Raw genomic sequence first — 109,479 nt, 5'->3', positions numbered from 1 at the left:
ATACACCGCTTGGGCGATTTCAGTTAACCCGTCTCCCGCAAGGTGCCACAAATTCGGTGGCCGTTTATCAGGCCCAGATGGTCTGGATACTACAAGACAAAATTCCGGAACACGTCGGGATCTTCATCGATGACGGTGGCATAAAGGGGCCAAAATCGGACTACGACGGAGAGCCGCTCCCTTGACATGCTGGTATTCGCAGGTTTATATGGGAATATGCCGAAGTTCTGGAGAGAGTCTTATTCCGGATCGAGGAATCAGGGTTGACGGTGTCGGCCACAAAACTCGCGGCCTGTGTTCCAGCGCTGGAGATAGTAGGCCATGTGGTTTGCAAGGAAGGCAGGAAAATGGCTGCCAGCAAAGTAAACAAGATCACCTCTTGGCCAACGCCGGTTAACGCCACCGAAGTGCGCGGTTTTTTTGGGAGTCGTGGTCTATGTCAGGATTTTTATACCCTCTCTTTCTCGGATCTGTCTACCTCTCCGTTGGCTTACTCGCAAGGACTCAGAGTGGGTCTGGACAGAGGAGTGCGAGCGGGCCTTTCAAGAACTTAAGAAACTGGTCGGGGAGGACATAGTCCTGGTGAAGATTGATTACGGTCCGGACGCCGGCAAGCTCAAGCTGGCTGTTGATTCGAGTTTTCATGCCGCCAGCGCCGTTCTCACTCAGGAGGATTCGAATGGGCTCGACCGCCCCGCTCTTTACGAGTCTTTGTTGTTCTCGGAGGTCAAGTCGCGTTATTCTCAAGCCAAGCTCAAGCTTTGTGGGGTGGCGCGGATTCTTAAGAAGCTCCAGACCGTGCTATGGGGACAACATTTTGAGTTGCTGGTCGATGCACAGTTGCTAATCCAAATGATCAATACTCCAAGCCTACCGAACGCCCCAATGACACGGTGGGTCTCCTTCATACAGCTCTTCTCTTTTGATATTAGGCATTTCCCGGGAAAATCTTTCACCATGCCGGTGTGGTACGCAAAATGTGAAAAATCAAAAGTTTTTCTCATGTACATACAGAAGGCCTCAAGATACCATCCATTGGACACCATAAATGGACTCCACGGCTAAAGTAACCCCTAGTCCCCACTGGAAGCATCACTGGAGCCCCACTACACTGGAAGTTAGACCCCTTGGACAACCTGTAGCACCCAGTCAACCACCTGTCAGGCGCCTCAAGTCACATTCCTCGCACCATTCTATCTCCACTACATATATTGGTTTGGGTTTGTTTGTTATGTACATGACATCATGCAGCACTGCCCCTGCAGGCTGTGCCCCTTCAACTGAATGGTTCCCCGCATTCTAGTTCCTTCTAACTCCACTTTGTTTGGTCTTATTACATCCCCTGATCCTTCCCTGCACAGCTTATGCACCCCTTGCATAAATTATGACATCATCTGGCACAGCCCCTCCTCATGTATGCACCCCTTGCATAAATTGTACACAGCCACTCCCTCTTAACTCCCTCATGTTGTACAGCCCAGGCCAGCTAAAATACCTCACTCAGGGGCTGCCCTGGAGCCAAAATCCCTCACATTTGTCTATATAAGGAGCTCTCTTCCCCCCCATTTGTAGTTCCTCAGTTTATTACTCATCAAGTTTTATACTCACCCATCACCCAAAACACTTACGTACCCACTCAACCCTCTTACTTACATATAACAACCCTTACATACTGAATAACAAACTTTTTATACTGTGTCACGAAAAACTTATCTTGAGCTAACCACTCCTATCACTTATTAAAACTTGCCAAGCTTACCTTGGTGGGTCTTGTAGCTGGTAGTATAGAAGGGCAGAGCTTGCACCTCCTTCATCCCCTTCTCCATTCAGCAAAAGGGTTTCACAACTACTTTTGAGTCTTACACCGGACGGGTTGTCGCGGCGCCCATCAAGTGACGATGAGGAGGACCACTCATCCGATTTCGACGAGGAGGCTCCGTGGATTCGACCAGCGCGCGCTTTCGCTGTGATGGAGAAGGAGTACACTGGTTATCAGGAGGGTTATTGGCGACAAATGGAGCTCTTCCTCACTACTCTGCTCAAGCCCGAAGGAATGGACGGTGTCGAGTTTCGTGCGTTGAAGCGGAGGTTGGCGGATTTCTTTGTGCAAAGCGGACGGCTTATGAAGAGGGGCAGCCCACTGCCCCGGATTGTCATCACCATTCCATCGAAACAGGAGGAGGTTCTGCGGCAGCTGCATGAAGACTTGGGCCACCGCGGGGTGACAGAAACGTATAGGAGGGTAGCTGATCGGTTTTGGTGGCCATCGTTGAAGCAGGCCGTATTACGGTGGTGCCAGAGTTGCGACGCCTATCAGCGGCGCAGTCTGCGGAGGCCTTTGGAACAGCGGTACCCAACCGGTGAATCGACGGTTTTCGGACGGGTAGCTATGGACGCCGTGCATCTGAAAGCTAGCGGAGCTAAGTATCTCATTGTGGCTCGTGACGATTTCTCTGGGTGGGTAGAAGCAAAAATCCTGAACAATCTCACTTCAGAGGTGGTAGCCGCCTTTCTTCAGGAACATTGGACAATGCGGTACGGGCCGGCCCAATCTTACTTGACCGATGGGGGTTCCAGATTTGGAGGCGCATTGGCGGAGATGTTGCGTGGTCTTCCTGGCCAACATCGGGTGTCAACTCCCTATTATCCGGAAGGGCAGGGCATGGTCGAAAGGGGCCATGTCCCTTTGAAAGCGGCTTTGGTAAAACTGGCGGGGGAGAGTGGAAAGAACTGCCGTAAGTTCCTACCCTTGGTGCTCTTCGCCTACCAAATCTCCACCAAGCGCACCACGGGTTATTCTCCCTATGAACTGGTTTTTGGGCAACGGGCGGTGCTTCCAATTGATCTTGAGATGGAATCGTACCTGGGAGTCGACTGGGATTCGGTACGCACAACCACGGACCTGCTGGCGGCAAGGTCGCTGCAGTTAGAACGCAGCGAAGAGACTCGGGGGGTCGCTTACCGAAAAATGATGGAGGCAAGGGATGGTTCCGTCCGGTATTGGGAAGATAAACATGCCGATTGACTTCGCGACCCGCTTGAGGAGGGAGAGATGGTCATGGCGTATAACCGATCTTTGGAGACGCAGTGGGGCCAGTTATTCGCAAACAAATGGAACGGGCCCTACCGCGTCGTCCGCCAAGTCGAAGGAGGCTCCTATGTCCTGGCTGAGTTGGATGGCACCAAACTCAAGAGGCGGTTCGCGGCGGATCAAGTCAAGAGATACTTCTCTCGTGAGGACATGGAAGGACAAAAGTAAGTCCTCCCATGTGTATGCATCTCGAGGGTCCTTCTGCACACGTCAAAAGCATTACATGCCACTCTGTGAGCCATTCCTTGGTTTTCTCTTTTTGGCCCAGCGGCAGGTTTCAGCGAGGCGATGCGCAGTCTAGGTACAGACTGCAAATGGGATGGGGATGTGGTGTTCAGGCGCGTACTTCGGGTCAAGACACCAGAAAAAGGGCCGGAGGATCATCAAGGCGCTTTAAATCCGACGGCGCGGCGCACGCGACCCCCTCAAGACCTTTCAAGCAGCTGTTATCATTCTTCCCCCCCTCCCTCTCTTTTTCCATTTTCTTCTTCTTCTTCTTTTTTCTTTTGTCTTGTTTGGTTTTGTTTCAGTTTCCACTCTTTACATTTCTTTTACTCATGTCTTTCTTTTCTGTTCCTTTTGTTTCTTCTTCGCGCGCGTTGGAGAGGATGAGTTGGCGGAGGGTTAGTTATTTGTTTGCTCCTTTTGGTTTTTTTTGTGGAGGTTGTTTCTCTTTGGTAGATCTTTTCTGTTTTTTTTTTTTTTTTTGTTTTTCCCCTCTCATTCTAGTTGTACGGGCGCGGCGGGCACGAGGGCTCGTCGCGCGGCATGTCGCGGGTCTGAATCCAAGTTCAGCCGAACTTGGAGGAAGGATCCGCATGGTATCCACCTCCGAACCACGAGGAATATCATCAATCTTTGAGTTCTGAAGTTTATTGATCCCGGATCGTGTCGATCCTTCCCCGCATACTTCGAGAGTTTTGAGTACCTGAGTATTCTGAGTTTCCCTTCATCTGATCACTTCCCAATAATCCCGACGACCGCGCCGGCTTCCTTCTATCTTTATCCAAGCTTTTCTACCCCACCAAAACCGCCGAGGGTATTCCAACCCCCTTGTCCCCTCTCAACAAATCCCTCCCCCCCAACCGCTATCATTTTATTTGATTTTCCCAATACTTTCTCGCAGGATCACCGACAAGGGCAGCACTCAGAACCTTCCCCTCAACCGACTGCCACGGCTCAGACCCGACAGGAGTCCATAACGACTTCTCCTTAGTTGGCGGCATTCTGAGGCAGTCGAGTAAGATGGGAGTTGGGACTGAGTGTCCTATGTATAGCCGTGTTGGTGAGGTCTATCGGGTCGGATTCCTTGAGCTTTGGAGATATTTTTGTCAATCTCCTGAGATCTGTTGTGTCGGAGTTATTGACCTTTGACAATCTCTGTTTTTTTCTGTCTGTCGATCTCCTCTTGGTGCTTTTCATCTCTCCCTCTGACGTGTATTCACCAGGGGAGATATGTTCCCACTCCCCAGGGAGTGCCAGAGCTGAATTTTATGTGAGTTTTGGTCCGATGTGAGCCTGATGTGGATTAGTAACTCATCCCAAAAATAGTAAATTGGATGGAGAAGTTAGTGAAAAGTCAGTCACAATTGATTTGGAAGTCAACACAATGTTGTGTAGAATTCTTTTGTTTTCTATGTACAACTGTAGGAAGAAATATGATGAAATGATATTTCACCAAAGTCCAACTCATCAATTGCTCCTGTTTACTGATTTTTAGGGATACCAAAGCAAAATTCCCATTCTCAAAAGTAATTCCTCCAAAAAAATGGGTTTCTTGTAATTCACATTATATGCCCTGATGTACAAAATTAAAATAAAAGTCGACTTGGTATTATTGGGTTTAGATTTTTGGAATGTGGTAATGTTGCAGTCATTGAAATTGAAACCCATTTTCTTGGAAATGCGGGAATTAATTTGAATTTGGCTGATAAAAATGACAAAAAACTGTTTTAATAGGGTGAAAGTCTGAGTTAAGTCAAGGTTGGATTGCGGTGCCAATTCACTTTGGCCATATATCCTGTCCTCCTCACGAAAATGATCTAGTGAATTTTGTATTTTTTTGCTTTTCAAAATTCTCATGTGCACATGCAAGTTAACCTTTCGCCTTTGCTAATAGTCACCCTGATGTACGCGCGTACATTGAGGTGGAAATATCACAGGATGGGCCTTTCACAGCCACATTAAAAGTAACAAATTTGTTTTGAGACACCAATTGTCCCCCTGATGTACGCGAGTACATGAGGGGGAAAAAATCACAGGCCGGGCCTTTCACATCTCCATGGAAAGGACACACTGGTCATGAAGCCAAGAAAGGACTATATTCTGGATGAGTTCTGGATGAATTATAGATGAGTTCTGGATGATTTTTTGGCAAGTTATGGTTTATTTCAGGATGATTTCCAACTGATTTCCACGCTGACTTCCAGTCTTGTTCATACCTATTCAATATTGCTTTACCAAAGGCCTCCAGCACAGTTATGGAAAAAAGTTACGGTAAGGCACTCCCTGGGGAGTGGGAACATATCTCCCCTGGTGATTTCCGTCAATCTCCTCTTTTTTTTCTTCACTCTCTCTTGCATGTATAGAAAGCTTTCACATGCATCCTATTTCATTTAGAGGGGTATGGCATTATTCTCCAATCACAAAATGCCAAATTGAAATTTAATTAAGTGATTGAAAAAACCGTAAAGCTCCAAGGAGACTTTGAAATGTGACTGATTTCAAAAAAATATAGAAAAATCACAGAACAGAATGGGGAGGAAGTAACTATGTAGGATCCGAGATAACATGCCAGCGTATAGCTGGGATAAAAATTTGAAAGGCTGGGGTGTGTTTAATAATTTATAATGAAAAAGGAAAAAAAAAACAGGTCATTTTTGGGATTCTCTCATGCGAGGCTCTCAATGTTAGGTGTAAGCCCCGCTTGCACCTACGGCTTGGCGGTGCCGCGGGCTTTGTTACGCTCGCTCATGGTGGGCTTTCTGGGAATTCAAAGGCCCATGGGCTATTTAGTGGCCGGGGTTGATACTTCTAGACCACCAAAGGCCCATGTTGAGATTTTGGGCCCATCAAAAGCCCCAGAAGCTCCCAGAGCAAGGCAAAACTCCTTTAATACTGACTCAATGTGCTTTTGGGGTAGGCCCGTCTAGGGCCCGCTCCAGGCCCGCTCCAGGCCCGCCAGGCCTGTGAAAAAAAACCATCCCAAAACATTGTCCAATGATTTTTGCTCAGTTTGGGACATTTTATTTTTTTGGCTCAGCATGCTTAGTTTGTTCCCCTGAGTGAAATTCTGGTTTCATTTTTTTCATGTTGACTTTTATTTCTTTTTTGGGCAAAATAATAAATTTTTGTAGTGTGCAAGCTGGCTGCACAGGCAAAATAATCCCTATCCAAAGTTCCCAGGACTGCAAAGTGATCTGCACAGAGGGATATTAAGAGGGATATTATGGCCAAAAGCGCTGCGCAGCGGGGTAGCTTGCTTCATGTAAAGCGGTTTATTGTGGGTTTCCCGCTATAAAGCAGTGCATTTAGCGTAGAAAGAGCACAAATCCGCTGCGCTTCTGCCAACGGCGTTGAAGAAATCAGGTGGGTATGATTCTTATAGTCTTAGCTTAGCACCAGGCTGCTAGCGCTTCTGCTAATTGACCAGATGCGGTAGCGCAAGTGCCCTGCGCTGTGTTAAGGTGTGCACTTTTTTTGGCACAGCACTTCACCCTTGGTTTGTGAAGGCAGTTGAAGTCTGTTTGAAACTGCTATTGTTGCAGGAAAAATTCTCAGATTTCATAAAATTAGAACACAGATTATTCAGCGCACTTGATTTTCATGCAACAAACACTGTGGTGATCAAAATGATAGTCAAGACCTCATTTTCAAGATTCAATCCTCAAGGCCTCAAGATTCAAGATTCAATCCTCAAGCCACATCATCATCAAGACTCAAACCTCCAACTTCTCAAGATCTCCTCCCCTCATTTCCCTCTATCACCTTCAATTTCTTTCCTTTCTCTCTTTCTTCTCTCACTTCTCATTTCTTGGTCGTAACACATGTACCATGTGGGTTTATTCTGATTTTGATGCTGTCTCTGATTTTATTTCCTCGTTTTTTTCTCTCCATTTAATTACTTTTCTCATTCTCCTCTCTCAAGCTGTGCTCTTCTTTGATTCCATGTTTTCCATGTTTGTCATTTTTTTTTTTTTTTTTTTTTTTTTTAGTTCTGTTTTATTTCCCCTTTGCATTGTTGTTTCCTTTCTTTCTCCTGGTTGTTTGCAGTGAGTGTGCGCGCGCGTGCCACTTGAGGAGATGATGATATGTCTGTGACAGGCCTACAGGAATCAAAGATCCCAGCCAACTTGGAGGATAGGAGGCCATAGCATTCTGTTCTGATCCAAGGCAGGGCTATCAAAAATATTAGGCCCCATTTGGAGCCGATATAAATATAGGTGATATAATCATTGGTTAATTCAATGAAAACTACAAAATTCAACATAAAGCCTCCAAATAGTTTTTCTAGGCAACCTACAATACTGGTCTCTTCAATCATGAAGTCAGATTCAACTGATTCAGCCATATTCAGTACTGTAGTACCATTATATTGCTTTTGACCAAAACAAAGCAATATAATGGTATTATGGTGCTGAAGATGGCTGAATCAGTTAAATCTGACTTCATATTTGATGAGACCAGTACTGTAGGTTTCCTACAAAAAATTGGATTCTTTATGTTGAGTTTTGTATTTTTTATTGAATTTACAAATGATTATATCACCTATATTTATATTGACTCCTCATATTTTTCTGAACCCAAAATCTGATTCCAGAGTCCCATCCAGAGTCCCCTTTCCCAAATCAACACAACTGCCACCAAGGATCTAAACCCCAGCAAAAAAATCAACACCACTTCCACCCAGCTATCCCTTCAATTCTCAACAACTCATCTGGACCATCCAAGAGGAGCACCTTTCTCCTTGCCGCCGGCATAGCATCAGACAGAGCTCCAAAACACCCTAATCCCTTCCAGTCATAACCAAGTCATCATGGGAGCAGCTTGCATGTCAACTGTACCAAATATAAAAGGTTTTCTTTTTCATGTTGGAACATGTTGTAGATATAAAGGATGGTTACTGTGTAAAAATGACCGTTTACGCCTTCTTCAAGATGTTTATCCAGTTTTGAGTAATTATTGATGTCTCACACCAGGGGGGAATGTGTGGCACTCTCTAGAGAGTGCCAAGCCGTATGTTTCTTTGGGAAAGCTGATTGATTTCAACTGTGTGAGCATGTGTGATGCAGGCTTCAAATATGTTGAACTTATGTTCAATTAAGGCTGATCATAGATCCACTCCATGGTGTACACACTGGCAATTCAGTGGAGGGTACCTCCACTTGATGCTTGGTAAACTCTTGTATTCTACACTTACTGGTGTGTATCAGCCATCAAGGTGAGACACCCTCTGCTCAATGATTGGGGTGTACAGCCATTGAGTGGAGATACCCTCCAATTTATGACTGTTGGACAAACATTGAGTGGAGGGCGTGTCCACTCAATTAACATATGCACATTACCAGCTACATGTCAAGTGAAGACATACTGCACTTGATGACCGGTGGTGAATGCCATTGAGTGGAGGGATTCTCCACTCAATGACTGGTGTGTACCGGACATTGAGTGGAGGGGTTCTCCACTAGGTGATTGGTGTCCACCAGCCATTGAGCGGAGACACCCTCCAATTGATGATAGGTCACTGGGGTGGGAATAACCCGCCTTAATGACCAGCACTACATGGGAGTCATTGTGCCTTACCTTTCCATGTTTGACGGAGAGGTACGTGCTGTACATTGCGCTGGGAGAGTCCCAGCTCAATGAGCAGTACATACCGTCCATCCGGCTGCGCTTTTCCGAGCTAGGTGGCTAGTATATATGCCTACAATGCTTGGAAAGGTTGGCTTGATGACCAGAATGTGCTGGTCATCAGGCTAAGGCTTCCCTGGCTTGATGACCAGGTGCTGGCCATTGTCTTTGAGTTCGGAGACGCCGCAGATTGATTACTGGGGCATTATAGCCATCAAGCGCGGCCTCTCCCCACTCGATGACCAGTTTGTGCTGGCCATCAAGTTTGAGGAGGCCTAGATCAATGACCAGAACATACTGGTCATTGATCTTGGGTTTTCCGAGCTCTGTAGGCAGCACATACTGGTCATGGGGGCTGGGAAAGCCAGGCTCAATGACCAGTATGTATTTTACTGTTGAGGGTGGGGGGTTTACCCAGCTCGATGATAGCAAGCAGGGCTTGGTGAGTCTGGGTACATCGGCACCTTGCAAATGTCCTCCCTGATGTTTGGCCGAACATGACGATGGACATTGCAGAAAAAAATCAACACTCCCCGGGGGCACACGGGGATGCAGGGCTGATCTCTGTCGTCCCTCCGCAGCTGCTGTTGACTTATGCCCACCTTGAAACTCCCTAATTTTTTTTGGTGCTTTTCAACACATGTACATGGGTGCAAATGCTCCTCCTCCAATTTGAATTATGTTGATTGATCTGGTTAAAGCAGGTACTACTACAAAGTGCATCAGTGTTATCTAAGAACTTGGTAACTATGTACCATGTCATAATAGCAATCAACACCATGTTATTGCACAATGCCCATCAACATGATGGTACCTGTGATGAAAGCATGCTACCTGTAGGAACAAATTGGCGGAAAATTCCAGGGAAAAGATGTGAAGATACTCAATCTACAAGACAAAAGGTTTTACCAATGCTGGGATATGCATGGGCATTTCAGAATTCACTGTTCACCTTGGATTTCTCAGACCAGTTTCTGAAATTTTTTGCCTGCTGGTTCCAGGATCCCTGAAATATTGATGAACCTGTTGATATCCACCAATCTACCCACCTTCTCTTGAGCGACTTGATTAATTTCACAACTAGCCACATTTTGTAGTCAGGTGGCGGTAAAACTATGAAAATTTTGCAATGTGTATTCTCATATGCCAGGTGTAGTACAAAAATAACAGCTGATGAAACTTCAAACTTTACCTTTCATCGAACTTGTGGAAGTCCCTCTTCTGCGGGGGGGCGGGCAGCCCTGGTCGCGGAGCGACCCCTCCAAAGGAGGGACTTGAGTCCAAAACTGACTTACAACCGTGTCACGGTTGGCCAGTTTTGGTGTAGCCGACTTTTGGACGGCTTCACCTCTTGTACATCCATCTCCCCGGAGGTAAAAAGTTGGGTCGGAGATAGAGGAGGATCATGCGGACCTCCTCATCCACTTTTCAAGAGAAAATGTTGAAAATTGGACCAGCAGGAATTTTTTCAAAATTTTGAAAATCTGAAAATCTGACTCTTCAGGATTGAACTGAAGTTGATTCTTGGCTTCTCAACCAGGATCCCTCCTTTACAAAATTCCTCAAAACAATTTTGTTTACTATCCTGGGATGGCCATCTTGTCCTCTATTGATTACATAAGGAATGGTTTGGTTTGAAGAAAAAAAAAACAAAGTCATGTTGAACTAAAATTGGCTTGTAAAAAATCCTACACATACAATTTTTGAAAAATTCAAAATCCTTCTTGATGGGGATGAAGAACCCCATCTTGGGCACACCCTGCCCAACATTATTATTGACTGGGTATTTGGGTGTATTTTATAGGATTTTTACAAAAAAAAAGGACCTCAGAAGCCCAACCGTGACACGCGAGCATGCGCCTTTTAGACACAAGCCTCTCCTGCACTTTGTGCGTTCAACGGAGAGGCTGTACACGCTCGACCTTTCATGAGTATTCCATCCTTTGTTAAACATGGTAGGGAAAACAGCCCCTGTTATTGTTCACATTTCATGGCATTGCAATGTGGAAAGTTATAAGTTACACAGCTTTTCCCAGCTTTGGCACTGCTTGATACTCAAAGAATAGAAATTTGGTTTTAACATCACTTACCTCCCAATTTGTTACAGGAATAGGCATGACAGAAACATGCCAGAAGGATTCATCTACCACTTGGTTGAGAATTTGGAGTTGCTAAATTTTACAATTTTTTTTTTCCACAATCTCATTTTACATGTGTTTTGAATGAAAGAAATCAGCTCTCCAAAATACTCCTTGTCACTTAGTCAAGGGTATTTTTAGCATAAGTATAGTCAAATGCTTGGCACCACATCTTGTGCATTGAAGTTAACATCCAGAATGTGATCCAGATTGACCAGAAAAACAATTTCACAAGAGAGATTTTCATGTGTTGGCGTTGAGGGAGATCAGTTGGAAACAACTTCACCTAAAGTTACGCTTGGATTGAGAAGAAAGTTGAGCAAAGGGTTACAGTTGAAATTGAACTCACATCAGACCATTTGAAGGATAAAATTACGGTGTGGCTAGAGAGTGCCACACATTCCCCCCTGGTGTCAGCTCCGCACTGCTATGTTCCACTAGCCTTCAGCACTCCACAATGAGCCTGATCTATAGTGTAATGGTCCACAAGTAGTGAATCTCTGAAATCTGCAAGCACAAAGTCTGCAATAACAAGGAAGTAATTATAATGATCACATAAATACTCTCCTAATACTCTAGTAGTAGTACTTCTATAAGTTTAAGTACAATGATGAGTAGCTAGTAAGATGCTGGAAAAGAAAAAGAGAAGAGAAACAAGCCCTCCACGCTGTGGAACCACTCTGAGGGATGAATAGAGCTGGAGAGGGAATTGTGCTTTAATGGGCTGCCTCTCTGGGAACAAGAAAAGATGTAAGAGTGTGGACTCTTATGGAAAGGTGTGGCTATAGAGGATTCTTGAGGTATGTCTTGAGGTTTACTTTTCTACTAATCTAATATTTTGTACACAGATATCAAGCTTGTCCATTGGCATAAGCAAGGCTAATGATAGGTGACCAGTGATCTGAATTACTTTGACAGGATCTGATGGGGAACAAATGAAGAGGAAAACAACCCAGTTTAACAAGAAAGAGGAGCCATGAGGAAACAAGGATAACCTGAAGGGTAAGCATAGAACGTTCTACTTCTATAGGATGAAAGAGCCATGTGGTCAGAGTAGTGGGCCAAGGAGTCACATGATGGTGTAATAGTGGGTGGTGAGGATGCCATCTTGTGGGGGCTATGGTGTAATCTTTCCAGTTGGAGGAGGGGATATGTGAAACTAACAGAAGCAGAATATTCTATGATCTAAGATAGGAGGAGTTAGTTGTTTCAGGAAGTGTTTCAGGGAGAAGTAATCTAGGGATCTAATGTAGGAGTTAGGTGTTCCAGGGATAAGTAATCTAGGTGGGGTTTGGGCTATGTCTAGTATAATGTGTATTATGATGGGGTTGTAGGGTGAAGGGTGTTTGAATAAAGACTCAGGACACGGATGCTCAACTGGACACAATGAGAGGAGCCAAGAGGCTCAAGAGGAGGGGCAGTGATATGGGGACGCTCACCGGATGCGGCTTGAGAACGGAGCGGATTTTTAGAGAGAGAAGAACCAATGAGGTTGATTGCTTTGTTGGAGACTATCTTAGGACCCAGGAAACCCCTTATAAATGACCGTAACCTAAAATCCAGAATTTCGACAAAATTCATACATTTTTTGACCTCATTCATACATGTTTTGTGCGTATGCTTTGAGGATTTCCCAAATTTTCATACATTTTCCATGCCTACCATTCCTGCCGAGGGGGGGGGGGGGGGGGGGGGGGTGCAAAAAAAAAAAACCTTGCCCATTACTGGAAGCGTAGCGTGAAGTGTTTAGTTCCGTGGATGCTCTAGAACACGTCATCCCCCCCAAGCGCCAGTGGAGCAGAACGACACGTTTATGCTACCGCCGACCGTAGAGGATGGGAAACCCCCATCAGGCCTTGTGATGAAACCATACATGGCTAAAAGTAGGAACCACCTCGAAACCTTTCCGCTCCCAGAGGCCCCTTAAAGGGCCACCCGCTTAGGGAAGACCAAAGGAGTTAACCGCTCCAGCCAGTCCCCAGGTACTGGTCCCTCTATAAATACGGGAGCGCCTCTCCCAATGTTTCCCCCATCGCACCGTTACCAAAGCGAACCCCGTCTCCCTTAGCTTCTCCGCGCTTTAGTAAGCGTCGCTTGAGAAATTAGCCCCTAATTTTTTTGACACCACCCACCCACCCTTGGGTCTGAGGTCGTACCTCCCTCGCCCTTGTGGCGAGAACTTTTGTTTTTGTAAAGGTTTCCTCTCCCTCCGCCACAAAGCCAAGCGGCGCGACTCATTCCTTGTCTCGAGGTCGAGTCGACGTCCTGAACTCGTCTTCCGGAGTGAGGCACCTTACCCCCGACCCTCACTCGGCTAGTTTGGCAAGCAGTGTACTGACCCTTCCAGGATAGCCTAGGCTTCTGGAACCAACCAGAGCTGAAAAAGTAAAGCAATTGAACCACACGTATTTAGCGTGAAACCACGCAGAGCAGCTGCACACCCTTGTGCGCTAATCTAAGTTATCCTCAGCCCCGACGTTGTCGCGCTGAGCTATGTGTTCACAAAACACCGGGCCATACAGGCCCCCCGCCCCGCTGGCACCCCCTTGCACCGGATGAGTAACACGGATGGGGTGCCCTGCCAAGGTGGGGCACTGGGGTACCAAAAATAAGCCAAGCTGTGCTGCTGAGGGGGGGAGGGCTATGGGTTTTTCTGGTGCACTCTCAGGAATTTCATACATCTTAGTTACTACCCTCTTGTACCCAGGAAAAATTTCATATACTTGAAGTGCTTACCATTGAGGCCAAAAAATCCCATTCATACCATTTTTGTGCCTACCATTTTGGGTTTTTGCCAAAACATTCATACATTTTTGTTACGGTCATTTACAGGGGGTTTCCTGGGTCCTACTATCTTATATAGACTACGTACAGGAATCAACTTTTGTTCAAGAGGGACAATGAATATGCATGGAATCAAATAGAAGAGGATGGAACTCAATGGAAGGAGGGAGAGCATATCACAAGATTGGTCACTACATGTCACAGTCAAAGTGAGCGCACACTCAAGAGATAATCAGTGTCAAATGAAAGTATTGTTCAGGTCTACACAGGGATTGATGTCACAAGGAGATCAAGAAATGAGTACATGACATGAGACAAAAGACCAGCATGAGAGGGTGAAGAGCTAGGAAGTGAGAGACCGCGGAATCAAGGACATGGCAAATGAGGTAGAAGGAAATGGAAATCCAACAAAGGGTTTCAAGGGGGCTTATGCATCTTTGAGCACTTGAGTCTAAGTAAACACCAAAAGAAAGAAGTAACATTTGTGTGGAGCCCCCGCTGTGGTACTCAAAAATGTGAAAAATCAAAAGCTTTTCTCATGTAAATGAAGAACACCTCAAGATATCATCCATTGGACATCACAAATGAACTCTACGGCTAAAGTAACCCCTAGTTCCCACTGGAAGAATCACTGGATCCCCCCCTACACTGGAAGTTAGACCCTTTGGACAACCTTCAGCACCCAGTCAACCACCTGTCAGGCTCCTCAAGTCACATTCCCCGCACAATTCTATCCCCACTACATATATTGGCTAGGATTTGTTTGTTATGTACATGACATCATGCAGCACTGCCCCTGCAGGCTGTGCCCTTTCAACTGAATGGTTCCCCGCCTTCTAGTTCTTTCTAACTCCACTTTGTTTGGTCTAATTACATCACCTGATCATTCCCTGAACAGCTTATGCACCCCTTGCATAAACTATGACATCATCTGGCACAGCCCCTCCTCATGTATGCAACCCTTGCATAAATTGTACACAGCCACTCCCTCTTAACTCCCTCATGTTGTACAGCCCAGGCCAGCTGAAATACCTCACTCAGGGGCTGCCCTGGAGCCAAAATCCCTCTTATTTGTCTATATAAGGAGCTCTCTTCCCCACCCCATTTGTAGTTCCTCAGTTTATTACTCATCAAGTTTTATACTCACCCATCACCCAAAACACTTACATACCCACTCAACCCTCTTGCATACATATAACAACCCTTAAATACTGAATAAAAACCTTTTTATACTGTGTCACAAGAAACTTATCTTGAGCTAACCACTCCTATCACTTATTAAAACTTGCCAAGCTTACCTTGGTGATTCTTGTAGCTGGTAGTATAGAAGGGCAGAGCTTGCACCTCCTTCATCCCCTTCTCCATTCAGCAAAAGGGTTTCACAACCACTTTTGAGTCTTACACCACGCGCCGCAAGGTTTCACAAGAGGAATCACAGACCCCCTTCACAGCTGACTACATATTCCGGTCCTCCCTCACTTCCTAGCTGGCAAAGATCCCCGACTGATATCTTTGCCAGATAGGTAAGCCATTCCCCCCTCTTTTGATTGTTTCCCTTTTCCTTCCTCTCTCTCCTTTCCCTTCTGCTTCCCTGAGTTGTACATACTGAGATATCCCCGACTGATATCTCTCCTGGCTAGCTCCTTTTCTGTCATTGAAATACAGCCCGTGAACTAGAAGCGCTCCCGAGCTTTGAGCTTTGCCCCTCCTGTGCCCACTTGCTGTGGAGCTCCGTCAGGTGCTAGGCCGGCGGCAGCGCTGGGAGGGGAAAATCTGCTCTGGGAGCTGCCCTCTCGGATGGTCCGGATGAGTCATTGCAAGCCGAACTGATAGCTGGGGGGGGGAAGTGGTTTTGAGATTTGTTTTGCCGGGATTTGGATCCTTGGCGGCGGTTGAGTTTGTTGATAGGATTCTTGAGGGTGAATGGTTTCTTGAACGTGGACTCTTGGGACTCGGGACTTGGGAAAAGATCTTGATTCTTGATCACCCCTGACTTGGATCAGAACAGGTGCTATGGCCTCCTCTCCTCCAAGTTCGCCAGGAACTTGGATTCCTGGAGGCCTGTCACAAGCATGTCATCATCTCCTTGCACGCCGTGCGCGCGCACACAACACAGACAAAAGAGAAAAGAAAAGAAACGGACAACACAAGGAGGAAAAAGCGGAGAAATAGAGCCAAGAGGTAAAAACCTGAAACCAACAAGAGCCCTAAGAAACAAGAGAGGAACCAGGGGAAATAGAGATAAACAGGAAAAAAGACAAGGAGGAAACAAAACCAGCAAAAGAAAAAACTGAGAATAAACCCACAGTACAAAAGAAAATGAAAGAGGAGTCTTGAGAGAGGAAGGGAAGAAGAAGGAAAAATGAGGGGAGACAGAATAGGGAAGGAGCCTGGAAGTGAGGGACTGGTTTCTTGATGGCTGAGTCTTGAGGTTCTTCAAGCTGTGAATCTTGGAGACTGATGCCAGTGAGCGCGGCAACTAAAAAAAATGAGCTTGACCACCGTATTGGCCACCACATTGCTAAATACAGTGAAGGACTCCCAACTGGAGTCCTCACAATGTGACCTTGTGACCTGGGTAGATGTTTGAGACTAGGTAGAGTGTGAGGACTAGGCTATTACCCAGTTTGCTATATATGGCTATGAAACTATCTAACAAGATAGTTTGCCGGTGCTTGAGTAATAACTAAGTATATAGTTCTATGCAATTCGCAATAGGACTAGATTCACGATAACTAAGATTGATTTCTTTATTCTATTGGGTTGAGATTTCCCGGATAGATGATAATAAGGATGATGGATGAGATGAAAAATAATATATCAATAAGGAAAGAAGAGGAAAAGAAGGGGACAACAGTTCAACAAAGAAGGAAAGATAAGAACAGGAATTGGAACCGTCCAATGACAAATGACAAGTAGAACACGTCATATGTAATAAAATCTTTAATGAATTGGCTCAACACTGTGGTGCTCAATTCCAAACCATAAGTAGTATTTTATTGCTTTCCTTTACATATATCCATCATTACATTGCCCATTTCCCCATAACCCTTCACAAATACCTCATTATTATTGCATATTCAGATTCTAAGCCAACTTTCACCTATAGTCACTCATACATAGTACCCCCTTATCTTCAATGGTTCAATACCACAGGCAAAAGGTGGCATACAGCTGGAATACGTGAATGACAGAAGACACCTCCAAACCGTTCCCGCAACTGAAAGGAATCAGTCAATGAGGACTCTCATTTTCTGAAGCTTCCCATTTGAAAATACTGGTGGGGAACCTGCAAAGTCTGAAGTAACCTGCAACAATTGATTATTAATACAGTGGAAATACCTTTATGAGGAGGGCAACCCTTACCTCAATGATGGGCATTGCTCCAGCAGCCAAAAAGTTAGACAAGAAGCCATTCAGTTGAACCTTGACCCCCCGTTGCAATTCGACTTGTTCAGAAACATTGACATTTGACACATTGATCTTATACTTGACGTAGAACTTGCCACAATCGGAAGACTATGTACCCACCACATCAGCCACATTGACCAGCGCACTAAAATAATAGGTGAAAATGCTAACTGTACGATGATGGGCAACTATCAACTCAATGTACTCCGGTGACATGTTATTGTTGTTGAATATTCTAGTTTGGCAGACGGTACCTGTGCCTCGCATCTTCACCGCGATTGGCTTTGATGAAGCCCTAGTATGACACCTCCATCTAAACCCATCGGAAACGTAACAAAATTCTTGGGTTCCGTCCTCTGTAATTATGACATTGCCTTCGAGCTTGTATAATTCCCCCGCGATCAAGTGCTTGGAGACGACCTCCCCTCCGTTCAAGTTAACCGACACCCTTGGAAGCATTCCAAATTCAGCGCTTGGCAGGACGGCTGATGATCATGTCACTTGTCCGAGTGTTCTTGAACGTTGATCAAGGCTCTGTTTACAGAAGAACATGTTAGTCCGTATTCAAATAATAAATTTGATAAAGATACTCACAGAGAATATGGCTTTGAATCTTCCCTGGAAACAAAGTACCTCAGGCTCTTCCAGGCCATTCAACCAAGGGACGAGGTGGATAGACATGTTTTGATTACAGGGAAATGTCAACACTGGTGGTCAAACACTGTTCTTATATAGTACTTCCTCCGTTAGAAAACATGTTCGAAACGTAACTCACTGCACATATCCACACACCCCTTGCTACGAACTGGCTTGAGGTGGACCCTGACCTATTTAAGGCCACAATTTGCGCCACATTTTCTGCATTGAGGACTTTCACTTCAATAGGTGCAGTATGAATATGCCCCTTCTCCCACTTGAGGTCAGCTGACAACCCAAGATCGTCGCCTTGTTGCCACCCAGACAGTCTGTAAATACCAAACACGACCCTCAACCTGTTACCCATCAATATATGTGGCTACGTGACGCAGTTTCCCCTTCAAAGGGTTCATACTCGCGAAATACTTGAACTTTAATTTTTCTTCTGCAAAAGTCAAAGAAGGCGTTGTTAAATGCCAGAATCTTCCGCTCAATTCGGCCTCTATCTTTGGTGGCTCCACCACTTAACTTTGACCCATCAGACTCTCACTTCGGCGTGAATGAGCCACAGACATAGTCAACAACTTAACCAAATGTTCCGGCAAGTCTTAATCCCTACCAAAACGTGTTATGTTATTAGAATTCAAAATAAACAGTTCACATATGCGGAATAATGTCACAAAATTTATAATTATTCCCCTCCTGAGCGACTTCACACCTCGGCTCTGCTGGTCGCTAGCCTAATCTTCACACAATATTTAAGAAATAAAAATCACATGAACCTGTTTGACCCTGTGTGTCAAGGAAAACAATATATCAGGTGTCAGTTTAAAGTATGAGGCGCATGTCAAAAATACGTGAAATTTTAACCTATCCGAGGGCCCCCAAAGCGTGATCCATCATCAGACGGAGAGACCTGTAACCACGGGGTCAACAAATTAGAAAAAATGTCCGAAATTTCCATAGACAAGAAACAATGGAAATGTACCAAATATAGACTTATGCACAATGTTCACCAGACCCTTTTTTTGGTCCAACTTGCAAACCAACAAATTTTCTTGGTGAGTTACTCTTGATAGTGCAACGTACAGTTGACCATGCACAAAACACAAATGTTTCAACATTACACCAACACGATTCAAAGTTTGTCCTTGCGCCTTGTTTATTGACATTGCGTACGCTGGCCTTACGGGAAATTGGTGCCTATAGAAGCTTAGACCTGACTTCTGGCTTTTCTCGTGGTGGAGCTTGATTTTTGGGAGCATCACTCGATTGCCCTTGAAAGGGCCTGACATCAGAATTCCTTCAATCGACCCAATTCCGATCCTTGTCAATATCAATCGTGTCGTTTGCATATTCCTGAGGATATGTCAAGGTTTCACATTACCACGACAGGCATTCCCACCTTCAACTCGATGATGTGGTCCGGAAAGTTAGGTACGGTTATTTTGTTTAGGACCTCTTCAGGTAAACTGTCCAAGCCACTTGGGTCCGGTGAATCAATGGATTTTGCTTGAACAAAAGCACTTTGGAGACGGCACGCCACTTCCCTGTTCAATTTGCCAACATCCTCGTTGAGGGGAGCCAGGATGCATCGTTCTGACAGGTAGGCCATCAATTGATCTTGGTCTGAGCGTAAACAAAATCTACAAGTGTCTTGTTGCCTTCCTTCTCATTACGCGCCGTTGTAATGTTGACTTCTGGAATTTGAACGACATGATAATCTTCTCCTTGTTCGAATCCTTCGCCCAGACGTAATAACGAATCCGCAAATTTATTGTTGGCAATAGAGTTTCCAGCTTCTGTGTTGCCAAGCGAAAGCCTCATGTTCTTGGTGAGCCTGAAGACTCGGATGTTACTCCAGAGTAAAGATGACTTGATAGTCGCCTCTTGAGCTGGAGGAAATTCGTCGAATTTCACCACCGGCAAAATCTGTCTGAAGTCACCTGAGAAGATAACTACCTTCCCCCCGAATGCAATGTCTGAATGACAGCATCTCCTCAAAGATTGGTTGACCGCCTCAATTGCGTACTTATGTATCGTGACGATTTCATCCCAGATTATCAAGTCAACATCAGCAAGATCTTTACCCAGCTTGTGGTTGGGTTCGAAGTTACATTCAATCTCGGGTTTGAGCTCTATGGGAATTTTGAAGGCTGAATGTGAAGTCTGACCCCCTTTCAATATGAGAGCTGCCACACCCGACGACGCAGCAACAACCGACTTCTTTCCCATACACGGCAGTTGCGCGGATTAAGGTTTCGGCCGTCAAAACTGCCATCAGAGACAACTGGCCAGTGAGATTGACCGCTCACTAGCGGGTCTCCCGTCAACCATCAAAATGACGGGCGAATTAACCGCGTACACCACGGGCCGTCGCGGACGTTGATCGGACATGCATTGGGACATGTCCGCAGATGTCCAGCTCTGGCGCGGCAGGAAACATCCGCTGGATGCCACTTGCATTGCGCGATGGCGGACGTTTCTCTTGCATGCATCCGCTGGATGGTGAGCAAACATCAGCAGGATGTCAGCCACCATGCCCTTTTGGTCAAAATATTAGGCCAGCCTGGGCTGACCTGATTGTACCCCAGGTGGTTGACTGCGGGCGGCCCGAGGGTCGGGTGCGAACGAACAATCAGAGAGCAGGGTCGTGGGGGATAAGGCCCGGACTCGAACGCAGGAGTGGGTGGGGGTGTGGAAGCATGACAAGGCAGTCGCTACCAGCTATATTACATGTCAACTATGCTAAGGGGGCCCACACACCCACCAAAGAACACTGGAGACTCGTTTCCAAACATCCATCGGACACTATAGCCAGAGTGTCCGATGGACAACAGTTTTGGTGTCCACCAGACACTCTCAACGGAGACGGTCGACAGCTTTGTCTCATGTCCATCACTTGATGACCGGCGAGACCCTCTTGATGACCGGCACAGACCGGTCATCAAGAGGAAACCTGAGTCCCCTCAATGACCGGCACAGACCGGTCATCGAGAGGAGACCTGAGTCCTCTGAATGACCGGCGAGACCTGATTCCCTCGATGACCGGCACAGACCGGTCATCAAGAGATGACCTGATTGAGTGTGTTTAGACTGTCAAGATGTCCATTGGACACTCTCAATTTGAGAGTATCCAATGGACGGCGGCAATTTTTGATGTCCGCCCGATGGTTTGAAGGACAAAGCATCACTTGGACGCTTCCGGAAGCGTCCGAGTGATGCTCATTGCCCCTTGCGTCCGCTGGATGCTCCACGGACATCCTCTGGACATTTCTCAGTCAGAAACGTCCGCGGGATGCAGCGCATTTCCAGGAATGCGCCCCGTGGTGTACCCGCCGGCACTTGACTTCAGGCAAGTTTAACATAACTTGCCTGGGGTCGGTTTGCCGACAAACATGTTTGTCCTGACACCCGCCGGCGGGAACGCAAGATGCTGTCAGAACAGCCCTAACCCAAAAGGGGCCCAAGACAACTCCGCTCATCGGAGCTCATCGGAGAAACGTCACCCTTGGCCCTTGAGTGCTCACCCATCCGCACTCCTCGATTTTTCCAAGTCCCCCGTCACCCTCCATCTCCCCCACCCTCAGCAACCCACAACCTCAGCCAACTCTCCTTATGACACATATCTTCGGCCTTTTTTGGCCTGCACCAGCAGCTTCAACCAACCACCGCTCTATTCCTCTGACCCTATCAGTATCAACAACCCATGGGGCCCCCAACCGACGTTCTTATCAAGAAGACAAAGGTGATTTTGCAAACAAAGTAAGTCAGTTCCTCGATGAAACTTTGATCCAGTCCCTATACCACGGCCGATCCACCAGCTCTCAGAGAACTCCACCCGGCTCCATCTCAGGAAATTCCCCATTGACTGATCTTTACTCACACAACAACTAAATATCCGCTACCGAGGAGTTTGCTCGTCACTGTTGCGCTGGCCACCTTGACGAGCACGACATGATCCAAACCAACTCGGTTGAAGGAGTTCTCTAGAACCAGTCCACCATGTATCTTCAGCGGCTTCTTTCCCTCGGCAACCGCCGTCCGACTCAGCCAGTCGGCGACGGCCAGGATCGAGCCCAGGTTGTCGGACAGATGGCCCCATTCGGCCGCAAGGAAGCAGTCGTTATAGTCCAGCCATTGGATCATTGTCCCGATATTGAATGCCCCCCGGATTGGATCCAAGACAGACGCCGTCCCAGGAACTCGTGTGCCGTTCGGTACTACCGTACCCTCGACAACTGGGCCAAGCAGTTTCGAGCAAGTCAGAAAGCGGAGAGGCTCGAGCCCACATCCAAGTGTATCGATCAAGCATCGTCTGGCGGTTTCGTAGGCCAGGGCCGGATCGTCGAACTTGGGATCATAGATATGAATTTCTCTTCCTCTCTCACCTTGTCTCTTCTCTTCCTCTCTCCCCTCGCCTCTTCTCTAGCCAGCCATAAAAGCAGAAAAAACAATCAGATAAGAAAAAAAAAAAAAACACCACTGTAAACTGCAATAAAAACCAAAAAAAAAAGTGCCCAGGTGGCCGTAAAACCCATTTGAGCATGTCTTGTGAGTTGACCGGAGGGTGTGTGCCAAGAGCAATCGGAGAACGAGGGGTTTTGGTGGTTGAAAAGTGGGCAAACGGCCCTGATTGATTTTGTAGGGGGGCTCGGGTTCGACGGCAAATTGCCGCTGGGGTCGAGCCACCCTTACTTTTGCCAGCCGCTTGTCCAATTGCACATTGGCGAGGGTGCCGCCAGTTTGGCGGTCCACTTGACGGTTGACGGGAGACCGGCTTGCGAACGGTCGGCAATGAATGGGGGAGGTCCGTCAAATTGACGACCGAACTTTGGGCGCTTTGCCGGCGCCACGCAACTGCCGTGTAGACCTGCACAAGTCGATAATTGAGTTAAGCAAAAACGTTTTGCCTGTGCCTCCAGGGCCGTCAAGATAATACAACGCAGGTAGCTGTCTCTTCAATGATCGTTTCACCGTATTAAAAAAACCTTGTTGTTCAACGTTGAATTTTTGCGTGGCATCTTCCAGTCGTATTACAACGATCGCCATTGATTCGACTTCGCCGGGGACTTCATCAAAATGACGCATCTTGCGCTTGTCATCTTTCGACTCAATCATTCCAGCGCGGCTCAGATTAGTGTTCATTTTTTCTAACATCAACTCTAGCTTGAACAAGCCATAAACCCGCCTCCTTGACTTGCTAAGGAGAGGTGTGTGTTTATCCTTCCAGTTGAGTCGGATAAGGTCATCTGTCAGCGAATCCCAATGCTTATCGTAGAGTTCAGTCGGGTTGGAAGGCGGCGAGTTTACCAGCATCAAGGCAAAGAAATGGCGAAGTTGATGGCCACTCTGAAACGACGACGCCTCTTCGAGGGCCTTGTCATAAAGATAATCGTTTACGAGCAACCCGAGCAAGTTGCAAGCATCTTGATAAGTTGGCGAGAGAATCCCATCAACCGTCCTAAGGTCCTCGTGTGATGTTGGGCCCTTTCGATGTGATAATAGTGTTCGAAGGTAAAACTTCTCGCCCGCTAGGTAGGACACACTGAAAATTCTTCCAACGGAGACAGTCTTATTCTTACGCGCAGTCCAAGCCTTATTCTTCTTGTTCCAGGTGAAATATTCGGGAATATCTTCATAATAAAGCGTCCGGGCGCGACGGCCATCCGCGCCAACAGCATCCTCGAGATTGAGAACAAAAAATGCCATGAGATTGGTCATCGCCGGTTCTTGAATCTTTAATGTTTCGGCAATTTCCCCGCCATCCTTGAAATATATCAGTTGTTCGTCTTTATCGTGAATAGCTAACCTCGTCACTGGGGGCCACCTACGAGAAAGTGGAAATTTAAGAAGCCTCCAAGCAGCTAAGACTATGCATCAGTTTTTGTATGGAGTTTGAATGCACGGATGGCATACCTTCAGGAGCACTGATGTATCTGGCGTCGAGGAATGCTTTAGTCTCGTCGCCATCCTTGATCTCTATTGAAGACCTGTCGTGACCCTTGGTAATATACTTATACAAATATTTCACAGCAGTTGAATCTACTGGAATTTCTACGTTGATATGACAATCAAATTTTAACGAGAGATATTTGTTATATGGAACCACATGTGAGCTATTGAAGGTTCTTTTATTCTTCACTACCATGTTCTCCGAAATTCGTCTGCGGTAGACGGGATACGCGCCGCTTACTGTTACTGTTCGAGGTGTAAATGGTTTCGGATAGCCAGAGCTGCAACCGTTCTTCGACCAGCAAGGTCGTCCAGGGCACGGTCCGTGAATCATTAGTCGGGAGACAATGTCGTAAAGTTTAGGTTCATGCTTTGGGTCGGGTACTTCTGCCGTGACAAGGAAATCAATTTTTTCTGCTGTATCTGGACGGTCGTCTTCTTCGAGTGTTACCATCAGATGCAAGTGAGGCAGGCCCCGTTTTTGGAATTCGATCACGGAAACATGAGGAATAACCCGGCCTAATCGCCCGTAATCTACTATTTCTTCCAGGAGGGCGTCTACTTTGAGTTTGAAAACCCGGTCAACAAAAACTGGGTGATCTGCAGCCGACGCCAGATGCCCTATTTCATCCACGATGTTCTTCCACTTGGGGTTCGCTGTCATTGTTATGAACAAAGACGGTGGACCATACTTTCTGACGATAGCCATGGAGTCTTGGTATAACTGACCCATTGCTCGATGGATGGTTGTGAGAGCAAGGGTTTTGGATGGGCAATTCCTTAGAGTCGTACGGGCATTTCGGTAAACTTTTGCATATGGGTTGTGTTGATACATTATCTTCATGAGATCGGAAACTATGTCTTCTTTCATAACGAACCTCGCCCCAATTGGATTTCGCCTGCCGGAAGCTTTAGTGATCCTCAAGCGCGTTTCCTCCTCTCCTCCATTCCCAACAACGTAAATTTGTGCGTGCGTAACCGGGGTCATTCGTTACCAGTGGCTCGACGCTAGACACTAAATGGCTTAACCCGCCCGAAATTCGAAAGACATCCACACCCATTTGGCCACGGACCGTCTTATCAACATTTGCACCAAGCGATGTAAAACTGATGCAGTTGTTGTAGAGGCGAATCAATGCTTGAAATTTCAACGCTCCTACCAAATTATAATTATGGTGTTCAAAGTTGGTTTGCATAATTTGATTATGCATGCATAAATAATAAAATCATAAAATCTTTTTTGCAGGTGATATGGCTGTCTGATTATGTAATACAAAATTTCCTCACCAAAATATTTTTATGATTTTATGATTTATGCATGCATAAAATTATGCAAACCAACTTTGAACACCATAAATGTCAGAAAACGTGATACAGATATTTCATGAGATTACAACTCACTCTCATCGGACCCAGTAAACAACTTGAGTAAAATTTGAGGGACGACTGGCGCACTAACGTCCATCATCGGCAATGTCACTTGTGTTTTTTGACACCACATTGAGAAGTCCTTCTCTCCTTTCTTCTGGTTGAGTTTTGTGGCTTCTTTGTTGAAGTGTAGTGCTCCGCAACCCGTACAAACGATAATGCAACCCCCCAGCTTGTGTGGGATTGAAAAAAGTACTTGGTTCAATATATAGTTTTCATTATTGTCGCATTCCCTTGTGATTGCCTTGAACTTGAAAGTCATCCTTTCTGACAGGGTCAAGGACTCAAATTCTAGGAAATAGTATTGAATCAAATTTTGATAAATTGATTGCGAAACGCTAAGGTTGACACTTCGCCAAGTTCTGGGTCACAAAGCAGACGACTTTGAGAGATGTTTTATTGGCGGGTTAGTTCTGGTTCTATGTGGGCGCGTCTTTCTTGGAATAAAAGTATTGGTTATGGTGGAAGGCAAGTGTCCGGTGAGCCATTAGGAAAGAATTTTCTCGCGGTATGGGAAATATGGCTCGGAAGAACGATCTTAATACCCACAATTCAAAAAGCCAAAAATCCTGATACCCAATGCAAAAAGTATCAGCGCTTCTTCACAGTATGACGTTCGCGACGCGGGGAAGACCGTATGGTTGGAGTCTTTTCTCCGGTGTTGGTCCTTGAGCGTAATCCTTCAAGCAAAACTATGTAGATCGAGGTTGAACGGAGAAATAATCCTATGATTTGTCTTGATCTCACTTCAGATTGTATGCTGGAGAATGGTGCACACAGGCTAGAAAGCGCAAAGGAGTGAGACATTAGCAAACAATAGTATTGCACTATGGAAAAGATGAGTCAATATAATCAATTTAATACACACCAGTCAAAAAGCCAAGCAACTTGATACTGAATGCGGAATGTACCACTATTTCCTCACAGTATAAATTTGACGCGCGGGAAAGACTGTATGGTAGGGTGATTAATCTTCGGTGTTGGTTGTTGACTGTTATGTTCAAACAAAAGTGCGTGTGGAAGGTCAAAGGTAGAAATAATCTTACAAGTTGCCTCAATTTCAATTCAGACCGTATGCTCTAGAACAGGAGATGAATGACGCGCACAGGCCAGAAAGCGCAAAGAAGAGCACTTTGTGTTGGTTGAAATTCTCAAAGGTGATAGGTTGAAACAACACTGGGTCGCTACGCTAACCATAGCGGTTAGCGTGGCGTAGCGTAGCGTAGCGCAGCAAAAATGCGCTATTTTTAGGTTGAAACAACACTGGGTCGCTACGCTAACCATAGCGGTTAGCGTTGCGTAGCGTAGCGTAGCGCAGCAAAAATGCGCTATTTTTTAGCGTAGCGTTAGCGCAATTGCACGCATATGCGCTAACGCTACGCGCACGCGGTGCGCAGCTATTTTAGCTGATAGTGTAGCGTTAGCGCAGATGCGCGCAATTGCGCTAACGCTAAACATGTAGGGCGCAAAAGAGCGCGCGCTACGCTGCGCTACAGCGCCTTTAGCGGGAAAAAAGGGCTTTTTTTCCGCTAAAAGCGCTGTAGCGCAGCGCAGCGTAGCGTAGCGACTGTAGCGGCGCGCTAACGCTAACAAAGAATTGGCGCGCTGTTAGCGCCGCTGAAAATTAGCGCAGCGTAGCGGCGCTAACAGCGCGCTAACGCTATGCAAAATAGATGGGCGCTTTTTGCCGCTACGCTAACGCGTAGCGCTGAAATAGCGTAGTGTAGCGTAGCGACCCAGTGTTGGTTGAAATTCTCAAAGGTTATTAGTGATCGTTAGAATTCAAGCAAGGAACAACACACCTTATCAGGGCTGTGTTGCCTTGCCAAACCAGAAAAATTGGTCACTTGTGACTGGTTGACCTGCAAATTGAATCACACGACCAGTGACGTGTTCGAACAAGGCCCAGACAGCCACGAGTACTGCGGTGGGTTCAATTTGTCGATATTAATCAGGCGGCCCAAACTATCAAATTATTTAACTGGAAGCCTTGCCTTGTCAGGTGAGTGCCGGGACCGTTCGGACCCATGGACCAACTATAGTAGCCAAGGGGACTTTTGTACGGTGGCCTCCAATGTCAAAGCAACACCGCATGTTGTTTACGTGAGACCATTTTGGTCGGTCCTGCATGTTGCCGCAAGCGTTCACATATTTTTGGTGACGCATGGGGAAGCATCAAGCCCGAATCACTACTTGATGACCGCATGTTGTTAGTTGAATATGTCGCACACGTAGTTCAGCGGCGAGCAAGTCACTCCTTATCTTCTATTCGGACAAAAATTACGAGTCTGACGGTCAAGTTCCACATTTTATTTTCTTATTAAGTTTCCACGTCACATGTGGCACACACAAAGAAGAAAGACAGGAATGAAAAAAGGAAAATGATTGTCTCAACTAATTGTGAACATATTTTGGCTTGGAGAGACTCGACTAAAGTAATCACAATACATTGGGTACTGTACCGCAAGCTCAGAGACGCCTGATTCGTTTGGCCGCTTCGCTCATGACTTGTTTTCTTCGTTGACCCTTGCCTTTCTTTGGGGGTCCACGGGGGACAATGTCTTCGTCTTCGTCGTCTGGATCCTCTTGGTCCTTGTCTTTGTTGGGATGTTCTTCAGCGTCCGATTCCTTATCATTTACTCCCTTCGTCAGCGTCAAGGTCACCTGAGATCGGGAGCCCGATGGGGTGGGAGTAGGTGTGACGGATTTGTTATTGTCCTTCTTGAAAGTGAACCTAGAACGTTTGAGTGTTAGTTGAGTTCATAAGAGGAAACAATCAGGAGACGTGGCAACAGATGAAATCGTATCTCACAATTTTTGCCCGCGGCCAGGTTGAGTTGAGCTGTTGGATGAGTTTTTACCTGGCAAACGTGGGTTTTTGTGACCGCTTGTTACGCTCACGCCACCCACCTCAAGAAAAGAAAACAAGAATAAGAAAATATACCAGTTTTTCATTGCTTGTAGACTTACCAGAATGACCGGCATCTTTCTGGTCAGATCCCAGTCAACAAGATGACCAACAATAGACATTTCTCTGCCTAAAACGTACAACACGTGCGTTTTGACCATGTTCTTTGTCGCTGGGACAATGTACTTGGAGAGATAAGCTTGGTGAACGCAAGCCTGTGTAACAATATCAGTCGCCTGCAGTTTGTGTTTAAGTAAAAAAAGGAACCAACTTACAACTGGGTCCCAGTCATTGTGGGAAACGATAACCTCAAGCTGATCGTCCTCCCCTGGGTGGGGACTTGGGATCTTGTTGCGCTCAATCACAACTCCTAGGCCGACGATTCCAGTGCGGTTTGAGAAATCAAGGTTCAAGTCTGAGGCTTTGCCTATGCGGGCAATGGATTCTTGTGTATAGGTAATCGTTGGCGTACTTCCGTCGTTCAAAGCAATCATACGAGCGCCAGTTAAAGAGTAGATCACCCCTTCTTCCAACGCATTAGTGATTGCCGTGTTCGCCATCAAGTTGACTTCAAAGTCAATTTCCTTGTCATTGGCAACACCCAAACATTGAAAAAAACTTCCCATGGTCACTAAACCATACTGGTTCCCCCGTATCACATCAAGCTTGGACTTCAAATGCGAGTGTTAGTTAAATCTGTGGATAAGGAGTACAGGTTTGCAATGACTACTCACATTTCTTGAAGCTTCAAAAAGTCCAGACACAACACTTGGATGGTTAGATGGTCTGGCTGTCGTCATGGTGATGTCGGGGTTTTAGTGCGTTGGTAGTGGGGAAGAAAGTAATCCGATTGGGGGGGGGTGGTGGGATGTGGCGGCGGAGTTTTGGTTGGGTGAGAACAATGGCTTGAAAACGGCGAGTGCGAAAGAAGCTGGTGGATGGGGATGGTGACCGAAGTGGAATAATGGCCTCTATTTATCTCATTTGGTTTGGGGGCCAGGGTCAGCAGTGAAAGGGATGGGTGAGAGGTAAGGCACAAGACAATAATTAGCGTTGCAAGGGGAAACCACGGCCAGGGAAACTGCGATCTTGGTTGCGGAAGGAGTCCCAGTCGTAGTATCGGGGCCCAGGGGGCTGTTGCTAATGGTGCAAGTGGCGTACGTCGAACAATGGACCCGTTCTTCTGGCCCAAGGTGACAAGGCAGGAGTATGAGGTCCAATTTGAGGCAGAAGTGCAAAATCCGGATTAGGCAAGGGGTGAGCAATAGGGGTTTGAATTCTGATTGGGCAAGGGGTGAGCAATAGGGGTTTGGGTGTCCGCGGCGGTGAGTGAGAGGTTTGGTGGAGGGGTGGTCGCCGCATCCAAGGGTTTAGGCGTTGCCTGCCATTTGAGACGATTGATAGTTTGAGGAATGGTCGCCAGCTGCGTTGGGTCAAAGGGTCTAGGGATGCCCAGGCAAATTGGACGGAAAGGCAACGCTGGTCTTGGAGGTGGGTACTGGATAGCCCTGTTCTGATGGTCTCGCCCACAGTACCTAATGGGGGAAAGGTCCCAACGCTGGCCTGCCAATTCAGACGTTGAGTGGTCGCCAGTTGCGTCGGATTGAAGGGTCTCAGGGGGGGTGAGGCCACTTGGGCGGACAGGCAACGCTTGAATTTTAGGTGTGAACTGGAAAAAAACAATGTCCAATCAGTTAGTGTTTCAGAATGATATTTTTGTCAGGAGGGTGTCTCAAGGCATGTGACGCTCACCAGCTAGTGTTTTGGGTTTGATGTTTTATCCAGAGGGGGGGAACACGAGCCTCTCGGTCGTTGCGTTTTGTCTCGAGGCATGTGGCGGAGTTGATCACATCAGGGTGAGGCAATGGGGAGGAACGGTTTGAAGGAGGGGCCAGTGGCGATTGGTGCTATATAAGGAGGAGGTTCCCCCCCCCCCACTCGAGATTCCCCGCGGCCCTGGGCTAGGCTTCATTATGCCACCGGGGCTGCCACGAAGGGCACGGGGGCAAGAGGTTGGTCCGCGTAACCCGCGCCAACTTCGTGGTTCATCCACCAAAAGGCAAGGGGGCTTAGGCTGGTTAGCGGGACTCGCGCCAGCCTAAATAAAAAAAGGCAATGGGGGTCAGGCTGGTCAGCGGGACTCGCACCAGCCTAAAAATGGGAAAAAAACATGGTGAACCCATGTTCCAGGATTCCTTGAATCACTGGTTTCATGAAACTTAGATATTCTCACATACTAAACCCTTTACATACATTACTCATTATGTACTATGGCTATTGTACACATTACATCATTGGATCTGTGCTTACCTCTTTCAGTAGTGCTCATCATTACAAGCTGTTACTATGTTCACACCACTTTCCCCATTTGTAAAATCTTTTATTCCCATAGCCAGAACTCCTCATTGTCTGTGCTCATCTTTCCTTCATATAAGAACTGTCCTTCCCCCCCTCACTTGTACCCCAGCAGAGGAAACCCTAGCCAGCCAATGGAAGATTTATGCAGAATTTATAGAGAATTTTAGATACAGAAATTATAGTGCCCATTCTCATCAACCCATTGCCATTGAATCATTGCCAATTGCTTTCCCCCTTCAACCATTGCTCCAACACTCTCACCCTCAGTAGTCAGTAGTCAGCTCATAGTACTAGCTCCTAAGATAAAGGAGAAATCAGCCACACCTTTTCTTTCTTTTTCTTAGTGTTACTCTCATCCCCTCAGCATTAGTCAGGAAGGCAGCCTCATCAGCACCCTTGCATAGCTTACATTAGTACTAGTGTTGCTATCCATTTCCCTTCCAAGCTCTATTCTGCCCTTAGAGTAGTTCCACAACGCCCCGATCAACCGTCAAAGGGCTATGATGATCCAATTACAAATCATCACAAACCGGATCATTGAGCTAATCAGAAAGAGATTGAGACCAGTAAGTTGTTACAAAATAAGATCCCCATACTACCTTCAATTAGTTTCAGCTCCAATTACCTTCTTGTTCTTAACTTTTCTCTTGTTTTGAGATTCCGCATGCCTTTGGAAGTCTTCTAAAAAATATTAGCCGCCACAGGTATGTGGCTATGGGATACCGAAGTGTCCTCACCAGGCGTTGAGTTCTTCCACAAGATCAAATAATTGAACTTACCTTTCTTCGCGCCCCAAACATCAAGAATAGCCCTAATTTTAGACAAATCAACAATATCACCATTAGTATAATAACCGTCCTTAGTCCCTAAATTAGCATTACAACCACCTACAGAATTAGGATTCACATAACAGGTAAGCAAAGAAACGTTGAAAATAGGGTGTAACAAAGGGTAGTCCTTAGAAAAATCCAACTCCACCGTGTTTGTACCCACCATCTTTACCACCTTAAAAGGGCTGATGTAACGGTAGTCCAACTTGGAGCAGATGTGCCTTGACTGAATAAACCTACAAAGGAGAAGCACCTTGTTGCCTTCTGCATAAACTGGAGACTCCCTCCTGCCATTATTATAATATTGCGCTTTTTTAATCCGCGCCTTTTGTCAATGGTGGGCCAATGCGTTACGTTACAATATTTAGGCCTAAACGCGTAACACATCGACCGTTATATTTAAGAAAAAGGTGGATCTCAATCCCATTGTGCTCCCCCCCCCTCTATAAATAGTCAAATGCTTGCCCTGTCAACAGCTTACACTAGCTAGATTCAATGGTCTTCACTATCTACCAGCCGTTGTAACCACTTGTTGCCATCTCCATGTTTCCTAGCCTACTGTTTCACTTGCCCCATTGCCGGCTTCATTTTTATTGTGAGTTTCAAATATCATTTGCTTACTCCTGGCCTTCACCCTGCCAAGAGTATCTACAACTGTTGCATGACCGCTAGCCACCACCTTGTTGCTTGGCCATCCTGCACTGACCACTGCTGTATATTTGCTTAGATTGGCCTGTCTGAATGGTTCAGCCTTCAGATTCAACTCAGCCCGGCCTCAACGCGGCAATCTCAATCCGTTGTGATGCAGAAATTCACAGACCTTCTGCAAGCGAGGCTTACCGAGTGGGAGGGAGGATGGAGGAAGAAGGGGGAAGGAGGTGGAAGGTTGGGGGTATTGCAGGTCTGGTTGGCGATGATTTTTGGTTGGTGTTTGGTGGAATATTGGCAAAGGAAAGCACAAGCTTTCCTGCCTTTGCTGTAGGTGATATAATTGCCAATTAATTCAATAAAAAATACAAAATTGAACATAAAGCCTCCAAATTTTGTTTGTAGGCAACCTACAGTTCTGTACTCTTCAACTCATAACTTGGATTCAACTGATTCAGCAATCTTCAGCACCATAATACCATTATATCGCTTCATATTGGTCAAACGTGATATAATGGTATTATGGTGCCAAAGATGGCTGAATCAGTTAAAGAGAACAGCACTGTAGGTTGCCTAAAGAAATTGGAGGCTTTATGTTGAATTTTACATTTTTTATTGAATTACACCAGGGGAGATATGTTCTCACTCCCCAGGGAGTGCCAGAGCTGAATTTTATGTGAGTTTTGGTCGGATGTGAGCCTGATGCGGATTAGTAACTCATCCCCAAAATAGTAAATTGGATGGAGAAGTTGGTGAAAAGTCAATCACAAATGATATGGAAGTCAACACAATGTTGTGTAGAATTCTTTTGTTTTCCATGTACAACTGTAGGAAGAAATATGATGAAATGATATTTCACCAAAGTCCAACCCATCAATTGCTCCTGTTTACTGATTTTTAAGGATAGCAAAGCAAAGTTCCCATTCTCAAAAGCAATTCCTTCAAAAAAATGGATTTCTTGTAATTCACATTATATGCCCTGATGTACAAAATTAAACTAAAAGTTGACTTGGTATTATTGGGTTTAGATTTTTGGAATGTGGTAATGTTGAAGTCATTGAAATTGAAACCCATTTTCTTGGAAATGCGGGAATTAATTTGAATTTGGCTGATAAAAATGACAAAAAACTGTTTTAATAGGGTGAAAGTCTGAGTTAAGTCAAGGTTGGATTGCGGTGCCAATTCACTTTGGCCATATATCCTGTCCTCCTCACAAAAATGATCTAGTGAATTTTGTATTTTTTTGCTTTTCAAAATTCACATGTGCACATGCAAGTTAACCTTTTTGCACTTTGCCAATAGTCACCCTGATGTACGCGCGTACATTGAGGTGGAAATATCACAGGATGGGCCTTTCACAGCCACATGAAAAGTAAAAAATTTGTTTTGAGACACCAATTGTCCCCCTGATGTACGCGAGTACATGAGGGGGAAAAAATCACAGGCTGGGCCTTTCACATCTCCATGCAGGAAAGGACACACTGGTCATGGAGCCAAGAAAGGACTATATTCTGGATGAGTTCTGGATGAATTATAGATGAGTTCTGGATGACTTTTTGGCAAGTTATGGTTTATTTCAGGATGATTTCCAACTGATTTCCACGCTGACTTCCAGTCTTGTTCATACCTATTCAATATTGCTTTACCAAAGGCCTCCAGCACAGTTATGGAAAAAAGTTACGGTAAGGCACTCCCTGGGGAGTGGGAACATATCTCCCCTGGTGTTAATTGGTGATTATATCACCTATATTTATGTTGGTGCCAAACGGGGCCTAAATCACCAAAACATGGTCTTTATGGCTTTATTTCTATAAGGTGCACAGGAACGCGTAAATATACAAGCAATCCTGAATTTGATTGAACTGTTAAATTCTTTTACCTCTGTTTTGCCAATTAGCCTCTCCCCAGTAGTTTAGACCCAGTTGTAGTTAGCTCAAGAGCCTGCAGGCACCTCTGTCATGGTTTCTCTTTTCTCTTCATTCACTCAACTCTGTCTTCACCTCAAGTTACTGATCCATGGCACCTGTGTCTCAGGTTGGCTTTTTGTTCTGTCTTGCCTCTCTCTTGTGCGCTCATTGTTGATCACCTAACTTCCTTTTCTAAAAAGGGCATGATTTTTCCACTGCCAAACACTCTTAATTATAGTCTGCCCTGAAAACAGAGGGGGGAAGCCTTCATGATAGACACTTCCAACAGTTGCTGTAATGCAACAAGTTGTTTATAAAGTACCAGGTGGAGTACTTCCTGTCAATCTGGGAATTCAGATTTTTTCAGATTTGGCCTGGATGTCTCAAATCCTAGATCTATGTAGATTTCCCTGCAAAATCTGGGTTTCCAGATTGGCAGGAAGTCCTCCAGTACTCTGTGAGCGAAGTCACTGCCCGGTATTTTCCATTTGGCTGATCTTGTGGGTGTGTGTTGGATCTGCAACATCAAAAGATGATTTCAGTTTCATGACTCCACTGAACTGACTTTGGACTGCAGAAGTGGTTTGTGTTTGCTTACCAGCTTCCACAGCTAAAACAGATCCCAAAATCTTACTCAATTTATGAGTTCAAAACTGTTGTGAGAAAGAAAGCTGGTTAGCTGGTGAAGAATGTCCGCTGACCGCCTTCTTCAAGAATATTGATGTCCGGGCTGTGTGATTGTCAGTAACTCGGCTCCGCACTGCTACTTTCCGCTAGCCTTCAGCGCTCCTCTACCAAGCCTGATCTATAGCGTAATAATCTGCAAGTGAATAAAGCTCTGCACTTTGTAAGCGCAAGAATCCGCAGTAACTTTCCAATAAGAATAAGAACACAGATAATCTCCCAATAACTCTTGTACATCCGTAGTTGTAAGTACAATGATGAGTGAAATCCGTAATAATTGATAGGATAAAGATTATGGGATGAGGAAAAGAGAGGAGAAAACCCTGAGCCACCCCCATCCTTCCCTCCACGCATGTCACCGTTCCCACCCGATCCCGCACACCTGACACTTTCCCGCACTAGTCCTCCAGCTCCGCCCGCTATCCCGCTCGTCACTCTCCCAGACTCCGCTCCTCTCCAACGCTTGTCCTCCCACCGTCCTCTGTCTAGCCCCCGTCAGTCGTTCTCTTGCCACCGCCTTCACCCCGGTTCCACCCGCTCTGGCTGTCATGGCTCACCCGCTGACGCGCCGCTGCTACCAGTCCACATGTGTAGTCCCGCCGCAGTCCAGCCCTGTCTTTTCCGCTCTGATCCAAATACCCGATCCGAAATCCGTGATCCGCAATCCGCAATCTGTGCATTCCAATCCGCGCGTGACTTTCCGTAAGCTTTCCTAGCGTGCTTTCCTGACCTCATCCTCAGTGCTTATGTCACCGGAATGCACTCTGCCTGAGCGGCTTTGTGCATTCCCCGCCCGCGCTATCCCCGCGTGGACATTCTACCGCGCTCGCCTATATAAATCACAACACCGTTCACCTAAGCTGGAATTCTCACAAAACTGAGGGTCTGGGGGACACGCGCAGAGTGCTTTCAATAGGAGAGGCTTATGAGTTATCTCTCAACTTAAGCAGGAGCAGAAAGTTTCTGCTACACAAAAAGGAAAAATGATAAAAACTTGAATAGACAGAATAGTAGGCCAGATTGTAGAGGCAGTTATGCAGTGCAAGCTACTGTTGGGACACACCTTTGGAGAGGCTGGGGGATGAGCTATAAAAAGTTCAAAAACCTCCCAGCCAAACAACATTTCTGCTCATGCTTATGAAAATCTGCAATAATATGCAAGTCCCTCCCTGCAGCAGGGGCAGCTTTGCCTCCAGCCACCAGGGAGGAGTTGTGTTAAGTTAGGAGGTTATCCCAGTTAAACTGAGGTGCACTCAACCAATTTAACATTGTTTGATGATAAGATGATTGGTCTGAACCAATAGGATGGTTCATCTGGGGATGTTGAGGCCATTTTTATCACAATTATTATTCAGGCCCCATTTGGAAGCATCATATGTGGTGTTATATTGCACAACTCATTATTTGTTAGCATGATATATATAGTTAATGTTAAGAATACAGGACAATGACACTGTGAAACATCATTTTTTAGGCTAATTGTTTGTAAGTGAACTGTAGTAGGGGGGCTCACCATATGATAAAAATAAAATTTTAGAGCCAATTCTGAGGGCTTTATGAACAAATTTTTGAAAAACAAAGAAGAAGCTCTGATACTCAGGGGACATACAATCCTGTACATCTTGCCATCTTTTTAAAAAGGCATTGATAAAGGCCTTAAAATTGACTACCTTTTTGAATCTGATGAAAAAATATTGACAAGATCAGTTGTTCACCTTGCCCAAAAGACATTTAGGTACCACATTTTGATAGTTTGTTTATTACATAAACAGGTTAAAATGTGTCCTAAAGGTTTGCAAATTGTGAACCCCCCTACTTATGAGAGCTTGCAGGAAATGATCATCATCAGAAAAACTTCAGGTTCTGATGTCACTTCAACTTCACTTTTCTTGAACAAGTGGCAATTCTTTGATTATTTGAGGCTTGGATATAGATTTATCATCTTCTCACATTGGTTCAAAGCTTGTTTCTGTTAAATACTTTCGTTATAGTTTTTTTAAATCCTTTATGTGGTTATGAGAGAGAAGGAAGTCAAGTGGAAGTTTCAGGCCGGGGAAGTTGAACCAAGCTGCATGACCTCCTTCACCCCTCGAGTGTCGGCCCCAGCCCTATCTCACAGCAGCCACCCACCCACAAGCAGCGATGGACACTCACCAGGGCTCATCGACTCAGTCACGTAGGGGCACACAATCTAGTCGGTCTGGATCCCCTGTCTCTTCAATCTCATACACCCCACCGGTCCGATCGCCGACGAAGAACCAGGGGAGTAGGATCTTCGGCCCGTTTCTGAAGAAGGACCCGTTGCGGGGGCTGAGTTCACCGATCTCGCTGCGTCTGCTTGGCTCGTCAACAGCGCTGGATGCGGGCGAGGGCTCGACGCGGGAACAGTATGGGGAGGATGGCCAGTGGTGGCGGGGACAGAGAGACAGACGGCCGGCGGAGGGCCAACGGGTGGAGCGGAGCTACGCGGACCGGACGATGATCGACTGGGCGTACGAGGACCGGAAGGAGCGTAGCCGGCTTCAGAGGCTCGATCAGCTCCCCGGCCTCCGTGGAATCCTTGCCAGACTGGTCAACCTCACCTGGCCCTGGATTGGCGTCGTCCTCGTCGGCGCTATCGTCGGCCTCGTTGCCGGTTCCCTCGACACCCTTGCCCTCTGGCTCAGCGATCTCCGTGACGGGAAATGCGACTACGCCTTCTACCTCAACAAGAACGCTTGCTGCTCGGGATTGGAACGTCAGTCCTTCACCCCCAGCTCGAATGCACCACTTCTCTCAGTGACATGATGACTTACTCGTTTTCACCGGTTTTTCGTGCTTGCTCAGCTCATGAGATCTGCTACGAATGGAAAACTTGGCCTCAAGTCTTCCAGATCTCAAGCGCCCCGATAGCATCCTTCTCACATTACTTAGCATACATCATCAGCTCCGTAAGTTTAATATGAACTGCGGTGTATTTCTTCTGGCCTAAATCAATCAACCCAGAATCCTCACAATCTGATTCATTAAATCTCACTTTTCATTATCAACACAGGTCACGTTTGCCGGCGTGGTGGCTTTCCTAGTCAAAGCCTTTGCACCTTTTGCATTCCACACCGGAATGTGAGTTTATCTTTATTTTAATTTCCGAGAGAAGGCTAGACGGCTTGCTCTTTAGGGAGATCACATTCTCAAATCACCTGTCTCTCGTAGTCCTGAAATCAAGGTGATCCTATCCGGGTACACTTTCCAACATTACTTGAGTGCCTGGACCTTGCTCATCAAAGCCATCGGCTTAGTAAGCTAACCAATTCGTCATGACCGTCTTATCAACAACTTGAAAGAAGAAAAAGAAACACTTACAATTATCATCCAGGCATTTGCGGTCGGCTCGGGGTTGTCGCTTGGGAAGGAAGGCCCGTTAGTCCACGTGGCGTGTTGTGTCGCGAACCTCGTCCTTCATAATTTCAAGGTCTTCCGGACCAACGAAGGTCAGCGTCTTTCTTCGTCTTGCGCTCACTCGTCAAGCAAGTCGGGATTGATGTGATCGATCGGTCGGTTTGATGGCTAGCCAGAAAACGCGAGATGTTGTCCGCCGCCGCCGCGTCAGGCGTCAGTGTTGCCTTCGGAGCTCCGCTTGGGGGAGTGCTCTTTGTACTAGGTTTGATCAATTTCGACGTGGTCTAGCTATCCAACGTTTCTAGCCTGACTCAAGCTGACTTTCCCTTGTCGGCTTGGCTTTTTTTTTCTTTGCACAGAGGAACTCTCGCTAGCTTCGCTGCCCCAACCCACATTGTGGAGATCGTTTGTTTGTGCAATTGTGGCCACGATGACCCTGCAATCCTTCGATCCTTTCAACTCGGGCAAGCTGGTGCTTTTCCAAGTCCAAAGTGTTGGGCAGGTGTGGCGGACGTTTGAGCTGATCCCATGGGTGTTTGTGGGCGTCTGCGGCGGTCTCTTCGGGGCCACCTTTATCCGAGCGTCCGTCTTTCATCGCGAGCAGCAGGACTGGACTTGCTCAGAGCTGACTTGGATTTCTACTCTACCTCGCGGACTCTTCCTTGCTTGATATGCTTAGGAACATCGAATACGCTAAGATCCGCAGGTCGTCCGGCTTGGCCGATCACCCCATCAAAGAAGTACTGGCCGTCGCTGGGTTCACCGCTCTAGTATCTTATCTCCTATTGATCACCCGGTATGTTCTCCCGAGTATGTTAACCCACTTGATCCGTTCATTGACATCTTTTCTTCTCTTTTGGAGGGTCTATCAGACTGCCTACCTCCAAACTCGTAGAGGCTTTGTTCCAGGAATGCAGTGCTAGTAATCTGGACGTATTTTCGTTTTGCGAGTTGAGTGATATTTCATAAAAAAATGTGGTGGACAAAACAAAAAGTGGCCAAGACAAGAGGGGCTGATCGATCAACTCATCAAAAACAATGCGACACAGTCCGAGCCAAGTGTTTTCGACGGTGGTCTTACTGTTGATCGCGGCAGTAGCAAAGGCCGTGGTGACCTCGATCACCTTTGGGATCCAAGTACCGTCGGGGATCTTTCTACCGGCCATCAGCATCGGGGCATGTTTCGGACGGGCAATAGGAATGATAATTCACAGCTGGCAACAGGCCTATCCGCGGTTCTGGCTCTTTGGGAGCTGTCCTGCCGAGGGCACCTGCATCTGTATGTCCACTCTCTCCCGCAGACTCTTGACTTGCTGGACTTATCTTTCCCCCTGTTAGCTCCTCAGGTTTATGCTGTCATCGGGGCTGCCTCCGCAGTTGGCGGCTTGACCAGAATGACTGTCAGCTTGGTTGTCATCATTTTCGAATTAACCGGTGCGGTTGAGCTCGTCTTACAGATCATGATGGCCGTGATGATTTCAAAATTTACTGCGGATTACTTTTCGACCGATGGGATCTACGAAGGTGATCACTGCTTCCTCTCTCTTTTTGTCATTTATTTATTTTTAATTTTTGCTCAATTCGGTATTTCCCCCACGAGGGTTTTTTTCTTCCAAAAAACAGCTTGGATTCATTTCCGTGCATATCCTTATTTAAGTCCCAAGGAAGACTTCCAACCCGATGGTGTAACAGCCTCGCAAGTAATGGTGAAAGAGCTGGTGAGCTTATCGGGGCAAGGCTGGACCGTAGATTCTTTAGGTTAGTTCATATCCTTGTTTTCATTTATCATCCGAGTCGGGATCAACGCGCCCTATGATTGACCATATGGGACACTTTGCCACGTTAATAATGCAGAAGAGGTTGTTAGGAAGTATGAGTTCAACGGGTTTCCGATCGTCTCAGATCACAAAAACAATCTTCTCTTAGGCTACGTTCCGTCCAACGAATTACGTTTCGCACTTGGTGAGTTCAATATTTCTTTGCTTTTCCCTGCTTCACTCAGCTCCGGTACAGACTGGTATATCCCCTTCAATGCAAATTGACTTGAGTCCATGTTTTTACACGAGAACTTAATAAGCTCAAGCTAGAATGAGACCAGAATGCAATGGATCGACTCGATGTGAATTTTTCACTTCTAGACCAGCAAGTCATGAACATCAATTGGCAAAGTCGAGGCAAGGGGAGAAATCGCCGGCCTCATCTGGCCGTCAGAACTCTCATCAAGACCTATCAAAAACATGTTTGAGCACGAGAAAACTCAACTCGGCTAGTCGCTCGACATTTGATCGACTATCTGATGAGGATGACGAGTTGAACGGGCGGTCGTCTGGGTTTATCGACCTCAATAAATGGGTCGACGAGGTCGGCGGACATCATCTTCTCTGCCTCTGGCCACATTTCTTGACTCATCAGGCCCCTTGCCATCGTTTTCCCGTTAGGCACCGTTAACTTTGGAGCCCGAAACACCAATCGAAATTGTTCTCCAGTTCTTCCAAAGACTGGTTCGTATCTGCTCATCCGTATACTCCCTCTGCATTCACTGTTCACTTTAACTTGTTCTTTTAGAAAAGCATGAAATACAAACTGATGTTTTATTTTTTTTCACGACAGGGTTTAAGAAATATGTTGTTTACATCACATGGCTCCTTGGCCGGGATCTTAACTATTAAAGTGAACCTCCTCCTTTCCCTCTCTGAGCCTTTTTTGCTTTTGTTCATCCAACAAACGTGGGGAACTAATTTATTTGTGATTGAATTGCTATTTTACACTTTGCACAGGATCTTCATAAGTATATTCGAGCGCCGTACTATTCTTCTCTTGACCGAGCCCGTAAAGATGTGGATTGACTCGCAGGTCATGTTTACGTATATGTGTGTACTACCTGAATACTTGTATATCTATCAAAGAGCCTGCTTGGGCGTGGCATTCCAGATGGCAATATTTATTGATCAAATGAGGAAAGTCTTCCTTGTTCTACTGAGTTCCCTTGATTCATTGAAGACCACATTGGACCATGGTTGAGTAAGCTTTCTGTAGCCCACATTTGTTGAATAATGAACCAAGCTCGTTCGGAATGAAGACTTTGAGTAACAAGCCCTTCTGTTCGCAAGCGGAAAAGAACACCGAAAACACTTCGTCCACGCTACAAAGTCCGGCTTTGCAAGGATTTTCAACAAAGGGTTAAAGTCAGTCATTGGAAAGGCTTTTCGTCCCTTGATTCAAGTCGGTCTCGGTTTGCTGAAAGAAATAAGAAAGAAACATGTGCTTACTATTGATCATAACTGTCCATTGATTGGGGAAGTTGGATCGACATGAGTGGAATAGGTGGTTTAGCTGGAGGAAGACTTGAGTGAAAGGGCTGCCGAATAAATTCTTTGATTTGTTTTTCACAGATCACCGGCCAGTCAGCTTCAACTTGTAACTTTTAGCAACTGGACAAAGCCCCGACATGAAGGAAGAGATGGATGGTATGATACCCCTCACAATTTGACTCCCGGCACATTCGCTGCAAGTGTGGAAACTGGTTAGTACCGCTTGAATCTCGGCTCCCAACTCCCGGATCGCTTGAATTGAAGCTTCGAAGTATGCTTGCGCCGACCCGCCAATTCCGGCCGCTCCGCCCAAGGAATTCTGGCACTTTTTGATCTTGTTCACCAAGCCTGAACAGGCTTCCCTCATGCTTTGATAATTCATTGATGATGATTGACTTGATGAATAACTGTAACCAGAAGTTTGACTTTCTACATTTCAGGAGTTTTAAAGACAAAACATAATCAATATCATAAACACAAGGAGATGTAAGCAGCTTGGTGAGATTGAGGAACCTTGGATGCTACTGCTGCCGGAACTGAAACCACCGCCGGCGCTCAAGCCACTGCCGCCGTAAGCCGCCCCACTTCCAGTTCCTCCCCCGCCTCCGCTTCCTACGCTGATTGAAGCCTCTTGTAGCCCACCTCCACCGCTTGCGAATCCCACACCACCCCCACCTCCTGCAGCACTACCCTCACTCCATCCACCTCCAACTCCACCACCTCCACCACCTCCTCCACCTCCACCACCTCCTCCACCTCCTCCACCTCCACCACCTCCACCACCTCCACCACCGCCCCCTATACCACCCCCCAAATTGCCTCCCAGACCGCCCCCGAGACCCCCACCGAGACCGAGACCTCCGCCGCTGCCGATACCGAGACCGCCTCCGACACCTCCGCCCCCACCTACACCTCCGCCCCCACCTACACCTCCGCCCCCACCTACACCTCCGCCCCCACCTACACCTCCGCCCCCACCTACACCTCCGCCCCCACCTACACCTCCGCCCCCACCTACACCTCCGCCCCCACCTACACCTCCGCCCCCACCTACACCTCCGCCCCCACCTACACCTCCGCCTCCCCCGAAACCTCCGCCGCCACCTACACCGAGACCGCCGCCAAGCATTTCTTCTTTAGGGTTGTGTCTTCGGCCGAATGAAGACCGTACCAATCGGTCCCGAGAGGTTAGTGCGATTTTAGTCTTACTTGCGCTGATCCCAACGCTTTTTCTTCGGGAAAGATAGGCGCCCGGACGGGTGTAGTCATGGTTCGAACGTGCTCCAATTAAGTGACCTGCGATCACACTGATACAGTAGTTGCTTCAGGAATTGAACTCTAGCCTTTTTTTTGTTTTTGTACCTCATGAATTCTTTCAGAGAATAGATACGCACGTCTTTGGGTCTCCTCGAGCCATCAATGAGTGGGGAAAGATTCCTGGATTCGGGGAATTTCCGGATGCCTTGTCAGCCTGATTTATCGAAGATGAGAAAGACATAGATATTGGGCACATACCCGCTGCTAGCATTGCTGAAAGGATTAACAATGATCGTCCGGGAATCATGCTTGAAGATGAGCTATTGGCTACGATATATGCTTTTGTCGGATGTTCGTTATGTAGTTTATATAGATGGACGATCAGATGGAAGTAGATGAGGATTCAAGAAATATGTACAATAGAAACAGAGAAAGGGCAAAAAAATGTCAAATTTGATGGCGCAGGGAAGGTTGATTGACTTGGTGGGGAAATATGAACAAGGAGAAGACAAATTGGGACAGGGTTGATATGAAGGGGAGGAGAAGGAAGCAGAGACAGGATTGATGCCTTTTTTCTGGATGAACAATGTGACCGGCTGATCTCGAGTGACAAAAGCTCTTGGTTACTGTTTGAATCCTTCTCCAGGGTTGCGGAACCCTCCTTCGCCAGTGAGTCGTGTGTAGAAGCATTTGCCATCATTCTCGATTGTTGCCATGACCAGGCCAGTTGAGCCGGTTCAAAGCAATCTCCCCAGGCGTAGTATCGACACTGTTGTGTTCAAGGGTTCAAGATGACAAGTTTGGTTGTTCCTGCTCAGCTGGTGACGCGCCATGGCCAGCACCCTTCTCCTCTTGCCCACATCAACGAGCATGCGCTGCCCCGAGCCTCTCTCGAGTCGAATGCAGCACTTTCGGCTGTTTTTATTGCAACCACAGCTCACTCGCCCGGCCGGTCTATCCCAAATCAATCCGCGAACTCGCAACCGCCACTTCGAAGAGCACGCCATTGTCCACTCGGCTGTGGTTAGAAACCGAGCATGAGGAAAGTTCCATCTGGAGCACAGATGGCCCACCGACATCTTATTGCTGTCCCCAGCTGTGAGGCTTTCGATCTGCGCCCCTGCTTTAATCTTCACGTCACAGCGCCAAATCCATCCTACACACAGTGCCGGCCTCGGCGTATATTTACATGAGCGATGAGCTGTGTTGGACTCGAGATCGTCAGGGGAAAGCGATTATGTAGATCGGATGGTCACTAAAGTCGCCCTGATTGTGCCCGCCTGGGCGTCCACAGAGCCACCATCCCCTTGACCGGATAATATTTCTCCAGCGAGCAGAATCTGGATAAATAGTCCAGACCAGCGAGACAGTTCCTGCTAGAAACTCAACACTGAGTGACGAATCTCGAGTCGCGCAACCAGACATGGCGCAGACCAATTCTAACAGCAACCCACTTCTGATTCAAAATCTGTTCGGAGTCCAAGGCCGGATCGCCGTTGTCACTGGGGGCGGTAAAGGACTCGGCGAAAGTTTCGTACCCCGTTTCCTTCTTTCTTTCCGGGCATGCTTAAAAAATTCAAAGTAGATATAGCAATCATCTGACTGGATGGCTCGCGATACTCTTACATAAATATGCAGTGATGGCCCACGCATGGGTGGTCAACGGAGGACATGTCGTTATTACTGCTCGCAATGAAGAGGTAACTGAGAAAGCTCCAACATCTGCCACATGCTGAATGGTCTGGGCTTTTCACTAGACCCTCTCCAAGACCTGTGAGCGGCTCAACGAACTGGGCACCGGAAAAGCTGAGTTTATCGTTAGCGATCTATCATCGAAGGCGGGCTGTGCGGCCTTGTGCGACGAAGTGAAGAAACGATTCGAGAAAATTCATGTCTTGGTCAACAACTCTGGAATAGCCATCCCCGGGCAATTCCATCAGTACCCTGAGAAAGGCATGTTCATTTATGGCATCCTGTGAGCTTTATGCCGGCAAAAACGCTGATCACCTTTTCTTTGATTTTTCTGCTGCCTTCCACAAAGATTGGGATGATGTGTTCAGTTGAGTCCCACGATTAGATAAAAAGTGCTTAAGTTGAGGGAATCTGAAATACTGAACCTTCTTCATTTCCTGTGCCCATCGCTGCGACCGCGACTAGATCTGAATGTCAAGTCTATCTTTTACATGACTGCTGAGCTTACCCCATTATTAGCCAAAGATGCCACAAACTTGGGTAAGATCAGCTGCTGGGGGTCAATCAGGGTTGGCTGCAATGTTCTGATCTGGCTTTGATACATGAATCTTGAATAGATCCCGGGAGAGTCATCATCATTGCTTCGGTGCAGGCCTTCAACAACCAAAGCGACTTTGGAGATCGTGGACTCTGGTCATGTGGGTGTTTTCTTTCTTTCACTTTTGATTGCTCACATTACATGCGAGCACAGCTGTTGTTGTTTTTTTAGCCCTGAATGGCCTTTCTCAATGATGCTCGGTAACAATAGATAGCACCAGTAAAGCCGCTGCAGTCTCTTTGGCATCTAACCTCGCAGTCACGCTCGGTCCGAAACTTATCTCCGTTAATGCGATTTGTCCAGTGAGTTGTCTATCTCTTTCTGATACGCACATAGACACATACCTCCGGAATACTTATCGAATGAGAATTAATTTTGTTATATTCTTGTGGCAGGGTTTATTTCCCTCCGACATCAACCAAAGTATTCGTGATCAGGCAGATCAATTAGCCCATAGCTTACATCCGATGGGTCGCTATGGAGGAGTAGAGGTGAGTTGGAAAAGTCTTCCTGAATTGCTCTCTCAACTGAATATTTACTATTCGAAATGGTGGCCCTGACACTGCGCATGTTCCTTCTTTGTTTTCCTTCTGAAAACGGTCTGCAGGACATGGCCGGTGTCTTCCTGTTCTTGGCCAGTCGAGCGGGAGCACATATATCAGCAAATGTCAGTCTGCAGTTTCTCTTGCTGATGTGGAGTCGGATGGACGGACTCGGAGGACTGAAAAAATTGGTTTGACTGCATTTGCCCTAGGCCATCTTGTCTGATGGTGGAATCACGGCTGCTGGTACTAACTTATCACAGTCCATCGCGGCTGCATTTGGGCCGAAACCTTGAGTCCATCGGAATGTGCCCTCGGTGTAGGGTCAGGTTCAGGTGGTCAAGTCAGCTGCTGGCCAGGTTCCGCGTGTATCTCAGCTTCATAAGCATTATCATAAAATGTAAACCGAATCCAAAAATCTCATGTCACAATTGTATGTATTTATGTCCCAGCACTTATTCCAACTTAAGCACCTTAGGCTCCGTTTGGCTGTCCACAAAAATGTGGGAGCGTAATAAAAAACTTTGCAGATTATTTTCGGGGGGACAGGGGATATTACGCTATCCCCTGTCCCTGTTTGGCAGCCCACCGAGCGTCATAAAGTTGACGACAGGAGTTCACGCTCCATTATTCCCCCCGCCATTTGGGATATTTCACCCTGACCCCAAAATTTGCGGTCATAATCGCTCCCTTCGGCCTCGAATCCGTGCGACTCAATGGCACCCCGACGCAAGAGACCTCCATCCTCGAACCCTCCCCCCAATCGACCGAGGCTTCAATCCCGCCTCCGCTTCCTGACCCAAACGAATCAAGGCTACAATCACCATCAAGATGAACAGCTTGATGACTTTCTGCTGGTGTTCGTGTTGGAAACAAAGCGAGAGGCAGCTGTTGTCGAGGGTTGCGGAGCCCGGTGGGGGCATCGTGGCATCGGATTTGAGGAGGAGAGAAGCACAGGCCGGACTTGTTTTTGAGTGGCGCACCAAACAGACAGGACTGCTGTCGCTATATGACGGTGGCCGTCCCAAACGGCCGTCTATAATTGCCTAAGCCCAGTAATAATACAAATAAGGTTTAATAAAGCTTATTTGGATTATTACGTTGCGGTTTATTACCACATATGACGCTGGGCCCTGCCAAACGGGGCCAAAGAATAGAAACAAATAGTTCTGCACAATAGGGAAGTAGGACATTAAATCTAGGTCCCCGTTTGGCAGGGCCCAGCGTCATATGTGGTAATAAACCGCAACGTAATAATCCGAATAAGCTTTATTAAACCTTATTTGTATTATTACTGGGCTTAGGCAATTATAGACGGCCGTTTGGGACGGCCACCGTCATATAGCGACAGCAGTCCTGTCTGTTTGGTGCGCCACTCAAAAACAAGTCCGGCCTGCGCTTCTCTCCTCCTCAAATCCGATGCCACAATGCCCCCACCGGGCTCCGCAACCCTCGACAACAGCTGCCTCTCGCTTCGTTTCCAACACAAACACCAGCAGAAAGTCATCAAGCTGTTCATCTTGATGGTGATTGTAGCCTCGATTTGTTTGGGTCAGGAAGCGGAGGCGGGATTGAAGCCTCGGTCGATTGGGGGGAGGGTTCGAGGATGGAGGTCTCTTGCGTCGGGGTGCCATTGAGTCGCACGGATTCGAGGCCGAAGGGAGCGATTATGACCGCAAATTTTGGGGTCAGGGTGAAATATCCCAAATGGCGGGGGGAATAATGGAGCGTGAACTCCTGTCGTCAACTTTATGACGCTCGGTGGGCTGCCAAACAGGGACAGGGGATAGCGTAATATCCCCTGTCCCCCCGAAAATAATCTGCAAAGTTTTTTATTACGCTCCCACATTTTTGTGGACAGCCAAACGGAGCCTTTATTTTTGCACCGGCATGTCTTCGAAGATGTTTCGGAGGCGAAGAAAGAAAACAAAACGCGAGACATTTCATTCACGGCTGAAACCGGCTCTTGGTGTATGTTATTGTGTACTGGAATGGTTTTGCTGGCACGCGTCTGGCCAATTGAAGGTGTGTCGATATCGCCGGTTCTTGGCGATGTGGTCTCGCCGGCCATGTACGAGTTTCATGAAGTGAACTGTTCTGGTCACAGTGCTCAAACAATCCCTCCGGACAAACAGCGTTTGACTGTGCTCATCGAAGGCCTACATACCGTGGCACGTTTCGCAGACTTGGGTGAAGTCTTGCTACAGATTCTTGAACACCTATCCCGATGATGAGGTGCAAGAATACAGGTTCTGTCAAAACGTAAGAAAGTCCCGAAATAACCGGTAAGATGCTGTAACCCGTTTCACCCAGACGTCTGTACCTATCCCCACGCCGATTCCACCAATCAGCTTGGGAGGTACATAGACTGTTTTTAAAGAGGTGGGCCTCCTGTCACACCTGGACTCTCAGTCGACATCACTTTACCCTCCCTCAGGTCTCTTCACTCGTCAAGGTTTCGACTCTTCTCTATCTGATAATTTAAATAATTTAAATAACTTATTTCAATCATGTTCAGTCTCTACCGTGATCATGACTCTGAGGCCTACAGGGTCACTGGGTCGGCATTGGAGGAAGATCTTTCGCTTCTTAGACGTCGAGTAAGCTCCAGGAATTTACGCCACTGTTTACCATCCTATCGAACATACCCGTCGGTTTACCGGAGGGGTTCTGACTTGCTATATTCTTTCCCTGAACATTCATCAGATGATCCAGGCCGGCAAATGCTACTGTCTGCTCATCTTGGCCACCCTGGGCTGGCTGGCATTCACCCACACTCTCGATCATCATCCCAACATGTCAGTCCATTTTTTGTATGCTACTCTGGCAAGCTTGGTCAGGAAGGACATCTCAGGAGGCTCAACTCTTTTTTCCACAGAATGGAATCGATCAGCTTCACCAAGTTCAACCTGGACTATCCATCCCTCTCCGTCCAAGAGCTTTTCACCCACTTCAACCCGGTTGGCGAATCAATCCCTCCACTCAACGTCAGGCCTTACACCCAGAACGACTTTGACGGTACCCAAAAACCCGTCGAAAAGATCACTCTCTCAAGAATTGTCGGCCGGAAATTCCGACTTAATGACCGCAAAGCTATAAGGAGGATCTCTCACTGATCACTTCGCTCGAACCCAGCTACTAGATCCCTATTGTCAAAATTCCTGTGTTTCATTCCAGGCCTGTCCATCTTGGGTATCCTATCTAAAATAATGTAGAAAAGTTTTATTATCAGTGCTCCAATTATTCTTACCTTCATCTTTGGGTTTCTGGTTTGATACATTACTACCGATTTGGATTGAAGCAACTACCGGATTGGTTTAAACAGGAAATCATAGCATAAAATACCAACATAAAATTATGTGTTATTTGTTCAATTTGGAGCTGTACATAGTCTTTGTTGATTATAACCCTATTCCTTTATTCCAAGGCCCCTTCCTCCATCTAGATTAAGTAGACCCTCACAATCATTCAATCCGCACCTTCCTCCTGCCGCAAAGCACATGTAAGATATCAAACTCTCAGTAAGAACGCATAGGCTTGTGGTTCATTTGGCCTCAATGACACCTCAAATTGCACACCCCACATGCAATTGCATACCCCACATACATTAATCATTTTTTCAAAAATAAATAGCTCAACCAGCAGGACTCATACCCAGTTTGGTCTAAAGAACTGATTGAGGCCAAATTAAACAAACTACAAACATATGCATTCTTCCTGAGAGTCAGAGTTTTCCAATGAAGTATTGTTTTTATTTTACCTGTATACCTAGCTAGTAAAGATCTCTTCTTTTTCATTACATTGAAATAACCTAGTTGATTGTAACACGGATCTGATTTATATTTCAAAGATGAGTGATTGAAACACTTGCAATGGGACCCAACTGCTGAGAGGAACAGAAAAGAAAAAAACAGAAGCAAAGGAAAATGTCCTCTTTCAATTGGGCAAGGGCTGTAATTTGTTTATCTCTCACAACGAGTTGGCTTTCAGTGGATGACTTCCCGTCAAGTCTGTGAGCCTCCCAGATCTCAATTTAATCACACAAACTCCTAATTTTCATCAAAACAAAGAAGAAAAAATCCTCAGCCTGCAGTAACTAGAATGCTTTCAAGTTTCATGCGCAATAATCACTGAACTACAAGTCCCTCGTAATGTATGCCTGTTGAGGGACTTTTGGTCAGAATTCTGCTCCACCTGGCCACTCACAGTCTTCCATCACTCCTTTTAATTTAATTTCAGTACAGTCTTTGATTTCACTACTCTGTTTTCCATCTCAAGTGAGATGCTTTTGTCCACCTCAAGTGAGATTCCCTGCCCCCTGTCCTGTGCATCTTAAGTGACATACCCTGTCATGTCAATCTCATGTGAGATGCCATCATGTCATGCCCTGTTCTTGTCTGACCAAGTGGCCATGTCCTTTCCTGTCCCCTGTTACCAGTTACCAGTATCCTGCTGTTCTGTCCCCTGTTACCAGTTACCAGTATCCTGCTGTTCTGTCCCCTGTTTCAGTCTTGCAGGCCCCCTTTGGATCTTGTGGGGACTCTCTATGTAGCTGTGATTATTTACCTTTGATATTTGAAAAAAAAAAACATCAACAAGTCTGAATATTCCTGACAACCTTGAGCCACCTTTTAACTCCTTGGTCAGTGGTCTTCAAAATTGAAATCATAAATGCATAAAACACAAAATCATAAGTGACTTTGGCAGGGCCATGCTAAGCATGAAAACTCAAATTTTCAAAATTTATTTCTCTCAACATTTCTCAGGACTAAAACTGACCATCATCAAATGGCAGTCTTGAGCCCAAATATGAAGAATTTCAACAATTGAAGGCTCCAAATACCAGCTAAGTAAGTGCTATTTTCTATTCTTTTTTTCTATCTTCAAAGGGGAGCAACAGTGGTTACATGCTAAGAAATAGAAAATAGGAATAGTAGGCTGCTTTCTAAGTTGGTAGGAAGTCCTCCACTTTTTGTTTAGAGGACAAGAAAAGTAGCCATTTTTCAAAAGTCCATGGTACGGCCCCCTCTCCAATACCTGATCTTTTTCTCCGAGGTAAATCTCCACACTTTTGAGCTTGGGTATTCTGTAACATATATTTATGTGCACTTTTGTTGTAAGCAAAATCAGGCCCTCCCTCAAGAAGAAAACTTCAGAGAAGGACAGCTGATCACCTTTCTGAGCTTCGAAGACCTGCCATTATTGAGTCAGTACAAACTGTGAATGTAGTCCACCCCATCGTGGGCTCCCCTGCTGGAGCCAAGCACTGGGAACAACCTACACAAGTCTAAGACATGTTTTTGGCTGAAGAGAGATGGTTGCCTGGTTTGCTCAGTCAGAGTCAGACTCGGAGGATGAGCGGAGGCCGATCGATGACGAGATGTCCTGCGGGGGTATGGAGATGTGGGACGCGTCGGGTCGCGCCCATCGAGGCTGCGCGCTGAACTCGTCTCTTCAGGCTCAGAGACTCCTGCCGCCCCTGCAGAGCCCACTGCACCCTACGACCACCACACCAACAACACCCACTGACTACATCTTCAGGGATCGCATCGACACCTCTCTGACAATCCCCGGAGCCTACCACACCCACATCTATCGACAACAGATACCACAGGAACTCCATCCCAACAAGAGCTAGACACTCAGCCTTCGGAAAACCACTCCAGCAGAATCTAAGAGCGTCATGGCATTCGTGAGTAACACGCTCTCTGCTCTAGGGTATTCATGTAAATAAAGTCTCATCTCCGAAGAAACGCTTAACATTCACCAGGTCTACAAACGCGACGGTCGCCGCGAAAAAGGTACACGTTTCTCGATGTTCATCTTCGACACGCTTGCTGATGTTGCGATCGTTTCGCTTTCACAGTTGCTTTTGACAAGATCACGGCCCGGATAAACAAACTGTGCTACGGCCTTGACAATGTCCACGTTGAGCCCATCGAGATGTGAGTTATCTTCCTCCAATCAGCCTGAGCCGCTGCATCGTTAACGCTACCTTCCGTGGTTCAATGACTCAGAACCAAAAAGGTCATCAATGGGGTCTTCAATGGGGTTACTACGGTTGAACTCGACAATCTGGCAGCAGAAACTGCTGCGTACATGACCACCCGTCATCCGGATTATGCCGTCTTAGCTGCAAGGATTGCAATCAGTAATCTTCACAAAGAAACCAAGAAGCTCTTCAGTCAAGTTATCGAAGATCTTTACACTTATGGTCCGTCGGTCGACTTGAATTTGATAGTCTCTCGTTCTGTCTTGTCCATCGTTCTGAAAAAAAAAACTCGCGCTTTGCCTTACTAACACGTGATGGAGGTCTTCTGTTCTGCCATCAGTAAACCCGATCAATGGTCGACCTTCTTCTATGATATCTCAAGAAACTTACGAAGCCGTCCAGGCTAATGCCGAAGCACTTAATAGTGCGGTGATCTATGACCGCGACTTTAACTATAACTACTTTGGCTTCAAGACCCTTGAGCGGTCCTACCTCCTTCGGATCAAAGGTAAAGTTGCCGAACGACCCCAGCACATGCTCATGAGAGTAGCAGTTGGTATCCACGGCATGGATGTCGAAAAAGCAATCAAGACGTACAATTTGATGTCAGAGAAAGTAAGGGTTCCAACCACTACCTCTGATCTAGAATGACTTGTTGCTGACTGGTTTCCAATGTAGTACTTTACACACGCATCACCGACGCTTTTCAATGCCGGAACGCCCCATCCTCAACTATCCTCTTGTTTCTTGGTCGCCAGCAAATCGGACTCGATTGACGGGATTTACGATACCTTGAAGACCTGTGCCATGATCTCAAAGAGTGCGGGCGGAATCGGACTCCACATTAACAACATTCGTGCGACTGGTAGTTATATTTCTGGTACAAATGGCTACTCCAATGGTATTGTACCCATGCTCCGAGTGTTCAACAACGTCAGTCCGATCAATCACTGCAGCAATATTCCAGCACATTTATCTTTGTTTCTTTTTATACACTTTACAGACGGCGCGATATGTCGACCAAGGTGGCAACAAGAGGCCTGGTGCCTTTGCAATCTATCTTGAGCCTTGGCACGCGGATGTGTTTGACTGGTTGGACCTCAGGAAAAATCACGGGAAGGAAGAAAGTAGAGCTCGGGACCTCTTTTATGCACTTTGGATTCCTGATCTTTTTATGTCCCGAGTTGAGAAAGTAAGACCACATCTCTTTTGCGTATGTGACCCTAGCTAAATTTTTCATTGGATCACCAGAACGGAGATTGGCCATTATTTTGTCCTGCTGAAGCTCCCGGCTTGGCGGATGTTTATGGTGAAGAATTCGAAGAGCTTTTTGCAAAGTACGAGAAAGAAAACCGGGCTAAGAAGGTCGTCAAAGCCCAAAAGCTTTGGTACGCGATTTTGGAAGCTCAAACAGAGACTGGTAACCCTTTCATGTTATACAAAGATGCTGCCAATAGTGAGTTTCCCTTCACCCCACACAAGGCTCATTGAGAGTAGCACGTGGTTAACTTACTGGCGGTCATGTGTTCCTTAGAAAAATCGAACCAGAAGAACCTTGGAACGATCAAATCGTCCAACCTTTGCACCGAGATAATCGAATACTCTGCCCCCGACGAAGTGGCTGTTTGCAACTTAGCCTCCATCGCCTTGCCCACTTACATCGTTGATGGCAAATACGACTTCCACAAACTTCATGAGGTCACCAAGGAGGTCACGTACAATCTGAATAAAATCATCGATGTCAATTACTACCCGGTGCCGGAGGCGAAGAAGTCGAACATGAGACACCGTCCGATAGGTATCGGAGTACAAGGACTCGCGGATGCCTTCCAAATCCTCAAGCTACCCTTCGAATCACCAGAAGCCAAAAAGCTCAATACTCAAATCTTCGAAACTCTCTATCACGCATCGTTAGAGGCCTCCAACGAGTTGGCGATCAAAGAGGGCCCTTATGAGACCTTCCCCGGCTCTCCCGCAAGTCAAGGGATTCTCCAATTCGACATGTGGAATGTGAAGCCTTCAGATTTGTGGGAGTGGGATAGCTTGAAAGAAAAGGTTAAGTCCACCGGTATCAGGAACTCTCTTCTACTCGCGCCCATGCCGACTGCCTCGACGAGCCAAATCTTGGGCTTTAACGAGTGCTTTGAACCTTACACCTCGTAAGTACAACGCTGGTATTAAATGCTTATGTGGAACGCCCTTTTCTAACGTCGATTTACTTTGAAACAGGAATATTTACACAAGGAGAGTGTTAGCGGGAGAATTCCAGATCGTTAACCCATGGTTGCTGAAAGAGCTCGTTGAGATGGGACTGTGGGACGACGAGATGAAAAACAGGATCATCGCTCATCAAGGGTCGATCCAAAATATTCCCAACATTCCTGTCGAGATGAAGGCCGTCTACAAAACTGTTTGGGAAATCAGTCAAAAGGTATGTCTGGTCCAGCCCCCATCCGTTCAACCGGCCCCAGGGTGCTAACGACCTGTGTGCCTTGGGTAGGTTATCCTCGACATGGCTGCAGATCGAGGAGCGTTCATTGACCAATCCCAGTCGCTCAACATCCATCTGCAAGCCCCAACCTTCGGACAGCTAACATCAGTAAGTCAGCTGGTTCGCTCCGTCTACCTCCATTCGAGTCATGTACTAAGCCTATTTGGTATTCTTGGCAGATGCACTTCTACGCTTGGAAGAAAGGCTTGAAGACAGGAATGTACTATCTTCGGACCCGAGCTGCTGCCAACGCGATTCAATTCACGGTAGATAAGAAGCTGCAGGATGAAGCCAAGGCGGCTAACAAGGCTGCGACGCTGGTTAGCTCGAGTGGCAGTCTGCTCCCGCCTTCGGGATCGACTAAGAGCTTGAAACCGTTGAACGACATCTCGAACACCAAACCTATCGCCCCGGCTTCCGGCCCAACCGATGCCCCGCCAAACTCAGCGGCCGCGAGACCCGTCGGCGGTATCTCTCCCACCGGAGTAAGCTCGACTAAATCGGCTGACGAGGGCCCGGTTAGCTTCGAGGAAGCTAAGAGAAGGGCAGAGGAACGAGAATTAGAACAAGCTAAATTGATGTGCTCCTTGGAGAATCCGGGCGCTTGTACAATGTGCAGTGGATAGAGCAACCTCTAGTCTTTGCTTGAACCAAATTATCATTTGACTGGTTTCTTCTTCTTTCTAATCAAAGCTACGATGTATACTCACATGTTCCTGACGGCGACTTTTTGCCCATTTCTCATCATTATTTTTTCAATCCCCTTGATTCAAATCCTCTCTCAATTGTTACTGACAAGTAGTTTGGAGCATAGATACATTGACATGCTTTCCCTTTTCTTCTATATATTCTTATTTTACTTTTGTAATAACAACAATCTTCAGGAAGCTCCCTCCTCACCAAGCCACTTGAACCGGTCGATATTCTTTTTCCCTGTTAGCGGAATTTGTCTGCGTGTGTATATATGTGTGTCCGTGTAGAATATATGAAGTGATTACTTCAGTTCACTGCAAAGTTTTTCAGCTTAGTAAACTTGAATTGTTTGGGGATGGTAGGGCCAAAAACGCTAGCTTTAATAAACGTTGTGCGCACATCGAAAAGTCTGATCAAATGCTTCCAGCTGAGATACATACAACGGAACAACGATTAGGCCCTAAATGACGCACTACACATACGTAAAGAACTAATATTTTGAGCCCTTCTTCCACCGTTTTTATTCCAGTTTCATGGATCGACGATTTGACCCGTGGAAGGCCGAACTTGGAATGTGCATCCCTCGAAACAAGATCAATAACATTCCTGATGGCGAAGGGGGGTGGAGGCCCGATTAAAATCCATCTCTTTCGAGGCCTTTCTCAAGGACTGACTCGAGCTTCCATCTCTTCCTAGCTCATAGCACTGGGGCCATGAATTACCCAATTTGCATATCGCACTTGGCTTCGTCACATCTGAACTGGATGCTCAACATGAAGCTTCCAATTCTAGCCACTCCGGTCTCCTCAGGCTCTGGCACTGAGCTTGCACAAACTGCGGCCTTGGAAATTGGAAGCAACATGGGTAATACTCCCTGCGAGACAATATCTTGCTCTCTTCTCGAGTGCAGATGGTGGGACATTCCTGGTAAAAATGAAATGTGTCTGCAGCATTTCAATGCTAATGCAACCGTTGGGCGCAGAATTCCTGGTGGATTCTGCCAGATATATCAATGGCGCTCCTGAGTCCCATTTCTGCTGTACCGAGACAGTCTGGAGAATCATGCTCCGCACATCACCCAGAGCGAGCCCAGAGCGAGAGGAATTAAGAGCTGGTTCGTCCTCATCGTCGTTATCCGAGCCTCTTTTAGAAGTGCACAAGAAACCGGCTCAACTGGTTTTCGTGCTTGACGTTGGTTGGACATGATCCCTGAAGATGACACGAAAGTCGCCAAACAATAATCTGGACCGGCACCGGTCCAGATGCCGGTGGTGTAACAGTAACTGTCCCAGTGGTATAACAGTACTGTCCAGACACGGTGGCCGGAGCAGTGGTCGGACAGTGTTCCATGCCCGTCTCTGTGCACTGCGTCCGGAGCGCAGGACCGGCTAGACAGCGCATGCCCGGCAGCCAGTATGGCCGGCGGTGGGTAAGCTCGAAAGAAGAAGGATCAAGGTAGTTTGACCTCTCCGGAGGACTCGGAGAGACAACCCGCGGAAACGAGCCAGCCGCCCTTCGCGATGCTCCTCGGAGGCTGTTAACGGTGAACCGCTGTCGACCACCACGTCAAAAGGGGCGGACGGACCAGGACTCCCTGTGCTGCTTGGAACATCACTAGGCTGGCCTGGTGATGTATCCAGGGATTTCGACATAGCACTTGGGTTATGGACATCGTGCCTCGCACCGACCAGCCCTGGTTTGGCATGATTTAATGCCGATCATCAAGTATGGTTCATTCTCTATCTTCCTACTAGCCATTGAGGATGTCTGCAGCTTCGGTGCCTCCCTCTCATACTGGCCTTATAAACTGATCCAACCTTAAAAGAAGTTCCACCAACACTTCAAACGGTGAAAATACATCGACTTCATCAATCTCAGTTCCATTCAGCAATTCAAAATCCCGTCCAGTCTCTTATCCCTCAGGCCTGGTCTTCTGGCCATCACTCTTCCCTCGCCAATATCTTCGTGTCCCGTCCCAACGCGTCCAATTCGCCTGCGTCGAACCGCAATCCTTTTCCCTTAGCAGCGTTGCCTGCCCAATCACAACCAACAACTCGATTGCAGGACTTTCTTCAATATGTCTACCGCCGAGAGACTCTCGCCCCCACGCCAGCGCAAATCAGAACCGTCCAGGCCGTCTGCGGCGCAAGCCTTGGGGGATCTGAAAAAGGACGCGCGATCCCGGGGTCAAAAAGAAGATCCAAGACGAGTAGGACCATGGAAACTTGGAAAGACGATCGGAAAAGGATTCTCTGGCCGCGTTAAAATTGCCAAGCATACCGTCACCGGCCATCCAGCAGCAGTCAAGATCGTGCCCAGACATCTGATTCCCAACAGCCGTATGAGTATCAATCAAGCGGGTGCTCACGCCGACAAGAGACTTCTTGGGATTGAGAGAGAGATTGTGATCATGAAGCTGATAGATCACCCGAATGTCATGAGGCTATATGATGTTTATGAAAATTCGCACGAAATGTAAGGCCCGGTTTTATTATGCCTTATGACCGTTGGAATCTGTGCGGCCCAACTAATTACCTCGATGCATCTCCAGATACCTTGTCATGGAATTCGTGGAAGGTGGAGAGCTGTTCGAGTTTCTGGTCAGCCGTGGTCGACTTTCTGAAGACGAAGCACTCAACTACTTCCAACAGATAATCCGTGGCGTTGATTATTGTCACCGGTTCAACATCTGCCACCGAGACTTGAAACCAGAGAATCTGGTGCGCAAGCTTTCAAGTAATCTTATCGCCTGACGGCCCAACCCCCACTGACTGAGGCTTCTTGGAGACAGCTTCTCGACAAAGCTAATAATATCAAGATAGCCGATTTCGGCATGGCGGCTTGGGAAGCGTCTGGGAAATTGCTCGAAACCTCATGTGGATCGCCGCATTATGCTTCTCCTGAAATCGTTGCTGGAATCAATTACCACGGCTCTTCCTCGGACATTTGGTCATGTGGCGTCATCTTATTCGCCTTGCTCACGGGCCGACTTCCTTTCGATGATGAAAATGTCAGCGACCTGTTGACAAAAGTAAGAATCGGGGTTTTCAACATGCCGGCAGATATATCTCCAGCCGTTCAAGACTTGATACGGAGGATGCTGATCGTAGATCCTACCAAACGTCTTACGGTCAGTTCACTCCGGAGCCTCCGTCTGTTCACCCTCACGATAATTACCGGCACATCACTGACATGACCCGCCTCCACCACCATTGGTCTGATGTGAAACTAGATGGAAGAAATACAGTCACATCCATGGTTTACACGCATCCAGCCCAAAACCCAGCCCTCGCACATCATCGCTCCTACTCGAGATCAAATGTGTAAATCATTCGGTCGTCCAGAAGAACTAGACCCAGACATAGTCTCCAATTTGCAAACTCTGTGGGGTGGTGCAGAAAAAACATTGATAGTGGAAGCTCTCGTATCGAGCGAGTGAGTTGTGTAGCGGTCCTTCCAAAAATTTCTTCCACAGGGGGCTCAACGTTGACTGAAGCGCTTACTCTCCTCCTCAGGCAATCCTGGGAGAAGGTTTTCTACTTTCTTCTAGAAAAATACAAACAGCACCACTTGGATAACTTTGGTGATGACGCGGTTGAGTTCTCCCCTTCGGTAGCAGCGCCAGCCGGCGGTAGATCGAAATCCAAGAAGCCTCCTCGGGAGCATATTGTTAGGACGGGTGCAGGTGCAGTTCGCAGTCGCTCCAGACAATCCATTGCCAGTTTGAATCGCCGCTCTGTCACCCCACGAGTCGGATCAAATGGCACTTCTCATCTTGTTGCTACTCGCCCCGCTCCTTCGACTCCAGGGACAGCTGCAAAGGGGATCGAGACCGTTGAGAATGGCGAAAGAGCAGGATCAGTACCCCCGCACAACATCCCGGCACCCAATGAGCGAGCCGGTCCAAATCCGACGACGCCCAGAAGTCTTAGGCCACAGCCCGAAGGTCCTCTTTCCAACCAGCAGCCTTATTCCGCTATAAAAGCCAGTCAGAACCCTTCCTCAACACCAAAGAGAGGCCCTGATCAAGGCGTAGCATCTGCTGTCCCCCGAATTCTTTTACAGAAGGCCACTCCATCACCCGCTCATCGGAAGCAACGTAACTCAGTGGATGTAAAACCAGACTCTTTCAGCCCGAAAAACAGTTTTACCCCTTCACCTAGCCCCAAGCCAGTTACGTCTCCCACAGCTTCCATAAGAATACCGCAAACCGAAGACCCGGCGATGCGACGGTTCTTTCATGATATCGTGGATCAACTTCAAACTATGTCGAATCGTTCTCCCAACCTACACGAAGGAGCTCTCGGAGGTTCTGCGCCCACCTCGCCGTACCTGGACTCAGATGGATTTGACTCGTGCTCAGGAGCGAATCAATTTGAAGATGCCGAAGAAATTGACTCGGCAGGATTCGAGAGTTACGAGCAAGAGAACTCCTCTAGTGGATCTCTTTCCTATTCGCAGCGTAAACCTGATGGTAAACGGTCATCAGGTTTTGTCCTGGTGGATGACTCTTCCCGAATTCCCAGTGCCGTCAATCAGAATTCACGGATTCAGAAACTCTCGATCCTTAGACCCCATCGTAATCCGGGATCTCGCGCTCAAACACGTGCTATAGCCAAGCAACAAGATATGTCCGCGTGGAATACCGAGCAAGAATCTGAAGACATCCACAACCTTCACGAGAAGACGTCCACCCGCGGCGTGTCCTCGTCTCAAAGGTCCAAGAAAAGTGCCAATTTTCCTGGCAACAAGGAGAATTCACGTCTGTCTACTTATCGACATGCACCCCAGCCCAAAGTCAACAAGGGCAAAGGTAAAGCGGCGATGGGATTAACAATTCAACCTACCGCTCACTACTCTCCTGGCTTCGATCATTCGAGTGAGGGAAGCCGTAAATCTAGCCGATCAAGCCGCCGAAGTAAAGGTGGTGAGCATCACAACCATATGTGGAAGCATGAAACAAACACGTTTTTCTTCGACTCAATACAACCTCCATTCTTGTGTTCTAGGCTCTCCGTCACCACTTTCCCCTGCTTCGTCGGCATTCACTGATGACGCTGGACTCATGAGTCCCAAAGTCTCTTGGTTCACCAATCTATTCTCATGGAAACAGGCGGTCAGTCTGACGTTTTTTTTAACGAATTTGGGAGCTTTTAAAGATTGTAAGATGCTGAGATGAAAAACACCTGAATGAGCCTTAGAACTATCGCTTGATGTCACTCGAAAGCTGTGAAGATAGTAGGGTTGAAGCCAAGAGTCTGCTCGAGGATCTAGGTTGTCTCGTCCTACTGGAAAGATCTGAGGTCGGGGAAGTTCTAAAGTGCCAATTTGAAGATCGTATGCCACCTCATGACATTATAGCATTTGGCAGAACGTTTCTAACGGTTTTATACATGGTATCTCTAGATTCTGGAGGCTCGCTGCGACCAGTGAAATTCAAGGTGGAGTTCGTCCGGCAAAGCGGCTCAACTCCTGAAATCCAAACCATTTCAGGAACAACCCACTTCGCGCCGAAAAGTCCGTTGGTGTACCAGACATGTATGTCCTTGACCATCGAAAAAGGAAGTGCGCCTTCATTCAAGTCGATTTGCAATGCTCTGAGGAAGGTCTGGGAGTAAGCACTGGTCTCGCTTGCCCATATATATGCACCCATGGAGCTTTGGCTAACCCCTATGGCACTCTTTCTTCGTCACAGTTTGGACTTGCCTAATCATCAACCTGTGGGGTTGGGTGTTTGTATGCAGCCTCAGCATAGCGTATCGCCTACCCCGAACGCATCTGGGTCCAGGGCAAGGGGCCATTACTGAGCTCAGAATTGAGGGAGTTATGATCCCCATTCGTCGGATGGTTCGATTTGCTATCATGATCTAACACTCCCGTCCTCTCAATCGCAGTATCTACTATCGACATCCCTAATAATCCTCTGCCGTCATTTCAGCTTTAATTTCGGATCTCAATAAGCTCAAGAGAGTGTGGTTGTGTAATTTTCGTTGCTGTTTGAAGTAATTGCAAGTGCTGTATCTGTCTCCTCTTCTAAAAATCATGATTTGTTGCGTTTGTCTACTTCTTATTCCAGCAACTTAACAAGTGGGAAGTAAAGAAAAAAAAGAAAAACTATTTAGTAGCTAGCAGCAAAAACCAAGGACGAAATGATAAAAGGTTTTTGAAAATGGAATACCAATTGTCAAAAGCAAAATAAAGTGACAGGCCGGGGTCAATACTGGGTGCATTCAAGGCGAACAAGTTCAAGCCTGCTCTATAGAGCGCTTTTCTTCCTGTAAGCCTTGCATGTTCAAATTCAAAGCACATTGTCAAGTATCAATTCGGGGATGCATGAGGCACAGTTACATATTTATTTAGAAAAATCCCCCCGACAGGGTTTGGCTCGGCCAACCAACAAGGCAATATGGCAAAAGATGAACTACGAAACCAACGGGCCAGTCAATCTTTTAATGCTATACTGACCCTTCCCGGCTGCATTTTCCCTGGAGCCCTCCCCATTACTTTCAGACCACTGGACCCGAAATCCAGGCTTTCTCCATTTTCAAGGTCTTCCAACGGTTTGCGGAGAAATATGCAGCTGTGATGTGCCAGTTCAAGATGATGATGGTGTTGTCCATTTTTGATCACATGCCTCCACGCCACTGCCGGCAGGAAGCCAAGCATGGGCTGTGAAGCAATGAACAAGAGTATATATTTACTTGTAGAAACAGCCAGCAGTGGAGCCCTGAGGCCGAGCCGAGCGATGGGCTGAAGATCAAGCTGGTGTTCGTCCGGGAGAATTCACACCACAGACCACGGCGAGCCGAAAACAACAGAGCCATGAGCTCAACTTGAGCCAGCTCTGCTGTCAAGAATATATAGCGGGGCATATCCGATGTAATTGCCAACAGACGGGCAAGTGACTTTCGCAAATAGTCAAGAGCCTCGACCACCGAGGATTGGATGGAGACCCGAGCGACCCATATTAAGGTCGGCCGACAGGAAAGTTCTCCAGAATTAACGGTTTCCTTCGGCTTCCGCTTGCCCGAATCCACATCCATCTGCAAGGTGCTCTCGATCTCACCTCAAGTTCACCCGTGGATGGATGTGTATGGCTGAGAGGGAATATGCTCGTTGATGGACGGATGAGCTCAGAAGAATGTCCATATGGCTGCAGTGATCCCCTTTGATTATGCCAGAGAATACACACCCTGATCTGCTGTCGCCAAAACTCCGATGGGTCATTGGGATTCCTGTCTGGAAACTCCGCCGATCCAGTGGAACACATCAAAATCCAACACACACTCAAATTTGCAAAGATCACCAGGCTGAGGGTGCGGCTGAACATGGTGATGGGTGGAAAGAAAAGAGACAGAGTTGCGTTCTGCTGTTCTGTCTCCCGACCGTGAATTTGGGCCACGAGACCACTTGCAAGTCTTCCAACCAGCCTCAACACGAACGATGCTGGGCCTGCCATGGCACACAAGTTGTGTCTCCTGAGATGAGACTGAGTTTGCCCAGCAGATGCACGAGCCTGCGTCAATCTTGCTTGTCCCTCTCGATCACGGAAGGATGTCTGGTGGTGTTCGCTTAATTATTACAGCTTTAGTTCGGCGATGGTTCGGCTGTGTACAGCGTTGGGAGATTTAAAGGAGCTCGCTGTCACTCCGACGACTCCCTGCAAGTCACATCGACCCGAGCTGAACCTGAACCGCTCCAGAAACATCTTAAGATATTTATTTATTTCTGCCAGCTAAAACAACCGGACGAGACATCGGCATCCACCCATCATGATCGCTCTGAGCTATTGGCTCGCCCTCTCCTTCCTTCTCGGCAGCCTCGAACACTCCCTTGCAGCTCAGCCACGGAAACATCATGTCAACCCAGACGATTTCATCTATGTCGAAAACGGAGCCTTCCAGAAAGCTTGCTCGCCACACTATCTGGTCTCGATGAACTATTGGAGCGTCATGTTTGTGATCTGCTCCTCCCAACCGACCCATCCATCAGTATGCTCACATTATCTTTTCACCTCGTCATATTTTTGACCTAGGAACTTGGCTGCAGATGACTCGGCGGGTGGAAACTTAACGCGATTCAAGACCGAAGTCCAACAGTTGTCCAAAATCGGAGTCAACAATGTTCGAATCGTAAGCCGCTAGCAACTCCGTAGAGCAACCGAAAGCCCGATGGATCAGCTAACGAAAATGGGTACGGCTTTTTGGTTAAATTTGGCGTGTTTCGTGCAGATGGCTGCGTCGGAAGCCTCTGGTCGAGGAGTCCAACCTTACAGAATGTACCCAGCCCTCATGGAATCACCAGGAAAATGTATGTTGTCCATACGTCTTTCTGATATGATGAAACGATAGTAACAGATTCAGCATTCTCTCTGCTTGTCTTGACAGACAACGAACAGATCTTCGTGGGCCTCGATCGAGCTTTGGCTGAATTCTCTAAATACAACATTTCGGTCATCATGACTTTAAATAACTTTTGGCACTGGAGTGGCGGCTACTCGCAATACGTCAGTTGGGCGACCGATAATTCTGACATACCGTATCCTCCTTCGTGAGTTCCTTATTGTCTCCTTTTATTTAGCTGAGATTTACGATGATGACGCAAAGTTTTACTGATTCATCTCGCCAAAAAAAAAACATCAACAGCTGGGATCCTGCCTTGAATCCACCCTACGGTGATTACAGCAAGGAGGGCTCGTGGGGAGGCTACGATGCCAAGACAGGTAGCTGGAATGGCTTCAGCGGATATGCTGGTCGATTCTAGTGAGTCACTCCTCTTTATTGAAAGCACTCCAAAAAATCGAGGAAAGCAGTAAGCACTCTATACAGACAGCGAAGACCAGACCGCTGAAGAAAATAAGAGTTTCGTTTCTCGCTGATCCATCGCTGCAGTAATGATACTTCGATAACCCACATCACTCAAGGATGGTTCAAAGACCACATCAAGACTGTCATCAATCGAGTCAACACGGTCACCGGTGTAACCTACAAAGATGACCCGACGATCATGACTTGGGAGCTCTCCAACGAGCCCCAAGATCCACCCCTATCATGGTCAGCCTTTTTATTGTCTGTACCGTCGGCTCAACAAGATTGGACCTTCGCTGATTTCGTCGTTTGATTGGACCTTGGGGGCAATGCAGGGTGGCTGAAACGTCTGCTTACATCAAGTCGCTTGCCCCTAACCATCTTGTCACGGTCGGATTTGAAGGAAAGACTGGAGAATGGTGGTTCAAGCGTGTCCATTCTCCTGAATCTATCGACTACGCATGCGGGTGGGTCACACTCATTATTCATTTTTTATATGATCTTTTCGACGGATTTTAACTTCCCTCGATGTTTTTATTTTCCCTCTATGTCAGTCATCTATGGGTCCAAAACTGGGTGAGTAGATTCCTCCCCTGAGCGGCTCCTTACGCATCTTGCCAATCTTGTCCTTTGTTTCTTTTTCTCGCGCATTAACCTGGGTCCGGAAACAGGGCTACTATGATCCGTTAGATTCGACTGATAAGAGCTTGATGAAGGCCGAGGAATTTGCGGCGGGATTCCTGAGGAACTTGAGTGCTTGGAGCCTCGACATACACAAGGTGAGCTCACACAGGTTTCTATCCACATAACATCAACAATCATTTCTCACTTTTTCTCTTGTCTGGACGGCACGTTGCTTGTCCTATTGTGATCTGGTTCTTCGACCCGCTCAACAGCCTGTTGTCTTGGAAGAATTCGGGATGGCTAGAGACGAATGGCAGAACGTAGCCAAAGGAGCCCCGAAGTCCTTGTACCTTTACGAGTACGTTCCGCACCCGGGCCATCCTGTTTTTTTTTTTCTGGAAACATTTATGCGTTTTTCTTTTTTTCTTCGTTAGTGCAAGTGCTACGACGACACATAAGGACCGTTATTTCCAGTACTTGATCTCAACCGTGGTGGAGTCTTTCAAGAATGGGAAGGGCTGGCAAGGAGCTGGGTGAGTCTCAGCCCAACTATCCATTCTCTCTCCCGCTCCACTTCTCTATAACAACAATAGAAAAGGGAAGCATGGTGTTTCGTTACTGACTTTTGCATCGCTACTGCTGTCTTATCAGCCCTTGGGCGTATGGTGGAATTTGGAGACCAACTGATAAGAGAAACTCGTTTGGTCAATCCTGGGCTGGTCCGTCCTTTTTTCAACAATCTCATATCTTGTCTTTGTTCACGCGGGTTAATTTTCTCACACTCTTCCTTTCTTGTTTTGTGATAAATCAACAGGTGATCCACCACATGAGGCAAGCCATTTATATTGATTATCCAAGAGAGTTACAACAGATGACTAACTTCCATCGGACAATTCTGAATAAAAAAAACAACAGGCCCCAGGATGGTACGATCTCTACGACACTGATTCAACACTCAAGATCATCAGCGCCCAAGCGCACAACGTGAGCGAGATTATCAAAGCCAACCAACCGTCGCCACACTCGACCTGCCGAACACCCAGATCGAAGAAAGTCTTCACCAACTCGGCCTCCTCTTCGTATCTCTGAACTTCCCCGCTATCTATTTTGTTTATCCTGGCAACATACTTATTCTCCAGTCTTTTATCTTCCATCCTTGGTGGTTCCCCTCTCTCTCTCTCTTTCTCTATTGCTTTGATTATGATTTCTATACACCCGTTGGTCTGGACGTGACCCACACCAAATATTAAAACGCTCTAGCACATATATATATACAAGCAAGAAACCCATCATCTTGTCTTTGGCGTTGTTGTACTGGCACTATCCACTCCTATCTACCTATCAATCCATCTACATACAAGGGCTAAAATTCTCATGTGGATGTCGGAGCTCCTCGAGTTGCCTGGGGGATTTTTTTTTGAATGAATGCAAGGACGTGAATTTAGTTGACAGTCTGCGTGTGGTATCCTCTAGCCCAAATGACATAGATGGCCATGTAGGAAAACACACTGCTAATTCAGAACAAAGAATCCAGATTATAAGCTGCTTTGTTTCTGTGACCTCATGAGGTCCGACCTATTCAATGGGAGTTGCAGTAGGTGGCCAAATTCCCTAGGTTTTCAAAGGCTTAGGCCCTGTTTGGAGCCAATATAAATATAGGTGATATAATCATTTGTAAATTCAATAAAAAATACAAAACTCAACATAAAGAATCCAATTTTTTTTTGTAGGAAACCTACAGTACTGGTCTCATCAACTATGAAGTCAGATTTAACTGATTCAGCCATCTTCAGCACCATAATACCATTATATTGCTTTGTTTTGGTCAAAAGCAATATAATGGTACTACAGTACTGAATATGGCTGAATCAGTTGAATCTGACTTCATAATTGAAGAAACCAGTATTGTAGGTTGCCTAGAAAAAATATTTGGAGGCTTTATGTTGAATTTTGTAGTTTTCATTGAATTAACCAATGATTATATCACCTATATTTATATTGGCTCCAAACAAAGCCTTATTCTTGCACAAAGTGGCCAGAACGTTCTGAAGGATTAATACATATATATCATGATTCAATAACTTAGGCCCCATCTGCCATTGGATGCTACATCACTGTGAATAAAACTCAAGAAACTGCTGCCAGTTGACATGCAATATTACAAATGCGCCTTCGTAGTATTGCATGTTGACTGGCAGCAGTTTCTTAAGTTTTTTTCAGTGCTCTATACCTGATGAATGTGCATATTTATCACCTGCAACCCCTGGAGGTTCAAGGATTTTGGTGGAGACGGGGGCAAACTTTGGGTTGGGCGTGGTAAATTTGCCCATTTATCATGTATCACAGGTGTTTTCAAACAGGGCCTTATGTGGATTTTTTGGCATGCAGGAACATAGTCCCCAAACGACAGCACTTGTTTTGTTTCTTAATGGTTTTTTTCAGCATACAAGTAAGCTTCAAACATCTCCCAAAAGATTCTCACAGGACAGTAAAATCCCTGTCTATCAATTTGTCAAAAAAAACTTGAAAAATTTGCTCCCTTCACCCACAGTACGCAATGCATTTGGAACTGTGCACAAAGAGTTTTTTGCTGATGCACAAAGTAAGTCTGTAGATATATACATGAACAAAAAACTTTTGATTTTTCACATTTTTGTATATCACAGCAGCATAAAATAGCTTGCTAATTTCACCATGTTTTTCTCCTTCAAAATTGAAAAACCAAGCGCCCAGCCCGCTACTAAAAATGTAGCAAAGTGGATCCAAAATTGCAATGCTTGCTGCTTCATGTAGTGTAGCCCTTGCAGTGTTGCTGAAACATCCTGAAGCTTGGTCTGCTAGCTCTGCACTGTAAGTTGAATATCAACACATGTATGGTAGATCAAGCCTGGCTGCCTGTCTGGGCACTTGGCCCAGTCTCTCTGGGCACTTGGCCATGTGAGCTTGAGCATGTGCATAGGGTGCTTGGTTGGGTGGGTTCTGCAGGGCCAAATCTTGGCACAGAGCCAAGCCCTGGGTGTGCCTTCACAACCACTGAGCCAATCACATCCATTGGCTTTGAGCTGCTCCTGCCACCCATCAACCCTTGCAAACACAGCAGAACAACCTTCACAACTACCACTTGATTCATTCCTCAATTCACCTTTTTCATCTGTTGACCACTTTTTTCTTTCTTTATTCTGTCGTTGACACAAGTCTGATCAGGTATACCACCATGTTTCTGGGTCTCTGAAGATCCAGGCAGACAAGCGGGAGAAGTCTGCTGCACTGCAAGAAATAGTCAAGCAACTGCAAGCAGTTGACATGCAAGAAATCCAAGAAAGCCTGTGGTATTACACAAGCCTTTGTCAAGGCTTACTGTTGACCAAACTTAACTAATTCCTGACTGAGGCTTTGCCAGAGGCAACAGTTGCACCAGGAAAAAAAAATAGTCACTTGATGGCAAGTGACATGATGCAGCTTTGATTTCTGCTCCAGAGCTACTCCAGCGCTGCTCCAAGTCTGCTCCACCAGCACTTGTAGAGCTTGCAGGACTGCACCAGAGCACTCAATGTGGCACAGTCAGCTGATCCTAATTTTTTCCCAGGAACAGCTGATGCTCATCATAAGCTGAGCAGTAGGCATTGACTGAGCCTGGGCCAAAGATGAGCATTGGCTGAGCCTGGGCCACAGCTGAGCATTGGATATTCCAAGCCTGAAGCAAATCAAAGTGTCAGCTGGACCAAGAATATTCCAAATCTGAGCATCAGCTTAGCCAACAATGGTCCAAAGCTGAGCATCATCTTGGAAAAGTATTGTGCAGAGCTTAGGATCAGCTGGGACAATACTGTTCCAAAGATTAACACCAGCTGGGCAAAATTTTTTAAAGCTGAGCATTGGCTGAGCCAATGCTGGTACAAAGCTGAGCATTGACTGAGCCAAGGCTGTTCCAAAGCTGAGTATCAGATTTTTTGAGACTATTCAAAAGATTAATATCACCTGATCCAAGGCTGTTCCACAGCTGAGCATCAGCTGAGCCAAGGCTGGTCCACAGCTGAGCATCAGCTGAGCCAAGGCTGGTCCACAGCTGAGCATCAGCTGAGCCAAGGCTGGTCCACAGCTGAGCATTGTCTTAGACAAGGCTGTTCCACAGCTGAGCATTGTCTTAGCCAAGGTTGGTCCACAGCTGAGCATCAGCTGAGCCAAGGCTGGTCCACAGATGAGAATAAGCTGTTACAGGAGTGGTCAGACTCAGAATCTGAGCATTGGCTGGGCCAAGATTTATCCAAAGCTGAAAATCAGCTGAGCCAATACTGGTCCAAAGCTGAGCATTGGCTGGGCCAATGATAGTCCTAATCTGAGTCTAAGCTGAGCCATGACTGGAATAAAGCTGAAAATAAGCTGTGCCAGGACTGATTCTGATCTGGGCAACAAAGCTGAGCATGAGCTGGGCACCAAAGCTGAGCATAAGCTGGGAGCTAAAGCTGAGTATCAGCTGACCAGAAATGGGGATCAGTGGTGCCCAGCAAAAACTGAGGATCTCCTGTGGAAATTCTTAAACTGGTTAGATGGTGGGTAGATGGTGGGTAGATGATGGGTAGATGGTGGGTAGATGGTGGGTAGCCCGCTGGAGCTGGCATGATGTCACTTGTCATCAAGTGACTATTTTTTTTTCCTGGTGTTGGTAGTTATTACTACAGTAACGCGTAATGTAACAAAAACATAACAATTCTTGGCCATTATCATTATTTTTACCGGTAACGGCAGTGCAATATTGATATCACACCAATAGTTCTTTTTTTTTGGATGGCCGTTACAATATCTGAGTGCGGAGCAACAGATATTGGGAGAGATAATGAGCAATAAAAGGCCAAAATATGGCCAATTTGGACTTTTTACTTTACCAGTAACGGCCTCAAAAGAAGAGGCATGTTATGTTACACGTGATGCCACTTTTCGCGCTTTACTGCTAAAAATAACTGTGCTAAAAGTAACGGCTGGTAGTTACCTTACAACAAATTGTGCAGATATCGTAAATTAAAGTAACTACCCACAATTGCCGGAGGGACTTATGCCCTATCAGGAATTCTTGCTTAAGACTTTTGGATATTTGACCTGTGAAATTGTTATATCACTTGTCACTCCTGTAGTTCTCATCCTCTGATCTTGGAACCCATTTTCCCTGAAGCACCTCCTCATTATAAGAGCAGGATGGCTCTTCACTTATCTGACCAAGAACTTATACAAGAAGGTTGTGTAACAACCTTGAGGGAGAATTCTAGAACCGGGGTTGGTATTGCTAGCACGGTAGAATGGGATGAAAGGTGGTCTGGGAATTCTGTGTATCAGTATATACAAGCAGGGAATGGTGTTGGAAAGGGAGTCTTTTCAGAAGAAACAATGATAGAGGATAACATACCTAGCATGGTAGAATGGGATGAAAGGCGGTACGGGAATTCTACCGAGCTAGGAAGGCAGGGGAGGAGCGGAGACTATGTAGGCTAGGCTTATGTAATATTCTCTTGTGAAAGCCCAGGGTGGGAGGGGGTTTCACACTCATCCTCCAATTTTTCATATTTTTCCAATTGTTGAGATCTCTGCTCAATTTTTTTTATAAAAATATTTGTTAAATTTTGAATAAAAGGAAAATAACTGTCATATCACAGCATACCACCTGTATTTATGAGCACAGACCAAGCTATTGAATAACACCAAAAACTCAGTTGTTTTGAGTAAGTGTGCACAAATTCATATCAAGCTTCATCAAATCTGACAAATTCATGCATGGGCTTTGTTGTTTTGTGATCCGCTCTGAACCTGGGGAAATCACTTTTTGTTGAGTTTTTGAAAAATAAAATCACCAAAAAGACAAAGAGTAGATGTTTCCAAAATTTATCACAAGAAAGGCTGGATGTAGGCCAATCATGCATCAAATTTTTGAATTGCTAACATATCTTCTGGGATGATTTTTGGGCAATCAAAGTGGAGTACCACCAAAACTCAGAATAGTCTCACACAAAAATTCCTGATAGAGCTTAATTCCCTCTGGCAAAGCCTCAGGCGGGGGAGGGAATTATCTAAGTTTGAATGGTGAACAAGCTTCAATTCACAGTGACTGTGCAGAAAAATCCAAACTTAAAACCAGTCTGCTGCTGCGGGGGGCCAGCCACGCTTTGGTGTGGCTGGTTGGTTTGCAAAGCAAACTCCCCGCAGGGGAGACTTGGGCCATAGGTCGGCAAGCTTGAGTGATGAGTTTTCCACTTTGGTGGGAGAAAACTTCAAGCTGCACTCACCCAGCATCCTCAAAGCTTTGAGGATGGTTGGTTGGGGTTTTCAAATTGGAAGAGCTGCATCTTCTTGTTCATCCAACCCAAAAACAGAAGAAATTCAGAACCTTGTGATTTTATAATGAATTTTATAAAATCATACTTTGAACTTTTTTTTGCTCAAACAAGCGGTTCAAGAAACCCACACACACCAAAACAAGTCCTCAAAAATCAATATAAAAATAATGAGGAGTCATAAAAAAGGGTAAATAACACCAAAAGAAAGACAAGAAGCATGCCTTTGTGGTGTGGGAAAGGAATTCACTTCACACAAGTAAGGAAGCGGCTACGGGAGGAGGAAGTCAAAAAAGAGGGTTTTCAGGCCAAATCAAAAGACTCATCACGCTGTGGTAGACGGAAAAGTGAAAAATCAAAAGTTTTTTCTCATACATATATTTACTCACCTTAGGCCTCAAGATACCACCAGAAGGACCTCAGAAATGGATTCTACGGCCAATTTTACCCATAGTCACCACTGGAAGTGTCACTGGAACCCCGCTGGATTGGAAGTTACACCCTCTTGGACCCTCATTAGAGATGTCACTTTGCACCCGGGTACCCGTTGGGTACCCGGGTACCTGCCTCAAATTTCCAGGATTCTGGACACCCGCACCCGGCACCCGTTGACGGGTACCCGGGTGCAAAAGGCAGGTACCCGCGGGTACCTGCAGCCATCCCTCTCGATGACCAGACAGACCGGTCATGGAGAGGGATCTGTCCCCTCGATGACCGGACAGACCGGTCATGGAGAGGGCTCTGTCCCCTCCATGACCGGACAGACCGGTCATGGAGAGGGCTCTGTCCCCTTGATGACTGGACAGACCGGTCATGGAGAGGGCTCTGTCCCCTCAATGACCGGACAGACCGGTCATCGAGAGGGCTCTGTCCCCTCGATGACCGGACAGACTGGTCATTGAGAGGGCTCTGTCCCCTCGATGACCGGTGTGGTAAGCCAATCCTGATCTACCCAGAAAACCAGCAACCATCAATCACAATGCTGTAACACCTCAAGAATAAATCCCATACCTCTGGCCCCCTTGTCAGCAAAGCCCAAGCCCCTCAACATCCCCACTCAATGGGCATACCCTGGATAATAGTATTCCCTCTTCCCACACTCCCCCTCTCTTGGATAAACCCTCTTCCTAGTCTCAAACATCTACCCAGATCACATTTTACCCCCTTCTTCTAGTGTTTCCTTAGAACCATGTGCTCAAAGATGTATAAGCACCCTTGAAACCCTTCACCCTCCAAACCCAACATGATACACATTATGCTAGACATAGCCCCAAACCCCACCTAGATTATTACTTCCTGAAACACTTCATGAAACACCTGACTCCTCCTATCTTAGATCCTTAGATTACTTCTTCCTGAAACACTTCCTGAAACTCATAACTCCTCCTATCTTAGATCATAGAATATTCTACCCCTTTTATGTCTCACATATCCCCTTCTCCAACTAGGAAGATTGCACCATAGCCCCCAGAAGATGGCATCATCCCCACCCACTATTACACCATCATGTGACTCCTTGAACCACTACTCTGACCACATGGCTGTTTCATCCTATAGAAGTAGAATGTTCTATGCTTCCCTGCAGGTTATCCTTGTTTCCTCATGGCTCCTCTTTCTTGTGTATATAAACTGGGTTGTTTTCCTCTTCATTTATTCCCCATCAGATCCTGTCAAAGTAATTCAGATCACTGGTCACCATTCACTAGCCTAGCTTATGCCATTAAATCAGAGTGGACAAGCTTGATAAGTCTATGCCAAATATATCAGGTTGGACAGACTTTACATTACCTTTAACTTGCTATTAGATTAGTAGAAAATAAACCCTTAGACATACCTCAAGAATCTCCATAGCCACACCTTTCCTTAAGAGTCCATACTCTTATATTCTTTTTCTTGTTCCCAGAGAGGCAGCCCATTAAAGCACCATTCCCTCTCCAGCTCTATTCATCCAAAGAGTAGTTCCACACCGGACAGACTGGTCATTGAGAGGGCTCTGTCCCCTCGATGACCGGACAGACCGGTGTGGTATGCTTTATGGTTGCCCATCTAGCCCATTTCAAAATTTCCTTTTTTCTCATATGTACACTCTCAAATCAACCAATACGGCAACACCACTGGGTTCTACGGCCAAAACTACACAGGATGCCATGGACAACACACCTTACACCCCTCTGGATCAGAAGATACAACCCTTTCAAGACATCATCAGCCAGTTTCACACACACAAACACCATACTCAGGTCATGTAATCCGTTACATGAACCACACTCAGGACATGTAATCAGTTACATGTACCACCCTGACAGCTTGTCTAAACCTTTACATATACTTTACCTCATCAGCTGCACTCATTTCATTTGTGCCATGCACATGTCATGCAGTGTCATGCAGTGTTATGCACACTTGATGCAGGCTTATGCATTCTTATGCAGGTGCATGCAGACTAGTGTAATAGGGGCTGCAGTCTGACAGTTGACAGATGACATCATGCAGGTGTCAAGATAGCAAAAATCCCTCATGCAGCTTGCAGATGACATCATTTGACAGGCCAGGCCAGCTAAAACACCTCACCTCCTGTCTCTCACTAGCTAAATTCTCTCATATGACATCATGACCTCATGTGACCTGTCAACCACCAGCCAAAATACCTCATTCTAGCTTTTAGGTCAGCTAAAACCCCTCATTCTCTTGTTCCCCTGGAGCTAAAATGTCTCACTCTTTTCTATTTAAGGAGGCTCTCCCCCCCCAGTTGTAATTTCTCTCAGCAAACTACTTGCACTCAGCTTACCCCATAACAGTACAACACTTGCTCACTCTACAGTATTAGCCCCCACTATATTGTGGTTTTACCCTTATTACATAACAATTACATACATACAACAACACTATTACATCGCTCAATCATCATCAACCCCTCTGTCAGGGTGTTCCACAACCCCTTGCGGCAACACACGGACCATATCAACTCACGACTCACTCAGCACCGGTTACATCACCCATAACCCTTAAGCCACCTGCTCAAAGTAGGCTATCTTTTGATACACCTCCACTATCACTACATAAACCTTCCAATCATAGATTGGGGGGCTTGTTTTAGTGTCTAGTGACCCAGGAAAGGCAGAGGTAACCTCGTTCATCCCTTTCCGCACTCAGCAAAAGGTTCTCAGGAACACTTTTGAGCTTTACACCGGTCATCGAGAGGGCTCTGTCCCCTCGATGACCAGACAGACCGGTCATCGAGAGGGCTCTGTCCCCTCGGTGACCGGACAGACCGGTCACCGAGAGGGCTGCAGTCCCCTTGATGACCGGACAGACCGGTCACCAAGAGGGCTGCAGTCCCCTTGATGACCGGTCCCCTCAATGACCGGACCAACCGGTAATCGAGCTGCAGTCCCCTCGAGGACTGGACAGCCCTCTTGACCGCCAGACCGGTGATTGGGCTGCAGTCCCCTCTGTCCGGTCATCGAGGGCGAATTTGGGGCGGGTACCTGTGTGGGTACCCGCCTTAAAAACCCAGGATTCAGGATACCCGCACCCGCACCTGGCACCCGTCGGCAGGTACCCGTCACTGAAGGCGGGTACCCGCCCACGGGTGCCAGGTACCCGCCGACGGGTACCCAGTGACATCTCTAACCCTCATGGACACGGCCAGCCCCATGCCAGTCATCAACCTGTCACACCCCTCAAGTCACCTTTCCCAGGTATACACATACTCAGCCCCAGCCAAACACATACTCTTTTTCATCCCTCTTATCTTCACTGCATATGCAGGGGACCAACCCCATTTCTTCTGTATTTGACATGTCCCCGCTTCATTTATGCACCCCTTGCAGCTGCATGCAGTCTTCTGACCCCATTTATGCACTGCTTGCATTAGTCTGACACCACTCATGCACCCCTTGCATGAGGTACCCCCTGTATTTGACATTTCCCCGCTTTGTTTATGCGCTCCTTGCACTAGTATGACATCATCTTTCATTTCTCACCCCACTTTCTGCCTGTATTTAGTATCTTCTGACACCACTTATATGCAGACCACCAGCTAAAATCCCTCATCCAGGGTCCCCCTTGTAGCTCAAATCCCTCACATTTGTCTATATAAGGAGCTCTCTCCCCCCCCAGTTGTTTTTCCCTCAGCTCAGTATTCCCCAGTTATTTACATACCACCTTCACACTTACCATCACATCTATACCTCACCACAACCCTCATATTTGCAAATAACTACTGAACTCACTCTCAACTCTCACATACCTGTCATTGAACAACTTCATCTGGAACTAGACCAGACCTATCACTTGATTAAAACTTGCCATGCTTAGCTTGGTGGGTCTTGTTATCTGATAGTATAGAAGGGCAGAGTTTTGCACCTCCATCATCCCCTTCTCCATTCAGCAAAAAGGGTTTCACAACCACTTTTGAGTCTTACAACACGGGAATTCCAACTTAAGGCATAGGCCTCCAATGGGGTGGACAGCTGCGCTGCTTGCTCCTGCTCCCGCCCGTTAGGCCTAGTTAAGCTCAAGAAGAATCTTATGTGTGGATGGAGCTAGAACAACAGTTCCACAGCAGTAACCTGCATGTCAAATGCTAGCAATTATGGTGTTCAAAGTTGGTTTGCATAATTTTATGCATGCATAAATCATAAAATCATAAAATCATAAAAACATTTTGGTGAGGAAATTTTGTATTACATAATCAGACAGTTATATCCCTTGCAAAAAAGATTTTATGATTTTACAATTTATGCATGCATAAAACTATGCAAACCAAATTTGAACACCATAAATGTGTCAGGTGGGACTTGTGCCTAGGCCGCATGCGCTTGGGGCTTGGCCCAGTGGCCTTGGCCTGGGCATGCAAGCTTGTGGATTTACACCCAGAACTTGGGCAAGATACCAGAAAGGCTTGATGTACCATACTGGTCTGAACACCACACCATGTGTTTGTTAAGATTGTTAAGATTTGGTTGGATAAACCAATCCTGATCATGCATTAGCACTGTTTAAATTAGAACTGCCAGCATAATTGGCTGGGTTGAGGTTATCCCTGTTAAACTGGGATGAACTCAACCAATTTAGAATTGGTTGATCTCAACTGATGAAATATAAATCCAAGGTACCCCCCTTGGGTTTATATTTTATTGGATGAGATCAACCCATTTTAAATTGGTTGAGTGCATTCCAGTTAAACTGGGATGACATCATTCCATCCAAATATGCTGGCAGTGTATGGGGGCTCACATGTGAAATCTTTCAGCAGCAATGAAGTTTTTGGCTAATGAGTCCCAGCCAATTTGGCTGGAAAGTTAATTAATTTCCAAAACTTGCCAGCAGTGCAGTGTAAGCAAACCAGCAGCACTTATCCTCAAATGTAAACCAGCCTATTTGGAGGGTGTTGATTGCTGGTGAGGGTGAGAACCCTTCCTGACTGGTGGTTAGTTATCTAGTCTAGCTTAACTAAGCCTCTCAAACAGAGGGTCCGGGGGACGCCGCCCTGATGGCTCTCTGTAGGACAGGCTTATGGTAATATGGATAATCTCTGCAGGCTGGCAGGGAAAGGAAGGATATTCAACCCCCAAATCACTAGAAAATTATTTACAAATAAACCAAATATCACTGCCAGCATAATTGGCTGGGTTGAGCTTATCCCGGTTAGACTGGGATGAAATCAACCAATTTAAACTTGGTTGATCTCAACTGATGAAATATAAATCCAAGGTACCCCCCTTGGGTTTATATTTTATTGGATGAGATCAACCCATTTTAAATCAGTTGAGTGCATCCCAGTTAAACTGGGATGACTTCATCCCAGCCAAATATACTGGCAGTGTATATACAAAGAAAACTGGACAGATTTTTAAGCAGTACCAATGTGCACCCTCACCCAAATGTTTGAGTGAAAAGCTCAAAAACTGATGGAAGGAATTTGATTTGAAGTTCAAAGGAACCCTGAAGGATTTTACATTGCCCTGAAAATACATTTTTGGATTTTCTGCAAATCTTCAAGAGTGAACACCATATCTGCAAGAAAATGTACATAGCAATTGGGTGGCTACAGTACAGGTGTAGGATCTGCAGATATCTGCTGATTTGTGAATCCAAGGTCCACAAAGCATGAGCGTTGTAGATCCTTAGTTTACATTTCTTCAACTTTTCTTATTTTTGAAATACTAGTGCAGGGAGAATGGTTAGGAGTGAGGAGATCAGACCAGCACCAAATGAAAGCTGAGGTCCAGAAGTGTCATTTGGATCTGGGGCAGGTCCGCAGGAGCTGAGGGGGAGAAGGGCTGAGGCTTAATATTTTCCCTCCAGTCATTGGCCATTTCTTTCCCAGTCAACATTTTGACATTACACAAGTCTCTCCCTGTGGGAGGGGCCACCAGCCACAGCGAGTCTCACCGGGGAGGATTTGCGTTAAGTTAGGTTAGTTTGGTGTGAATTGGTACGGTCTCCGATCATGTACATATGTACATATTCGGCTGCGGCTCAGCCACCCGGGGGAGTGTAGCCGAGCAATCTCTTCCGATACCGCATCGACGCAAGTCTCCGATTCAGTACATAATCCCGCCAACACCGACCACAGAACATGGCCCGGTGGTGTATCCTTGGGCGCTTAGAGCAGCTCGCTGTCACTCCAGCCACACTCGAAGACTCCCTGCAAGTCACATCGACCCGAGCTGAACCTGAACCGCTCCAGAAACATCTTAAGATATTTATTTATTTCTGCCAGCTAAAACAACCGGACGAGACATCGGCATCCACCCACCATGATCGCTCTGAGCTATTGCCTCGCCTTCTCCTTCCTTCTCGGCAGCCTCGAACACTCCCTTGCAGCTCAGCCACGGAGACATCATGTCAACCCAGACGATTTCATCTATGTCGAAAACGGAGCCTTCCAGAAAGCTTGCTCGCCACACTATCTGGTCTCGATGAACTATTGGAGCGTCATGTCTGTGATCTGCTCCTCCCAGCCTATCCATCCATCAGTATGCTCACATTATTGTTTTCACCTCACATATTTACCTAGGAACTTGGCTGCAGATGACTCGGCGGGTGGAAACTTAACGCGATTCAAGACCGAAGTCCAACAGTTGTCCAAAATCGGAGTCAACAATGTTCGAATCGTAAGCCGCTAGCAACTCCGTAGAGCAACCGAAAGCCCGATGCATCAGCTAACGAAAATGGGCACGGTTTTCTGGTTAAATGTGACGTGTTTCGTGCAGATGGCTGCGTCGGAAGCCTCTGGTCGAGGAGTCCAACCTTACAGAATGTACCCAGCCCTCATGGAATCACCAGGAAAATGTATGTTGGCCATATACGTTTTTCATACAATGAAACGATAGTAACAGATTCAGCATTCTGTCTGCTTGTCTTGACAGACAACGAACAGATCTTCGTGGGCCTCGATCGAGCTTTGGCTGAATTCTCCAAATACAATATTTCGGTCATCATGACTTTAAACAACTTTTGGCACTGGAGTGGCGGCTACTCACAGTACGTCAGTTGGGCGACCGATAATTCTGACATACCGTATCCTCCTTCGTGAGTCTCTTCTTCTCTCCTTTTATTTGGACGGAAGTTACGATGATGTTACGAAGATGTACTAATTCATATATCAAAAAAAAAAAAAACATCAACAGCTGGGATCCTGCTTTGAATCCACCCTACGGTGATTACAGCGAGGAGGGCTCGTCGGGAAGCTACGACGCCAAGACAGGTAACTGGAATGGCTTCAGCGGATATGCCGGTCGATTCTAGTGAGTCACTCCTCTTTATTGAAAACACTCCAAAATATAGAGGGAAATAGGATCGCTGAAGAAAAAGAGTTTCGTTTCTGGCACATCCATCGCTACAGTAACGATACTTCGATAACCCACATCACTTAAGGATGGTTCAAAGACCACATCAAGACTGTCATCAATCGAGTCAACACGGTCACCGGCGTTACCTACAAAGATGACCCGACGATCATGACTTGGGAGCTCTCCAACGAACCCCAAGATCCACCCCTATCATGGTCAGCCTTTCTATTGTTTTTACCGTCGACTCAGCAAGGTTGGACCTTCGCTGAGTTCGTCTTTTCTATTGGACCTTGGGGGCAATGCAGGGTGGCTGAAACGTCTGCTTACATCAAGTCGCTTGCCCCTAACCATCTTGTCACGGTCGGATTTGAAGGAAAGACTGGAGAATGGTGGTTCAAGCGTGTCCATTCTCCTGAATCTATCGACTACGCATGCGGGTGGGTCACACTCATTATTCATTTTTTATATGATCTTTTCGAAAGATTTCAACCTTCCTCGATGTTTTTCTTTTCCTTCCATAACAGTCATCTATGGGTCCAGAACTGGGTGAGTATGTTTCACCCCTGATCGGCTTCTCATGCATCTTGCCAATATTATCCTTCGACACTTTCTCTTGCGCATGGACCTGGGTCCGGAAACAGGGCTACTATGATCCGTTAGATTCGACTGATAAGAGCTTGATCAAGGCCGAGGAATTTGCGGCGGGATTCCTGAGGAATTTGAGTGCTTGGAGCCTCGACATACACAAGGTGAGCCCACACACGTCTCTATCCACATAACATCAACAATCATTTCTCACTTCTTCTCTTGTCTGGACGGCACGTTGCTTATCCTATTGTGATCTGGTTCTTCGACCCGCTCAACAGCCTGTTGTCTTGGAAGAATTCGGGATGGCTAGAGACGAATGGCAGAACGTAGCCAAAGGAGCCCCGAAGTCCTTCTACCTTTACGAGTACGTTCCGCACCCGGGCCATCCTGTTTTTTTTTTTCTGGAAACATTTATGCGTTTTTCTTTTTTTCTTTGTTAGTGCAAGTGCTACGACGACACATAAGGACCGTTATTTCCAGTACATGATCTCAACCGTGGTGGAGTCTTTCAAGAATGGGAAGGGCTGGCAAGGAGCTGGGTGAGTCTCAGCCCAACTACCCATTCTCTCTCCCGCCCCACTTATCTATAACAACAATAGAAAAGGGAAGCATGGTGTTTCGTTACTGACTTTTGCATCGCTACTGCTGTCTTATCAGCCCTTGGGCGTATGGTGGAATCTGGAGACCAACTGATAAGAGAAACTCGTTTGGTCAATCCTGGGCTGGTCCGTCCTTTTTTCAACAATCTCATATCTTTTAATTCTTCTCACACTTTTCCTTTTTTGTTTTGTGGTAATTCATCAGGTGATCCACCACATGAGGCAAGCCATTTGTGTTGATTATCCAAGAGCGTTACAACAGATGACTAACTTCCATCGGACAATTCTGAAAAAAAAAAACAACAGGCACCAGGATGGTACGATCTCTACGACACTGACTCGACACTCAAGATCATCAGCGCCCAAGCGCAGAATGTGAGTAAGATTATCAACGCCAACCACCCATCGCCACACTCAACCTGTCAAACACCCAGATCAAAGAAAGTCTTCACCAACTCAACCTCCTCTTTGTATCTCTAAACTCTCCGACTAACTATTTTGTTTATCCTGGTAACATACTTATTCTCCAGTCTTTTATCTTCCATCTTGCTATCTGTCTCTCTTTACTGCTTTGATTATGATTTTTTACAACCACTGGTCTGGATGTTCCCACACCAAACATTAAAACATGTTAGCATATATATGTTTATATCAAGGGGATGTTTATTTTTACAACTTTTGTTTAACATTGCATCCACATTGTAAATCCCGCCCAATGTAAAAATCTACTATAATTATGTGCTACGGTTGAATTTTACATGTGATCACCAAAATATGCATGTGAAGAAGGCCAATGCAAAGTCATACCAGGCTTACTCCATACACAATAGAATTTTACAGCTCATTGTTGAAACAACATATACCATGCCAAAAAGGTGTAATGTAAAATTGTAGTCGTGTTGGAAAAGTTCAAGAATTACAATATGTATCACCACCATGTAAAAGATGTGACATGTAAAACCAGCATATGCATTATCCAATCTGCAGATTTACATGTGATGTGAAACAAAAGGAGTGACAAAAACAGCCAACAAGCCCTCACAAGAAAATAAAAATCCAGAGAAACACAAGAATGACTCTTGTCAAAACAAGCAGTAAAAACAAAGCTAAACTCAAGCACCTCACACCCTCCTACCAGACCTCTGTCAACGGTGGGTAGTTACTGAAAAGTTACTCAACTTTCATCTGGTGATATCTCATGTGAGAAAAAGTTTAAAGAAATTCTGAGCAGGCCAAATTATCTATTGAAGATTTTTTTATTATTTCAAACACCTTTTTTCTGAATTTTGAATTCCCTATTTTGTGACAAAATTGCAGTTACCAATAAGTTACTAGTAACTGAAATTTTGTCACAAAATTAGGAATTACAAGTATTTTATACATTCCCAAGTCATGAAAATTGTTCTGTACATCATAAAACAACTCTCAATGACTATTTTGGCCTACTCAGAATTTCTTTAAACTTTTTCCTGCATGAGATATCACCAGATGAAAGTTGAGTAACTTTTCAGTAACTACCCACCGTTGCCTCTGTATGCCTACTGCATTAATGGCCTACCACCTGGAGCACATGGGTCTCATAAACTGTTGAGGGTGAATTGGGTGATGCGGGACTAAGAGAGATTCAACAATGTGTTGAGGACAAAGTCCGAGCACAGTGAGTCAAAGGATAATCATCATTCAGCACTGGAGTTTGGCTGTCAGAGCATCTCCATTTGTTGTGATTTAAGGGAGGATTAGCGTAACTAATCCTCCTTGGCAACCACATCAGGTACATTCTAATCGGACTAAACTCCTTGTAAGGGATCAGAGATCCCTTCACTGATATTGTTGGGTGCACAAAGGGAGAAAGGCAAATAGCCTATAGTTCTAGCTCCAACGGATGTATTTCTAGCCACGGAAGAGGGAAGAGTGATCCAGTTCTCTCTGTTAGTCTATCTACAATAATATCATGAAGTGAAAATGAGAAAAGAAAGTGTAAGACTCACCTAGCCACAGCAGAGAGAAGAGCAATCCAGTTCTCTGCCAAGCTAGGTGGGGAAGCGGGATTGAGTTAAAATAGTATCAGGAACTTGTGAAAGTCTTGTGAAGTCTGCGTGCAGCGCGGGCTTCACACTCCTCCCTGGAGTAAGCAGGAGTAAATTCACTCCTTTCTAATCCTAGGAGAAGCACTGCATGCAGACACTCCTCCCCTCCCAAAAGTATGTACCAAACACAGCTTGAATAAGCTGTAGGTACATACAACATACTTACCCATCTTTTTATCCTGCACCAATGGGTTTGCCAGCCCGGATTAGTGCTAATCTGGGAGTAAGCAGATCTGTTACTCCTTGAGTTACACCTGCACCAATGCGGATGCTCTCAGGTTTCAGAAAAACATTCAATAAAACATCTTCTAGCGCTTGAAAGAAGGCAGCCAAATGTTTTGTGTTGGATAATTATCTTAAAATCAGGTTTGGATGTTGAAAATATGAAAAATTGTGAGCAGGGAGCCATGCTTCTTGAATATCTTTTGGGGTAGCTCACTTGACCTCAAGTACATTTGTGTAGCTGCTAGAGAACAAAACATAAGAAAAGGTCAAAAACACACTTCTGATGCCTACTGTTTTGCAATTTTGGGTGTACAGTCCCTCCTTCAGAGGTTAACTTTGCAACAGTGCTTGCGCGTCTCCAGTCAGGGGACTTGGCCAAGATTGTTACGGCTTGCCACACCAAAAAAAAATGTTGGCTTGTTTCCTCTTAATGACCCTAGTGAAAATCTTCAACAGAAAACTTCTCAATCCACCTGTGACAGAGTTTACTGGTCAATCAAACTCTCTGTGGGACCAGGAGTGCAATCACTATTTCCCCAGCCATAACTGCAACAAGCAGAATGATTCTGACACTTTCTTGATCATCAGATGATCTCATGAGTGTTCTTAGACAAACCACCAGAGTGAGCGGCTTGAAAATTTGGTTGCTTGGCTGAATTCTTGACCTGACCATCTCAAACTAATTGGTATTCTTGAGGGCCCGTTTGTAAGTTTAGCAGTCAATTGATTTGATCTCCTCTTCCTTAACAAACCTGACCAGCTCCTCACTCTCTTGGCTTTCAGATTCAAAAGCAAAAAAAAAAAAAAACCAACAGCAGAAGTAACACCAAAAAATATACAGAGGATCAACGCGACTCAGATCATATCAGTTTACTACGCATTGCCAACCTTGGGGGTGCAATTGTAAGGAATCGGTTGACTCCTTCACTGAGTGTTGTTACAGGGTCATGGGGAGTGGCACAAGGGCCATGAAACACTCTAGTTCCAACATTGGGTGGCTTTTTTGCAAGCATCTAGACCGGAGAGAGGGAAACTCTCTCTTTAAGTACAACCAGAAAGCAGTGTGGTGAGCGCAATCAATGCGCGCAGTGCACAAAAATAGCAAAATTAACAAGTTTAAACATAAACATGTGTGAATTTACATTATTTAGTTTTCACAAGGATTTTAAATAGTTCCATCATAAATTTGAGCGCTGGAAATGGTATCTTTATAACTACAAATATAAGAAACACTCTGTATATGTAATCCTTTGAAAGTAGACACTTATGTGTACAAAAGTAGCATGGAAAGAGATTTACAGTAATTTTCTCCACACTTCAATCTAGTATTTTCTTCTAAGAATTATTTAACATCTGTAAGAGGACTTGTTGGGATTTCACTTTCTTCTGCCTCAAGATCCTGTTCTATCCTCATTGGAAAAACTTTCCAAGATCTACTAATTCAAACACTTATGATCCCCCGCACTCAGTTCTGTTCCTTGTTCTTGGTCATGTGCTTATCTTACTAATTCATGTAGACATTGATCATTGATTAGAAAAGTCTGTCTCTTTCCACTGGTCATTGACTTATATTGTAGTGTGCGCGTTCTCTGCTGGTGACATTAGTGGTACCCTGTGAAACCTTCCCTTGTTGTTCCAGAACATTCTTATTCCTTTCTTTTCATATTCATTACTGCTTCAACCACATCTTGGCCCTGTGTATCTAGCCTAGCACAGAGCAATAAAACTATTGGTTCTCCTCTATTTTTGGCCGCACCATCATCAAGCCGCATCTGGTGAGCTTCCCAACTCACTGCCCTCTCTCTCAAGCCTCCCAGCTCATATCTTTGCCTCTGCTTTGAGTCCTTGTGTTCTGAGTTTAAATTCTAGCAGGACTAAAAATCTCTTTCATACAGAAAAGCCAAGACTCATATGTAACTACAATTTCATCTCACAGTGATAAATCTTCTTAGATTACAAATTAGTCTAAATATAGTGGTTCTTTTGTCTATAAAAGAAGGTAATTTTGGGTATTCTTTCTCCTCATGCTTGCATTAGATATTAATAATATAAATTGCTTGCATTCATCACCCTTTGATAATTCAAATTGATAAATTGAACTGAAAAATTAGGGGCATGCTAAATGCACCCCAAGTTTTTACTTCATGGATACCAAAAAGGGGTACAGCTGATGTGTACCCCAAGCCACCTGGAGTGGACACTTACACACCCCTGTGAAGACGGGGTACAGAACCTCATACCCCATGGAAGTTGAGGTGAGCCACAGGGGACTCCAAAACAAGTGAAATATATGGTTTACATGGCCATGACACCCCATCATACTGGGATGCAAACAGGACCCTGGAACACGCGGCCAGAACATAGTAACCAAGATGTATGAATGTTCCAAGCCACTTTGGCTCACAACAAAACATGATATACTCAATCTGAAAAGATGGGCACGTGTATGCTTAAAGGGAAAATAATGTACTGCTATCTTATCCTAAACATGTGGCAAAAGTTTGAAAGAAATGAAGAAAACCTCTTACAAAAATTTATGAATCCCACGGTTTTGAATTAATTTTTGCTACTGTGTTCTGGCTGCACGTTCCAGGGTCCTGTGCAAACCCCCTGCACTCCAATCTGATACCCTGTCAAAGGGGTTAGCCCCTTCACACCCCAGATTTACAAACATATCCGGTGTGGTGAACAAAAGATATCCCTGCGTAGAAATTTCAGGACCTCCGCTGCTCCAAGATGATTCCTGGGTAAAGTTGGGTGATCTGGGGAAACTCCTCCCTGCTCTGCAAGTAAGTGTAGGGGTATAATAATCAAAGAGCTAGTAAAGTAACGTATAAATAAACGCAAAACACATAGAAAAGCCGCAGTAAACACTGTGAAATCCGCCGTAAAGTACACAAAAGATCAAACTCCGCCGCAAGTAGTAACATCTCCGCCGTAAGGAATCTGTACCAGAGTAACAAGAATGAAGTAAAATCCGTGAAGAAAACAATGATGAGATGATGGGGGGAATACTTCCCCCCGTCCGTATAAAAAAGGAAAAACAACATGAGAAATAAAAATCCATCCTCCTCCGCCCACCTCTCACGCACACCACCCGCCAAGCCACCCACCAAGCCACACTCCCATAACCACACATGTCATCTGCTCATTCCGCTCTCACACGGATCTTCTGTCAACGTCGCCGCACATCATCACCCACCGTTGGACTCCTCTCACCTTACCTGAAAGAATTCAGAGAACTAAGATTGTTATTCTTATTAGTCTTCAGGTTTAAATTCAACTTGTATTTACAATTATGTTATAGAGTAAAAAGAAGTGAAATCTCCTTTTTACCTAAGAGCAGACACAAGACCGCTATCTGACAGGATGGATGAAAGTTATTCTCAATAAGAGAGCTTGAGAAACCGTGACTGGTTCTTTGGTTTGTAATGATCTAGAGATGATCTGAGAGGATGGACCAAGTTCAGTATCAGTCATTGCTGACTATTATCTGAACTGTGATCTCTCTTACTCGGATACGGCTTTTGCCTTTTTATATCCTATTCGGTTGGGCAACAGCGAAACGGCGGAGAAGTGTTGAAACGTTGTCTGTAACAGTTCAACGATATTGTTCTCTTAGCCTTTTGTTTCTGTCTGCCTGATCTAAGATTGAACACTCTTACCGGTATTCCCAACTCTTTGAGTGGAGTCGGTGTGTTCGGTCTGACTTCCTCTGACGTTGTCTAGAGCTACTATGTATCGCGTTAGCGACTCTTTCTTAACCATCTATCCTTGAGTTTTAATTAAACCGCTTACCTTTGGCGCTGGTTGTAATTCTCTCGGATAGGGATCTGGGGCCGGTATTTTCCTTGAGCCTAATCTTGCTGCTCACGTGGATCGGACCTGTTTGCATCAAGAGATGATTTCAGTTTTACGATCCCGCGGCGCTTGATTTGACTGCGGAAAATGGTTTGCTTCGCTTACCAGATTCCGCAGCTGATTGAGATCCCGGCATCCGTTCACCTAGGTGTGGATTCTCACATTACCTTCCTCGCCCCTGTCTAGCCTTCAATGCCGGGATCCCACACATCGCCTCCGCCCCAGCTACGCCCCCTGATGTAGCCCGCTTTGGCTGTCACGTCTTCCCCCGGTCACAGCCTATACTAGCCATTCCGCACCGGCCTGCATAAGTCGAGTCCAGCTCGCCGCCGCTGCGCCGTGGACATAGCCCCGCGCACCGCCTCATGGAAATCCTCCACGCCAGCCTTGTGGAATCCGCAGCCCGCAACCTCCGCAAACCTGTGCGGACAATTTGGGTCCCCAACCCATATTGACCATCACACTGGCACCCAGCCCGACTTGTCACACCAGTCGGCACCAAGAGGACAGACGGGTCTTGGCTCCTCAAAGACCCACACAAACCGGTGTGGAAGTTAGAAGTGTCCCACTGTGACAAAATGTCCGGTGGTGCCTTCTTCTTTGCAAAATAATCCCGAGTAGTCAAGGCATACTCCAAACTCTGCGTAGCAAAAAGCATTGAGATAGCTCCGCAGACATAAAGTAAACGTAAAGCAATCATAATAGTAACAATCCCTCCAAACAGTAAAGTAAACTCCGTAAAAGCACCGCTCAAAGTACCGTAAAGAAAAGATAGCCATAAAGAAACTCCTCTGCAATCAATATCCGCAAGTAAAGTAAGAATCCGCAACAACCATAGTCAAAAAGTCCTTAAAAGATTCTCCAATGCGTTCCCCCGCAGGGGGAAAACACCTTCCCCTCATATAGACAACTCTCCACTGCTCCACCATAGAAAAATGAACCATGAGAAAACTCCGCCACATTTCATAAACCAATTGAAAAAGGAAATAACCAATAGAAATCCTCCTCGCATCCCACGCACGCCGCATGCCTCCGCTCCCACATCGTCATTTGCGCCTCCACTGCTCGCCGTAGACAGCCACCCAACCCCCAATTATCCATCATCCACGCCCCTGTCTAGCCTCAGGTGTTGGGATCCCACACGCCGCCTCTGCCCCAGCTACGTCTGCTGACGTAAACCGCTTCAGCTGCCACAGCTTCCCCCAATTGCTGCGTCGTTCTAGATAGTCCGCGCTGGAATGCCTGGACTAAGCAAGTCCGCTCCGCTCCGCACGCCGCAGCTCCGCCGCCTTTGACCGCACGCTCCGCGCCCAGCCTATGCGCTCCTCCTCCGCCACTTGAGGATCCTGCGCCGCCCCAACTACCTGTGGAGCCCTCATGCCCCGCCGCAGCCGCGCGCCCGAACCTTATCAGACACTTTGGCGCCCCGCGCCAAACAACCACCGCACCGGTCTGTCGGTCTGTGCACTCCTCTCAACCACTGGTGTGCTGGTCATCAAGTAGAATAACACCCCTTGATGCCCTGGCACACAGACCGGTCAGCAAGCGGAGTTCCTACGCCCATTTATCCCCAGCGCAGACTGGTCATCAAAAGGAGTACCACCTCCTCTTGGTGAATGCCACGAACCGGGTATTGAGAGGAGGTGGACTCCCTTGATTCCCGGGAAATACTTTTCATCAAGGGGAGTAGCAAATCCCCTTGATTTCTGGTCTCTGTCAGTCATTGAAGGGAGTAGCCACTCCCCTTCATGATCCGTCTGGGTTGGTTATCAAGAGGCCTCAATGAGACCAGTCATTGAGGGGACTTCCAACTCCCCTTGATGATTGGTTGGCGTTGGTCATTGAGGGGAGCTGCTACTACCCTTGATGAACAGTTTGAAGGGAGTAACAACTCCCCTTTCTGACCTGTCTGGGTTGGTCATTGAGAGGAGTTGCTACTGCCCTTGATGACCAGTAGGTACCGGAAACCAAGGAGATTCCATTTCCTCTTGATACATGGTATGTGCCGGTCACCAAGGGGATGTGGGAGGAGAAACTCCCCAACAACCAGTCTGCGACAGGCATTGATTGGAGTCCACCTTCCCTCAATGACTGCCTCCAGAAGTATGTTTAGGGTGCACCCCTCATGTACACCATCTCTGTTGGGGTACATTGGATAATGATTGCACCCCAATATCTAAGCTCTTTTGGAGTTTTGATGCAAGCACCCCAATGTTTTTGGGGTGGCCAGGTGGGTACCCCTTCAAGATTGGGGTTTAAATAAGAATACTCCAATTTTTTTGGTGTACCCAGTGGTGTACCCCTTTTCTGTGGGTGTACATGAAGTAAAAACTTGGGGTGCATTTAGCATGCCCCAAACATTAACCTGTTAAATTGAAGATAAAGTGAAATTAAACCCCTTAAAACCCTTAAACCTCATTCCTCCTTGAGTTACACCTATAACAGAGCTCAATTATGGTGTTCAAAGTTGATTTATGCATGCATAAATCATTTTCAGTGGGATTACATAATCAAACCTGTGTGATCCCCTGAAAAGAAGGGTTTATGAATTTATTATTTATGCATGCATAAATCAACTTTGAACACCATAAATGAACAAAAGTTATTTTGAAGTAGTTGCACCAATAAACTAAAGATAGTGTCACATATCTTAATTTTGTATTTCTCCCAGATTTATTACGGAGGGAAGCCTTTCAAGCACCTTATTCCCCTCCAAGCTCATTCTCCCCCACCATGAGAAGTTCCACAGCGGGAGAAGAAAGGGAAAGGGAGGAACGGCTTACCTAGACCGGGGAGAGGGAAACTCTCTGCTGCACTAGGAAGGTGTGGAAGGGAACAGACTAAATACTCTGTACACCAGGAAAAAAAAATAGTCACTTGATGGCAAGTGACATGATGCAGCTTTGGTTTCTGCTCCAGAGCTACTCCAGCACTGCTCCAAGTCTGCTCCACCAGCACTTGTAGAGCTTGCAGGACTGCACCAGAGCACTCAATGTGGCACAGTCAGCTGATCCTAATTTTTTCCCAGGAACAGCTGATGCTCATCATAAGCTGAGCAGTAGGCATTGACTGAGCCTGGGCCAAAGCTGAGCATTGGCTGAGCCTGGGCCACAGCTGAGCATTGGATATTCCAAGCCTGAAACAAATCCAAGTGTCAACTGGACCAATAATATTCCAAATCTGAGCATCAGCTTAGCCAAAAATGGTCCAAAGCTGAGCATCATCTTGGAAAAGGCTTGTGCAGAGCTTAGGATCAGCTGGGACAATACTGTTCCAGAAATTAACACCAGCTGGGCCAAAATCTTTCAAAAGCTGAGCATCGGCTGGGCCAATGCTGGTACAAAGCTGAGCATTGGCTGAGCCAAGGCTGTTCCAAAGCTGAGTATCAGATTTTTTGAGACTATTCAAAAGATTAATATCACCTGAGCCAAGGCTTTTCCGCAGCTGAGCATCAGCTGATCCAAGGCTGGTCCACAGCTGAGCATCAGCTGAGCCAAGGCTGGTCCACAGCTGAGCATCAGCTGAGCCAAGGCTGGTCCACAGCTGAGCATCAGCTGAGCCAAGGCTGGTCCACAGATGAGAATAAGCTGTTACAGGAGTGGTCAGACTCAGAATCTGAGCATTGGCTGGGCCAAGATTTATCCAAAGCTGAAAATCAGCTGAGCCAATACTGGTCCAAAGCTGAGTATTGGCTGGGCCAATGATAGTCCTAATCTGAGTCTAAGCTGAGCCATGACTGGAATAAAGCTGAAAATAAGCTGGGCCAGGACTGGTTCTGATCTGGGCAACAAAGCTGAGCATGAGCTGGGCAACAAAGCTGAGCATAAGCTGGGAGCTAAAGCTGAGTATCAGCTGACCAGAAATGGGGATCAGTGGTGCCCAACAAAAACTGAGGATCTCCTGTGGAAATTCTTAAACTGGTTAGATGGTGGGTAGATGATGGGTAGATGGTGGGTAGCCCGCTGGAGCTGGCATGATGTCACTTGTCATCAAGTGACTATTTTTTTTTCCTGGTGGTAGCTTATGTAATACTGTGACAGGGCTTGTGAACTGTTCTTGTGAGACCCCCAGAGGTGGGGGATCACAGCAATCTCCCAGATCAACAAGCTGCCTAAACAGCTTGGCGCAGTTGCTGTCATCTACCCAGGTGTAAATTTCATGTCCATATGTTCTCTTCTAGAAGTTTTCTCATCTATGGTATTCAAAAGTTTATATCTCACTGTTTACATAAAATCATAAAGCCAAAATTGCAGTTTATGATTTTATGTAAAAAAATCTTATGCAATTTTGATTACTATAACCATCAGAACCATCCTCACTCAACAGGATCTCCAATTGGACCTGAACTTAGCAAAGTCCCTCCAACAAGGCACAACCTCCGCAGGAGGGACTTGCCCGCAAGAAATGATCTTTGGAACAGGAGAAACTTGATTTTTTGAGAACATCACCCTTTGTTCAGTAATCCCTCATTTGACAAAATTTATTCTCACTTCTTTCACTACATGAAAGCTCTCCATGTTGCTGAGGGAACCCCATCTTCATAAGTGTCTTTATTTTGTTTCTTCTTTGTGTAATAAAAGCAACAATCCATCCAACCTCCTCCTGAGGAGGAGGGGTGATCAATCCATACAGTGCCCTTGGTTCTTTTTGTTACTTTCAAGGTTAGACAACCAATTGACACATGCTATCAGAATTATTAGCAAGTTCTCATTGACTTGGAAGTTGGGATTGGATTGTTTTCTCATGCAAGTTTGGCCACCTCCAAAGACTAATCATACTGATCCAGCGGACAACTTGGCTGAGCAGTAAATTGCAGCCCAACAACCCTTACAGTCAAACCCTTGAAACCACATACCCCTCCGTGGAATGGATTTGGTATGCAGTTTGGGAGTTTATGCAATACAAAAGGTTTTCTCTATAACCACATTAGTATTTGGTTAGAAATACCTCCAGAACCGCATAAATAATATGTGGTTTCAGAGGTATTTCCTTACAAAAATTGTTGATGAAAAACTACAAAACAAGTGTATATCATGTGGGTTCAGGGATACTTCCTTAGCAGACCCATATATTTACTCTGTATTTGTCTCCAAAATCAAAATTGTGTTTTGAGAGGTGTAGATTGGGATCAAAGAGTAAAACCTTGATGATTCTGGCAGAAAAGTATGTGGTTATAGCAAAATTGTTCCTTGTTTTTGTGCCAAAACAGGTATGTGGTATGGCCCCAAAAAGCTCAAATTTGGCCCGCACCAACTATGGTGGAATGAAAGCCTTATGTGGTACGGGAGGTTACGTGGTTTTGCAAGTATGCCCTTTCATCACAGGTTTGACTGTACCAAGGTAAACCCCAGAATGAGCACTCAGATTCTCCTTCCTTAGTTATCTATCTGTAGCACTCTCATCATTTCTCACTGCCTATTGTCAGTAATCTTGAGAGAGATAGACCCGCATACAACTGTCATGAGTGAGGTCATGAGATTCTGGAAATTCAAGTTCTTAAGATCGTTTGCGGTGCATTTTTGCCTTTGAAGCACCCCAGGTTTCAATCATTTCAGTTCGCAGGGTATCCCAGTTGCATTCTTTGTATCCGTCCATATCCTTGAGTTCACAACGGAGTTTTTCTGACCGTATGAACAACACTGGGTTGCTACGCTACGCTACGCTATTTCAGCGCTAGGCGTTAGCGTTGTGGTGTGCCAAATGTGTTTCAAGTATCAAATCACATAAAGTCACAGTTTACTATTGAGAAGGAGACATATTTCTAGATGTATTATTGCATAATTGGATTCTACAGGTCATTTAACCCCTAGTCACTCACTGGAACCACTAGGCTAGCTGCACTCAGTCAAAAGTTACTAGTATTATACTGTGTTCATAAGCATAATTACATACTGTAGAGATATTTTGATAGTACATAGTATAGAATTAGACTCATGGACATATTTATAGTGTATGTAGTGGCGTGGTTTGGCTCTGCCCATGGCATGGCTCCACCTGTGGACAACTCCATGATTGTTGTTTGGCTCCACCCACGCACCACGGCATGGTTCCAACTGTGGACACCTCCAGGGTTGTTGTTTGGCTCCACCCACGTACCACAGCATGGCTCCACCTGTGGACACCTCGATAATTGGACACCACCACGTGGACACCACATGGACACCACCACCACAACCACGTGGATACCATATGGACACCACCACCACAACCACATGGATACCATATGGACACCACCACCACAACCACGTGGATACCATCACCACATGGACACCTGTGTGGTGGTTACACCAGCAAAAATCCCTCACAAGGATCCCCACCAGCAAAAATCCCTCACATTTTACTATAAAAGGAGGACCTTTCCCCTCCTCAGTTTCAGCATTCCACTCAGGCAATCCTAACCAGAACACACATCTCACTCAGAGTTACTAGTCACATCCACATACAATCCAGTAGTGTGATCTCAATCAAGTTGCCCATCAACATCTTTCATGCCTCAGAGTAGTTCTAAGTAGGCAAGTAGCAAGCATCACCCACTTGTGCTCTTAACAAGTCAGAGTGATCTTAACCCATTGTGCTCTTAACTGAAGGTTAAGGAAGAGGGCAAAGACACTTTGAATAGTTCACATATAACATCAGTTCTCTCAGAAGTTTTGTATCAGTTTATCTCCACTTTCATATCACATACATATAAAACCATATAAAACATATCTTATGTTTAGGCTCATTTCCATTATCTGACTCAAGGCTGCTGTAAACCACTCTAACTCCATTCCCCATACAAAATCCACTTTCTGCTGAATTCAAGTTTGATCTAGGTCTGATAAGAGACTGCTGCACATAGTTTTCTCTATCATTAGTTTTGCCACAACAATAAATAAATTTGTTGTGAAAGCTCTTGTGTAGTATCATAGAGGGGCAGGTCTTTCAAACCACCCGTAACAGTTGTAATAGCTTCTTACATCTTTGAAATATTATAACTGGTATTTCCCCCTCGCAGAACTGCCACCTGTCCCAAAGGAGTTCTCACAGCGTAGCAGCAAAAAAGCGCCCATCTATTTTGTATAGCGTTAGCGCGCTGTTAGCGCCGCTACGCTGCGCTAATTTTCAGCGGCGCTAACAGCGCGCCAATTCTTTGTTAGCGTTAGCGCGCCGTTGCAGTCGCTACGCTACGCTGCGCTGCGCTACAGCGCTTTTAGCGGAAAAAAAGCCCTTTTTTTCCTGCTAAAGGCGCTGTAGCGCAGCGTAGCGCGCTCTCTTTTGCGCCCTGCATGTGTAGCGTTAGCGCAATTGCGCGCATCTGCGCTAACGCTACGCTATCAGCTAAAATAGCTGTGCACTGCGTGCGCGTAGCGTTAGCGCATATGCGTGCAATTGCGCTAACGCTACGCTAAAAAATAGTGCATTTGCGCTGCGCTAAAAAATAGCGCATTTGCGCTGCACTACGCTACGCTAACCGCTATGGTTAGCGTAGCGACCCAGTGTCGGTATGAATTGTCCAATCTGAAGGGCTCTTTGAAATTTTGTTGAACCAAACCAATCTGCTGCCTGTTCATATTTTCGTAAGAAGGTGAAGAATTGATTTCCATCATAGAATATTTCATTGTCATCAATAGATCCTGGTGGGTAATTTGATTGTTGTTAAGTGGACTGATAGTGTTGTTGTTGTTGTGTCATTGTTTCTTGTGAAGTGTTTTGTTTTGGTTGAGTTTCATCTGAATTGGGTGGGCATTCTTCAGGTGGATCTCTGAAGTGATTATATAATCTTGTTGCTTTGTCTTTCCTTGTTTGAGTTGGCATTGTAGTTGTTGTATTCCTAATCATAGCCAAAGTTGTCATAAATGGTTTTGTCCTTGAAGTGGTTCTTGAATTGATTGCATCTTCAAAATATGGTACGCCAAACGCTCTATTCATGTTGATTCTTGTTGATCTCGTAGTTTCATATTATGACTAGCCACTGCTAACTGTTACTGTTCTCTGAAAAAGAAACAATAATATCTGGTATCTGATCTCTTTACCAGGGCAAATTGGGGGTTTTCTTTAAATATTCAAAAATAACTTTACCATACTGGGAAACTTCTTCTAACAGTATCTGCTTATCCAAATTCTGCAGGTCTTACACTTGCCCTTCTTGATGTTTTATAAACAGCTGCTTTCTTGAAATGATTCCGGAGTTCCCTTCTAACAGGATCCTAGTTATCCAAATTCTTCAGGTCTTACTCTTGCCCTTCTTGAGGTTTTATAACTGGCTGCTTCCTTCAAGATACTCTTTTCAGATTGGGTGGTTACATTTTCTCTTCAGAGGTTTGTAATTGGTCCTTTGGATGGTTCCTAAAGTTGACTAGTAGCTCAACAGAATAACTGAATATGCCGTTGAGTTTGATAGACTTTTCCTTTTGCCGCTCAAAGTTGAAATCTGTAGACAAGGTTTAGGTATTTTGATTGAAATCATATATATGTTGTCAATCAAACAAGATTATCCTCACTGCCAGCGTAATTGGCTGGGTTGAGGTTATCCCAGTTAAACTGGGATGCACTCAACCAATTTAAACTTGGGTGATCTCAACTGATGAAATATAAATCCAAGGTACCCCTCTTGGGTTTATATTAAATTGGTTGATATCAACCAAGTTTAAATTGGTTGAGTGCATCCCAGTTAAACTGGGATGACTTCAACCCAGCCAAACATGCTGGCAGTGCCTATCACGTTGGGGACTCCCTTGTAAGACTCAAAAGCGGTTGTGAAACCCTTTTGCTGAATGGAGAAGGGGATGGTGGAGTTGCAAGCTCTGCCCTTCTAACTAACAGATAACAAGACCCACCAAGGTAAGCTTGGCAAGTTTTAATCACGTGATAGGATTGGTTGGTTCAGGATGAAGTCGTTTGATCAATATGTGTATAGAGTATAGAGTACTAATGAGTGTTGGTGATGAAGATGTGAAGAAGGGGAATTGAACTGAGGTTGGGTGAGGTATTGGTATCAATGACAAGAGTTGGGATGGAACCCAGGTTGGCTCAGGTGAGGCGTGAAGGGTGTGGGAGCACTATGCTTCAACCAGGATTGGAACCAAGGACAGGGTACTGGCACTAGGCACTTGTTATATTGATGCCAAGAAGAATGTGTTAGACTTTTAATTGCACTTGTAAGGGTAATAATATGAAATTGTAGGCAGTATATAATTTGGTGTGATGAGGAGTGATATGTTGTGATGTGGGGGGGGGGAATTGCCAGCATGAGGAACAAATGGCTGGAGAGAGGCCTCCTTTTATACCTGTGGGTGAGGGATTTTAGCTCCAGGGGAACAGGATTTGGTGGGCTAAATAGCTAATGGGGTACCTGTACAACCAGGGTTGAGGAGCCAGAGGGGTAAACAAAAGACAAAGATGTAGCCATGCATCTTGGCTATTATTTGGTGTAACACAATATGAAGAAAAATGATGGGGAGAGGTGCAAAAACTGATGTAACTTTTTTTTCTACTTGCATGCGGCTCATCCTGCCACGCCAACATTCATCGCAGGTGTACATAAATCCCTCCTGCGGAGGGCCCTTGATAAGTTCGGATCGGACCATTTGCCAAGATCGTAAGTCAGCCCAATCTCAGAGAGACATCACATCACAACTATTTAGTCAGAGACCTTCATTTGAGCTTCTGACATGCATCCGAGGCAACGAAAAATCATTATCCGCGGTCTGCCCCTGATCCACATCTTTTATCCTTGTATGTACATGTGTCTTTCCTCACCATGATCTTCAACACAAATATGTAGCCCTTTTGAGTATGCCTTCTCCCTCTGTGTTGGGGAACAGTTACTCTTGCAATAAATCAATCTATTTCACACATCATATCAAGCAAGTGGAAACAGAACCATCAAACCAAAGGCTTTTGTTTGATCGAGTGGGCAGGTGCCTCAACCGGGGAATCCTGCCAGTGGCCAGGGGATTCGGGGTGATGCCCAGAGTGGTCGAGAGACCAGCCATCCAGTCGATCTCATGCCTGTATTTGGCCGAAGGGATTCCAACAACCTATCGAGCTGGTTGGGGATCCGAAACATTTTTGGAATTCCTTCCAGTAATTCTTCAGTCTGCTTTCTGGAGAATCGACGACCGTCAAGCGATGGTCCTCCCTTGCAGGCGGTCAAACCGAAATATGTAATGGTCGCCAAAAGCATATCGACGTGCTTCAACCAGTGGCCACAGGTGGGGTCAGCGCAGTCAGTGTCAAATAAGCTTCCCCAATCAATTGTTGGTAGTCGACACAGCCCGCACAAAACTTGTTTATGGACCCCTAATCCACCGTTTTTATATAATACACATGATGGACGGCCTGGATTTCCCGAGCGGGGATATCTGATCAAGATCAGTTGAAGTGACGCACTTACATGTGCCTCGACTCCACACTCTGGTGCTCAGTACTCTTCTCAGATTGCCAGCGACAACAGGATGGCTCTTCTGGTTGACTGGCTAGTTTTTAACACACTGCTAGCTTTCGTTCTCTCAGTCTTCAAGCCGGCAATTGGCATTCCAGACTCAAACCGCCAATTCATCACTGTAGAAAATGGATTGTTTTTCAAAGGCTGTTCCCGACATTATCTGGTTTCTATGAACTATTGGAGCGCAATGTGAGTTTAAATGTACTTCCTTCTCGCGGCCAAATCAGATAAGACATGATGAGCTTGTGCAAGCGCGTGTGATGGCATGTGGGTTAAACTTGCTTGATCTGAATGTTTAAATATTTAATTTTGTAGGAATCTGGCTGCTGGCGGCACGGTCGGCGGTAACTTGACGAGGTTCAAAATCGAGGTGAAACAGCTAGCTGAGATGGGAGTCAACAATGTCAGAATAGTAAGCACACAAGGGATTTTTTGAAATACTTGACGAATCCTTCTTACTTTGACGCGTATCTCGGATGGCAATCATGGTCATGATAACAGATGGCAGCTTTAGAAGCTTCTGGTCATCCTCCTTACAGAATGTACCCCGCACTCATGCATGCTCCCGGAAAATGTCAGTGTTTACTCAAAACTCTTTTAAAATAACGATGGATCCGGATCTTCTTCCTTGAAACGGAGTTGATTTAACAATTTCTTCTAATTCTGTAAATGCAGATGACGAAAAAATGTTTGTTGGACTTGATCGAGCTTTGGCAGAGTTTTCGAAATATAAAATTTCAGTCGTCATGACCTTGAACAACTTTTGGCATTGGAGCGGCGGCTATGCTCAATATGTCAGTTGGGCAACAAACAATTCTCGGATACCATATACCAGTTCGTAAGTATTTTGGCCGGTGATTTTATGATTCCTTCCTTAGCCGCTCCTCATACCAGCAAGAATTTAGAATTGATCGATTGATCGAGGGTATGCTTGTTGTGTATATGTTCCCAGTTGGGATCCAAGCTTGAATTCACCTTATGGCAATTGGAGCAATAATGGCACGCATGGAAAGTATGACCCGGCCACCGGAAATTGGGACGGATTCAATGGCTATGCCGGAAGGTTTTAGTGAGCTTTGCAAAATCCGTTAGTTTGAACTTTCAGTTGGTCTAACATTCAATTTTCGTCCTTTCGGAACGTCGTGACGCGTTTGTTTTCAGTAATGATAGTTCAATAACCAATCTCACTCAAACTTGGTTCAAAAATCACATCCATACCGTCGTCAACCGAAAGAACACAATCAGTGGCATCGTATACAAAGACGACCCAACCATTATGACATGGGAGTTGACGAACGAGCCACAGGACCCACCGGTAGAATGGTTTGCATATCTTAAACATTCATTAACTGGAAAGAGAGTACTGATAGACTTTGGGTGATATTCAGGGTTGAAGATACATCAGCTTACATCAAGTCCATCGCGCCAAATCATCTGGTTACTGTTGGCTTTGAAGGCAAAAATGGTGAATGGTGGTTCAAACGTGTCCATGCACCACATTCGGTAGATTACACTTGCGGGTTAGTGCTTCAGTTTCTCATTTCTATTATTGAATGGAATGAACTTAAGGACCGGGTCCAAATGGTTTTCTTTCTGCGTACATCATTTCACTACTGCAGTCATCTCTGGGTTCAGAACTGGGTAATTTGCCGATTCTCTTGTCAGCAACTTATAATATATTTCTTGCTCACTCATGCGGTAATTCCCAAAGGGTGTTTACGATCCACTGGACCCCACTGATAAGAGTTTGAAAGCGGCAAAGCGTTTTGCTGATGGTTATCTAAGGAATTTGAGTAAATGGACCCTTGACCTTAAAAAGGTATATACCTTCGGAGATTCCTGAGTTATAGCAATTTCTCAAGGTATCTTGCTTATGCTTGACTCATAATGTGTGTTTATTAATCTTACGTAGCCGCTGGTGTTGGAAGAGTTTGGAATGGCGAGGGATAACTGGCTCAACGTCAAAAAAGGAGCTCCTAAAACGCACTATCTTTACGAGTTGAGCATCTCCGTTGAATGTATTCTTTCTGGTGAAATACCAACTGATAGAGCGTGTTAATCGCTTTTGAATACTCTCTTCCTGTATAATTCCATGATTGGAATTAGCTCGACTGCTACAACGACTCACAAGGATGATTTCTTCCTGACAGTCATATCGAAGGTAGTCAACTATTTCGAGAGGGGTGAAGGATGGCATGGAACTGGGCAAGTTTTTCTGCGGATCTACGTCAAACACCTGTGTATTTTTGTGGGTATGGGCTGAGGTTTTTTTTAATCTTTAATTTTGCTATGTGCCACATAGGCCATGGGCATACGGCGGAATATGGAGACCAACGGATGCGAGGAATCACTTCAATCAAGCTTGGGCTGGTGAGGATTTCTCTTTTTTTTTTTTGCTGCTGTGGTACATAGGAGCTCAATCTGACCATCTTTTGTTCATCCAGGGGACCCTCCACACGAGGTAAGTGATGTTTTACATTCAATCCAATTTATCTTAAGTGATACCTTTTTAAAAAGCTGACTTTTCTTTTTTCTTCTACATAGCCACCTGGTTGGTATGACTTGTATGATACTGACCCAACTATCAAAATCATACATCAACAGTCTCGAAATGTCACAAGGATAATCGAATCCTTCAATACAAACTCTTCTCATCGTCCCAGCAGTTGCAAACTTTAACTCGATTTTTGTTTTTATGGGCTGTTTTTATTGACTCAAAAAGATCAACCTTTGAAAGTCGGTGTTATCTCAATGGCAAAAATAAATAACAATATCAAATTCTACAAATGATTGGTACACAGGATACAAACGAGTGATGCTTGATTTGATACACATGTGGACTGGAATTTCCTGAGGCATATGAGGAAATAAGAGATGCGCGATGGCCAGATGCTTTAAGCGCGCTTGAGAGCAGCCCCAGTGGTGATGACTTGAGCCGAAGAGAATCTAAAAGTGAGAGCAACAATTTAGTAAAGGTAGCAAAGGTCATCATGTAAAGCAAGGGAAGAGTGGTTATGTTCTCACCTGCGTAGATCGCGCTCGTTTGTGCGGACTTGACCGTGAACAGATCTTCGTAAGCTTTGGGACTGTTCGGCGCGTTGAATGAAACTCATTTTATTGTTGTAGAGGGACCCGGTGGTAGATTGACGGGCTGCCGGAGTCAGCTCAGTCACCGCAAGTTTGACTTGGCGAGATCGGTACTTCTTGAGTACAGCTCGGGTGGCAAATTTGATCAGGTCTAATAGATTATACTAGTAAGTACTCTGTTGAGGGTTTGCGATAAGGTGGTTTTCACTTACCCATTGGGAGGAACCAGACTAAATTCCAAACCCATGCAACAACGACCCAGGACACTGGAATGGCCTGGACTGCCGAGAACTCCATCGTTCCAAAGACGGCCAACAGGGAAGCAACAGTTTGCGCGATGCAAAAAGCGCCCAATAATGCCAAAGATGGTCGCTCCATAAAAAACCAACTGTGAGACCGGGTAACGAAGATCAGAGCTTGGGAGATGATAGCCACTTGAAGGTAGATAACCATGTGCAACTGAGGGTCATTGGCATCCTTCAGAGGAGATAGGCCGAAGTTATCCTCAAAGAATGTTGTGTTGACGATGACCACAAACAAAAGAATTGTTGACAAAGCAAGGTGAAGCCCATATGCGACGGCGTATGTAACTGTGATCACGGCCAAAAATTCAGCAAAGGCAAGGATCACATGAAACAATATTACTCACAGATCTCAGCCAAGTCCCAGTGATCAGGCTCGTTGTTGGGCAAGACACGATCAAGTGAAATGGTCATGACAGTTCCGTCGTTCAGGATAGCAATAACCAAGACCATGAAGGGGGGGAAATCAAATTGGAAGGCGAAGGCCATGATGGCGAAGCCAACAACTATACGGATGGTAACAGCACAGGCATAGATCGAGTAATTCCTCATTCGCTGGAAGACAATTCGCGACTGTCGGATGGCGTGAACGATGGTCGATAGACCGGGCTCAGTGAGGACAATGTCTGCGGCTCCTCTGGCGGCATCAGTAGCTCCTTCCACTGCGATTCCTACATTGGCACGGGCAAGCTAGTCAAACAGTACAAACAAATCAACGACTGGTTTTAAAACAGCACATAGCGTATAATCTAGACTTACAGCAGGAGCATCGTTGGCACCGTCACCAGCTACAGATAAATGAGAGATTGATGAGAAGTTCTGTAAGACAATCTGCTAACAATTGATGGATGAATCACGACCACTTACTCATCGCAACCATGTGGCCCAAGCTCTGCAGTTTTTTGACAATTTCATACTTGTGTTCGGGGTAAACTCCGGCAAATCCATCAGCATCTGTATCAAAACCAGCTCGATTGGTTAGCAGTTCGTCTTCAAGGCCACTTATATCAATCAAGACACACCGAGAATCATGTTGTCAACAGAAGAAAATTTGCTTCCAGGTGGAGGTCCCTCTTTGAGAACCTTGGAGGCAAACATGTTGTCACCCAGGCCTAAGCGTCGACCGGTTTCCTTTGCAATAGCAAGCTGATCACCGGTGACCATCTTAACCTTAAGTCCCAAGCTCACAGCATCGTCGATTGTTTGTTTGGTGTCGTCTCGGGGTGGGTCAAAGATAGATAACAGACCAATCAGTTGGAATCCACTTCCAGGTCCATCGGCATTGCCACTGGGAACATCTTCGTAAGCAACTGCTAGGGCTCGCAAACCTCGACGGGCAAATTCTTCAACATCAGCTTCGAGCTGGCGTTCAATCTCCTCGGTCTTGTTGTAGGTACAAAGTTCCATTATCTTTCCGGTCATACCCTTGCTAACTCGGCGCATTTCACCCGTAGCAGCATCGATGTATGTGATTTCGGTTCGCTTTGACACAGGATCGAACGGTTTGAAGTCAACTAGCCTGATCCCTCGACGTGCAACATCGGCGCCAACGGTCCCGACCACGCAGCCATCGATAGCATCCTGGTTTTCAACCCGGGAAGCGTATGAGGCCAGAACACAGACATCTTCCGGTCCAACATCCGAGTATGTTTTGATGGTTGATTTGTCGATTGTGAGCTTGTTTGTGGTGAGAGTACCAGTCTTGTCAGAACACAGGATAGTGACACCTGCAAGCTCTTCGATGGCGGTTATACGGGTGACAATGGCCTTGTACTTGGCGAGCTGTTGAGCGCCGACAGCAAGAGTGACCGATAAAACGGTGGGCATAGCGATTGGGATACCGCCAATGAGCAAAACGAGTATATTGTCCAAACCCCGGCGGTAAGAGTAGCGGAAAGCCCCATAAAGAACAATGAGCTCTGTAGAATACCAAGACCGGAAAATCAGTGGTTTGGCCTGCAACTCAAGAAAATATGAATGTCACTCACCGAGTGCAATGGCAATGCCGATTGAGACCAGACAGAAGCCACCAATCTGGACAAATGAGAAAGGGAGAAAAAAATCAGTCCTCGGCTTTTTTGGTGCAAGTCACAAAAGAGTGTCGAATCACCTTGGCCAAAACTGCTTGCATGTGTCCGGTAGAATCGTTTTCTGCACCAACAAGGGTGGCTGCCCGTCCGAAAAATGTGTTGGCACCAGTAGCACTAACAATACCCTCGGCCTCGCCCTGCTTGCAGATAGATCCCGAAAAACATTGATCGCCGACTGACTTGGAAATTGGGAGTGATTCGCCGGTCAATGCTGCTTGGTCGATGCTAACGTTAATTGCGTCGTACAGGCGGCAATCTCCGGGCACCACATCACCGATCTGGAAAAAAAGATGACAATCAGAAAACTTGGCAAAAAGTTATACCATTAGTCCGGCCGAAAGACTAAACCCACCTTGAAAGCAACAATATCACCAGGGACTAAATCAGCTGAGTCAATCTCCGACCAGCTCCCGTTGCGCCGCGCCTTCGCTTTCGGTGCAAGAGAATCCATGAGGGCTTTGACTGCATTCCCTGCGGATCTTTCTTCGTAGTACCCAATGCCGGAGTTCTTTTTGGACAAGAAGTTCAGACAAGACTTGCAGTTAAAATATCGCTGTTCAATCACAGCACTGGGAATGCAGGCTTACAATGAGAAGCAAGGCCATAATACCAACAAAGTCCTGCCAATCCGGAGGGCGATTTTCTCCGTTGGAGAGCGCAATCGAGACTACTGCTGCGCCTTCCATGACCCACGACAACGGGCTAATACAAAGATCGTTACATTTTTAGTGGAAGCTCAGGCCTGTTGGATGACTGGAAGTGCCAAACTTACTTCCACATAAAGCTTAAGAACTGCAAGAAAGGATTAACTGATTTTTCCTCCAAACGATTGGGACCAAATATTTCACGTCGTCGTTCGACTTCAGCGGCATCCAGGCCATTTTCGCTTGTTCTAGGAGTGTAGAAGGCAGCTCGTCAGCGATTGCTACATTGTAATCACAGCAGATTTATGTGTGTACTCACTGCAACAGCTGCCACACGTCTTCGAGCTCTACTTGTTCGAGGTCCACCTTTTCACGATCGTAAAGATCTTCAGCATTTAGCTGGATGGTCTTCATGTCGACTAAACATTTCGTCGCCGCTTTTTCTTCTTCGAAGGTTTTGTCAAAGTTTCGGGCGGCTTTGACTGGGGTATTCTCTTGCATTCTGGAAAGTTTTGTCGGGAGTGCTGGTAAAGGGCTGGTTATGATGACTGAAGCGACAGGAAATTAAAAAGTTGACTGTATTCCAAGATTGCCAACGATCAACGCAAGGCTTTCCCGATAGAAGATGCAGGTAAAGGTAAACAGAAAGTCCAACCGGAAACAATCAGGAAGGCTTTCCTCTCAAAATCAATTTGTGAAATCAAGTGCGAGAGCTATGAGACTAAGCCAGAGGAGCACTGGTTATTATATGTGTTGTTTCCTCCTGCCAGCTTCTGGGTTGAGATGCTACATATGCGTCTTTCTGCCTGTGACTCTATTGCCTTGTCGGACTGAAGGACGCCTCCAAGATGATCCAGGTCTATCGAAGATGTGGATCAACGTTCACGGTTCATCCCCGTCCACACATCAAAAATTCATCGATCAGTCGGCATGAGATGCCCCGATCCCTTCGCTGGACGCGGATGGACCACATACATACATGACAGGCGGGGGCTGCCGGTGAGCACAGGTCCGGCCTCTGAACCTATATACACCACAGAACCTACCGGCGGAGCTGAGGAGGGGTCCTCCTGAGTCCTTGGCGAGCTGGTACAATTGTACCCACTGGGCAGGAAGCACATTTTTTCCTCCGCCGGTGGGACGAGGCCTCCTCCTCGGCAAGCAGGCACAGCCGGTACCGACCGGCCAAGGAGGATTCTTGCTGGGCGAGTGGGTACAGCTTGTACCTACCGAGCCTCTGAAGAGGACAGGGGGGCTTGTGAGCAAAGTGCCAGCCGCCTGGAAGCTTTGGCTCTTGGTGCCTTTTTTGACTCTTCAACACCAAAGACCGTGATTGGCCCGGGCAAACTGATCTACCCATCCTATCCTCACAAATTAAAAAAAAAGGCCGACCAGTCCAAAGTATGCAACCAAACCCCATCATCCCACACTTGTTAAAGTGCCAAAGAAGGCTTGAATAAGAATACAAGGTCCGCCATCCAGCACGTTAAGATACAATAACTCCCAAGAAACATTATTAGGAGCAATACACAGTCTTCTACGCATTTAGCTGTAAGGATCTTCCTCTTGATTTTCAGGACACATGGGGATCGGATATACTAGTCGGAAGGCATCCTTGTGATTCAAGTAAAATGCACATAACCTCTTCTCTCTGATGAATCCAAGCTTCTGGTAAAATGCTAGGGCAGCTGCGTTATCGTATTCAGTTTCCAGTACAATCTAATAGATCAAAAAACCCGCCCGGATTCAATTGATAAATTTGATTAGTTCAACAATCAGACTCATTTTTATCTGCGCTTAAGAACCGCATTGCTCAAAGGAATCTATGGATAGCTAAGTGGAAAATATACTGACTTCTTGGGCACCATCTGCGATCATACGTTGCATTGCCATCTGGACCAATTCACGAGCTGGAAAGGAAAGGAGAGGTAAATATATACATTCTAAGAATACTGAGCTGAACCGACGGTAAGTATCGATATCAAGCACACTTACCGATCCCCTTCTTCCGTGCTTCTTTCTTAGTTGTTAACATGGCTATGTAACCTCTATTGAGCTTACCACGATGGACGTCCTGCTTGCACACTATCGCACCAATCGCCTGAGGAGGATGTCCCGGCTCTTCACCTTTATCATGCGTTTGTGAAAAACATAGAAAACATAGCTGCGGCCTAATCTTTTCCAAAATTCATCCGTTCCCATCGGTCGCAACGAGCAGATAAATTCAAATGAGCCAATGAAACAAGAGAGGAACCAAGTCAGAACGTCAAGTTCATTTTGCTTAGGTCTGATCTTCATGCAAGCTGGTATCTTTTGAAGAAGGCATGATTCAAGGCTTATTAACCTACCAGCCAGTTAAAAAATATCGATATGTGTACTAGGAAACCGCCATCCGAAAACCAATCCGTGACCGTGTTGACGGATGATAAACGGGAAAAAATGGATCAACTATCCGGGTATCATGTATTGAATCTGAGCGAAAAGGATTCTGTTTCGAGGAAGAAGGATCGATCAGGCAGAAAAAGAAAAAGGTGGGCTCAACGATGATATAAGGTTCGCTGAGTTCAGACTCCATCAGGTTGATGATCTCATTCAGATCATCGCTCTCGCCATCATAGGCCCTGAACGAAATCTTGTCCTGGTCTGCCATCCCTTCTGAGCTGCCCGTCGTTGCACCGGTTGAGTCTGGACAGAATTTGTTTCCAGGGACCAGCCCGGAAAGTCCCTCCCTCACGCCTACGCTAGGGGGGCCCGAAGGGCCGGCCTCCCGACCCCCGTTCGAGAGGCTTTGTTAAGCTCGGCCCGGAGTCGGGTACGGTTTGACGTATCGAGTGTAGACACACCCCCGAAACTCGAAACTTCTTCGATCCATTTCCTCCCGACAATTACATATTTACATATTTATTTGTATTTATGTTGCACTGCGAGTGGTCGTGTCTCCGGGTATTCCCGTTCTGGTGCTGAAGATAACCAAGTATGTATGACGCCAAATTACTTGGCTATCTCAGCCGTCACTGAAAATTGGGCCTATAGTTCATGCGTTTATTTCATGGAATGCGATCAAATGGCGAGAGGGGAAAAAAAGGATTTGACCTGCGGCAAATGATAGTAATCTAGAGATTTCAACACGGGTAGTGAGCCCTGCTACTCAGAAGTACAAGGTACAGAAAAAAAATCTACATAACAATCCGTTCTTAGACAAACATAAGATCTAGGTGCGACTGGGGGGCGTTGAAGGGTAAGAACATGCGCAAGCTAACAAAGAGTGAGATTATTGGACAGCAGGGTATCGCTGACTGGCATCTACGACAGCGCCATGGGGAGCGTTGGGATTGAATGGATTGAGGGGGGAAGACGAGAAGTTCTGGTTTTGGTTAGGATTAGTCTGAGCGGAGAAGCCGGCCTGTTGTTGGAAGACGTTAGCGGAGAAGGCATTGACCCGGGCCTGGTCGGCAGATTGCTGGTGAAGATTGGTCTGTTGGTTGTATAGCATCTGAGTATGCTGAGGCGTCAGTGGCTGTGGTTGGCTTCCGAACGGAGAGAGCTGGCGTTGATGCTGGAATCCCATCTGGTTGTTAATTTGCATCTGGAAATTTGGCTGGGGTTGAAAGCCGGTATGCTGTTGGGCTTGGAATCCGCCGCTGGGCTGGAAACCGGTGAGTTGCATCTGTTGTTGGTTTTGCTGTTGAGGGTACTGCATCTGGGGGAGATTGCCGACCATCTGGTTGTTGTTGTTGTAGAACCCCCCCGATCCACCGTTCTGATAAGAGGGATTGTTCATGATGATCTGATCGCTGAGACCTTGGACACTGGTCACCGGTACCATTTCGCCCGAGAAGCCTGCAACCTGTCCAGGTAAGGCTACCGCGGTCGTCCCAGGTGCTGCATGCGGTATGCTCCAGAGATCCGGCAAGGCTGAGCGAAAGGATGCATCTGGTCCTTCTGGTACGGGTAGATGGACTAGGTAGAGCGCGCACGATCTAAAGTCCTGAATGAGTCGCTCCAATTCATCTGCATAAATATCCAATAAAAAGGAGTAGATAAAATTAGCTTCATCGACCATTAACTAAACTCTTGTGTTGTTTGTTCGTCATTTGTTTCTTCCCAAACTCAACTAAAACGGATCGTAGCCACCCCCATTTGATTACAACAAGCCTCGACGGTATAGACCAAAGGGGCGCTAGGATTGCGCTGGAGAGCCTTGATATCGGCGGCCTTCTGATGATGTTCGGACCAACGAGTCCTCTGTTTAGCCCAGTCATCGCGCAGCCCTTGGAGACGTTTGAGTGCTGCTTCAGCTTCCGAGCGAGTCAGCTGCCCAGTAACCATTTCGCGAATCGGTGGACTGTGAAGTTGGAGGCGTGGAGCGGTTTACGGTTTTAGTGTGGATGAGGGGAGGTGACAAAGGTGGCTCTGGTCCGGACTCAGCCTGACCCAGCGCAGTCTGGTGTGGTCTGTGCAGTGTGTGCACATAATATATGCGGGGGGCTCCGGGGATACCGATCGGTGGTGGGACAAGCCAAGAAACACCCTGATCAGCCCTGAAGTGACAGTTGAGTCAGACTCACTCAAATGAAATATTTACATAATTACAGATTGTCAAGTTTATGCATCACAAGGAAAAGTGCAAGCCTTATTTTATGTGACCGCAGACCAACTTATACATACTGTCACTGATGATAATCCCAAGGAGTGTCTTTTTTGAAAGAAAAACAGCTCTCTCCTCGCGCGGTCAAAAAATGGTCAATCTCACTACATATAGTTTTTTTAGAAACATGAAGAGTTGAGAAATTACTATAGATTATCATGTCACAAGACCTTGTATCGGGCATGTTCATCTATAACATATTTGAATCATTAGGACCTTTGGCATTGGCCACAGTGATCAGCTTTGAGTCTCCATTACACGAGCAAGTTTTTGCAAAAAAACCTGGAAGGTTGCTCTTCAGTGCCTCTTCCCAATGGTTCAATGGTAGTGCATGTTGAGAAGGTGACCTTAAAACTGGCCAAGGTGCCGCGCATGTATGCTTTAAAGGGGTATATTTCTGGGGAGGCCTGCGACAAGTTTCCAATTCACATCTCGAGGCCATGATTATGACGGAGGTGGAGTGGTCGTCAACCACTCCAAAAGAGAACGCACACATTTTATGTATGTATGTATGTGGGGGGCAGTGACGATGGATTGGCGAAGTGGGTTGTGCTCTCTCCTGGCGCAGCTATTCGGGGGACACGGGGGGCGAGAACACCCCACTCGCCAGCGCCAGCCACCCAGACCCAGGCCCACCCAAGCCACCACCCCACCCGCATCCCTTCCGCTCAGTCAGGACCAGGCTGACGCTCCAAGGAATCTGGAAACATGGCATCGACAGCAGCCCCAGCAGAGCCAGGCTTACCAGCAACAGGCTCACCACCACCGCCCAACCCAAAGATGCCGGCCACCTTCGATCGATGGGTTCGTGCTCCAAGCACTGCTCTACTGCGTCAAGTCATTGACACTGATTGGAGTGGTGGTTTCTTTTGAGAACAGTTCTGGACTTCTGACTACCGACGTGGAGCGACGATCCTGTTCGAGAAAATCAATGCTGGGCTCAAAGAATCACAAGAGCTGATAGCCTTCATCCGCAAACGAGAATCATTCGAGAGAGCTTATGCGCACGAGCTTCGCACCCCGACCCCAATAGACCCCGAAGGCTTCGGCTTTGATGACGGAGCCTCGTTCCTATCAGTCTACAAGCAGCTGCGCTCGAGCCAGACCGATCTGGCAGATGCCCATGCCAGACTGGCCCTCCAGCTCGATCGACTCGTCATCGGGCCCTTCGAGACTTGGTCCCGAGACCATCAGGAACGGATCACCAAAGCGATCGATCGGGTCGAACTCATCCTGTCCAGATGGGAGAAACAGGCCAAGGAGGTGGTCAAACTCAAGGAGATTTATGACAGCAAGACCCAGGAGGCCGATGAAGCCGAGGAGGACTCCCGCTTCTCGCCAGCCGGTGGGATGAACCATCACCAGGGATTCCCCTCCAAGGAGCAGCTCCTCAGCCGCACAAGCGAACACACCCTCTCTGAATCTGCCGCCTCCCCAAGAGAAACTTACGGCCAAATCAGCAAACTCGTCAGCGAACAAGCCATCGGTCTCAGTCGGGCCGTCACACAAAAGATGAGGATCCAGGATGGTAGACTGGGCTTCAAAGCTCAGAGCTTGAGCGAATCAGATCATCAAACAACCCACGAGAAAACAAAATCAAACAACTCTCCGCCCTCTGCCGCCGGCGAGAAGCCGTTGCCCCAATCACCCAGCGCAATCGACTCCAGCCAATCGCACCCGAACCCTGAAAAGGGTAAATCGAAGGAGGAAAAACACATGACTGCGCCCGCGAAAAGTATACAGAGTAGTACTTTATTAAATATTGCTGGGGTGGTCAAACCACCAATCCAATGGAGCCAACTCTTCCAAAAGGCTCGTGACACGATTTTCAAGCAGAGTATCAAGGTCCCCTTACTTGGAACCTATCAGGGCGCTCACTCGGGTGAAGATCTAGTCATTTTCTTCAAAAAGTAAGCAATCTCGCACTATATCTACATCGATTCACATCACTCATTTTTGTCCTTGTCAATCCTACATAGTAACCTGTCTGAATTAAATGGAGATCCCGATCGAGCAATCGAATTCTGTCGAGAGCTTTCACAGCAGTTATCCATTCTCCGCTTGATCGGTGAGATCGGCAACAAATTCATCGCGTCTCATGATGCATTCTATGTATGGAAACCCGAGGCGTTTACCCTACACAGTTTGAGCACTGAAAGTGGATTCGAAGAGAGTCTGACCGACTTGCCGGAAAGAAGACACTTGAAATCAACCTCCTTAACCGATTCGCCATCTCGCTCCCCGCGGCTTGCTGCCCCGAGCAGTCAGACCACTAGCCCCAACGGACTCGAGGCAGCGAATAAACAGGCCACTGTGACGGGATCTGCTCTGGGAAAATACCTTCAAACGGCAGTCAGTCAGGCTGCCAAGGGGATCAATGAGCTCAGTGCGACAGTAGGCGTCTCGACGCCGATCTCGGCTGAATCGCCGGGTGAGACTCGGGCCGAACGGCTCGGTCGAGAGGCGCGCTCCGCCGAGAAGGCTTACTCGACCGGTGTGCACCGCCTGGATCACACTCGACTCCTGCTCGAACAGACGATATCGGAATACTTCCAATTCTTGCAACGATGTGAGCTCGATCGGCTGAGGGCTGCCAAGGCTGTCATCATGGGCTTTAATGCCGCTCTGGCCACCCTGAATCCGAAGATGGAAAAGTTGGCGGCGGATGCAGTGGTCCTGAACGAAAGCTTCTCCCCCGAAGGTGATGTGTCCGCCTTGGTCGAAAGGTATCGAACCGGCCCCTTCAGACCCTCGCCAGTCCTTTTCCACAGCTATCGAAGCCAT

The 109,479-nt window shown here is 46.3% G+C and overlaps 13 protein-coding genes across 13 annotated transcripts in view; 7 read left to right on the top strand and 6 right to left on the bottom strand.

Annotated features, from left to right (window-relative positions):
* Nucleotides 1-21,680: 21,680 nt before the first annotated feature.
* PtA15_6A46 (uncharacterized protein) lies at nucleotides 21,681-22,059 on the bottom strand (the record flags this gene model as incomplete). The annotated part of the gene is made up of 2 exons (XM_053170178.1): nucleotides 21,681-21,711; nucleotides 21,797-22,059. The coding sequence occupies 2 exons, from the start codon at nucleotides 22,057-22,059 to the stop codon at nucleotides 21,681-21,683; spliced, it is 294 nt and encodes a 97-aa protein (XP_053020973.1).
* Nucleotides 22,060-29,447: 7,388 nt separating this feature from the next.
* PtA15_6A45 (uncharacterized protein) lies at nucleotides 29,448-30,034 on the bottom strand (the record flags this gene model as incomplete). Its single annotated transcript, XM_053170167.1, has 2 exons — nucleotides 29,448-29,851; nucleotides 29,998-30,034. 2 exons carry the CDS (start codon nucleotides 30,032-30,034, stop codon nucleotides 29,448-29,450), a joined length of 441 nt encoding a protein of 146 aa, XP_053020972.1.
* Nucleotides 30,035-36,770: 6,736 nt separating this feature from the next.
* PtA15_6A44 (uncharacterized protein) lies at nucleotides 36,771-40,852 on the top strand (the record flags this gene model as incomplete). The annotated part of the gene is made up of 17 exons (XM_053170156.1): nucleotides 36,771-37,365; nucleotides 37,455-37,558; nucleotides 37,663-37,730; nucleotides 37,821-37,905; nucleotides 37,984-38,098; nucleotides 38,179-38,268; nucleotides 38,366-38,588; nucleotides 38,686-38,802; nucleotides 38,879-38,956; nucleotides 39,056-39,285; nucleotides 39,345-39,530; nucleotides 39,630-39,764; nucleotides 39,861-39,968; nucleotides 40,084-40,367; nucleotides 40,445-40,507; nucleotides 40,617-40,676; nucleotides 40,784-40,852. The coding sequence occupies 17 exons, from the start codon at nucleotides 36,771-36,773 to the stop codon at nucleotides 40,850-40,852; spliced, it is 2,610 nt and encodes an 869-aa protein (XP_053020971.1).
* Nucleotides 40,853-40,997: 145 nt separating this feature from the next.
* On the bottom strand, nucleotides 40,998-42,881 carry PtA15_6A43 (uncharacterized protein; the record flags this gene model as incomplete). The annotated part of the gene is made up of 6 exons (XM_053170145.1): nucleotides 40,998-41,161; nucleotides 41,276-41,378; nucleotides 41,490-41,746; nucleotides 41,831-42,624; nucleotides 42,712-42,754; nucleotides 42,833-42,881. 6 exons carry the CDS (start codon nucleotides 42,879-42,881, stop codon nucleotides 40,998-41,000), a joined length of 1,410 nt encoding a protein of 469 aa, XP_053020970.1.
* A 1,116-nt stretch (nucleotides 42,882-43,997) lies between these two features.
* Nucleotides 43,998-45,702, top strand: PtA15_6A42 (uncharacterized protein; the record flags this gene model as incomplete). The annotated part of the gene is made up of 10 exons (XM_053170134.1): nucleotides 43,998-44,103; nucleotides 44,213-44,274; nucleotides 44,344-44,527; nucleotides 44,616-44,633; nucleotides 44,732-44,806; nucleotides 44,884-44,964; nucleotides 45,075-45,166; nucleotides 45,260-45,355; nucleotides 45,472-45,531; nucleotides 45,619-45,702. 10 exons carry the CDS (start codon nucleotides 43,998-44,000, stop codon nucleotides 45,700-45,702), a joined length of 858 nt encoding a protein of 285 aa, XP_053020969.1.
* A 2,214-nt stretch (nucleotides 45,703-47,916) lies between these two features.
* PtA15_6A41 (uncharacterized protein) lies at nucleotides 47,917-48,522 on the top strand (the record flags this gene model as incomplete). Its single annotated transcript, XM_053170123.1, has 3 exons — nucleotides 47,917-48,006; nucleotides 48,113-48,204; nucleotides 48,285-48,522. The coding sequence occupies 3 exons, from the start codon at nucleotides 47,917-47,919 to the stop codon at nucleotides 48,520-48,522; spliced, it is 420 nt and encodes a 139-aa protein (XP_053020968.1).
* A 2,198-nt stretch (nucleotides 48,523-50,720) lies between these two features.
* PtA15_6A40 (uncharacterized protein) lies at nucleotides 50,721-51,044 on the top strand (the record flags this gene model as incomplete). The annotated part of the gene is made up of 1 exon (XM_053170112.1): nucleotides 50,721-51,044. The coding sequence occupies one exon, from the start codon at nucleotides 50,721-50,723 to the stop codon at nucleotides 51,042-51,044; it is 324 nt and encodes a 107-aa protein (XP_053020967.1).
* Nucleotides 51,045-51,089: 45 nt separating this feature from the next.
* On the top strand, nucleotides 51,090-54,515 carry PtA15_6A39 (uncharacterized protein; the record flags this gene model as incomplete). The annotated part of the gene is made up of 12 exons (XM_053170100.1): nucleotides 51,090-51,098; nucleotides 51,177-51,207; nucleotides 51,273-51,351; nucleotides 51,424-51,620; nucleotides 51,739-52,013; nucleotides 52,077-52,331; nucleotides 52,402-52,590; nucleotides 52,650-52,854; nucleotides 52,933-53,557; nucleotides 53,628-53,829; nucleotides 53,899-53,997; nucleotides 54,069-54,515. 12 exons carry the CDS (start codon nucleotides 51,090-51,092, stop codon nucleotides 54,513-54,515), a joined length of 2,613 nt encoding a protein of 870 aa, XP_053020966.1.
* A 2,144-nt stretch (nucleotides 54,516-56,659) lies between these two features.
* PtA15_6A38 (uncharacterized protein) lies at nucleotides 56,660-60,389 on the top strand (the record flags this gene model as incomplete). Its single annotated transcript, XM_053170089.1, has 9 exons — nucleotides 56,660-57,057; nucleotides 57,134-57,302; nucleotides 57,374-57,712; nucleotides 57,815-58,017; nucleotides 58,098-59,509; nucleotides 59,592-59,698; nucleotides 59,784-59,919; nucleotides 59,989-60,196; nucleotides 60,278-60,389. The coding sequence occupies 9 exons, from the start codon at nucleotides 56,660-56,662 to the stop codon at nucleotides 60,387-60,389; spliced, it is 3,084 nt and encodes a 1,027-aa protein (XP_053020965.1).
* Nucleotides 60,390-98,818: 38,429 nt separating this feature from the next.
* On the bottom strand, nucleotides 98,819-102,548 carry PtA15_6A37 (uncharacterized protein; the record flags this gene model as incomplete). The annotated part of the gene is made up of 11 exons (XM_053170078.1): nucleotides 98,819-98,870; nucleotides 98,949-99,162; nucleotides 99,224-99,601; nucleotides 99,661-100,003; nucleotides 100,073-100,101; nucleotides 100,181-100,267; nucleotides 100,336-101,232; nucleotides 101,302-101,347; nucleotides 101,424-101,681; nucleotides 101,756-101,781; nucleotides 102,422-102,548. 11 exons carry the CDS (start codon nucleotides 102,546-102,548, stop codon nucleotides 98,819-98,821), a joined length of 2,457 nt encoding a protein of 818 aa, XP_053020964.1.
* A 1,044-nt stretch (nucleotides 102,549-103,592) lies between these two features.
* PtA15_6A36 (uncharacterized protein) lies at nucleotides 103,593-104,697 on the bottom strand (the record flags this gene model as incomplete). Its single annotated transcript, XM_053170067.1, has 5 exons — nucleotides 103,593-103,766; nucleotides 103,902-103,957; nucleotides 104,043-104,218; nucleotides 104,396-104,424; nucleotides 104,590-104,697. The coding sequence occupies 5 exons, from the start codon at nucleotides 104,695-104,697 to the stop codon at nucleotides 103,593-103,595; spliced, it is 543 nt and encodes a 180-aa protein (XP_053020963.1).
* A 621-nt stretch (nucleotides 104,698-105,318) lies between these two features.
* PtA15_6A35 (uncharacterized protein) lies at nucleotides 105,319-106,376 on the bottom strand (the record flags this gene model as incomplete). The annotated part of the gene is made up of 2 exons (XM_053170056.1): nucleotides 105,319-106,058; nucleotides 106,163-106,376. 2 exons carry the CDS (start codon nucleotides 106,374-106,376, stop codon nucleotides 105,319-105,321), a joined length of 954 nt encoding a protein of 317 aa, XP_053020962.1.
* A 1,027-nt stretch (nucleotides 106,377-107,403) lies between these two features.
* The window catches only part of PtA15_6A34 (uncharacterized protein), a gene marked incomplete at both ends in the record, with an annotated part of 4,112 nt that continues 2,036 nt past the window's right edge, over nucleotides 107,404-109,479 (top strand). Inside the window, 3 exons of the mRNA XM_053170045.1 lie at nucleotides 107,404-107,499; nucleotides 107,575-108,605; nucleotides 108,675-109,479. The exon at nucleotides 108,675-109,479 is cut by the window's right edge and continues 151 nt beyond it. Coding sequence (XP_053020961.1) covers nucleotides 107,404-107,499; nucleotides 107,575-108,605; nucleotides 108,675-109,479 — 1,932 coding nt within the window. The remainder of the gene's footprint in view (nucleotides 107,500-107,574; nucleotides 108,606-108,674) is intronic.

The sequence above is a fragment of the Puccinia triticina genome, chromosome 6A (assembly GCF_026914185.1).
Source record: "Puccinia triticina chromosome 6A, complete sequence".
Classification (NCBI taxonomy): Eukaryota; Fungi; Basidiomycota; class Pucciniomycetes; order Pucciniales; family Pucciniaceae; genus Puccinia; species Puccinia triticina.
Note: the sequence above shows the minus strand (reverse complement) of the source record. Positions and strands in the feature narration are given on the sequence as shown.